At 39.6% G+C, this 122790-nt stretch overlaps 1 protein-coding gene across 1 annotated transcript; it reads right to left on the bottom strand.

Annotated features, from left to right (window-relative positions):
* Nucleotides 1-36704: 36704 nt before the first annotated feature.
* LOC137255474 (somatomedin-B and thrombospondin type-1 domain-containing protein-like) lies at nucleotides 36705-121841 on the bottom strand. The gene is made up of 4 exons (XM_067792912.1): nucleotides 121196-121841; nucleotides 62829-63044; nucleotides 42503-42626; nucleotides 36705-40024 (listed from the first exon to the last, which is right to left on the bottom strand). The coding sequence occupies exons 1-4, from the start codon at nucleotides 121536-121538 to the stop codon at nucleotides 39697-39699; spliced, it is 1011 nt and encodes a 336-aa protein (XP_067649013.1). The 5' UTR covers nucleotides 121539-121841; the 3' UTR covers nucleotides 36705-39696.
* Between the last annotated feature and the right edge of the window lie 949 nt (nucleotides 121842-122790).

Below are 122790 nucleotides of genomic sequence, written 5' to 3'. Positions count from 1 at the left end.
GTTCCCAACTGCGCAGATCGATGCTCATGTTGTTGATCACTGGATTGTCTGGTCCAGATTCGATTATTTACAAACCACCGCCACATAGCTGGAATATTGCTGAGTGAGGCGTAAAACTAAACTCACTCACTCTGACCCAGACTCGATTTTGAAGAGTGACGTCATGTAGTTGGACCACTGCTGAATGTGGCGTTAAACGACACAGACACAAAACCGCCACCGTTGAAGCTACTGAGATTTACCCCAGGCGACCACACCATCCACTCGGCAACAAGGAGACATTTGTTGTCTGCATTAGACAAACATGACCAAACCGGGAACAAAGGCGATGAGATTTCTTAATTTGTGAATTGGTAAACACACCTCCCTACACCGGCATGAATATTCATAAAGGAATCAACACAGGGATCAGGTTACTGTCTATGTACACACAGATACGGCGACAGGTCGGTGTTGTGACTGTAGTCCCTGTCGGCCACCTCCGTCAATAACTGTCTCCATCAGTCTTGCTGCATCTCTGATTGTAACTGGTTGTCCCATTGCCGTTACGCAGGTACAGTGTCGTCACAGACTAACACACACGGACAGCCGTTGAAATTAGGACCATCTTAAATCATGGTCACTAAAGACAGTACACTTTGATCATTTGATCTAACCTGGATCTTTGCTATCTGAGAGTTGCGTAAACAGTCAGTGAAAGCGTTTTATGTTTTAGGCCGCTTTAAGCAATATCCGAACAATATCACGGTGGGGGATCACCAGATATGAGCTTCACACATAACAACAATGTGGGGAATCAAACCTGGGTCTTAGACGTGACGAGCTGAAGGGAACTCTTTCACCATTCGGCTTAAAAAGGAGAAAAATGGTATAATAGAAACAGACTCGTATGTTGATGACCCTCTCTCCTAGCCCACCCCAACTATCCCTGACACCTTGCTGACAATGTATGTCTACCAGCAAGGTGCCGGCCCATTATCAATGCGCATTGTGCCCATCACGTTTCTTCACCCCATACAACACATACCCCTGTAACAACACACAGAGACCATCAGTTTACATACAGAGTTCCTACCACAATATTTAGACAGACAAAGGTCCACCGAGAGACACAACCCTAAGTGAACACCAGCGCCCTCCACCCGTCACATCCTTGCCCCGTGTTGATGGAAACCGGGTAGATTACCCCATACCCCATTCACTGACTGATGGCACCTCTAAACTGTAGCCGGGTTTAATCATAAAGGTGAAGATCGCCCGTGTCCCTTTACTGGATCAATGTATCCATAGCCAACACAACTCTACACTTTAAGCCAAGACACGACGGACCGACTTAGTATTCATAACCATCGTTTGGTCTCCCCACAATGTAGGGTCAATGCCTTTAGGGACCCGACGTTGAAACCTCAGACAGTATTAAGTACGTTTATCGTATAATAAGAGCGTTCCAAAGCCCTGCCACAGACGGCAGTCAGGAACATATACTGTTATTGAAAGGAAGGTCAAAGACGGGCGAGCAAATACATGACTCAGTTTTGTCCTTGTGTCTGGTTCAATAAGATATCGCGTCTGGTCAGATTCATTCTCGGCACATAAACTCTCTGCATTCATTGTCCTATGACTGACAGAGTGAGTGAGTGTAGCTTTACGCCGCTTTTATTCCAGAAATGGACGTCACACATAATACTCATTTAGGGAATCGAACCCGGGTCCTCGGCGTGACGAGCTACCGGTTTAACAATTAGGCTATCCTACCGCCCCTAATGTCCGATGAACTCCACTCCCTTGGAAGAATACTCCTTCCTTCGGAGATGATGTTCACCACTTATCTGCGAAGATCTAAGGCCTCCATTACTTCGGGTTTTCCTCCCTCGCGAAGCAGACTGTCGCCACAGACCAGAAGTTTTGTTGAACGAAGAAATATATTTTTCAAAGCGTCATATGTCGCTGACGTATCAGTAGATGGTGTCTTGTCGTACTGCCCTTCTCCGTGTTTAGGTCATGTCCCTGTAGCGTCTGACGCCGTGGAGTATCTGTGACATCGACCTGTGCTCTTGAGTGAGTAACATTTTACCCCGCTTTAACGGCGGGGGATACAGACATGGACTTCACACGTGTCTGGAATCGAACCTGGGTCTTCTGGGTGACGAGAAATGCTTTCGCCTTAAGGCTACAGCACGTACCCCTACATACACTGAATTGTTGCTTCAGGACATGTTATAGTAACTATTCGCATGCTCAGAAATATCTTCAACCGTCCAATATAAGTTAATGATAAGTATATTTCTACATACTACAAACGACCACACTCAAACGAACCTGCGGTTGGAAGGGGTGGGGGTAGGGGTGGGTTTAGCCTGGCGGGTAAAGCATTTGCTCGACACCGAAGGACCGGGTTCGATTCCTGGTATTTCTAACGGCGGCGTAGATCAACTTATTTTCTAACGAACATATATTGAGGTAGGATACACGATAAATCAATCAGAAAACATCAGGAATAGAGTCGGTCAAATCATTCTTGTAGTAAGTGTCAGCTAACAGGATCATGTGGTCAGGCTCGCTGACTTAATTGATTCACTGCATCGTATCCCAGTTGCGTAGATTGATTTCATGATGTGATTCGCTCGATTGTCTGGTCATGAGTTGATTATTTACAACGTTAAACAACTAGAAAACTGCAAAGTACAGCGTTAGACAAACAAACAAACAAACAAACAAACCTGACTTATCAAACAACAGCCGCTTCAGTGCAAATCGTGCATAGTGTGTGAAGCGGTCGTAAAATAAGAGTATTCCCTCAACCTATTAGGGTGACTTCTGAAAGCCATACAGACTCCGAACTGTCATCAGTTTCAACAGATGTCTCCTACAAATACCATTCCCTAAATAAACTTAGATCATATTGATCTCGTGACGGTTGTTAGAAACAAATGTCAATGGTTTTTGTAAAAGGAAATGACAATTGAGGTTTCAAAGGGAGCCCCGTAATTTGCAATCGTATAATAAGCTAATGTGCTCAGAGCGGAGATGTCAGTACCAAACCTGACACCTGGCTCTCTCCCGTCACTCTGATGAAGTAGATTAGCGATGAGACTTTTATAATGGCTGGTAATGTCTGTAACTGTTTTGACATTTTTAATAACCCAAGACCGGATATATATGGATGTTTGGTTAGATTTCCCGTTCCGCTTTGTATATATGTAGTACATCCTCTTGCCGCGATTCTCCTTTATGCTGTCCTGCACGGAACTACCTCGGTTGTCAAATGTAGCATCCTGCATGGAGTCATCTCTGTAGCCAAATACATCGTCTTGTAGAAAGACACCACCGCAGTCAAATCTCTTGTCTTTGAGGAAAACTCCATTGCTATAAAATGTATGGTCTTACACTAAGACACCCCGGTTGTCAAATACATTGTCTTGCACGAACGTACCATCGACACCTAGATTGTGAAACGTATGACCTTGTACGGGGACACCTAGATTGTGAAACGTATGACCTTGTACGGGGACACCTAGGTTGTGAAACGTGTGACCTTGTACGGGGACACCTAGGTTGTGAAACGTATGACCTTGTACGGGGACACCTAGGTTGTGAAACGTGTGACCTTGTACGGGGACACCACCTAGGTTGTGAAACGTGTGACCTTGTACGGGGACACCTAGGTTGTGAAACGTATGACCTTGTACGGGGACACCTAGGTTGTGAAACGTGTGACCTTGTACGGGGACACCTAGGTTGTGAAACGTGTGACCTTGTACGGGGACACCTAGGTTGTGAAACGTGTGACCTTGTACGGGGACACCTAGGTTGTGAAACGTATGACCTTGTACGGGGACACCTAGGTTGTGAAACGTGTGACCTTGTACGGGGACACCTAGGTTGTGAAACGTGTGACCTTGTACGGGGACACCTAGGTTGTGAAACGTGTGACCTTGTACGGGGACACCTAGGTTGTGAAACGTATGACCTTGTACGGGGACACCTAGGTTGTGAAACGTATGACCTTGTACGGGGACACCTAGGTTGTGAAACGTGTGACCTTGTACGGGGACACCTAGGTTGTGAAACGTGTGACCTTGTACGGGGACACCTAGGTTGTGAAACGTGTGACCTTGTACGGGGACACCTAGGTTGTCAAATACACCGTCTTGAATGAAGGCACCACCGGAGTCTAATGTCAGTTATTTTCTTCCGCGGTGAAGCCGCGGTTATTATGTATTGTCTTCCATGGAACACCTAGGTTGTCAAATACACCGTCTTGAATGAAGGTACCACCGGAGTCTAATGTCAATTATTTTCTTCCGCGATGAAGCCGCGGTTATTATGTATTGTCTTCCATGGAACACCTAGGTTGTCAAATACACCGTCTTGAATGAAGGCACCACCGGAGTCTAATGTCAATTATTTTCTTCCGCGGTGAAGCCGCGGTTATTATGTATTGTCTTCCATGGAACACCTAGGTTGTCAAATACACCGTCTTGAATGAAGGCACCACCGGAGTCTAATGTCAATTATTTTCTTCCGCGGTGAAGCCGCGGTTATTATGTATTGTCTTCCATGGAACACCTAGGTTGTCAAATACATTTTCTTTCATGCAGGCACCTTCGGAGCCTAATGTATTTTCTTCCGCGGTGAAGCCTCGGTTATCAAATGTATTATTTTGCACGCAGAAACCCTTTTCGTTAAATGTATTATCTTGCACGGAGAATCCCCGGTCGTCAAATGCGTTATCTTGCACGGAGACACTTTAGTTGTCAAATGTGTTATCTTGCACGGAGACACTTTAGTTGTCAAATATGTTATCTGGCACGGAGAAATCACGGTCATCAATTAAGTAATCTTGCACGAAGAAATACCGGTCGTCATGTGTATTATCTTGAACTGAAAACCCCGGACCGTCAAATGCGTTATCTTGCACAGAGAAAGCACGGTCGTCAAATGTGGAATCTTGCACGTACTAATCACGGTCGTCAAATGTGTTATCGTGCTTCGGAGATTCTTAGGTTGTGAAATGTGTTATCTTGCGCAGAGATACTTAGGTTGTCAAGGGTGTTATTATGGGTGGGATTCCGGGCAAGAATTTAAGCCCCCAACGTCCGGCTTCTTCATGGGATTGTACCTCAACCGCTTGGTTCGACCTTCATTATATCAGTCACGGGTTTAGACTCGACTACGTAAAGACAGCCGTCACACTGCTGGCGTCTAAAGAGTTTAGCAACAAAGAAACAGACAGTCAAACAAACGTTGCATGCAAAACCTATTTTGTGACATTGTGAATATATATTGAAAGATGTGAAAATATTAAGGTGCATTGTCTTGTCAGCCAAACAAAGTGTCTCGCACAATGGCATGTTGTCGTATTGTTCGTCAAACACACTGCCCTGTAAGTCAAGCGATGCCCGTCAAACACACTGCCCTGTAAATCAAGCGATGCCCGTCAAACACATTGCCATTTAATTCACACGATGTCCATCAAACACATTGCGCTATCATTCACATTGTCGTGAATTCACACGATTTCCGTCAAACACATTGCCCTTTAATTTACCCGAAGTCTGTCAAGCACATTGCCGTGTACATTCCCACTTTGTCACATTGCTGTGTTGTCTGCCACCGTGGTTTCGGATGCATATTAATAGCAAGGAATGAACGTTTGGTTCGGGGCAAATACTAGTTTTCTTTAGCGTCACAGTAAAAAACTACAGTCCAGCTATATCATTACGGACCGGGAACACCCCCCAGAGAACCCAGAGGGTGATATCATAGTTATATTCACGCCTGGTGGCACGCGATCAAGCAAGCGACCGAGCCTGACCGTGACATTCTATCAAGTCGTCTCTTCGTAAATGTACCCGAGATGATCCTGGTTAGAATTCATCTTCAGCTCCCCTTGCTTGTTGTGAAAGGCCACAATCGTGGTCGGGTGGTCACGCTCACTGACACACCAAACCGCATCCCAATTGCGTAGATCGATGCTCATGCTGTTTAATTCTTGATTGTCATTATTTACAGACCGCCGCCATGTAATTTGAATATTGCCGAGAGCGAAAAAAACACCCCCAAACCATCACCCCCACCCCCCAAAAAAAAACCAACAAAAAAACCCAAAAAAAAAACCAAAACAAAACAAAACAAAAAAAACAAACAAAAAAACAAAAAAAACCCAAAAACAAACAAACAAACAAAAACAAAACAAAAACAAAACAAACACACAAACAAACAAACAAAACAAAACAAAACAAAAACAAACAAACAAACAAACAAAAACCATTAGAGGTCGATACAAAATTAAATCATTGTTTTCATCTGTGTATAAAAAGAAAAGTTCCATCGAGACCCGTGTCTACCTGTAACACTGTACCAGGAACTTTGGAACACCAGATAACATACGTTGATGAAAACTCTGTTTGCTGTCACCGACCACCATTATTCCCGGCGGCATGTCGGTATAGAAGATAATCAAATAGGAAGGTATACCGCCAGACAAGCAGCAGAGGTCTCCGCTGTTACAACCTACACCATTGTTGCGTTATCTCCCAGTTGTCGACACTTGAACTTGAAATGACGAAGTTCTCTTCTCCCAGCGCCATGATACTATGACCATTAATAACTCTCCCGGGGCCTGCGACCACACTTATTGCTGACCTCAACTAGCGAGAATTTGCTGCATTTCCGGTGACTGCTGTGATAAACGTCTATCTGTGTCAGACACAATCGTTGTCATACCGTCTTGTACTTTTGTAGTGGCAGTTGAGGGTGATATGTTTATTCTATGTGTCATTCACAGGTGTTTCTGACAAAGAATCACGCCGATCAGCTCTCTGGGTTGGGTAGTGGGCCCGACATAACCGCAACACGAAAGTTGGATTAAGCCATCATATTCTTACACATACACACGACCGGATATTGCATGACGTCACTGGAAACCCCACGACACCGACACCTCTGCTAAAAAAATATTACTGATACCACCCCCCTCCCCACCCTCACCCTTTCTGGTAATGTTTCCTTTACATATGCATTGCATAAAGAAAAGAATAATTACTCCGGTCTTTTCTTGCAGACAGGTGTCAATTAGATGTTCATGTACTGAGGGAAAAAATAGGCATCACATCAAAGCAGTAGTGTATCTTTAGTCTTTCCCAAGGTTTCTTCACAAGCCTTGTATCGCACAGCTTGTGAAGAAACCTGGCAAAACGTAAAGGAACACTTGTGTTTTCATGTGATCCCTTATTTAATCCCTCTGTATATCTGAAACCAATAGAATGAAGTACCTAAGAAAGTATACACTTGGTGCTGCGGTATCATTTCTCGCACTGGGGGTAACCTACTGGATAAGGCGTTCGCTCGTCATGTCCAAGGTCCAGGTTTGGTTCCCTACATGGAAACAATGTGTGAAGCTCATTTACTATATTATTGCTGGAATGTTGCTAAATGCGGCGTAAACCCTAAACCCACTCACTGATGACTAATTTATGAGTTCATGAGATCATTACAACATGAAAATAAACTACAATCCGTATATACATTAGTGCTTGCGTCAGCTTTACATGTTGTGTCAAAATAACCTACGAGGTTCTGTAGCCGCATATGTTTGTTTGTTTATTTCAGAGACTAGTTGTCAGTTTACATGAAGTGTAGATCCCGCTGGTTCATAGACCTGTACCTTAGAGCAACGTTTGAATTTAGACACCATACAAATTTGAACTTCTTTATTACAATGCGTTTTCCAGGATGGACACACTCTAAGGAAATACTCCGATAAAAAATTTTGTATGTTGGATATTTACCAGTAAATGTTAGTAAATAATCGAATCAATACTTGACAATCCCGTGATTAATATTATGAGCACCTTTGACATGGGATAAAATTGAACAAACTAAACGCAAACAACAAAGAAACAAACCCTAATTAACATAATTAAACTTGGGTCTTTACATATGTAACATGTTAGAAGATAGTTCGACTTCGGTAACAAGCAATGCGACTTTGGTCTACGTGAGCCACGCTCAAAGCTTATTCTATTTCCCGTGCTTTCTTCAGAATATCATTTTATCAATTCCAATTTACCAATGAATTTAATATTCAGCTTGAGAGAATTTTGTAATCTGGAATTGAGCTATTGCCAGAACAGCTGTAAGGGGTGAGCCTGGCATAAGTAGGTAATTTCTTTCTCGAAATGACATGATCGTGATTTTTTTGGTATAAAATATTGAATTCAGCAGCCCCCTAGAATCAATAGCATTTTAGGAGAAGAAGAGTTATTGTGTTTCATGAAGCGCGTTATTATATTGCCAAGTTTTGCATACTTTCGTCTTTATAAAATTGTCCATCAACTACAAACCAGGGATGATGGGTTTCATAATATAGGCTTCACGGTGCAGGTATTTCTCCGATAGTTGAAGGAGCGAATATGGTTTTACGCCACTCTTAGTAATACTTAAGCACTATCACGGCAGGGTACTCCAGAAATGGGGTTCACACATTGTACCCATGTGGGGTCCGAGATCCGGTCTTCGTCGTCACGAAAGAAGGTTTTAACAGCAAGACTACCCAAATGTCCTGAGAGGTCATCATGAGATGACTGAGTGAATGTTCCAGTCAGAACCGTCTATGCGAAGGTGGATTGGCAGCGAAGCTCAGTGGCTGATATCATGAGTATATTGCACCTCTCCTGCTTTGTTGACACACAGCAGTGAGAAGCAGAGCTGCAGCCATCAGCGATCAGTTCTAATAAAGAACGAACAAGCGAACGACAGTATGGGCTCGCGCGTTGTCCTGCTCGAAGGCGTGGTGTCCATGACGACCAAAATGTGGCGCGAGGAAGGGTCTCAACGCCTGTAGCGGACAGACGTTAAACCCTTTCCTCTACCAGGACCAATATTCTGGAGCACCATAGGGCTTAGTTTGTGATTGTGAGCAATAGCACCCCACACCATTATGCTCCGACCACCCCACGAGTCTCATTCCAATGCACAATCATCTGCAAAACGCTCCCCGCGTCGTCGCCACACTCTCCCTCTGCCATCAGCCGTCGAGACGCGATTCTGGCTTCCGCTGGAGAAGACTAATTTCGCTACTCCCGGTAACGCCAATTCTGATGATGTGTGGCCCGATGGAGACGAGTACGACGTTGTCGAACAGTGAAGATCGGACCCCGACGTATCTCTGACGCAAACGCCTACGCCCTGTGTCTGCACTGATTCGTCTCTGATGATTGCGAATGGTTGTCCATGTAGTTTCCGCAACCCTAGCGAACGACTTTGCAGATGATCACGGACAATCTGCCCATTTTGTCTCAACGTTGTCGCAGGCGGTCTTCCACTGCGAGGACGGTCGGCTTTGGTTCCAGTGGCTTCGACTCGTTGCTCCAGGCAGTATATTGCTCCAACATGTGTTAGAAAAAATGATTTGCGACATAACTTGCAGTCTGGCGAGCATTCAGTCTTCCTAAAGCTTAATCCCTCTGTTCCCTTGATAATCATAGCATGTCGCTACTATCGAACTATGAAGGGCTCGGTCCATGTTCGGTGAATCATCTTATTGGAATGACAACACGGAATGCACGTGCATTGTCATTTTCATAAAATACGCACAAAAACCTCGTCCCATCGCTACTTTATTACGTGCGTTTTGACGACATGGGTTTTTTTTTGCACCAGATAAAGCATCTGAAACCAATTTTTTATGAACATTAGCTACGAACCAGGTCTGCTTAACATCTACAAAGTGAAAAAATAATTAGAATCAAGATGAAACATCTCTGGCAATTTGGTAGGGTGACGTTTCTTTTGCGGTGCAGTATATACATAACTTTGTGTCGGTACGCCCACGTTGACGACCGAGGTCGAGCAGGCAACAAGCAACACATACAGGTATTGAAAGGTTAAGATAAAAGTACTGCTATCTGTCTATACAGACTACCGTTCATCGATCCGTCTCGACAAGCTGACCTTTGACCTTCACATTCCCAGACAGGTGATTGGCCACTCGGAATCTCGTGCTGGGGTAATCCGCATGTTCATCATGTTCGTGCAAACTGACTCTTTAATCTGGCTGTTGACACGGAGCGATGTGTTTTCTTCTTGGAGATTACACTCTATCAGCTAATACATTTCAACAACCGTGTTACCAGAGATATATTTGTGGCGCCGAATGGCGATGTTAGTCTCGATGGCACATACTTTCAGCTACAGTCGTAAGAACCGCTCCCTTACTTTCTGCAATTGGACCGAATCGGGTACATTTATGGCCACAACTAAAACATCTGAAACTGGGATTGTATCTTCACTGTGTACAATACAAGTTGAAGAATTTCTGCTGCAGAACACGTAACATACGAAAGTTAGGCAAATTTTGGTCTGCGGAAATGTATTGTGATTGAAGAATAATCCATTTAAATTTTTACCCCATCTAAATTGCACCGGGGCTGCACTGAGATGTGCTCGGACTAACAGCTAATCTCTGAAATTAACACACCTTACAGAAAATAAAAGTTTTGAATTTATAAATACAATAAAACGAGCACAGATTCTTTTTTACATTTTCAGAGACTGAAACTGTGGTAATCCAGACTTGCCACACATTGCACACGTGCACGAGCTGCTTTGGGTATGTTTATTTCAAGGTCTGTGAGACTAATGTGTAATATACGTTAAACGTTATAGGATATGCTGTTTTACGGCGCACTCAGACTCAGATTCAGATCGAAACTGGACCAGGAAACCTAGACAAGGAAATCGTTAGAAAAGACTCGCATATTCAAAGACATCATCCTGATCTTCAATCAGCAAACTGTTCAACGCCTTAATTTGCATCACATCATAAATATATGATGGCGATCTGATTTGAGGAACATGATCGTCGAGGTACCAAGACACATTAACCAAGTATTCGCGCCGGACCTCCTGATCCACTGACCTCGCCGCTGCCCAGGACTAGTGCTAACACAGCGAACCTTAATCACTTTGAATAAATAGCTGGCAAACTCCTGATACCAAATCGGGCTCTCTACAATGTCAGCTTCCGATTAACAATGGCGCGGCTGCTTTCGGACGCAGAGCCATCAGAAGCCGAAGTTCAAACAACTATCAGATCCGGTTTAAACCAGAAGAATGTAGAGTCTCTTGCACGAGTTTCCCCTTCGTCATTCATTTCTGTTGTGAATCAAGACTGGCGTCAGGTATTCGAGTCATGAGAAGGCAATGGTTGATAGTATGAACACTGATCGACACTCTACCGTCGATGCACGAGACAGTCGGTGCTCATCTGAGTCTCGCACGGCTAACCTGAACACTTCGCTCATGTGACAGTGGCGACTTGGGAACATCAGTCATTACTATATAAGCTGTAAACTGCAAAACATACAGAATCATGAATGGGCTACCTTTCGCAAATGACGTTAGCTGTATGTAAAATGTGAATGTTCTTTTCACTACTATTTCATTGAGGTTTTTTTTATAAAACTTGAAACGCACCTGTCTTTGTTAAGTTGACAAATTAACCCAGTAGTCTTTGTACTGAAAAGCTGCTTCGCTTACTCGCGCCAGGTTATGTTGTCAGTGATATTGGATTTGCACCATTGCGCAGTCACTCACTCACTCACTCAATCAATCAATCAATCACCCAAAGCCCAGCCACTCACTCACTCACTCACCCAAAGTCCATCCACTCACTCACTCACTCACTCACCCAAAGCCCATCCACTCACTCACTCACTTAGATGCATGTCACGTTATCCCTGAGATAGTTAATACGTTCCAGACTGCTCCACATCACTCTCGAGTCTACTTCATAGTATTTAATTACTCCATACGGACACAAATCCATATGCCAGCCACGTGAAGAAAATGGACGCCGTTCTCTTGAATGACAATGGTTTGTTCTATCTGTATTAGCACGTCCCTATCAGTAGGAAGAATAGCCAGAAAACAAATTAACCCTCAGGAACGGTGGACATTGTGTCGTTCGTGCTTAGAATGTGAAGGAGCAGATTGTAGGGGCACCAGATTCTAACAATAAATAAGTTTATTCCCTAACCCCCCAGCAAATCACGGTAATCAATCCGTGATGAGCCACACCGCATGTTTATGTACACAGTGGTTATACGATTTCTTCGAAAGGGATGCGGCCGTCTTTGTACTACGAATGAAGACGCGGAGGGCAACGTTGCTGGTGGGGGACATTGCTAGTGGGGGACGTCACGGAGTATACGTATGACCTCATACTGACCTCTTCTTGTCCCTTGACCATACGAGAACATCTTTTTTTTGAACACACAGTGTTGTCATTTGAAGCGGAGGTTCTCGCTAGGGCAAACAGACTGTGGAATCCTGTTTGTTTATCATGCTCGATGAGCGGTTGAGGGGATACGGTCAAGGGCAGTTTGTTTTATACTGTATCTTTTACAGGGAACTGATGCGCAGTTTGTATAAAATAGGTAACCTTGGAATGTGTTATGAAACGTATCGTACAGTCCCGTTATAATTTGTGATGTGAATAGGCGGTACGGACGCAGATTGCAAAGTAGTTGAAACGTGCCAGATTTTTTGTCAAAAAAAAGCATTTGTTATTAGTTGCTACTGTCAAACAGCGTTGTGTCGAATACACGGTCGTCTCGAATAAAAGCTTTTTTCCTGTAGGGCTGGAACGGGTATCCCAGATGTCCGGTAGGGATGGGTAATGAGGTGGACCCGGGTACCCGACTCAGTACCCACACCCATTATTATCATGTGACTAAGACATTACAAAATGTACAATGTTATTCTTTCATGATTGAAAGGTTGCAATATCTTTGCAGATTTAGACATAATTTACAGTCACCTCTCTTGAATATAATACATGGTTAAAATGTTTAAAAAGTTTAGCCTCCAAGCTGAAGAATATAACGGGTATCTGGGTAGGGTAATAGGGATTGGGGTACCCAGGTAGAAAATTTGGGCCCGCCCCAGCCCTAGTTCCTTGTATTCTATACTTACCTTTCTTCTTGTATCGGTTATACATGTAAGTACATCCTTAGGCCTCTTTAACTTGGAGACCAGATGTTTGACAGGAATATTTTATGAAATCGTTCAGAATTATATTCAATTTGGGAGCACAGGTTGTCTAGTCTTCTAAAGCTCCGCAATTCGCTGCGTTGTTGTTTGCAATCCCCTGAGGAATATCGCAAAAGACATGGACAAAGCCGGAAAGTATGGTCACCATTACTACCATCACTGTCACACAGTTCTCGAATAAACGGATTGTTATGACTCTATGAATCACCATTGGCAAACATATCACTACCGGGTGTAACCACACCTCCCACGGAAATCACTTCCTGGCACTCATTCCCAGGATCGGAATCTTCTGCCATTCTTCATGGAATATCTGCGTCAATTTCTGATTTTGAAGGGCCATATTTAGCTGAGTTTGGCTTTCAAGCTAAACCCACACTTATTCGTTGGTGATCATATCTGAGCTCCTTGCAAGCCATGGTCAAGTTTCTGTGACGTTCATGTGCGATGACCCTTTGAAGTCTAGAGTTAAATATCGGACGACTGGTTCAGAGTGGAATTCCCACTGCCTGTGGCGGGCGATTGGGCATGGGTCATGGGACTGCATCTACCAAGACGAATCAGGACTAGGTCGTCACGGCCACCTGTCTCCGGGTCTTGACCAACCCTTTACTTCACCGGTGGCTGTGCTTCCACATGTCGCCTAAAAACCGCGTGTTTAATGTTCAAGCGCCCCTTTGTTATTCTCGCCATTAACCCTCCGTCATGTAATTTCTGAAAGTCTGTTCCTTGTATGTCAAGAAAAGATAATTGTTAGTCCTGTCGTCTTTTAAATCAGTTCTGAATTACATTCAGTACTTGATATATGCCTCAATGTACTTGGTACCCTCTCAGCACGTGAATGTGCACCCCATAGCGTGCCGGATAGTCGTGCTTTAGATTTTCATTCTAGTATGATATAGTATGATTGTTTGGAATCTGCAAACATTCCTCTGATTCCAGGTGGTGTTTATTTAATGCCTTTGTATAGATGGAATACGTATAAGTTCCACAAGGAACTGATCGTGGTTCACAATCTCAGTGTATGACTCATGGCCGATACAGTCATAATTAATAACCATCGTATGTCTGCAAGACCCACATTCTTAACTATTTTCGTAACAATTTCCAACGGTGATGGATAATTTGAAGAAGATCAATCAAACCAATAGTCCAGACTGGTTCAATCTTCGGGACATAAAATAGTCTCATAAGGGACCATATTCCTGTCATTAGTTAGAAAGCCATTACTGAGACCGGTTCTTTGATGGTCGGATCTTGCACGAACCATTACACAATATACCAGCGATAAGATGTAAGTGTCTCCGCCCAAGGGACAAAGGGAAACAACCCTTGAAGAATGATCTGGATACGGTGGTTAGGAGAATAGCAAGCAATCGTACCTTTGCTACAATGTTCAACTGATTTATCTTCGGGTGTGCAGCTATTCCTATATTAGGCTTCACGGATAAACGGAATCCTCTTACATAAACCATCGAAAACCATCTTCATTCAGTACCTAATGGATGGATACTAATGCTTGGACGCCATCGCTGTGTGGAGCTTGAGAATATAGGTCTACACTGAACCGTTGGAATATATAACTTGAGAATATAGGTCTACACTGAACCATTGGAATATACAGCTTGAGAATATAGGTCTACACTGAACCACTGGAATATACAACTTGAGAGTATAGGTCTACATTGAACCGTTGGAATATATAACTTGAGAATATAGGTCTACACTGAACCACTGGAACATACAAAAACGTTACGCACCCGTAATATACTGACTGCTTGTTAATACGTTTAGTTTGTGAATGATACGTGTGGTAATAATATTCAGTTGAGAACTTTAATATATCTAGTGTACTTGGTTACGTGTTGGAAAGTCTCTCCCAAACACAGCCTCTGGGGCATATCCAGAAGCACATTTTCACAAGTGCACTTTGAGCACGCGTCACTTGTCGGTATTTAATCTGCATGGGTTACAATGTTCAGTCATTTTTCTGTGCTATGGTACTAAGACGATTATCGGGTGGACAAAGATGGCAGATTATTAGTAGGCATGACTCAGGGTATATCTCTAAAGCAATTGGTCGGTAAATGAATGTCCATAAAGGGAAACCAATAAGGTGAAGCATCGCCAACGTTCTGGACAAGCTAGATTGTCATCAGGTCGTGAAGACAAGACATGCACATGCGCAATCGCCCCAAGCACAGTTCTATAGCACCACTTGGTATCCTTTCGTCTCATCGAAAACAGTCTGGGATCACCTAAGGAGAATCAGGTACATCTTTAGAAGGGTCACCAAATGTCATCTACTGAGCGGTCATCACCAACATGGTCATTGTCTGAAGACTACATGGTTCTTCTTGATGTACCCGATGGACGCTTGAGTGTTTGGAGGTAGCGAAATACTGAGTTTGGTGCAAATGACATTCAACCAGCTGTTTCTCTTTTGTGGGGGTTCTGTCATGAACTGGGGGGTTCTGTCATGAACTGGTGACGTATCTCACGTCAGTAAAGTTGATTAGTGTGTATCCAAGAGGTGCTGGATCCAGGTGTTCAGTTCGCCCTCATTTTGATAGCCATGCTTTCGCTACAACACCTGTATTTATGTATGATGTACAGTGACAGCTGTGAGTCAGAATAATCCAGCGAATCACTTTCAGCAGCCCTTTTCAGTTGTAACACTTCCTGTAACACATATGGTGCGACGGATACAAGACTACGGGCACCACATGTTCAAAATCTGATCAAGCCAAGGATGGCGACAGTTTCCTCTTCTACAGATATGACTACAACTGTTTCTTGTCTTAGGGACGCATCACCGTGTCCCGGCGTAGTGATACATTATAGTAAATATACATATGAATTATGGGAAGAGCATTTCAACAATACTAGGGCCAGTAAGTGGAGCCAAGGTTCAGACAATCTAGGATGCTACTTCCATTCAATCATCTAAAGACAATTTCGTGTGTCTGATGAATTACCTTGCGTGGGGATATCAATGCAAGAGGCAATGATTAACCAGCTTTTACTGAGGCAACGCCTGGAGTACACACAGGGCACTCGTTACAACCATTCAGGAACAGTCGAGTCAATCAGGAACACGCTGTTTCTCTTGTGGTCATTTTTATAAACTTGGTTCCGTCTTATTGCCAAGTACATAAATAAAAAACTTAGCTTGTGTACGTCCGCATGTCCCTAATAAGCTTGACTATCACCACTTACTCCTATATGTTACTCCGTATAGTGGAAATGCTGTCACTATCACCTTTGGTATTGATTTAACTTACATAAATATAACTTAAAATGTATACATTTGAACAGACATTTTAGCAAGGTACACAGTCTTGTTCGTGATATTTGTGTGCAACTGAAAGGGGTGTAAATAGAATTACGTCTCCTCGCACGCTGGTTTTTTTTTAATTAAAGACACAATTTGTAATGCTACATCAGTCTGTAGAGGATGAAGCCTGGATTTGCCTTGAGCACCTATACACTCAAATAATTGATGGCAAGCTTCAACCACGTCAGCGACCCCCAAGTAAATAAGGCCCGGAAACTCCCTTCACATCAAGTATCTCTGACCTGGAAAATCAGCCGACTTTACGTATGTCTGACCTGGAAATTCCGTTTACCTCAAGTATGTCTGACCTGGAAAATCAGCCAACTTTACGTATGTCTGACCTGGAAATTCCTTTTACCTCAAGTATGTCTGACCTGCAAAATCAGTCAACATTACGTATGTCTGAGCTGGAAGCTCCAAACGCTTCACATACTAACCATGTTATATTTTGTGGGGACGCAGTTAAGCGTTTGTCTGCTTTTAACCACCCCCACAGAAAACACACACTCTTACACGCACACCACCCCAACGTCAAATCAAACCAGTTTGGACCTTTGACCTTTCCCTAATCCAGTTAGCAGACCGTAAAGGTTAGATACTTCTAATCCACGTCGAAAAACTAACCAGCGTGTCCACACACAAAATACACAGTCAGCATTTGTTTTAACTTTCATCGAGGTAAGATAACAGACAAAGCTAATGTGGTTACAGTATAAACATTGTCGGTATTCAGGGCAACCACAACAGGTGTGAAAGAATGTTCCCGGAGACTCTTGTCTGACACCCTCCTTCCAATGTCTTCCCTTGATACAGTTATGGGTGGAATTCTACCCGGGTTCAAAAGTAGTGAGACAGACGTTGTCACGAAACTAATTGTGTATCTGTTTACAGGTGTAAAGTTTTGCTGGGTCAGGCTGTTAATCTTCCACAGAGCATGATAGTCTGCAATAGGGGGTTTGCATGCAAACAGATAAAGGACATACCCATTCGTTTCGAAATCTATTTGTTTCAGCTTGCCAAGGGTACCAAGTTATTGGAGATGGGAAATTCTTGTAGTGTTTTTGATTGAAATGCTCCCCTACCTTCATGTTTGTTATTTGATACAATGCTAATTAGCGTGTGTTCCTTTTCCCAACCTTCTGTTTAGTGCTTGTTGGGAAGACTGTTGAATGTAAACGTAAGTGTTCAAAATATCCATTCTCTAGAGTATTTTGTTTGAACTTTTTTGTTTGTTTACTTCATGTAAGAAAACCGAGGTTCACTTCCCCACACATTTACTTTTTATGTGACCGTGTTATTTGTTGCTAGACAATGTACCAAGTGTAATACATTGAACGTGTCATACTCAGTGAGTGGCTATTGTGTGCTATATTTAGACGTGAAGTTGAAGTCTTAGACTTCTTCAGGAAAGACGAGTGCGGATAAGCTGAATAGGTTTTTCTTTGCTGTACTCATTTGCAAGAAGACGGAACCACGTTTGCTAAATGACAAGTCGCCATTCATCTTTTTTCTGCAAAATAATCAAGTAGGTAGATGAATGAATGAAAGCGAATGAATGAATGAAAGCGAATGAATGAATGAAAGCGAATGAATGAATGAAAGTGAATGAATGAATGAAAGCGAATGAATGAATGAACAGGTGGATGGATGGATGGATAGGTGGACGATGCAACACATTCTTTACATTCTTCACTCAAACTGTCAAATATACAGCAATGAATACGATCCTCGACTTCACCAATACGAACTGAACGTCGGTCGTTTGCAACTGACGCTCAAGGGACAGTTGAAATAGTTGGCGTGAGAGACTTTGGAAGACAATGTAAAGTTAACCACAGTGGTATCATTAATAGCAGACAGGAGCAGAAAAAAAGACTAGCAAATTGTTTCCTTGCCAAGAGACATTGCTGTAAAGAGTAAGTAAATGTGAAAAAGTCATAACTTTCCACTGATAATTTCCCAAGCGACCGTCACTGACTTTCAACAGCGTACGGAATGGGTTTTTTTTCTCAAGGACACATATAATTTGGGGAGATTTGGTGTATTTTGGTTTCAGACAGAGCCAAATTAAGGATTTCCGTATTATTGGTCATGAGCACAAAGAACGTAGAAAAGAGATATGTCAATGAATAATAATGTTAAAGGTCACATGCAACCAAAAAACCAAACATAAAAAAATACAATTATCACTAATTCATGACATATAATATACATTGCTGCTTGTAAAAAACCCAAAAAAACAAAATTATAAGCGTACAATCGCGATTCAAAAGTGTAATATTTTGTACTTGAGCTTACTTCCCTCGAAACGAAGCCTTCGGGAGACCGAACCCAGTCATAGTGGGTAGCGGAGCAGTCATTGTGTGTACAGAAAGATGATCTGTTTGGTGGGCATTTTAGAAGTATGGCGAGTCACAAGAAAGTAAGATTCTTTATGGATAACACCGTTGTCAAACAAAATCATTTACACTAGAAGAAGTTGTTATCCGTAAAGAATATTTGTACAGATGTTGGGTTTGGTAAATACATGTTCTCTGAATTTGCGTTCGATCCAATCCAAAATCATCTCAGTAGAGATGGTGAACTACTGCGTGGCTGGAAACTGTCGTTCGTCCAAGTACAAAGCAGGACTTGAGTTTGCACCAGTTTCCGTCAGATCCAGTAATCCGAGAAAAATGGATGTAGTTTAGTTGTAACCCACAGACATAAAATCATGTCATATGTACAAGTATCACACCTGCCTAATTACATAATGTGGCAGGGACGGGACTCGGGTGCACTAGTCATAAGTGAATTTAATTTGGTTTTTGGCGTATAGCCCATATGTGTTAAGTTCAAACTGCATGTGGTATTGCTTATTGTCTTTAGCAGACAGGCAGGCATACATATAGGTGTCAATAAACATGACACTGAGCTTTCTCTGTAACAGAGACAATCAACAAGTTTGTCTTTTATATCTGACGAGTAGATTATGTACTTGTGTACACAACTAAGATTAGACTACTGCTCACAACTTCATACTCCGGCCATGCATACTGTTTGAAACTCCGCGAACCTATTCACTGCACATGCGTTATGGGCGCAGCGCAGCACATCTGTTGAAACCACTTTTCCCCCAACCGCTGGGGGTAATTTAGTGAATTGTTTGAACTCCGGTTTCGCGGGCTTTTTTTCATCGCAATTTTTTCAACATTTATAGATTGAATTTACATTTTTGATGATTTGCTTCTGTAAGTTCATACCAAAAGGTATCAGAATCTGCAAAGTTGTGTTTTACGTTACATGTGACCTTTAAGAAAGTAAGATGTTTCATGGATAACAACTTCTTTATTACATATGATGCGACGTTTCGATATGGATCCTTATACCATTGTCAAGCAAGCATCATATGTAATAAAGAAAGTTGTTATCCATAAAGAATCTTACTTTCGTATTACTTATCAACTTCTAATAATGCCGATCAAACAAATCAATGAATAATGTGTTTACTGAACCCTGTCAGATGGGTCAACCGTATTAAAAGTGGAACATGATTGTTGACGGTAAAACTTGCACCTGTAATCTACGAACAGATACTCTGTGAGCGTATCCATATAACATTTTATCCAAGAACACACCTACTTTTGGTCCGAAAATGTGAAAGTGGGTTGAAGAGTCGTCATGGTGCCCACAGTTTGTTGTTGCTTGGTCACCAGTGAAGCCTACCACTATGCTTTCGAATACCGGTTTCATATGTTTGTAGGTTTGTCATTACTAAACCCGAGGAACTGTGAGGTAACTCGCTGTAACAAATCGCTGGTAATTCTAATCAAGAAGTAATGTTTTCAGTGGGTAACAAACACTATCAACGATGACCTTTATTTGGTTCTAAAACCATAAGTAAGTACAACGTTAAATTGCAAAGGTTTCCAAACGTTGAAACACTCCTTTCTTGTCTTTAACTGAAAATATGGGTTATACAAAATACAATAATTACGTTTTCAAATGGCGTGTCAGTATAGATTTTACATCATGGACATTTCTCACTGAGAGGTTTCCAGGAGGTAAACGCCGGGTCTGTTTGCCGTTATAAGATGAATTCACCCTCTTTCTACTTCATCTGCGTTGAAAAACGAATGCAAAAACATGAAGTTGAATTCGTGTCATATGATACTAACGTATCTCAAAATAATGTGCCATGTGCGTGTTCAAAACATGCCTTCCTACAAACCATCAACGGAAATATCGGACTCGGTCAACAGGGCACATACCTACTTAGAAAATAGGAAATTGTTTTCCTTGTCCATGGAATAGTTGTGTTTTTTTACTATTCTTACTTTTTTCCTACATTTATGTAGTTGGCACCACTTTGGCATAATGGTAGAAAAGCCTCATTATAGGGAACAGAGATGGTTTAAGATGATTTTATACATACTTATGGGTGAAAAGCCCTCTGCTGACTGGAGAAAGTTGTAAAAACATGAAGACCATTGCCGAGCTGCCGTTAGTCTATGCCAATGCACCCCCAGCATGTTTTACCAAGACAGGTCACTATGTGCTCCCTTAAAAGGACACTTCACTCAGGATGTACAGGAGTTTAACACAATACTTGATCATGAGTATGAGCTGTAGGTACATGTGGAGGAAGTACTGGGAAAAGAAGATTTGGGAAATGATAATTTCCTCTCATGGGCAGCATTCAATGCATCATTACAGAGCCCACTAACAGATCCTACAACTACGATTGCACTTATGCCTTTGTTTCTAGAATGTACACACTCTGTTTCTATGATACAGCATTCAATGGATGTGGTAAAGAAGGCTGTTGTGCACGTAAATCCAGGTCAGATGCCTGTACTTACCATGGATCAACCTTTGTATGCAATTGCTAAAACAATCCAGTGGAACTTTCCTGAATCATATGGAGAATCCAATTTCCTTATTATGTTTGCATATTGAAATAGCTCCATTCAAGATCCTCGGCGACTGGCTTGAAGGAAGTGGATGGACAACTGCAATCTGTGGTGCTGGTATTGCCTCAAGCAGCGTTACTGATTCCTTCAACAAATGTACCCACCTCGCTAGAACAAGACATGCCCATCAAAGCACAACAGCTGCATTATTCTTACTACAACACCAGGCATATGGAAGCAGAATCAAACAAAGAAGACCTTTTGCAGTTTAGAATGTGGTGTAATGCTAAGTCGCCTTCTCAACCACAGTTCCAGTATATATCATCACTTGTCAGATTAATACCCTGGGTCTTTATGTTAAACCATGTCAACTATGCACGGTGGCTTTCTGTTCACATCAGAGACATGTCTTCTTTGTAGTTGAACATCCAGCGCTATACCACAAATTTTGTTCTGGTGGATTTGTAGCACATAAAACTAAACGACCATTCTCTACTATGGCACTAGATCAGGTTCGTGAACAAGTCAATGCACTCGTGAATGGGGATGGCGGTGCTGTTGGACTGACATAAAACCCATCAGTAATCAGGCGATGGATGGTTGCGGGACCAGAGGTGTCAAGAATGATTCAAGAATTTGAACACATCAGAAAGAATCAAGAAAATGCCAAACATCATGAACAAGCAGCAGCTTTACAGATGACATTTGCAAAGGAAGTTTCAACACTTGTAGCTGTCATGAACAAACATGGGAAATCCTTTCAGCGAGAACAGCGGTGATCTCTTGACACTAGACACCAGGGACATTATGGACAGTGATGTAGTGCTGACAGTCAGAAATGGATGCAAAACAGGAAAAAGCAATATCTACAATTTGTAAAAGAAAGATTTGCTGACAGATCAAAACCAATAAAGGACCCAATAAAGAAGAACAAGTTGACATTATTTTCAAGACGTGCAGATGCTTCTTCCCAGAACATCCATAACATTTCAAGACTATATCAAGAACGTATTTCGGTCATACATTTTACAGTATCTTGAAAATGTGGACAGAACTGACATTGTTTGGGACACCTACAAAACAGACAGCCTTAAAGCATTCACCAGAGAAAAACGTGGCAAGGGTCTAAGAAGAAGAGTCAAACCATCATCACTTGTGCCAAGTAACTGGCAAAGCTTCCTGCGAGTTGATGAGAACAAAACTGAGCTTTTTGCGCTACTAACTGAACACGGTACTGCAGCTTAGAAGGGAAACAAATTTACAGCACCCTGAGACAAGAGTTGTAACCTCTCCAGAAACAGCTGACAGAAGACTTCTGGAGGAGTGCTCACATGAAGAAGCTGACACTCGTCTGTTATTGCACTTATCTGCTGTTTCACATAGTGGTCACAAGAAGGTGATGATTAGGACATCCAGAAGATACCGCTTGATGAAGTATGGATAGCATTTGGTGTTGGCAAGCACAACAGATATATAGCTGCACATGAAATAGCACGTACCCTTGGTCCATTGCAATCAAAGGCATTGTCAGTATTTCGTGCCTTCACCAGTTGTGATGTCACTTCCTTTTTCGCTGGGATAGGGAAGAAAACAAACTCCTTGGGATACTTGGAATGCATATCCAGAGGTCACTTGCGGATGCCCCAGCAGATATTTCTGACAACACAATGCGGCTCCTTGAGCGGTTTGTCATTCTTATGTATGACAGAACTAGTGTGGCTTGGGACGTCAATAAAGCCAGACAGCATCTCTTTTCAAGACGGTCTAGGCCCATTGAAAACATTCCAGCTACACAGGCAGCTCTAAAACAACATGCAATGCGTGCAACCTTCCAGGGGGGACATGCATGGGGTCAGGTGCTTGACAAGTGTCCAGCCCTGCCGAGTCCTTCAGACTGGGGTTGGAAGAAGACATGTAATAATACATGGAAACCAAAGTGGACAACACTTGGTCAGACACATGAACAGTGTTATGAACTAATACATTGCACCTGCAAGAAGTCTTGCACAGGCGTTTGTAAATGTTACAAAGCCAGTCTGAAGTGCACTGCTTTGTGCCAGTGTGAAGGAAAGTGTTTCAAGTGACTGATCATGAAGTGTGGAACTGTAGAACGAAACTGGTCAGATCTCAAAGAATTTAAGGTGGCCCTCTTGGGTTCATACATGAAAGTACCCAAGGTTAGGCCTTTGTTCATTGCTGTTTAAAATGTCTTCTCTGCAATATTAGATTTATCTAAATCAACCTATCTAAAGCAAAACCTACAAATTGATACCAACATATGCAAATTCAGAAAATTAAGCTATTTTGGCGGCCACTTGGATTTTTATTATCACCAGGTGGCACTGCATATTAGCTTAGGAATATATAGATCACTGGTAATTATAATCATGAAAGAAAACAATGAATGTGACAAGAACATTTACGATATATCGAGCATAGACTGACATCATTAGAGATTTCAGTCAAATTGGCGGTCATCTTGGATTTTCTGCCACCAGGGGGCGCTGCTGAGGTAGATTCATATCCAGAATTGTTCGGAATGGTTCAATATATAACTGTGCCAAGTTTGGTGCTTTTAACCCAAAGTGCACATTTTTTGCCTTAACCGTCCCACTATGATTGGCACGTCCATGGTAAATGGCGTCAGGTAAGATGACGACGGACTACTTTTCTGACAGTAACGCTATGATATGTTTCTCGTGCTTTGGTTGAATGACTGAAACGTATTTGCGGAGAGTCACACAGGCATGAATAAACACTAACCGATACTGCTCACGACAAAACAAGTGACTATCATTGCGGTATACTGTAATCGTGAAAAAGGTCAAGATATGACTCGACTTGATGCTTTTACTACACATTGCATTGGTTATCACACATTAAGGAAACGTACTGGGTTTCACAAGACACCTGCCAAGTCTTCTTTGTATATGTAAAGAACACATTAATCCTTATGGAGTGGTCAAGTAGTAAGGGTGTCTAGTAGGGTCCAGACTCAATTTGGTAATGTACAATATGTCCAGATGTCCCATGTCAGAACTCAAATATTTAATATTTCTTTCTATTCTTTGCAGGATGTATACTGTATTAAACTATAAGTGTGGTTTTTAGGTACTTAACCTACATCAGCTCATCAGTCCGTCCTTGACGCAAGAATTGGGTTTTACACACTATAACCAGTGACCTGTGTGAAGAGTCGGGCTGGGATGGGGATGGGGATGGGGATGGGGTGAACTTGCTTTTATACGCCACTTTTTACGCTGTACATTACTTGTAAACTTTTAACGCTAACGGGGAATTGGAACGTAAAGGAGCTAGGTGTGATCCTAACAAACCGCAAATGTATGTTAATATGTAATTAGCATTTGTTTTAAATAAGTTCCCAAGATATATCTGTTCTGAAAAAAAGAAATTTAGGGAAAACTAAATAAAAAGTCAATTATTTGTTGTTTAATCCCTACCATGTGGAAAATAGGCATATTCAAACATTTTACAAAGCATACAATGCAGGGATTAGTTATCAAAATAAAAATTCAATGTACGACAATCTGCTATGTCATTTAGCGCAGGTATGAAATCAATGAATATTGCTCCAGTTTGGAATTAGAGTGGCACCCACTTCCCTATACTGAGGCTTCACAGTGGACAGTGATCCATTGTCCTCTGCTAGAGGAGAGTGGTATAGATCCATCTGTACTCATCCCTTGACAACGAGGAGTCGTAACGAGTTTAGAAGTGCGACCCTTGTCAATCCTATACAAAGTACATGAATTGTGCAAAGCCATAATGGATTTAAAAAGACATCCATGCATGGTTCTTTCATTCCACAGACACAAAGTGTTTTTGTAGTAGTCGGCCTGTTTACTGAGCCAGGCAATGCTCCCGTTGATGGTGTGTAGGGAGGTATGTTCTGAACATGCACGAGACAATCTTTCTTTCGAAACCTTTATATTAAATGACACAGATTCGTGTTTTTCTTACACTTCCGTATTTTATGCAGATGATGTAGAAATTGGGTTAGTTTATCAGAAAACAGTAAATAAATAGGTGGTTTTTATTTTTAAAAAACCCGTGATATTGATGCAATAATGTATCTGTTTGTAGTTTACGTGTCTCTGTCACCATGCATGTTGCACATTCAGTACGGCTGACCCAACATACAGTCTTCGGGGAACACATTAGCCACCAAAATGCGTGTTCGTTGTGTTCTTTGCACTCATGTCCAACTATAACAAAGGCCTTAATTCGGTTCTGGCTGACCCCAAAATACATCAGACAATAGCATGCCCTCAAATTGCATGTGTCCTTGAAATAAAACTCATTCCGTACGGCGCTGAAAGTCAATGACGCTCGCTTGGGAAATTATCAGTGGTAAATTATGAGGTTTTTTTGCATTAACTTACTCTTTACACCAATTCCTTTCGGCAAGAAAACAATTTGCTTGTCTAGTGCATGCAGTAGGTCGCAGAAGTAGACATATTTTGTATTCTTTAGTCATTTTTTTAAACTCCTGTCTGTTGATGATCCCACTTTGGCTAACTTTGCGTTGTGTAACTAATCACACACACTGACTACTCACATATATTAACTACTCACACGCACTGACTACTCACTCACACTGACGATAATCCCAGTTGTATTTACAAGATATCGAGTATTAACCCTGGGACGTTAATTCCCAACTGAATTTATAATATATTGAGTATTAACCCTGGGACGATAATTCCCAATTGAATTTATAATATATTGAGTATTAACCGAGGGACGATAATTCCCAATTGAATTTATGATATATTGAGTATTAACCCTGGGACGATAATTCCCAATTGAATTCAAAATATATTGAGTATTAAACCTGGGACGATAATTCCCAATTGTATTTACAGTATATTGAGTATTAACCCTGGGACGATAATTCCCAATTGAATTTATAATATATTGAGTATTAACCCTGAAGCGACAATCCCCAAATGCATTTACAATATATTGAGTATTAACCCTATCGCCATCAACTGACTGAATATGGGGGCAAAACATGTGTAAAAATGATATTTGCTTCTGGAGTACAGACCTATATGTTTCCGTGACCAAGCATGTTCCACATTTAGTATGGCTGACACAGCATGGAGTCTTCAGTGAACACATTACCCACTGAAATATATGTTTCTAGTGTTCTTTGTACTCATGGCCAACTATAACGAAGGTCCTATTTTGGTTCTGTTCAACCCCAAAATACATCCGACAACAGCATGCCCCCAAATTCCACGTGTCCCTGAAAAACCTCATTCCGTACACTGTTTAAAGTCAATGACGGTCGCTTGGGAAATTATCAGTGGTATAAGTGACTTTCGTCGCATTAGCTTACTCTTTGCAGCAATGTCTCTGTGCAAGAAAACAATTTGCTAGTCTGGTGGATGCTGTAGATCGCGGAAGTGGACAATTTTTTCGTCTTCTTTAGTCTTTTTTTCTGCTTCTATCTGCCTGTAATGATAGCACAGTGACTAACATGACATTGTCTTCTAGAGTATTTCACACCAAGTATGAAAGCTGGACCCAGAGTCGAGAGTGGTGTTTAGCAGTATAAGTGTATTGGTGAGATAAAATAAAACATTTGTTTATTTGTTCTCAACTATCATACATCTCTGAAAAAGGCTGTCATTTGGAGAAAATCAAAGACGATATTCAAACAGTTACTTAATTGTTGCTATGGAGATAAAAGACCGGTTCAAAATTTGATCAAGAATACAATTTACCTGATGTATTACTTTTCTAATTGATCTGATCTAATCAGCCTTCGACGTTTTGCTATGCCATTATTCACAAAAAAATATCAACGAAGGTATCTCTAAATTGTAATTTATAAAAGAGTGACATCCCTTTCCCTATACTGAGGCTTCTCAGAAGTCAGTGACCCATAGTCCTCAGTTAGAGGCGAGTGGGAAAGATTCATCTCTATCCCTTACAAGGAGGAGTCGCAACGACTTTAGAAGTGCGGCCGTTATGTCAACCCAGCGTTAAATGAAGAGCACGTAAACTGTCGAAACAAACCTAGAAACAATCGTGTGCTCCAGGGATGACATTGCCGTCTGTGCTAACACACTGACGATAATCCCCAGTTTTGTATATATTATTATGACCCTATCGTCATCGATCAACTAAATATAGGGACAAAGCATATTTGAAAATAATATTTGTTTCTAGAGCACAGATCTAAATGTTGCCATCAAAGTATACGTTCCATATTTAGTATGTCTGACCCAACATTGAGTCTTCAGTGACCACATTATCCCTCTGTAATATTTCAACAGTCTCTGGTTTAATGAGGCAGTGTTAGTCGTTGTGTTGCAGTGTTCCAAACGTAATACATTGACCGTGTCACATTCATGGCTATATTTAGACTTGTACTAGATTTAGACAGAAAGATCTGGAAAGAGCTACAACTGTAGAATTAATCTTGCAGCTCTTTTCTCGGTATATAAGGACTAACCCTTGACCCTGATCTCGGATGCATCTCATGACAAAAGAAGATGAGTTTTGTGATTACTGTTTGCCCTAAAATACTCGTCTTTACCTAATTTTAGAAGATGGATTTCTGTCACCGAGCTTTTCTTTTGCTACAAGCACTGCTCTTGTGTTATATTTGCCTTTTGTATATCTATCATTTTACACCCATGAAGGTCCGGGTTAGAATATTGACCTCCAGTAACCCATGCTTGTCGTTGAGGCTATTAACAGGATCGGGTGGTCAGGTTCGCTGACTTGGTTGATATATGTCTTTGGTACCCAATAGCTCAGATCGATACTCATGCTGTTGATCACTGAATTGTCTGTCCCAGACTCGATTATTTACAGACAGAAGCCATACAGCTAAACTATCGCTGAAAAACTAAACTCACTCACTCACTCTTTTGATCACTGCCATAACGATACCAATGTATAGATTTGTATTGATTTGTGAACTTAGTTAAACTTAGAAAACAAGTATCAGTTACATCACATAACAGTGTTGGCTGTTGGTGTCATACCTGTTTCTATTACGTACCGGCTAACTTTAAAGTTTCAGCTTTAGAACCCACACATAACAGTGCAATATGTGAAGCACCTTTCTCGAGTCGGGTGCAGTGATTTTGGTGGAATGTGTTGCTAAGTGTGTTGTAAGACCACTTGCTCCAACTCATTCTTCACGTAGACTATAATGTGTGAAACCCATCTCTGGTGTCTTTGACGCAACCTAACTGGCGTGTAGATAATGCAGCCTCAGGCACTTTTTACAGACTATTGCAGCATACACAATGCAAAGAGAAGAGTGGAATATATAAAGACTTGTTTTGTGAGTTACCATTACAATGACAGGACACACTGTACCTGTAGGAAATCGCGCCTGGTCCCTAATAGATAGTTCCTACCTCTAGATTACAGTGCTAATCTGTAGGCTGCCCTCTAAATGGTCCCGTGGGCTTTACAGATACAACCCAGACCATTTGACCACGCGGCTTTGTAGTAAAGGAAAACTTATAGGACAGACAGACACACACACAGACAGACAGACGGACTATTTAAGTCTATCACTATTACTCCTTAGCAAGTTTCGTTAAATATACCATTTCTGGTATTAATGTCTGTAACATTCTCATATATTCCACACAAAATCATTGCAACATCGCATCAGTGTAGCATCGAAACCATGCGTATCTTGTCCATCCACAGGGGCGGTGGGGTAGCCTTGTGGTTGAAGCGTTCGGTCGTCACGCCGAAGATCCGGGTTCGATTCCCCACATGGGTACAATGTGTGAGGCCCATTTTCTGGTGTCCCCCGCCGTGATATCGCTGGAATATTGCTAAAAGCGGCGTAAAACCAAACTCACTCACTCACTCAATTGTCCATCCACATGATCACCGTATAACGCAGCGATAGTGTAACACATGGGTCGTGAACAGCATTCAGGCACCGTCTACTGGTCATACCTCGTGTTAACAACCTTTCAGTCATTCGAGCAGGAATCAGTGCGTTACTGTCAGGAAAGTAACCCTTCTCTATCTCACGTAACATTATTTACTATCGACGAGCCATCGATGAATCGATCGATCAATAACCTTCAGTTCCATGTCACACATATTTGATATCAATAACCTCAAAAGGTTTTTTTCCTGAAAGATGTATGTACAATTATAACCTTAAGCCATCTCTGTTCTAAAACAAGGTCCCTTTTTCAATAACGAGGCTTCGCTACCATAATGCCAATCTAGTGTTGAGTACGAAATTTGTAAACTGTAGAAAAAGATTAACAATTGTAAAACAACACATCGGTAGATTTTCATTCCAAGGACACCGAAAGCAATTTCCCAATTTCTAAGTAGGTATGTGTTCTGTTCGCCGAGCCCGCCAATGCTTCAGCTGATGGTGGACAGGAAAGCATGTTTTGAACACACCATGACAACTTATTTTGACAAACATTTATAGCATATGACATGAATTCAACTTCATATTTTTATGCATTCGTATTTTGTGCAAATGAAGTAGAAAGAGGATCAATTTATCTTCATGAAGCAAACAGACCCGGCGTTTACCTCCTGGAAACCTCTCAGTGAGGAATGTCCATGATGTAAAATCTATACTGACACGCCATTTGAAAACGTAATTATTGTATTCTTGTAGAGTGCATAGTTTTATTTAGAGACAAAAATATACTGTTGGAATGTTTTCAAAGTGGTCACAATTTAAAGTTATACTTACTTATGGCTTCAGAATCAAACAAGCTCATTGTTGATAGTGTTCGTTAGCCCCTAGCAACATTACTTCCTCACTGGATCATTGAAAGTAGTGGCAGTAAAAGAATTTGGCACAGATAATGCAAGAAAGACGAGACAATGAGTGGTAATATCTTCCATGCCTATATAGCTAGCTATTCTATATCAGGCTAGCTCTATTCCCGAACGTTCGTAGCCCCACGAACTTCTTAGACCTATTCGTACACATTGGGTACGATCAAAGTTACGAATTGTTAGGGCTACAAACGTTTCGAGAATAAAGGCCCTGGTTTCAGTATCCACCTGTTACAGCGTGTTTCCTCGTGGTCTCAGACCTACAACATTAGCACGGATTTGGAACTGAAAACCTGCAAACATAACGCATCGGGATGTGAATGGACAGTTGTTGGCTTCACGAGTGATCAAGCGGCAGCAGCAAACTGTAGCCATTAAGACGACCTTTGAACCCATACTCACATTTGCAGAACGAAATTGGGTGTTTTCTCTCGTAAAGTGATACTGATACACTAAAGTATCCGTTGGTAGATTATCCGAATCCGTTTGTCGATGTAAATGTTACCGTCACTTTGTACGTTCCACGTTTAGTGTGACTGACCCAACAGTCTTCAGGAACACAGCCACTGAAATATGTTGCGTCCTTTGTACTCATGATAAACTATAAGGAACGCCTTACTGCGGTTCTGTCTGATAAAAAAAAAAAAAACACTCGACAATAGTGTGCAATTTACCTGAGGAATTACTTTTCGACCTCATACATATCAACCCACGACAATTTGCTATGTCATATGTTTGCAAAATAAAATCAACGAAGGTATTTCAAAATTGTAATTAAGATCAGAGTAACACCCCTTTGCCTAAATGAGGCTTCACAGTGGACAATGATCCATAGTCCTCACTTAGAGGTGAGTGGGAAAGATTCATCTTTATCCCTTACAAGGAGGAGTCGTAACGACTTTAGAAGTGCGGCCGTTATGTCAACCCAGCGTTAAATGAGGAGCACGTGAACTGTAGAAAAACATAATAGGTTAAAAAAGACATCCATATATGTTTCATTCCAAAGGCACGGAAAACAATTTTCCCCACTGAAAGTAGGTGTGTGCTCTGTTGACCGAAATATTTCTGTTGTTGTGAAGCAAGCCAAGTTATAAACACGCTCATAGCAACTTTTCTTCTGAAACATTTATATTAAATGACACGAGTTCGACTCCATAGTTTTTGTACGTTCGCTTTTTGTGTGGAAATGAAGTAGAAATTAGATCAATTCATCTCAAAGCAGCAAACAGAACCGGCGTTTATCTCCTGGAAACTTCTCAATGAAGAATGTCCGTGATGTAAAATCTATACAGACACGCTATTTTAAAAAGTAATGTCCGTGTGTTTTCGTAGAATCCAGTTTTTCGGTTGGAGACAAAAAAGCTAGAAGGTTTTCAAATTGTTCACAATTTAAGTGTTTTGAAGTGTTCACAATTTACAGTTGTATTTATTTATGCTATTAACATCACATAAAAAGTGAACAGTCACGTTGATAGTGACTGTTCCCCAATGACGGCATTACTCACAGGGATTTGTGTACGTTTCAAGACAGGAGTACCCGAAGGGTACTGAAAATACAAGAAAGGTACAGAAGGTGATTGGCATTATGCTTCGACATAGTTTCCGTCACTACCTAACCAAAATGTTCACGTTTTCGAGTGAATGAACTGGATCTGACGTCACTTTGTATTTCATCCAGTTTTATGGCAGCGCGCGATCCTAAAGTATCAGGAACGCCGGGAGGTATACAATCTCAGACGTTTACCACTCAGTGAAACAATTCGCAATTGTTTTGGTCCAGACAAACCTAGAATCACAATCATGGGGAAACCGTATTCATAAGTTTCTCGCGTGTTCTAGGGACGACTCAGCAAACACACTAACTACTCTCACACACTGACGACAATCCCCAATTTTACTTACATTATATTGATTATTAACCCTATTGTCATCAGGTAACCGAATATCGGGGCAAAACATGCATAACTAGATATTTATTTCTGGAGCACATACCCAAATATTTCCGTCACCATGCATGTTCCACATTTAGTATGGCTGACCCAGCATGGAGTCTTCAGTGAACACATTACCCACTGAAATATATGTTTCTAGTGTTCTTTGTACTCATGGTCAACTATAACGAAGCCCTTAAGTTGGTTCTGTCTGAACCCCAAACTACATCAGACCATAGAATGTCCCCAAGTTGCATGTGTCTCTGAAAAAGAGGAAAAATAACCAAACTCATTCTGTACGCTGTTGAAGGTCAATGACGGTCGCTTGGGAAATTATCAGTGGTAAGTTATGAGTTTTTTCGCATTAGCTTACTCTTTACAGCAATTTCTTCGTGAAAGAAAACAATTTGCTAGTCTAGTGGATGCAGTTGGTCGTGGAACTAGACATTTTTTTTCGCATTCTTTCAAATATTTTTTTTCTGCTTCTGTCTGCTGATAATGATGCCATTGAGACTAAAATGACATTGTCTTCCAGAGTCCGCCTGGTAACTATAAAACAGAGGTACACGTACACTCTTCAAAAATAGAAACGCATAATCCATTTTTAGAAGAATGTATATCATTAGTTACGGGCAATTATTTCATGTAATTTCAACTGGTAAAATGTTCACACGCCCATAGACAAAGGCTTCGCCAATACAACAGCAGGCTTTATGTCTGATACTTGAGTCCACAAAATGGTGTCAAAGCCAAAGTATTTTATGAATGGATAGGCCTCTTCCCCATTCTTTCTGCAATGCCATGACCATGTGTTGAAGTGTTTGGGGTATGTTTTGCCGTTGAGGCACACGTCGACCCAGTTTATCCAAAGGGTGTTCAGATCTGGTGATCGGAGTAGGTAGTAGACCGTGACGCGTGCTGTAGGTGAAGTAGCGTAGTCCTGGTGGAACAACTACCTCTGTTGGTCAGTAATCGGACGCGTGTGACGTCCGAGGACTTCGTTGATGTGCCGATTTGCTGCCAAATTCCCCTCAGCCACCACAAAGTCACATCTTTGTGACCTGAATATCTCACCCAATACCATGACTCTGTCTCCACCGAATCTGTCGAACTGTCGAATGCAATGAGGGGCAAATGTTAAAAATGCTGTCTTCCATCTCTCCGGTGAAGAACAAAAATCGTGATTCATCACTGTACCAGACTCGCCTCCAGTTTCTAAGGTTCCAGTTCCGTACTCTACGACACCACCGCAAGCAATTGCGCCGATGCAAGTCTCTCAAAACAGGGGCGACAACTGGTTTTCTTGATCGAGTCCCCTCATCACGCAAACGAATCCTGACAGTTTGGTCGTAAATTCTTCAGGGATGTGTTGTGGAGTCGCCACGGCTGTGGCAAGACGATGACGCATGTGAGCAGCCCGGGTGTAGTGGACATGGACATGGGAGGTAACTCCTTGACTTCCACTTCTCTGTTAATCTTCGGCGGAATTGGTATGTAGGAAACCGTTCGAAAGGCGAGAAGATATGCTGCTCTGAACGATCCAGCTGCAGACTGCGACTCCCCAGCTTCGCGGCGGTCTGTGGAGATGTTTCGATTGGATGAAGATTTCTTCTTTTCCAGACAAAAACGAATGACAAAATTAAAACACAACGTTTGCCTTTTAATAGCGATCGATACTGCAAGCTTTTCTGCTTACTTGCACGTTCATGTTGCTTTGCATGTTTTCGCAGTGACGTTTTGGCGAATAATGTTTCCAAATGCTTCTGAAACAGTTTACAATCACATAAAGAACATCTCTTTCGATGAGAATTTCCGCAGCTACAGGAGTTTAAATTATTCTCAAGGTCACCCGTGCGTTTCTTTCTTTTTCTTCTTTTTCTGAAGAATATGTATTGCTGTAGAATATTCAGTTTTGAATTAGGAATATAAAGTTACATGTCTTAGACATATGTGTTCGGGGAGATAACACTGAATCACTACGTTCCTGAAACCATGGTATTTTCATGCTCCGCTGTCCAAAATCGGATGGCATTTGCAGGTGTTCAGTAGTATCACAAGATTGTGTCCATTCACTTGCCCAATTGATTGATTGATTGGTTGGTTGATTGGTTGATTCATTTATTGTTTCAGATGTATACCTGATGATGTTGTGGACGTCTTATATCTGGAACTACATCTGCCGATCTGCGGTTTCCGGTCAATTCATGCACTATCACTACGCCATTGCGCCGAGGGCTTCATGCACGTAAAGGATGAAGCCGAGTGGATCCGAGTGTTCCGTACATACGTCCCTTCACACAAAAATATATAGTGAGAGTCCAAGACGTTGTGCATTAGCCTCATAGTTAAAGCGTTTGATCGTCACGCCAAATAGCTGGGTTCGATTCTCCACATGGTAACAATGTGTGAAACCCATTTCTCGTCTCTGTCCCATTGATAATGGTGCAATTTTGCTAAAAGCGGCGTAAAACCATACTCTTTAGACCACAAGTGCACCATCCATATCTTTCAGCTTGGCTAGTGACATAACTTAGTTTACCGAAAAAGGCATTCTCACGGGTTCGTTCTCTGTAAAGACTGAAAGCTAATGCAGGAATCCAGATAGATCCAGACAAGTCTCCTATCCAGTGAAATAAACAATTTCTGTCTAAAGAATTAATGCAGCTTTTCGTGATTAATGACCAAAGTCTCGACCATATGTGATCAATCATAACCGCACTTGCCCCCAAACTGCCCTTTAATTGCACATGTTGCTAAATCTAGAGGAAAAGGAGTCTGGAAGTTGAAATAGTAGACAAGTCAGCAAACTGTGCCTGATATACAAACATCCTCGTGCATACATGAACTTTAGAAGTGTTTGCGGTTGTGACCCAAAATATGTATAATATCTGCTTACTGTTGACGTTGTAATTAATTTCTGGGATGGAAATACATGCGAAGCACGCAGACCGGAAGTGTGGGTTGGAAGAGCGAGACAGCTGACAGAAGCGACAGATGAATGTGACAGACAAGGCCCTCGATTGGTTACCTCCCAGACAGATTTTCATGGGTAAGCGAGATGAGACACGGAATAAATATGTTTTCGGTATCAGTTCCGAAACAAATGTGTTGATATAAAGAATATATGATATATATAAAACAACAACAAACAACAAAAAACATACTGTATGAACATTTCCTGTAATGTTAGCACAAATTTATAACCTCGGAAATATCATTTGAAACGGCTTTAGAGAGTAATTTGTCGGTGACATTTTAAATAAATGAACAGCAGTTGCACTCTGTCTCATGTGCAGCTGTCGTCTAAACGTATTTAACAGCAGCTCGACTGAGTATGTAGAAAACTCGCATCAGAGTCCTAGTGGTGCGTGTGTGACGCCGCCGCTTTTAGCAATATTTGAGCAACATCACCAGACACGGGCTTCACACATTGTACCCATGGTGAGAATCGAACAGGAGCTTTGACAATGAGCGTGACAAGGGAACGTTATAACCACTAGGCTACCCCACATGTCCTGTTCGAATGTGCCTTATCAGTATAACGTTTGTCATATACATCTCTCCATGTATTCAGCTTTTGTTCAGCTTTTGTTCTCGTGGAACATTTTGTGCACCGAATATTTTTGAAGCTCATTTTCTTCAGGATTGTTCATGAACAGATCACAAATCAAATCACAACCAAGTGCTAGACATGTATGTAACACAGTAGTTGGGTTAGCTTGTTATACTGAACTTTTCAACAGTATTCTAGTGTGGAATACCAAGAATGGACATCATCCAATATTTCACCCCTTGCTTTCATTTTGAGCAAAACGCACAGGCACGCACGCACACGTGCCACACTTGTGTGGGTGTGGGTTAGGGTGAAACTTGAGTCCATGACATGAAGGAAACATGTCAGTACCAGCTCCAGTACTCCACCCCTTTCATTTCGAGCCCTCATACATCGGATGACATCCATTACATATGAGAGAGAGAGAGAGAGGGAGAGAGAGCGGGAGAGAGAGAGAGAGGGGGAGAGAAAGAGTTGTATTCCATATTTATTTGATAATGACCTTTATCCTGTGACTGACCAAGGTTTTCGTTTCAGTAGCATTTCTCGAAGAGTGGTTCCTAACTGCGCACATCGATGCTCATGATGTTGATTACTGGATTGTCTGTTCTGGACTGGGTTATTTAGACTGCTGCCATATAGCTGAACCACACTGGGGTGCGGCGTAAAACTAAACCCACTATGAGAACAGACCGCATCTTCACGAGACAAGAGAGTTAACTGATTTTTGAGGCCAGTTTGAAATCAGTTTAATTCCCTTGCCCCGGAGAATTGTGACCTCGGTAATGCCGCTGGCGTTTGGAAAGAGACATTTTGTGTGGTCTCTTAGCAATATTTTGCCTGTAGAGTAAGATGCGTAGGCTTTTGATGTTCAAGATTATTGCACTCTATAGAAAAGAGAGTGCGTCTTTCTGTCCGAACCAATGTTTGTATGACTCAAGGTTTCTGTTAACTAACACTTGTTAACATATGCTTCTCCTTGTTTTTTCTGGCTAACGCAAGACGTTTAGGAGATAAAACAATACACAGTGACACTGAACTCACCCAGACATTTCATCACGTTTATGCCAAACTGAAAAGCAATGGTAAATAACAACATGGTACACATAGGCAAAGAAAGTGTTTATTTTAGGCAAACTCCACATGTAAACTTTGTGTATACACTGGCCTAAAATGCTGTGAAATACAAAACTTTGCAACAGCCATAAAAAGAGTCTAAAAATTCATTACTTATCAACACCTGATGACGTTGATCTATGTTTAAAAATAATTTGTACAGTTAAAACTTATGAATGCTTACATACAATTGTAATGAACGGAAATGCGTAGATAATATTATATACAAGAGGTACAGAGGACCACTAGGGCAACTAATGTAGGGTAATTATGTTATTAACCTGTGAGATTGCCTTGAACATTGGTTACACATATGTCAATAGGTTTAATCAGTCAAACAGTAACTCCAGTTGGATGCATTTGAATATGGGCTTCTTTTGCACTTGAAGCTTTCACTTAATACATATGTATGTTTACTCAATTTCAAAATGCAAGTGATACTTATTACTTATCTAGTTTTCCTTTACAAAAAATATTAACTTTACAGAGATTGTTGAAGCACATTTAAAAGATTTTGGCCCCACTGCAGTACGAACGTGGACTACCAAATATGGAAAACCCAATCACATGACTGATGACCCCTCAATCTGCCATTGGACACATGACTTCATCAAAGACTGGACATGTAAACATGGAAGTCACATGGCCATGGCAACCATGGAAACAATCATGTGACTGGCTGGTCACCATAGCAACTTAAATGTTGCCATGACCTTTCAGCACCATTTTGATCAGTGTTCACTTTGAGGTGAAAATTAAAATTTTCTGAAACAGATATAAATAATAAAATGTTGCTTGATAAAACACTAGCGTGCAATGCTGAAGCATTTGTACAGATCTAACTGACAATGCTGAAAAAGTAAGCTCAATGACATGCTAATACTGACAAACTAATAGGTGTTAGACAGGGCTGTCTCTTGTGCCATACTCGTTCATGCATCTTTTCTATTCAACGTCTTCCACTATCTTTAAATGTAAAAACCTAGAAGTGTTCCACCACATGCAAGACCAATCACACATCAAAAACCTACCTACACCTGCTGATTAGAATTAGTTTAGTGGAACAGAGTTGGAGAAGGATTTCTCGGACACAACAACCTCATGCCATGAACAATTCAAAAGGAAACAGCATCCTCTTCAGTCCTTCCTGAGCATAACCAATATCTTTCACAAAAGTATTTATGCACTTGCAAGACAACTTTCAGAGATCAGTCCCTTTGCAGCTGTGCATATTTACACTAGAGTGTAGCTTGATGTGTATGTTGTGTGTACAAAGCCTAATATGAGGAAATGACTAATAACATGATAATGTTCCTTACAGAGGACAATAATGTATGTTATCTATACACAGACATGAATGCTGTAACAAATATGACCTATGATTAAGCAGCTAACTGCATTCATATTCTTAACTAAATACTTTTCTTGGGTTTGAATACATTTTCAGCATTCACCAAACAAAATGTTAGAAATATTTAAAAATAGGGCAAAATATTTAAAAATAGGGCTTTCTTATTACTGGTGACGATGACAATATTTCTAGACCATTACGCTCACATGTTCCCAAATGCATTCAAATATCCTGACAATGTAAGCACACCATTGTGTATCCTAAACACAACACATGACAACACTTATACAGTTCCTGTAGAAAATTAGAAAGTTGGCCTTTGTACATAGACAGCACTAGGATGACGGGGTTGAATAATATGTTAAAAATGTTAAACAATAAATAGCTGCAATGGGTACACTGTAACACATCATTACTGAATACGTCACACACACAGATGGTACAAGATGGGTACAACTAGTGGCACAAGATGGGTAGACACTGATACAAGATTTTTCGAAGCCTAGGCCAAGATGGTAAACCCAGTGCCAAATGTTCATATACGGTTAGAGTGTTAGTAAAGAGTTTGGCCCAAATCTGTTCAAGATGTGAACATGGTAATCATCACCTTGCTTATTTACTGTTGTATGAATCCAGTAATCTATACTCTGAGCAAAGAAACAATTTCTTGATGTGCAATTTCACTTGTTTGTTAGTAGACTTAACGAACTATCTGAAATGAGATCCAATGGAAAGATCAGCGTCAAATTGAAATTCACAAAAATTAACAAAAACATGTCAGTTGGGTGATAATAATACAGTGCAACAGCTTGCTACGGACCACACAGTAAAAAGGTTAATGCTGTGAACTAAAAACTAACAGTTCGGTATGTAATCTAATGTTGTTCAACACAAAGACTCCTCAGGCAAACAAGAAGATTAATGCACAAACGTCTAAGATAGGGAAGGATGCAAAACATTGTTACAACAATAATTTGCAGTAATGGCACCTTATCACAATGGACAAGCTTTCAAAAAGCAGGTTTAACGGACCTATCAGTGGGGTACTATTATATTGAATACTGGCCAATGATCCTACTTTGGTAGTTGAAAAACCTGTCCTGTAGGAAAGCTGTATACTGGCATTCTTCATAGAAGATGGTCGTTTTCAGCAATGCCTGAATTTCAAAGGCAAACCATGTCTGCCAAACCAGATGGTCAACAACAGAACATCTTGGTGTAATGTTAATGCATGGGCAAAGGAGACTACTGGTAGTAATCTTTCTGATGCTCCTTCCAGAGCTAGTGGTGCAGAATCTCCTGGTTTGCCCTTAGAACAGGTGCTACAACATGTGCTGTACAATGATTACAAAAGTATGTCCCTGTTTATAATAATGTATTATACATGATAGTGAATGAATCACTAGAGTGTGCTACACTAGACAGTCCACAGTTCTATACAAACAATCTACAGTGCTCAAAGACACCAAGTGGTATAGCATTCATTCTGTCAGTACTTCCTGCATACAGGAATTATGGGAAGGTGTGAAATGCGAGCAGACTTGTCTCCCTTGAGATAAGACAATGCCATGTGGCAGATGATCAGATCTAGTCTGATGATGGTGGTTGGTTTTAAGACATTGTTTCAGTAATGTCTAAATAAAGATGAAGTTTCTTGTGGGTCCATCTCTGTCTGCTGGATCATCGTCAGGGTCCTCATCACGGTCACAGGTGCAGGGCTTGTGATCCACTATCATGGTCCATTCTCCCTTGCAGTGAGGTACGTTGATGGCAGTCCATCGCGTCAGCTTGTTCATCACTCCGTGGCCAATACAACGGACGCCGCGGTCTCGGTCCATGGCTGTCGGCTGACACTCCACGCAAACCTCTGCTCCCTTGTTGAGTGATCTGGCCCACTTCTGGTTGACCTCAGTGCTGTTGCAGGCTGCGCGAGAGCTTGTCACCAAGTAGTAGGCACAATAGCTGAAATGTATGCAGTGAAATGAATATACGGAAAGACATGAGAGTGTGAACATGTAAGGCTATGATTGTTTACATCAGTATATGGGGGGAAGACAACCTTGGGGTATGACTTTGGGTAGAGGTGCATGGAATCTATTATAGACACACTGATTGCACTCTATAGTTTTGTAGTTTAACCTATTACATATATAGTTATCATTATGAATTATTCTAGGAATACTACATCTAATATCATGGTCATTATTTCTGTATAATGACTGTTCTCACATTATGAAATAATAAGACATTGCTCTTCACCTTTTTAAGGTATATACTTTATTGCTGTTGTAGCTAATTACTGGAAACAGCCATCCTTTAAATGCAGGTCACAGATACAATGTATGTACCATAATGACCAATCTGGCTTCTACAGTCAATTACTGGGAACACAGTCTCCCTTTGATGCAGGTCGCAGATATGTACCATAATGACAAACCTGGCTGGTATAGCCAATTATCAGAAGCATCGTCCCCCTTTAATGCATGTATGTGACTGTCACCACCAAGGCGTGTGCAGGAATAGTGCATTCCATGATTGCTGTTCTTTTCCTATTCAACCTGTTTTGACAAGCTTAAACCTTTCACTGCTACACCCATAATTGCACTAACCCACATTTCTATGTGTTTACTTCCAGCAGCAGATCATGAGAAAGGAACCTATTCAGATATTTCAAACAAAATTAATCTAATAGACTCCCATTTAAACTCATGCCAACTGTGTAATGGGCAGATGCAACGGATGGTACAAAAGCCTACGGTGTAACGTAAGCGTTAGAACATGCCGGCCTTCAGCAACATTTAAGTGACATGCTTTCATCGCCGCACATGACAATGAGGAGCTTCTCAAGATAAACACGAAGGAAACCACAGCCAAGTGAAGACAAATATTTAAGTTTGCCTCGTTTTATCCCCGTCTGCTTTTTTGGTCTTACAAGGTTGGTGTGAGAAGCGCATTCGGTCAGTGTCCTGTAGGAGCCGCCGGTCACCTATTCTAGAAACTCACTTGACACACAAACACAGACACACCACAAGAAAGGGAAGTTAACCAGATTTAGTCCTTGAGCCAGACCTGCTGTTTTTCGTACAAGGGTGAAAGCTATATTGGCATTGTCTAAGTTTAGGATGTACCAACAGCTGGTGTCTTGATGTTTAACCTCCTTTAGAGAAACGAACCATGTTTAGTTTGAACTGACTACAGCAAACACGTTGTTTATGTCAGATGATGTACATAGTTGCAAAGATCAAACAAACCCGTTATTTCCAACAGTGATGATTTTTTAATGTTTTTCAGTTTCTAATCCAGCTCATTTTAAATAAAATCTACATTATTTCACCATTCTCATGAATATCTGGAAGCTTTTTCCCTACTTGAGTTTTCCACTTGTTTTGTCCATTGTTAATGTGTTATTCGTTCCAGTGTGACATTTTTATTATTCTGATTTGTTGATTGTTCTACTATCATCATATAATTCCTGCAACTTTTTTTTATTCATAAGCATTTGTCTGCCAAACCTGCATGTTTGTTGACGTCAAATACTAATCATGAATCATTAAGGTCACTAAATGGGTTGTGATTTTTTTGGGTAGTAATTGAGTGAGGTTGGTTGGTTGGTTGGCTGGTTGGTTGTTTGGTGTGATCTTTTACACTGCACTCAGCATTGTGTAAATAATTGAGTCTGCACCAGACAATCCAGTGATCAACATTATTAGCATCGATCTAGGCAATTGGGATGAGATGACATGTGACAAGTCAATGAACCTGACCATCTGATCCCATTAGCAGCCCTTATGACAAGCATGGGTTCTGGAACATCAGTTCTAACCCTGAGTGAGTGAGTGAGTGAGTGAGTGAGTGAGTGAGTGAGTGAGTGAGTGAGTAATATATTGCTACACTTGCAGCTGAATGTTCAACAAGACACACCAGAACATCTTCACACTGTACCCAAGTTGGGCCTGCAACATCATACAGAGAAACTATACATATATACTGGACAAAAATAGTTAGGGATATACGTAAATTTTGAAATTTTGAATAATGATCTATTTGTTCACTGACACACTGATAAAATATCAATCCTAAAAATACCAATATCCCTAACTTATTTTGTCCAGTATATTTCCCCTGGTGGCTGATATAAAGAAAATGTCAATCTATTACTCTGCCTTTACAGCTGGTAAGGTGGCTGGTGGCTTAAGTGTTTGCTCATTATGCCTAAGACCCGGGTTCGATTCCCCACATGGGTACAATGTCACTGAAGCCCATTTGTTGCGTCCCCTGCCACGATATTGCTTGAATATTGGTAAACGTGGCATAAACCTAAAATCACTCACTCCACTGTCTTTAGTAATATGTTTCTGACAGATCCAGACAAAGGACACCTGATATGGTCTCATACCAATGAACTCCAGGACTTGTGGAAGTATTCATGTTTCTACTTACGTTGCTCTGGTAAGAATTTCGTTGAAGTTTCTTCCGTATAAATTTTTAAGGATTCCCTTCCATGGGTCATACTTTGAACTTGTTCTGAATATTCCATAAGCTGCAGGCAAAATACGTCCGGTTTCTGAAACAAAATTTGGAAATAAATCCACAGGATACAAATTCATTATGTTAACATACATTCACTATACAAACACAAACTACATATAAAATTTGGTGGTTGTCAGTAAATAATTTTGGTTTGCCCAAGGTATGATAAATAATTTGCAGGAGATACCGTGTCATTTGGAAAGCTAGCACATTGTTTTTGTGTTGATGCCTCCAGAAAAAAACAAAACAAAAACAAAACAGAAAAAATAAACAACTTCAGTCCATTCTCAGAGATGAACTTAAACTTTCTGCTAACAGTGTGGTGCTTGCATTGCAAGAAAACTAGGGCTGACATCTAGTGTAAATCTGCTGTGCAGTTTGTAACATTCAAACCACCATAAATGCAAAAATGCAAAAATCCTAACTACATTTAATTATGTTTATATGAAGATTATTATATATAACTGAAAATATACCTCTGAATGTTCAGACCTCAGAATTTTCATATCACTACAGTTAATGTGTCACAAAACAGGGTGGGTCCTTAACTTGAACTATAGCCTAGTCTCTAAATATATATAATTCTGATGGTTACAAATAATCCCACGTATGTTTAAAATAAGCCCCAATCAGATGGGAGATTCTGAACCTCAGGAAATTCAGAATTCGGTGAGACCAATTTTATTTCTTGTTTTACTGATTTGCATGTTGTATTTACGCAAGAGTAATAAAACAAATAAAAATATATTTTCCTCTCGAAAAAAATAAATGAAATAAACAAAATCCTAATGTGAATGTGATACTAGTCAAATAGTTTTGAAATCAGTGTGAAACCTGCCCTCACTGAACATATTTTAGTCGAAATAAACAAACAAACAAAAGAGTTAACATACAAAGTCATGTGGATTTTTGCTTTGACTGGTGTTTTTTTCCTATTTCCTGCCTTCAGGTTTTACAAATGTCTCATGCCCTTAGTTATTTCCTGAGGATAAAACAAGAAAAACAAGGAATAAAATTGCTCTAGTCTTAATACATTTAGGGCCAAAGCATTGCAGGGAGAGCTAAGCAGAACGGATCATAGTGCAGCTCAGGGACTGTGATACAGATTATGTTTCACTACAATCATCAAGTTCCTACTGACAAATTATGAAATAACTAAACTATGTTCTCAAGCCCTCTCGGTTGACATTTAAATTATGTGCACTAATTTCACCACCCATGTTGCCTGACTGAGTCAACCTGGCAAGTTTGAAACAATCATCAAGCCAAGTGCAGCGTCAAAAATGTATTTACATTACAGATATCTTTAGGTCATTCATATACATGGACAACACTAGTCAAACTGGTCCTTACAGTGTGAATATTGATGATTAGAGCGATTGTTGAGAACTACCATGACCAGAGAACGTGATTTTGCTGTAACTATAAACCTGGTGGGGTGAGACTATTTGACATGTTGGTGGTTTGAATGATGAGAACTGGTCACATTTGTCTGCCGATTCATGCACTTAGTGCCCCTAGTAAACAAATACAGCGACAGAATCGCTCAGATTCATGCTTCTATTAACAACGTACAAATCTGTCTGCAAACATGCTTGGTATAGCTCATCGATGACAGATACCAACACTGGGCTATCGACACATTTCAGTATTTCACGCGAGACATCGTCTCATAGCTTCAGGAAACATTAGCCCCATCCTCCTTGTTGATGAAATTACCTTTCTGTAACTGCACCACAAAAAAATTAATCTAATCAGCTTCAACAAACGAGACAAAAGATCAGTATAATAACATCTGAGAAGTAAGGTTCGTTCAATTGATGAAAATATTTTGAGACGGCCCCTATCAGGCAATGACCTTTCTAACACCAGGGTCAAACTTGTCAAACAATGTACTACATTTTTGTATGTGGGGGTTAAATCGTGTGACAATATTTCATTAACTTTCCCCAGTGAGGGAGAATTGAACCCACATGAAACCTAACACCACGGTGGTTGCTTGCATACATCAAGCTTGTAGCTAGCTAGCCAGCCAAACAACAATTGCCAGGACTCCCTCTTTCAATAAGTCAAACAATTAATTCACCCATAAAACCAGCAAAGGGACAGAGATTAAGTGAATACTGTATCAGTAACAATAAAAGAAGAAATCCACCGACAGCCGCACCTGCTCAACGCATATCCACTCAAGATCAAAGATTGATGGATGATATCGCTAATGTGTTCATCATTTGGAAGAGGAACGTGAAACAAAACCCGCCCCGGATGACAATGGGGGTGTTATGAGAATGTGTGGCCACATTACACACCCTAGCACCTAAGAGGCTGCACTTTGGGTGTACTTACAAGGTCATTAGCACAACACAATAAACATGTCAAGCAGCATTTTCTCCGAGAATGGATGAGGTTTCACACGACCTTATACCTTGACTTGCTGTAGATAGCGATCTCAAGTGTGAAGCTCAAAAGATTAGGTCATGATCCGAGCTCACAATTACACGCATTGGCATCTCAACATTGTCTTTTGGGGTTTTGGTTCCTACATATAAATCATATAGGGCCTCCCAGTCTATCTGCTCTGTTTGATTGAGTGAGTGAGAGTTTTACTGTTACTTTGAACAATATTTCATTTATATCATGGCATGTTGAGTGTGGGAGCAAATCCTCGACTAATGCAGGTTCAGAAATTCACTATTTTGATGTCACTCATTAACATGGGTATGATATTCATAAATTGAGAGTAGAATAGGCCTTCAGCAACCCATGCATGTACCCGTGAATGTCCCGGGGTAGAATAGGCCTTCAGCAACCCATGCATGTACCCGTGAATGTCCCGGGGTAGAATAGGCCTTCAGCAACCCATGCATGTACCCGTGAATGTCCCGGGGTAGAATAGGCCTTCAGCAACCCATGCATGTACCCGTGAATGTCCCGGGGTAGAATAGGCCTTCAGCAACCCATGCATGTACCCGTGAATGTCCCGGGGTAGAATAGGCCTTCAGCAACCCATGCATGTACCCGTGAAGGTCCCGGGGTAGAATAGGACTTCAGCAACCCATGCATGTACCCGTGAAGGTCCCGGGGTAGAATAGGCCTTCAGCAACCCATGCATGTACCCGTGAATGTCCCGGGGTAGAATAGGCCTTCAGCAAGCCATGCATGTACCCGTGAATGTCCCGGGGTAGAATAGGCCTTCAGCAACCCATGCATGTACCCGTGAAGGTCCCGGGGTAGAATAGGACTTCAGCAACCCATGCTTGCCATAAAAGGCGACTATGCTTGTCGTAAGAGGTGACTAACGGGATCGGGTGGTCAGGCTTGCTGACTTGGTTGACACATGTCATCGGTTCCCAATAGCGCAGATCGATGCTCATGTTGTAGATTAGTGGATTGTCTGGTCCAGACTCGATTATTTTACATAAGCTGGAATATTGCTGAGTGCGGCGTAAAACTAAACTCACTCACTCACTCATAAATTGATAAAAATAAGCAGGGTGACATTTGTTTGTTTGGTTGTTGTTTAACACAGCACACAGCAATGTCCCATATATATGGCAACACACTGTAAATAATGGAATCTACACTTGACAATCCAGTGATCAATATCTTGAGTATCGATCTAGGCGACTGGGATGTGATGACATGTGTCAACCAAGTCAAGAGTCTGACCACCCGATCCCATCAGACGCCTCTTATGACAGGCATGGGTTACTGAAGATCAATTCGAACTTGGATCTTCATGGGTATAATCAGGGTGAAGTGGAACTGTGCTTGTGGACACAGACGTCTGCACAGCCAACTGCTGCGGCTTAGAAAATTATGGCACCAGTGCCAACAGTAGTGTGGGCAGTACCTCCATGGACACCTTCATCACCACATCTCACATGTATTACAACTAGAGGCATTTCAGTATTGATTTTTTTCACATTTGCAATTTTTCCTGACTGTATTTAGAAACCAGTGAAGTGCACAGCGTCTTGTGTCACACTTTGACAGCTGTCTGAGCTGCTTAACTTGTCACAGCCAAAGCCCACAAACTACTAACAGCTATTTCTGATTACTTATACACTGCAGTGCACAAACTTCTTGGCATCTGTTTTCTTGGTAGTTTACGTATGTTACAAACACACTGAAAACATGAATCTCACAACTATAGGGTAGGTCCAAGGACTGCTGTTGACTTTCTTCAGCTTCATCCATTACACATCATACACTAGATATCACTTCCACCAGATGGGTTCTAAAGTGTACCTAGTACAATTGGGCCAGGTCCTGCCTTGACCAGCCATATACTGTCAACTCCTAGCAACACGATCAGTTCTTATCTTGATTCCCTTGATTCATCCTTAAAATGTACATACACCTTTCATATGTTCCCTAGTCTGTCTACATTTCATTTATTTCCCTATGAGCATATTCTGTAAAATATATTCATTTTAGAGACTAGTTAATCTATCTGTTTCCATCTTCCAATGCTTTTCAATACATTCTTCTGAAATAAAATTCAAATTATAAAAATTGTTTGTATAGCTCCAGAAAGCTGTAACATACTTTAGGTGTAAAACCTTCCATTCCCCACTTGACATCAACAAGGAGACATTGTTCACCACACAATTCAGAATTGAACTGTTGAAGTCACCTCACTGAATGTCATTGACCTGTGTCATCACTATAGATTGATCATTATCTCATTACACTGGCGCTCTGTCACGCACACACACTCGCACAACAAACCGCACACGCAGAGAGCTTAACTACATCAAAGATTCTGTGAGGCATGTTTACTGTGCATGAGCACCGATAACCAAATGTCATTAAATGTGCAGTAACGATCATATTCAAGCAACATGCACATGACACCTTGAGGGCAGAGGTCAAACCTAGCTTTCAGCACCCGTCAAATGTGCACAGGAAAATGCAAATAAAGTTGTATGTATGTGCTGCTAATCCGAAATAACTTCAGATATGACTAGATATGACTTTCAGGCAGTTCAAAGTTTGATGGAGGAACAGGTTTTCAAAGTATCTGACAAAATCAACTGTCTGACCTGTTAAAGCATTAAAATTACAGCTGTTATCTACCACATGTTTCTCATATAATGGTATGGTTTGTCAATGTGTGAAAAAATAATCAGTCTATGTGAGAGAGGTAGTGAGTTTAGTTTTATGCCACATTCAGCAATATTGGCGACAATCTGTAACTAATTGAGTCTGGACCTGACAATCTACTGATCAACAGCATGAGCATAGATCTGTGCAATTGGGAACCAATGTAATGTGTCAGCAAGCCTGATCACCCGATCCCTCATATGGCAAGCATGGGTTGCTGAAGGCCTATTCTACCCCGGTCCTTCATGGGTCTGCAATAAATATGCAAATGAGGTAGAGAATTATTATTGTGCACTATCAGCATTGTGTCTGTATGCTCAGATAACCAATGATGAACATCTGCAAAGTGAAGTTGATTTTCAAGATAAACATGGCTGAAACTGATCTGCACTATTTGACAGATATTTAAAGAAATACTTTATTTATATATGGTTTCTAAAGTTATTGCAATACAGGTATCTGAATCGCAATATATTGCAATACAATTTATTTGCCAATAAGCAGTCGTAAAGCTACCCCACTGAAAATGAACAGGTAGCAAAACATATAACATTATTCAAATGTCAGTATTACAGCAGCTTGGGGACAGGTGACCAGGTGCATCCTCTTCATGTGACTGGGCACAGAGACTGCCTCCATTGATGACACCCAAATGCCAGATGCTCCATGATATGACAAGCGATAACTTGGAGGGGGATATTCATGGGAGTGGACATTAAACAGCCTCCAACAAAAGCTTTTTAATGGGTGCACATAAAACGCTCCATTACATGGGCATATTGACTCAAAGATATCATGTCATAACATGGACTGACAAAACAATTCTGAAGATATACGAGAAAACCTGATCATAAAAGTTTACAACTTGGCTTGAACGTCTTCAATCATCACATTCATGCAAAGATATTTTAGGATATTTTGAAGTTTGTGTAAGCTTCTGAAATAACAAACTTATCTCACAAGGAGACCTGAATAGTTGACATCTTAATGACTGGTGCAGCCTGGAATAAATACAATTTGCACGTAATGGGTAAATCTTGTAATTCTTATTATTTTCTCACTGATCTTCATAATCTTACACAGAAAGCAACAGAGGAATGAGGCATTCTTTAAGAAGTTACAGGATAAAAAGTAATAATACATTTTCTACTAAGTGGGGTGGTGGAGTAGCCCCGTGTTTAAAGCATTCTCTCGTCATGCTGATGATCTGAGTCGGATTCCCCAGATGGGTACTACATGTGAAGCCCATTTCTGCTGTCCCCAGCATGAAATTGCTGAAATAGTGCTAAAAGCGTAAAATCAAACTCACTCACTCATGTGAGAGTGAATGTCACTAAGAGGTCTTCCTTTGCAAAGTTGTGTCCCTTTCACACACCAGAAACCTATCATCTTGGGTTCAAATCCTGCCTGCCCTGAGGATGTTTCTAGGAATGTCGGCACCATAGTGATGAACAGCAGAGACAAGCATGACTTCAGTTTTGCTTGCAGAGATGCCAACCAATCTGAATTTGGCAAAGTTTCTACGATTTTCAAATACAGAAATACACTCTACGTCTTTAAAAAAATCTGATTTAAAAAAAATTATGATATACAATTTTCATGTCACCAGTGGTTTCTTTGAGCTGACATTGGTAAAAATGTTTGGAAACTTAGAGTGTGATCTTTTGGATCTCAGTTGTGTATCTGCCTGATTTTGACAATGAAGATGAAATGAACTCATGTCAGAGTCCACAAGTCACAGACTGCGCTCACCCTCAGTTTGCACCTTGAGTGCTCGGGTCTGACTTTCAACGAGGCAAGATTGCACTTTACGTATATTAAAGATTCACATCTCTGAGTTAGATAAACTAACGTACAGTTCAAAGTGGCACTGAACCCAAATCACTCACATCTAAACAAATCAGTGATATTCCAGTTTTATATTGAGGTCTGTAAATGAATGACTGTATCCCAGACAAAGTTGTACAACACAGAATACTCAGCTCAATCAATCCACTGGAGGAATATTCATGAGCAGTCTATGATAAGAAATGAGTACTGTCGGTGGAAATGTTGCTCTCTGATTACAAAAAAATATTCTCAAGTAAGAAACAGAAATACTAATGGAGAGATTTCTTGATATGATATTTCCATTTCATCTGAAACTTTCACTCAAAGTTAGAATGACAAAACTAGTGAGAAAAAGTCCATCCTTTGTGAGAAAAAGAAACATGATACAAAAAACAAAAAAAGGATACATTATGAGGCATCCTAATTTTTAAAAGATGCTGAGAACTTCACAAAATGTCTTTGTAGACAGGATGATCAAACTGCAAGTGAAAACTGTCTGACATTATAATTTAGGTATGTAATGAAGAATGGCACATTGCTTTTGATCCACCTGGGGCATACAGGAAGTACAGGTCAAGGTCAAGGTCAGCTTTAACTGACAGGTAGTGCCTGTTGCTTATGCTGCAGGAAATCAAAGACCAACGCTTCATGACATGAATAAACCAGGTCTTTGAGGATGTCAGAGTTGTCAACACATTCTGACAGCCTTGAAACAAGTGATGGTGTGGTTGATACCTTTGAATGCATGAATTCTTGTTTAAAGCTGGTCATATCAGCATTATTTACACCAAAATAAGGTGCTTTGATCTGGACATATCATTTCAAGTGTCATTATTGATTAGAAATAACTTTTGAAAACAATTCAGGTTGAGGTAAATTATAATTGATGTTAATATATAACATCAGTTGAAGAATGACATTCTTTCATTGGCAAAAATGTATGTCTTTTTACAGTTGTCCACTGGGAGTGCCCTGCAGCTGTGCTGCCCATATAACTCAAAATATAGCTTGTTAGTTTTCTTTCACAAAAAGTACTATACAACTCATCTATATCTCTTAACATTTGAAAAAGACTTGAGACAATAAGAACATAAGTCAAAAGTTGGTATGATAAAGAGAAACAAATCATGGATGGACAAATCCTTCAATACAATGTGTGCGACATTTTAGTGTAGATGCTAACACCATTATCTACACCAAAACATCGTATCCATTGCAGTAAAGAAGAAGTCAATCCATAAAATTTTTCCCTCTCCAAATCAGACATAGACTTAAAGAATTCTGTTTCAGTATGTCTGCATCTTTCTGTTTACACATACTGCACAAAAGCAGTTAAAGAACACCGGAATCTTCCATGTCCCTATGGAATTCCAGATTAGTTACTGACTATGTTAGAATGGAATGTTCTTTAACGTCTTTTGAGTACAATGTTTTCAACTGTACAGTGTTTCAGTCGTAATTCTGTTTTCTTATTTTCCATCCTTACATTTAAACAATTCACTGACAGTTATGAAGAAATTTGCCTTAAAGTAAAACTTGTCCAAACCTCATTCATTATTGGATTATGGCAATGAATTGTAAAAACTGTCGCTACTGGGAGCAGAAACTCATCTTAGTGTCTAATATTGCCAAGTGTCTCAAGCCAAAATGCTCACTTCAAATATCAGGACTCCCTCAGGAATTCAACCAAAGCTACAAACAAATAAAACATAAATATAAAAATGCTGCATTATACACGCTACCTGCACACAGACATTCCATGGTCCCATATGGATCATACAGTTGCTTTCTAAATGAGAAAAAGCGATCTCATTCAGAAAATAGTGTTACATTATATTTCTGGGAAGTAGATCTACATACTACCTTATGAGTTACCACCAGCTGGCTGACCTGTCCTTGAAGAATGATATTGGCAGCTCTGTCCTCGTGCGTGCGTGCGTGCGTGCGTGCGTGCGAGCGAGAGAGAGATAGAGAGAGAGAGAGAGAGAGAGCAAGAGAGAGAGAGAGAGAAGATGAAACAACATCTTGAGGCACAGGCAAACTGTAGCGCAAACGGGTTGCGCAAATGATCAGTTTCTTATATGTGAGTGAAGCGAGCAAAGGTTGGCAAAGAACTTTTCTCACTTCAGTTCGAAAAATAATTTTCATGTCAAAATAAAATACCGCCACCATCGAACATATACACCCATTTATTCACTGGGTTGTGCTCTCACATTTCCAACCCTATGTTGAACAATTACTCACGTGGAATAATTTATATTCAACATTTTAAATACAACTCATGGTAGATCAGACTGTTCTTCAACTCCATTCCCCCTTCCTGATTCTGGTTCAAAGGAGTGAAGGAACAGGGGGGTATTATTCTATATGGAACACTTACAGTTACCTCCCCTACTTCATTCGCCCATTACGCCAGAAGTGTTTTTATGTAGAATAAATGTTACGAAAATTGTAACAATAGCGACGACAGATAAGACAAATAAACCACAACAGCTAGCTGGAGGAACGCCAGTCTATCCCCAGTGAATATATGTGTGAATATCACTAGCAATCAACACATCATAATGCCAGTCCAAAGATTTTTTTCACCAAAGTTAGCAATTCCAAATATTCAGAAATTCCAAATTTCATCCTTTGGCAAAAAAATAAAAATAAAATAAAAAAAGTCTCTGTACATTATTTTCAACAGCAGCAGCTCTGGTCGGCACATTCTGATACAAAGCTTTCCGACTGTCAAACACCATTCATATAATATTTGCCTAAGGGGATTATGAGGGGAATTACAACACCACTACAAAATACAACATATGACTGACGACGTTTTTGCTTGTCTGGGCAAGTGTGCCTGAAAGCCCCAATGAGATAAAGTTTGAGACAATTCTCAGAAGGAGAGACAAGACAACATGGTTGTCAGCAGATGATGGATGTGTCTGGAGTTTTTGAGAAGAGGAACACAAACGCATCACTTACCATATATAGTATTTTCAATAGTTTGAACACACAAAGTATATTATAGACTGTGTCTGTAACAGTGTGTTATCCACAGAGAGAGAGAGAGAAAGAGAGAGAGATAGAGGGAGAGAGAGAGAGGGAGGGAGAGAGATGTGCGAAACATATTTAAGTGTGACAGACAGACATATACACATTTTGAAATGTCACTGCAATGTCATTTCATCACTCAACATACTTTTCAAAGCTTTCAGTATAGCTTCCTTGACAAGCAATGCCCTTTCAAATATGAAGACGGAATGAGAAGTCAGCTACTATGGAAACTCCAATCTTCTTATGCCACTCTCACTCATAAAAAATGTTTTTCATCACTGAAGTAGTCAACAAGCTGTGTGACTGATTCTTTTTGCTGCAGTGATCAATATTTTTGTACACTGTTAGTTCTGTGAATGCCAAAAAGTGTTCATATTCCAAATGACACGACACCTTTCCATGCTAAGTCCATGACACATTTTACAGGCTTTCTTTAAGGAGTATTGCTTTAAATGAGACTCCGGTGACATTGTTTTCTTGGCCCTAAAGAAAAATACCGATAAATGAAAAAAAACTATGTCTGGCAAGTCATTTGTCTGAGGTCAATGCACTGTGTCCTGTAGGCATCAATCATGGAGGATGGTGATCTCAGGACAGGATGATGCAGCACCTCATTGGCTACTGTTGTTTCCATATCTATCAAATATAGGAGGCACTGGAAGGGCTAAACCTACTTATGCTGATTGATGTGCTGGGAGTTTTTAGTATTCCTGAACCCGCCAGTGCTTATGTTGGCCAGGCAGTTTCCCAGCTCTGTGACAAAACTTCACGGGCCCATTTGTAAAACATTCAGGCAACAAACCTCCATAAATCTTGAAATCAATCTGAACAGTGTCTGCTAGAAAATAGAATCAGTGAGTGAGGTGCGTTTAATGTCACTTTGAAGAATATTTCAGTTATATCACTGCATGGCACCTTTCTGTGAAAACAGAGGTGTTAGCTGATGCATGAGCATACTGTAAAGGAACTGACCAATGTCTGCAAGGTGTTCATTGAGAAGCATCTATCTCAAAGGCCACGGTGGTAAAATTGACTAGTGTGGACATGGTCCTCAAGATGTATCTTACTTACAGGCCACTGCATTGACAGCGACCGGCATGAACATGGTCGTTAAGATATATCCTGCCAATAGGCCGCTGTTGTGGAAGCCACCAGAATGGACAAGGTTTCTGAAGATGTATCTAACCAACTGGCCAAATGGTGAAACTGATCAGTGTGGACATGGTCTTCAAGGTGTATCCAGTTAAGAACCCACAGGATTGAAACAGACCAGCATGCACAAAGTCTTCAAGGTGTAGATACCTGACTGGCCACTGTGTCGAAACAGACCAGCATGGACAAGGTCTTCAAGGTGTAGATACCTGACCGGCCACTGTGTTGAAACAGACCAGCATGGACAAGGTCTTCAAGGTGTAGATACCTGACTGGCCACTGTGTTGAAACAGACCAGCATGCACAAGGTCTTCAAGGTGTAGATACCTGACTGGCCACTGTGTCGAAACAGACCAGCATGGACAAGGTCTTCAAGGTGTAGATACCTGACCGGCCACTGTGTTGAAACAGACCAGCATGCACAAGGTCTTCAAGGTGTAGATACCTGATCGGCCACTGTGTTGAAACAGACCGGCATGCACAAGGTCTTCAAGGTGTAGATACCTGACCGGCCACTGTGTTGAAACAGACCAGCATGCACAAGGTCTTCAAGGTGTAGATACCTGACCGGCCACTGTGTTGAAACAGACCAGCATGGACAAGGTCTTCAAGGTGTAGATACCTGACGGGCCACTGTGTTGAAACAGACCAGCATGGACAAGGTCTTCAAGGTGTAGATACCTGACCGGCCACCGTGTTGAAACAGACCAGCATGGACAAGGTCTTCAAGATGTACCTAGCTAACAGGCCACTATCTACTATTTCCTGATAGGCTCATGACAGATAAGGTGGATCTTGTGTTGTATTGTCACACTGATGTATTTTCATGTGTACAAATGATTAAACAAGCAGTCTGTGAGGCTATTAAAGTTTCTTGTATAAGAACTTATTTAAAAAAACTTTTGGAGTTTAATTGAGTTTAAAATGCAAATATCTCTTGGCACACTGCATACATAATCTACTACAGATACAGATATACTCAGTGAACACATACCAGTTTTTACATATATATATCTCCATAAAGGAGAAACATATCTGGGAATCATTTGTTAAGTATTACAGCCAAATATCTAGAAAAAACTTGGACATGAACATTTGGGCCTGGACAGTCAAGGGAAGAAACTTAAAACCGTCTGCATGCCTTGGAAGGCACCTATATTTCCCTACAGACAAAAGCAACCAAATCAGTTTAATCAAAGTTGATGTGAACACTTGACTTTTCTCATGTTTCTTTCACAGAAAATGCAAACTAGGGGTCATATTCTGCCACAGAGCAGAACAGCTTTGGAGATTTAACATGGGCCAAACTTGATCAATTGGTAGTCGAAACAAATTTGATTTCAAGCCATTCAAATGCAACTTTGGTCCATAAATATAAATCTTATTATGTAAATCAACTTGGCAATTTAAGAATACCCAAATTACATGTACAGTCTGACATCCATCACGAACAGTGAGATCCAGACACAGACAGGAAATAGCTGAGAACCATTCTTTGAAACACAGACACGTGGAACCAAACAGGGTGTGGCTTGGGGAAATGAAAATGTAAGCAAACATGTTATAGCACATTGTTATTGTAAACACTTTAACACTTATCAAACCCAGACAAACACAAGCAAGCCTGTACAATATATCTGAAACGGAGATCACAAAATATCATGCCATACTGAAATCTTAAGTATACAAAAGTTAGTGTGACCAAACCAAGATATTCTCCAAAAATACACTAACAACAAACACAACGATGAATCAACATAAAAACCATGATTTTCACACTGGTGTCTGGGTCACATACCAGTAAACCAAATGACCGTGTAACTATAACAAATTACTGAAAAAAACACACAACCACCCCACGCCATCCCCCCTCGAAAAAACAAAAACTAACCAAAACAACAGCCCAACTGTACTCTGTTCTTAATGTTTAGCATAATTTGTGGGAATGGTTTCAAAGTTTAAGTGCTTTCATTTTTGTTCAGTCTCATAACTACATAGCAACCTCACCTCTTTAGCAAAGCTGGTCTCCTAGCCTCGATTTCTCAAAACAAAGTTTTTACTCAAAGTTCAGACTGATTTTAATAATTTACATCAACTGAATTTTCAACTTGGCTTCATTTTTAAAATGGTAAAATCCAAACGACTTAAGCACTCTATTCACCAAACTCAAACTGTCTACTACGTTTGAGTTTAATGTCAATTTCAGTTATTCTGGGAATGCGTTTTTTCAGATTTGAGTAAAAACTCCAACTTAAGCCAAACCTCAGACTTAAGTTTGTTTTGAGAAGTTGGGACCTGATTATCACAAAAATATCTCAGGATCAATAGTATCAGGAGCAATGAGGGAGAATGAAATTGTCAGTTGGTGGAAAAGAAGCAATTATTTGTCAGATTCCGTCTCTTTCTCGGTGTCCAGTCTCAGCAATACATCAAGCTTATGTATGTTCCTAATTAAGTCGTCTCCTTACATACAATGACAGCACGATACACCTAACTTGTTATTGTATCACTGAGGTGAGCCTTGGCTAGACGGTCTGACATTTTGAATAATGATACCCTAACAACTAATGTTACTGATATACTCACAGATGACTGTTTACCCACTAATAGGCGGATTTTTATTACCGTAAAACAGCCTTCAGCATTTCAGAAAAGTATTGTGCTTAGACATGATAGAAAATTGGAATACCCTAATGCTTCCAGTACTAGTATAGCCCTTTCATCAGCATGAAAAGCTTACAGAATTCATCTTTTATTATTTGTCTGTAGGGCATTGACATCCTCTGAATAAACTTTGAATGGTTATTTGTATATGAGTATTAATTTACTGTGATAAAATAGAATAGTGCATTAATGAAATGGAAAATGCAGGAATATACGCACAGACTATAGGTAGACAGGTTCGTTGTACATCATCTCCTTAGATTCTTTAGACTCCTTAGAGTTTTAGATAGTGAGTGAGTTTAGTTTTATGTCTCACTTGGCAACAATAAAATATGGCGGCTGTCTGTAAATAACTGAGTCTGGACCAGACAATCTAGTGATAAACAGCATGAGCATCGATTTGGAACAGATGATGTGTCAACCAAGTCAGTGAGTCTGACTACCAGATCCTGTAAGTCACCTTATGACATACATGGGTTATTGAAGTTACACTCTAACCCAAACAGTCACAGGTCAGAAACACTTTGTATCTTTGAGTGAGTGAGTGAGTTTGGTTCAATGACAGGTGTTACAGTATTCCAGGTGTGACGCTGGTAAAAGACATTTACCACTTCAGTGAAACTCAGACACAAGGGTATCTGTGCTGAAAAGGAACTTGCATGACAGAACCACAAGTCTCGGCAACCTGCAGTATCATAGATGGGGGGGAGGTGGGGGGGGGGCACATCTAGCCCCCATTTTTATCAATATGTCAAAACAATTGATGCCCTTCATATGAAGAAAGTGTCAAGTAGTCCAGACCAGCATGTCATGGTGCATGTTCCCACACCTTCCTACAGTCTAGATTTCCCCACTGTATTCATTACACAGCCTGAACAGGGTGAAAAACAGTTATTATACAATTTCATAAATGTACAGTCAGAGAATTATGTTCTGTCCCCTACTGCGAGCATTAGTTAGCAGTATACAGTTTCATTCATACGCAAAACTGGGCTAAACCGTCAACAGCTTCACAGTCATTTTAGTCTAAACAGTTCTCCCTGTACACTTTGTAGATTGAAATAATGTTCGTATCGTTCACCTTCCTTTTCTCTGAGCTCTCAATGGCCTCAACAAAAGGATTTAAGCTTTAAATGGTGACATTTGACCCTCTAATACTAAGCTGCTTAAAACATTTTCCTCTTTCTGACTAATAATACTTAAACATATGGTCATCTTGAGTCACACACCAGCAGATTTACAGAGCGAGTCACACTAACTTTAAGCCATCTACATTCAATTATTTTAGCATCACTAGTCCATCAGGTTACAGTGAGTGAGTGAGTGAGTGAGTGAGTGAGTGAGTGAGTGAGTGAGTTTAGTTTTAAGCCGCTCTCAGCAATATTCCTGCTGTATGGCGGTGGTCTGTAAATAGTCGAGTCTGGACAAGACAATCCAGTGACCAACAACATGAGCATCGATCTGCACCATTGTGAACCAATGACGTGTCAACCAAGTCAGCGAGCCTGACCACCCAATCCCATTAGTCGCCTCTTGCGACAAGCATAGTCGCCTTTCATGGCAAGCACGGGTTGCTGAAGGCCTATTCTACCCCGGGACCTTCACAGGTCCCATCAGGTTACAGAAAACCTGTGCTGTCACACATACATGAGTTTTAAGACAAATTAATAATTGTAACTTATACTGGTACTTATTCATGTGAGTGAGTGAGTGAGTAACTGAGATATATTATGGTGGCGTGGTCCAAGCAATCCAGTGATTGACATCATGAGCTTCAATTGGGATACGATGACATACATGAACCAAGTCAGCAAACTTGACCGTCCAATCCCATTAGTTGCCTCTTTTATGGGTTGCAGAAAGATGCTATTGTATGAGTAGATGAGTATTCATTATTCAAAGCTGATCTGGCTAAAATTCCAGCAAAATGACTTTTGTCTAGACTAGACAATCCAATGATTACATGAACTTGTGGGTTAGGTGAGCTACAATGTGTGCACACTGTGCAGGAGATGGATACTTGTGGACAATTCTACACACTAACATTTATATTTTTTTTTAACTAGTGAACTTTACAGGGGAAATATTATTTCTATTTTCATCTTATTTACCATGAAGTTCTTTCAAAAGGAGAAAATGTCAGCCCATTGAACCAACGACCTCCATTGTAAAACCACAGTATGTGATTATTTATGACCTTTCGTCTCAATAGTTGTGTTTTTGTGTGATGTAATAACCATAACATCGTGTCTGGCTGAGCAGAAATGGTCGTAACACCATGCCTCTCAGCAGTCATAACCTTTCATAGTGATGGGCAGCAGCCAAAGCCAAACGCTGTCATGTTGGAAGCCAGCTCCTGACATTCAAGCTAGGATTTAGGTGATGTACCTGTGGGTGCCATTGAGCAAGGCTACTCCATTTCATTACTTGGGGGACATACCAAGCGAATATAATTATTGCAAATAAAAAAATATAATTTTTTACCATGAAAAGACCAGACAGACATAATTACACATTTTACAGACTTCTCATTGATTTTTCAACCATTTGGCTAAAAAAATACCAACCAAAGTCTGCACTGGAAAATAACTCTGCTGAGAAACTTTTTACCTGAAGTTACATGAACACTCTGATTTTTTCTTCTCTCCTGTTCAATCAAGCAAAGATTTCTTCTGAAGTTTTACATATTTCTGTGCCAGATCAAGAACCACCACATACAAGAGGTTATAATTAGTTAGACATACATGCAGAAAAGACACATAATTATTGAAAAAAAAATATGTATTCATTAATTAATATTTCATCATAAATGAGCATTTCATTATCATTATTTACGGACCATATCACAAAGAGAAGAGTACTGTCACTTGTACTGCCGCTACTGATGTATTGACACAACCTCAATATATTTATCTTATTCATTAAAAGCAACTTTGGAAATTTTAATTATTTCTATCTAATATACAAACTTTTTATATTTCCCCGAACGAACATATACAGTAATCACTATATAAAGTGTAATTTTATTTACTTCAAAACCAAAAAGTATCATGCCTTTATAAAAACTGATAATGTCCGTATTTTTTTTAATTGTTTTTTTTTTCATAGTGATTATCTGTACAGTCATTAACATAGAATTCTTTTCATACTATACAAATATTTAGACAATATTTTTACCTACAGTTTCTTGATAGTTTGCCTTTAGAATTCCAAGGAATGTGCAAGACTATGAGTGGCAGTCCTCCTTATCTGAGAGGGATCCGACATTGTTCAAGAGGCTCTCCAGGTGGGTGGAGTATGACAGGTAAAAACCACATAACATCGTTAATAATTCAGAGGTCAGACAATGTCAACACCTGGTATGACCCAATCGCTCACAGGTAAAACACTTTGTCAACAAAGCCATATTTAATCTGAATGAAATACGATTCTAGCCCCATAACAGACATATTTAAGCTACTTTCAGTTTTCACAACATGCTGTTTAAAATGCAGTCTCATTGAACATTCCGAGACTCATGTTACAACCTTAACCATAAGTTTTTATAGACCAACAATGGTTCCTGTCATTGCAAATTGCTGGTATACTTTTACAGTTTTGATGGCAAATGATTCTAAGATAAAATAGACAGTCAAGAAAATTCAAACTCAAATAAACACTTGCAAAAAAAGTAAGATGGTCTTTTGTAAAAATATAAGTTAAAATGGTGTTTAAAATATCTTTCTGATAGCATTATGAGGAGAAAAACAATCAAGTACAAAAACATACAGAAGGGTTTATGGGCACAGAATGGGAAATGACCTGAATGAGGATGTTTTGCTCACTTAAAATGTGTTTCAATTCTTTCAAGTATTTCTTAATTCTGTAGGAAAAACCCATCTAAAACTTTGGTGGAGTCCTGAAGCTGACATATTCAGTTTTTGTCTCCAAAAGGAAAAACATCTTAACAATCCCTTGTCTATAGTTGCTTGGCAACTCAATGCCAGAAATGAAGGAATACTCTTAGCTGTACAGCAGAAGACACTTTGAAAAGAAAAACATAGAACATTTTCAGTTTTAGAGACTAAATGTTAAGCTTGTACTGGGGTCACAAACAACAGAATAGCATCAAGGCAGGGATTCAAACCCATGGCCATTGGATCAGTCATAACAAAGGGAGATAACTGTGGCATCACAAGATCAGGATTGATTCTAATATCAGATACCTCAATATCTGCTGGTATAAAATGAGATAATTAGATAAGGCTGAAAAATGTCAAGTATTTTCTCCACCCTGATTTTGTACTGATAAAGTATACAGAAACCAAAACGCATTTGTATTTACATCTGCCTGGCGAGGTGAATTTTGTAGCAAGATGCATGTGTGTGTGAACGGCTGCTTGTAGAGCTATATTGCTTTTATAGTGAGTTTAGTTTTTAAGCCGCTTTTAGCATAATCCATCAATATCACAGCAGGGGGACACCAGAAATGGGCTTCACACAAAGTACCCATGTAAGGAATCGAACCCAAGTCGTCAGAGTGACAACCGAACGCTCTGGCCACTGTCCCCATCCCATACTGACCCACAGACCTGTTTTCCAGAGAGACTCCATCTATTAGACTAAGGAGTCCATGGCTGTCCAGCAGTAACGATGACAGACCCAACAACTATTGGTTACTTTGAATCATTGTAACAGTATCAAAGAGCAACATCACAAAAACAATGTAAGTCGACGTACAAGTGTTTGCTCAGCTAAATGAATCTAATTCTAATTTTGGCATATCAGTAAACTGAAGCATTTTAGAAGGATTTGAAATGAAGGCTCAACAGCAATCATAAATGCCTATCTGTTATTTAGCGTCAAATATCAGAATACACAGAGCATACTGCTTCTGTCACAGAATGTACAGAATGGCTTTATACAACTATCCTACACTGACTCTGTTGCAGATATTATTCACTGTCGAGATTTAAGTTCTAATGTACAAGCCCACATGCTCTATCACAAAAGCTGAATAAAAATTCTCATCATAAAATCTACCATCTTGAAAACATTCATGGACCAATCAGGTCCCCCGAAATGAGACCATTTATTCTGAACATTTCGGCTTATGAATTTCCACGATGTTTCTGATGACAGTTATTAACTTCTGAGTCAGACAGATCGAAAAGAAGCCATATCCAGTACAGCACACACCCATGACACTATCAAAGCATTATACAAAATATTACCCCATGGGAACACTACTGACTGGCATGCATCTCTTGAGAGTAAAAGCACTGGAAAATATTTAACTCCCTTTCATAATGATTGCAAAACCTAATAGGATACAAATCTTGTTGATAGTCACCATCCGTTTCATGTTAGGCATTTAAAATACAACATCTTTCATGATAACAATGTTGCAATAAACTTCATGACTCCATCAACTTTAAAAATGAATGTGTATGTTCATAAACGTGTAATTATTTCTAAATAGTAAATACATCAAAGATAGTCAAATGTCAGGCAGAAGTTCAACCTATGTCATAAAAGACGACATTCTGTAATGATGCGGAACTGCCGTGTTAATGCATGTAGATCATCACCCATCTGATTCTTATCTGTCATCCAGTTGTCAATTGTCCGACATATGCACCTAAATAGAAATCTTTGTCGTAGACATTCTTTAGCTAGCATACAGTAACATTTCCCACGAAGTTAATGGGAATCGTTTTCACTTTTACTTCTTTTTAATTACAAAAGTACATCATGAGTGAGCACTCAAAAGCCTGGACTGAGTGACACTCTTAATTAATAAGTCTATCAAGGCATAATGTTACAGAAAACATATTTTAGATTTTAACAGAAGTAAATGTCTCCTGAGGTATTGCAATACACAAAAGTGTTTTAAGTCCTAGCATAACAGAAATCTTTTCAGTCATCATGATATAGAGGTTAAAATGTTTTGTTACTGTTGCTATGAGAAAATCCTTAAAGTCCACATGTAACTGAAGAATTTTCGAATCAGAATAATACAGAAATTGCACTATTTTTCACATCACTTTACAAAAAATAAGTCTTTTCAGTCTTAAAACTGCTAAAATCCTCAACCAGAAAATAGTCGATAATGTCCTGTTATTAACACATCTTTCAAAGTTCTGTACAATATGAAAGTCTGAAATCTGTGTATCAAAAATAAATATTCCTTTAAGTCCTAATCACACAGAAAAAATGACATAATAATAAAAAAGAATTTCAATATACATGTAATACATATAGTGAGTGATTAAATAGTCACAGGGACATCCAGATCTGGCACCACAGACAGCCCCTATAAGGAAAAGCTGTTGTCAATACACTATCAAAATGCAACTGAAAAACAAACCAAACAGAGTACACTAAAATCTTTGCAGAATAAATAATTTATTCAAATGCTTGTTAATGGCCTTGACTAAGCTCACTACACTGTTCCCACCTTGAAGCTCCTCTGCATGGTGCTCAACGCTCTGTTGTAGACACTCCTCTGCTTTGCTGTCTCCAACACACACACGGCGCTGTTTCAATGTTGGGCAATTTTTACCTCCGTTTTCTGGGTACCTTTTAACTTTTCTTGTTCTCCTGCGGCTGCCAAGTCCACATGGGTTATCACACTCACCCCAGTCAGTCCAGTCAGAGACCTCGCAGTCAATAGCTGAAACAAGAGACAGATACAAGGTCAGCAAGGTCATACTGACACATAGTCATTCTGGCACATGATGATACAATGTGTCATTGGCTGTGAAATTGCATGTTTTAAAACAAAATTTTACTTATATCAGTGTGTGAGTGAGTTTAGCTTTATGCTGCAATCAGCCATATTCCAGCTACATAGCTCCAGTCTTTAAATAAATAAGTCTGGACCAGAAAGCCAATGATCATCAGTATGAGCATCGATGGTGGTATGCTGACTAACCTGGACCAGACAATTCAGGCTTATTCAGCAGTTCATATCATCAGCATTGATCGACACAATTTGGATACCATGAAATGCATCAAGCGAGACAGCCGTACCATGGCATGCAATGGACTGTGCAAGACCATTTCTTGACTTGACTTATCAAATTTCATTACAACTAAAATCATTATGATATCACCATGATTATACATGCAGAGGGAAATAAATATTGTGTGTGTTCTAATGCAAAAGATATGAGATGTATTTGACTTTGAATGTGTGAGGTTTTTTAATTGCATGAATATGGTAGTTGTCCAGGAATATGTGATACAGCTTGACCTTGAATGTGCAAGATGGCTGACCTTGAATATATACAGTAGTTGACCTTGAATGTGCAAGATGGTTGACCTTGAATATATATGGTAGTTGACCTTGAATGTGCAAGATGGTTGACCTTGAATACACATGGAAGTTGATCTTGAATGTGTGCGACAGCTGACCTTGGCTATGTGTGGTACATAACAGATTCTGAAGGAGCCAGGTTTTATTAGCTCAATTCACTCATATTAATGCAGATGGAACAATGAAACCCCACTTAGGACCATAAAGGCTAACAAAAACAAACTCAGATCTTTGATTGGCTGACAAATGCTTATTCCCACTTGGCTACCAAACCTCCAAAAACTGGAAGTTAACTAAGCTACAACATGTCTGGAAACAATAAACATCCTTCTGTTGTTGATTCCAGGAAGTCCTAGTTTCACACTGACACCTGAACAACTGCACACTTCTCCTTTGTGTGACCGGAATCAGCTTACAGACAGGATCTGGATCCATCTGATGAAAGGTCAGAACTTCTGAGACACACACACACACAGAAGCCTGGTGCCACATCTGGGGATGAGTGTATATCACATGCTGAAGCTCAACCACCAATAAAGCAGTCTTAACAGCCACTTTAACCATCAGCAGCAGCAACAACGCACATAGCATCGTCCTGCAACATCAGCTTTCCGATTTCCTGTAACACTGGGTCATTGGGAATTGTTTCTCAACCCTTCAGCTCTTACTATAATGCAACAAGTGTAGATTTTCAAAAGCTTCCAGATTTTTAAACGGACTGGCTACAAGGGACCTACCAGTTCCAGAAAAAAAAATAGTTGAACAACTGAAATATATATGGGGAGATCATATAATTCATCTACACTACTTTGAGCTGTATTCCAACAATATCATGGCAGAGGACATCAGAAATATGCTTCACACATAATGCCATGTGGGGAATGAAGCTCATGGTGGCCAGAGAATGCTTAACCACAAGGCAACCTCACCTCCCCCAAGTAATACATGAGGACTCGGGATGCCAATCTCGGCTGTTCACCCAGTACTACTTGACACATATAGCAGGCAAGATCACTGATAACCTGCATTGTGCTAATATGTCAACATCAGTCAACCAAGGCCCGAGGTAAATCTCAAGGTAGAACTTTCTTTTCCTCTTATCTATTAACACATGCACATACATTAGGAAAATATTTCATTCACCAATCTAAAACATTCATTTGTTGCCAACGTCTCCTGTGATTTATGATCTCTTGTTTTGGTGCTATATCACTTGTGTATCTCTACAGCGAGTGGTTTTGTATCTTGACAGGTTATCAACTCCTCAGTCATATATCTCACAGTTAGATTCACCCCTCCATCCTTTGAGGTCCAGGGGTACTTATCCCCGTACACCCAGTGGTTCCAGGAAGCATGGCTAGACTTCAACTTTGTTCCTCTCCACTAGGTGGTTCCACATCACAAGTGAATGCCCACCCTCACAACTAACGTCCCTTCAACTCACCCTCCTCATCCTTGGGTCCCAAGTGAATGCTCACCTCACCTTCATAGCAAATGTCCCTTCAGATAGATTCTTCCACCCTATGGGGTACCAGTATCAAAAGGGAATGCTCACCCCACCCTCAAAGTTAGTGTCCCTCAGATAGATTCATCCCACACTATAGGGTTTCCATATCACAAGACAAAGCTCATCCCCAACCTCAGAGCCAGTGTCTCCTCAAATTGACTGTTCGCTTCATCCTCCTCCTAAGGTCCCCATTATCATGAGGGTAGACTTTGCCTCTTCCTTTACTCTTCCCGATGTAGGTCATTTCCTGCATGTGTCTCGTCCACCAAACTGCCTCTGACCTACTGGACACTAAGTCCACAAATACAATTGTCATGAGACCCAGACATACATACAGGACAGGTAAGAAGATGTTGCCATGGAAACCAGACAAGACTGCTAAAACTGAAGTAGCTAAACAGTTTCTCTTGATTCCTGACACTAAAACTTGCCAGTAACAACAGACATTAGTCAGTGCCTCTGTCAATGTCATGATAACAGGCAATCAGACACTGTACTGACCAGCTCCACATCCGTCCGGGATTCAAGGGAAGAATACGCCCATACTCCATATGCTTGTGTAACAACAGTCTTCTAGATGACAATGTTTGGCCTTTAGGCTTCACAGCAATAGGATCTGGATACTAAGTTGACCAAAACATTACACTCATAAAGACACATGACCCTCATGTCCAGGCATAATTTCTAAATCTCCTAAAATATACTAGACAAAAATAGTTAGGGATATATGCAAATCTTGACATACTGAATAATGATCTATTTATTCAATGACACACTGATAAAATATCAATCACAAAAATACAAATACCCCTAACGTATTTTGTCCAGTATATTATTTGATGGTCATACTATTACGGACTTAATTTGACCTGTAATGTGTAGGGCTGGATATTGCAGTGATATATTGTGAAGCGTGATAAGTACTTATAATAGAGTTCATACTTGAGTAATAAAACAAAATCATAACAACATGACTATGCTTGATTAAGCTTTCACAGAAACCTTTGATCTCCACTCTCTTTGAAAAATATCCCTTGAAATTTCATTTTAGACAGAAACTTGACTCAGAAAGGGTTTATCAGACTTCAGAGTAAATATTTAAAACATTCATATCCTAAACATCGCTAAACACTTGAACTAAAGTAAAGAACACAACAGAACTACCTTGGCTTGCGGAGTGAAGAGTGGAAATATCAAAAGATTTCCAAGTGTTACGAAGTTTTCTGAATGCATGTCAAAATAACTGTTTCAATATGCGTCATTTTCATGTCTGAAACAGTATATACAGGTGAACAGGTTACATTGTGACTGGTCAGTGGGCACAAACCTTACACCAACAATTTACTAAGGACAAGCTCTAACCTTGACTGGAAATGGAGGACTGCACTCAATAAATCCACACGTTCCTAAACGTACCACACAGTGTACAATTAAGTAAATAATTAAATATCTGGATCATTTAATTGAGAACAATATGTCCTGTTCATCAAAGTTCCATTGTAGACAGAAAAAACTGGCCACCTTCCTTTTCTCAAATATCCCTGTTTTGCCTTTTTTCACATCAAGTGCTGGCCTCTTGGGAACTCTTCTGTCTGGGAAACCAAAGAAGTGTTTGATAACCCAGTCTGACTACAGACAGGAGTTATATAATCCTTGCAACGATTCAGTAGGGTGGAATTACAATAGTCTCTCGCCTATCCATCGCAGACATTTTCAGCTGAAAGATTATTTTTCTAATCATGTAAAGCTACACAATAAATCAGATTTAAGAAGCTTTGGGTTGATTTCAACTTAAGCTACTGTTACTCTACTATATTACAGGAAACATTTGTAGAAGGCTGGCAAAAGTACTTCCCAGCTTACAAACATAAACTGAGCATTTTATTCGTAGAAGGATTGGTTGTGAGGGTTTTGACAACAATATGATATCGCTAACCTAATCCTTATCAGAGAACCTGTAGAAATAAGATGTGCATCAATGCTGGATCATAATCAGATTACCTTCACAGCTGTTGGACAATAAAATTTCCCAAACAGCTGTGCAATGACAAGTTTCCATTTAAAAAAAAAATCATGAATTGTCATTTGCTTTGTAAAAATCTTTAATCTGGCGTCTTGTGAAATATCTCTGGCAATATGAATAAAAAGGAAACCCATTTATCAAATAATAAGTATGTTTATTCTAGGACATCTGTCACATAAAAGAAATAATTGAACTTAAAAGAGATAACTTCATTGAGGCCAACAATCATAAATCATGGCATCTTTACAAAGATGGCGCCATGTGTATAATACAAGGTGGTATGGGTTGCTGTTAACTTGCACATTACTGAGAATATTCTTGCAGCAATTCCTTTCAACTTCAATAACTGACAGTATTCTATTTCAGTCAAGCTAGTTTGTTTATTGTTTAACACCGCACTTAACAACATTTCAGCTGTAACATCAAGGCAGAGGTCTGTAATAATTGAGTCTGGACCAGACAATCCAATGATCAACATCATGAGCATCAATCTATGCAGTTGGGTAAGACAAGTTTGTTCACTGTTAAATGCTGCACTCAGCATCACTTTAGCTATGTGGCAGAGGTCTGTAATAATCAAGTTTGGACCAGACAATCCAATGATCAACATCATGAGCATCAATCTATGCAGTTGGGTAAGACAAGTTTGTTCACTGTTAAATGCTGCACTCAGCATCACTTTAGATATGTGGCAGAGGTCTGTAATAATCAAGTTTGGACCAGACAATCCTGTGATCAACATCATGAGAATTGATCTATGCCATTGGGTAAGATCAAGCAGTTCGGTGAAGTAAATCAGGCATCACACCTGACCACCAGATCTCACTAGTGTCAAGAACATAGGTTGCTGAAGATCAGTATTTACTCAAACACAAGGTGTAGTTAATATGTTGGATTGACTTGGCTCAATTTATTGCTTTTTGAAACCCCTCTCCATTCATACATCTCCTTTGGCAGAGATCTGGGACACCCTTATTGAACTAGGACCTGTCACTTGATTTCACATAAATAATGTCATGCCAGAACATGTAATAACGGCCATGCTGATCTATGTAATATCACACACAAGTTTTGAAAACTCAAGTGGAACAAATATGTTCAAATAATTACATTTGTACATTTTGCTATTCTCAATGGAAAAAAATCTCGTGTTTTAATATGACATCACAGTGCTTCATTGTTGAGAAAAAACAATACAGAATTACATTATCCATTGACAAGATATCCTCTTCATGTTTTTTTCTCCAGCTTTTCTTTCCAAGAATGCCAGTCAGTAATATGTAATGAATAACCTACTTGTAACTAGAAAGTATGGACTATCTGTTGTTTCTGAATGAATACTGTCTCTTACAAAGGCTTTTTCACTTTCTCTATCCTATCACTAGAGAACAAAATCTGTTAACAGGCATCATCATCATTATCATAATCATCATCATCATCATCATCGTCATCATCATCATTTATTTATCATCATTAACGTAAATTTCAATTCATCATCATCATCATCATCATCATCATCGTTTCCTATTCCATTTCTGATATTTTCTTTGTCCTCAACCAGCATCCCAGTGTTACGCAATCTATGTCCCAAATGGAACAGGGAGTATCCACAGGAACAATGACATCACATCTGGTACTCCCCATCCCTAACGCTAATCCCTGAGGTCCACAATAACACTCCTGTGTGAGAGTGTGGCAGAAACACTCTCACTGCCCAGCTGGGGTCAGAATGGGAAAATCTGTTTCAGATTTATCGATTTTGCTTTCAATTTAAGAATAATTTGGATCAAACCCACAGTAATGTCAAGCTGTCCTGGGTTGAGGTAACACGCAATTCTTCCTCTACCAACAGGAGCTGCCCAAAGATCAAAGTTGATGTGTTTTCAGTATGGAACCTCTAGCAGATGGTGGAGGGGAAATACCAGCAATATCACACAGCTTCCCTCAGGACCAACACAACCATATCTCCGCACCTAGTTCAGTGAGGGCGTTAAATAAAGGATGTACGACCAGTAATAAAGAGTTTCATTCACAAATATATGTCAGTTTTCTAGTACAAGACACAATTATATTTTTGTTCAAAACTGTTCTGCCATCAGAGTAACTTATTGTCCATAAAATACTTTATTACACAAAACAATTCTCTCATCTAATATATTTTCATGAAGCTGATTTCATGGATCACTTGACTTGTCTTTTTAAAATCTAGACTGGATTTGTTTCTGTGAAATCAACATCCCTCTAAGTAAGGGCTGAGGACCATTCTTCTCTGTACATGTCAAATTACAATTTGCAAAATATTTTGTTTAAATGTGATCATGTAGGTCTTCATACAGCGATTCCATCTTTTAGCTGTATTTGAGAATAATATGCGATTAACCTTTTTTCGTAACTACTTTGGCCAGAATATTATCAAAACTTTTTTTCAGAAACCATCTATATGGAATTAGATCTCCAGCTAAAAACTTGTGATATGATAGTTACTTCATATTAAACATGATGCCAAGATGTCTGCACATGTAATAGATGTCTGATTTGTATTGCTACACAAGACGTGATGATTTCACAAAATAACACCACCATAAAAATGTTATGTTCAATTTTCTTTAACTCACAAGAATTACACAAACTTGGATTAATTAGAAACATCTTGCATAGCCAGGTCCAAACTATTTCATTGAAAAGTTTAAGAAATAAACATGTTTCTAAAAATATATCTAAATTAAAATCTTATCCATTCCATGTTCAAAATGAGTTTTCATCTTAAATGCTCAAACATTTTCCCCTCCTTTCTGATATGGGATGAGAACGTTCAGAGAGATAACAGTGCATACTGACTACCTGTAGGACATAAAACCACTAATGGCCTGTTAGTTGGAATCTCAGTGCAGAGTGTATCAGACGTATATATCCTTACAGGAAATGCCAAAAGAGCATGATACGTGTTAACCTGGTGCTGCCACCTGGTGACTGCAGGCTGCACCAGTAACTACCATATCAGTATATATAGACTGTAATGAGAAAAGCAAACACACCTGGTGTAAGAAGAATAAAAACTCTGTTACAATTAATACTGCGTATATGCATTTGTTGTTCGTTCTTGGGAGAGAACAAATGTTTAATTTCTGATCAGGAACAGATCTAAATAAAAAAAGCTATGGGTTTTCTGATTATTACATATTACTGGAGTTCATTGTGAAGGGTTCAAATTTTTTTTTAAAAGCCACTAGGCACAGGGCAAGTGACTTCAAGAAAGTAACTTGTCCTGACTAATTTTCCACTTGCAACATATGTCATATTTGGGATTTCACTTTCTTAGTAAAGTGCAAATTCTAGTACTTTTTTCGGTTGAGTCCCATCCGGGATTCGAACCCGCACCCTCAGAGTCAGGCACCTAATCGCCAGCACACAAAGTCAGCCGCCTAGCCCGCTCAGCCACCGCGACTTCCACAAAAATGAAAGTCGGACAACTGGTAGTCTAGACTGCGTACTTTGTGTACCCCTCTGATGAGTGTAAATTGGCACGGCTCCCACGGCCGAAAGCTATGATTACACGATGCCATTTAGAAAGTGGTCAAATGCAACATATGTCATATTTGGGATTTCACTTTCTTAGTAAAGTACAAATTCTAGTACTTTTTTCGGTTGAGTCCCATCCGGGATTCGAACCCGCACCCTCAGAGTCAGGCACCTAATCGCCAGCACACAAAGTCAGCCGCCTAGCCCGCTCAGCCACCGCGACTTCCACAAAAATGAAAGTCGGACAACTGGTAGTCTAGACTGCGTACTTTGTGTACCCCTCTGATGAGTGTAAATTGGCACTAAGAAAGTGAAATCCCAAATATGACATATGTTGCATTTGACCACTTTCTAAATGGCATCGTGTAATCATAGCTTTCGGCCGTGGGAGCCGTGCCAATTTACACTCATCAGAGGGGTACACAAAGTACGCAGTCTAGACTACCAGTTGTCCGACTTTCATTTTTGTGGAAGTCGCGGTGGCTGAGCGGGCTAGGCGGCTGACTTTGTGTGCTGGCGATTAGGTGCCTGACTCTGAGGGTGCGGGTTCGAATCCCGGATGGGACTCAACCGAAAAAAGTACTAGAATTTGTACTTTACTAAGAAAGTGAAATCCCAAATATGACATATGTTGCATTTGACCACTTTCTAAATGGCATCGTGTAATCATAGCTTTCGGCCGTGGGAGCCGTGCCAATTTACACTCATCAGAGGGGTACACAAAGTACGCAGTCTAGACTACCAGTTGTCCGACTTTCATTTTTGTGGAAGTCGCGGTGGCTGAGCGGGCTAGGCGGCTGACTTTGTGTGCTGGCGATTAGGTGCCTGACTCTGAGGGTGCGGGTTCGAATCCCGGATGGGACTCAACCGAAAAAAGTACTAGAATTTGTACTTTACTAAGAAAGTGAAATCCCAAATATGACATATGTTGCATTTGACCACTTTCTAAATGGCATCGTGTAATCATAGCTTTCGGCCGTGGGAGCCGTGCCAATTTACACTCATCAGAGGGGTACACAAAGTACGCAGTCTAGACTACCAGTTGTCCGACTTTCATTTTTGTGGAAGTCGCGGTGGCTGAGCGGGCTAGGCGGCTGACTTTGTGTGCTGGCGATTAGGTGCCTGACTCTGAGGGTGCGGGTTCGAATCCCGGATGGGACTCAACCGAAAAAAGTACTAGAATTTGCACTTTACTAAGAAAGTGAAATCCCAAATATGACATATGTTGCATTTGACCACTTTCTAAATGGCATCGTGTAATCATAGCTTTCGGCCGTGGGAGCCGTGCCAATTTACACTCATCAGAGGGGTACACAAAGTACGCAGTCTAGACTACCAGTTGTCCGACTTTCATTTTTGTGGAAGTCGCGGTGGCTGAGCGGGCTAGGCGGCTGACTTTGTGTGCTGGCGATTAGGTGCCTGACTCTGAGGGTGCGGGTTCGAATCCCGGATGGGACTCAACCGAAAAAAGTACTAGAATTTGTACTTTACTAAGAAAGTGAAATCCCAAATATGACATATGTTGCATTTGACCACTTTCTAAATGGCATCGTGTAATCATAGCTTTCGGCCGTGGGAGCCGTGCCAATTTACACTCATCAGAGGGGTACACAAAGTACGCAGTCTAGACTACCAGTTGTCCGACTTTCATTTTTGTGGAAGTCGCGGTGGCTGAGCGGGCTAGGCGGCTGACTTTGTGTGCTGGCGATTAGGTGCCTGACTCTGAGGGTGCGGGTTCGAATCCCGGATGGGACTCAACCGAAAAAAGTACTAGAATTTGCACTTTACTAAGAAAGTGAAATCCCAAATATGACATATGTTGCATTTGACCACTTTCTAAATGGCATCGTGTAATCATAATTTTCCACTTGCCCTGATTTTGACAAAATGTTTGATGTTACTGTTTACTGGACTATTTATCAACGAGTGATAAATTTCAAAGAATGATAGCTTTAAATTACTATTATTGCGAAATGCAATAGCTACATTATGAGCAGATACGAAATGAAATCAAATTTTATTTGCAGTTTGAAACCATAAGTGGAAATTATCTAGTAGTCCACGGACAAGTAAGATACCATTATTCGATTACCTGAAATGAAAACTGACTTGTCCCGGGCAGCAGGCAATGGGATTTTTGAACCCCTATTTGTCCTGTTAAAATCAAGACTATCTGTAGATAATACAGCCACTTTTAGCAATTTTCCCAAAATATCACAGTGGGGGGGACACTAGAAATGGGTTTCACACATTGTCAGGAATTGAACCCGGGTCTTTGGCATGACAAGCGATCACTTGACTACTAGGCTACCCGACCACACCTGTAGGCAGTGTCACGAATCTCAATTTTATGCACCTCATCCCCAGAAGAAATAGTGTCTCTGTGTTTCTTAGTCATGAAAGTGTTCCCACATCATGATGCAGGCCAGGTTCCATTCTACACATGAGTACAGCGTGACAAGTCAACGCTTCAACCATTAGGCTACCCCACTGCCCTCGTCGGGTGTCTTCATAAGACCGGCACTGACCTTCACAGTCCAAGCCACTGTGTCCCTCCATCACCGAAGAGTGAATGAGTGAGTGAGTTTAGTTTTACACTACACTCATCAATATTCAAGCCATTTGTTGGCAGTCTGAAAATAATCGAGTCTAGTCGATATAATCCAGTGATTGACAGCATGAGCATCAGTCTGCTCAACTGGGAACTGATGACATGTCAACCAAGTCAGCAAGCCTGACCACCCGATCCCGTTAGTCGCCTCTTACGACAAGCACTGTCGCCTTTTATGGCCAGCATGGGTTGGTGAAGGCCTATTCTACCCCAGATCTTCACGGGTCCCTGAGCATCCCATGGGTCACTGAGGAGACTACAGTATAGACTGTTAACAGAATCAAACCTATCTGACATCAGTACTTCAATAAAACACTAATTCGTATTCAGCACAATCACATGAACAAACTGATGTCTTTCCTAACAAAAATAAAAATTTTCCAAATTGTTTCTGAACTTCAACAATGCCTGTATTTGTTTTACCTTCTATCTATCCTAATCCTTTCTACATGGGACTAGCACACATGAGCAAATACAATGGTTAGAGGCCTACAATTGTTATGAAGCTTTGGGCAGGGAGGTAGTGACATTTGGGAAGCAATGTTTTGATATAATGAAACCACACCGGAGGTTGTCAAGTGTCATAGCAGTGAGAACCTGCTGTTTGGGGAGGTGAAAGGATTAGCTGGGATGTACAGAGGGGACATGTCAGAGGGAGGTCAAAGGAAGGGCAACAGCTAACATACCTCTGTTCTATGCTCCCATACAAAGGGAGATGGTACACTTTGTGTCAATGTTTAGTTTAACAAAAATACAACTGATAGACACAAAGAAAGAACAGGTATAAGCTATTCTGTGAAGCTGAGATCACTTCTAGCAGTTTGATATTACAAAATAGGTAGTTCTTGTCATATCTGGAAGCAGGTGAATTGAAACATTCTTTGAAAGTGATGTTGAAGACGCATCACATATCAAAGCTGTTTGTAAGTTGCCCTATCTATGTCTGATACCATCACCAGCAACTGAAGGAGAAGTGAATAGCTTGTGGGTGCCTGGTGGGTAGATGGAGGTTTGTGGGGTTCTCAGGTCACCTTTATCATAATCCCACTTTCATCATGACAGGCACAGTAGACATAGTTTTCATGAAGTCTTTCATTACACAAAACATTTGTTTCCTCTATTACAGACACATATATAGATATAGATATGGCTTTATGGGCTCTAATACAAATATTTGTTTTGAATAAGTCATGTATTCCTCGGTCCACTTGAAGGACCACCATTCCAAGTGCGACTGTTTTTACTGGGCTTGACTTGCACTGTCATAGTAGTGCAAGTCCACAGTTCAACATGGGCACACAGTTCAGAATACTGACTCTCAGCTCTCCAGTCATTGTTTTAACCCGTATGCTGAATGTCAGGCAAGGTAACAAGCAGCATCTCTAACATCTTTAGACATCACCCAGACAGGGAAGTGAATCACTGACCTTCCCCTGGGAACTAGTCTGTCTTCCTGACCATACAGAATACATAAAAGAGTTGAACTTCTTCAAGTGGCATGTTCAGAAGTTGGTGAATCAGATAAGGACAAACTTTAAGGATGAGCACTTCTTTATTCAGGTAAAGCGACGTTTCGATACAGCTTCATGTATCATTGTCACGCCAGTGACTTGCTTGACAATGATACAGAAAGCTGTGTTGAAATGTTGCTTAACTGAATATCCAATATGTTTACATCTGAACTGATTGGCGTAACTGATTGGCAGGAGTGCCTAAACTCCTGAAATTAAGCATTGTTAAGGGCTTTATTAGGAGTTTTATATACTTTTGTATTTTGTTGATGTACATTTTTGAATAAAATAACTGTACTCCTGGGATAAATGGCTGAACATAGGAGTTCCTAAATTCATACTTTATTTAACTTTATTTTCACTGAATCGTCTGAGGAAGATGATTAAGTATCTCTGGCCTGAAGTCACCCTGACATTGTGGTTTGGTTTCTGATGAGAAATGTTGGTGAAAACACAGTTGGATTTGCTTCAAAATGTCTCTCAGAATCTTTGATTATTTCTAATTCACAACACCATATGTTTCTATATAAAGCACATTACAGCAAGACTTGGCACTGTGAAGATGCCAAAGGATGGATAATTCACTTCATCTATATGTATCATCCCTGCCCTCCCACCATGATAGAAGCGCAAGCTTATTCCTGGGTCACAGGCTGCAGAAAGTTCCAGGTGTGAACGAGGGATTAAAGTCCCATATCAACCTGACTGAGACATAATATAGGCCAGTATTACACTTTATATCCTCTCCAACATCCATTAACCTTTAACCAGTCTCTCTAAGTGGTTCTTAGAACATGAACCACCTGCAGAACCTGCCAGATTAAGTAGACGCAACTAGACAGAATTTTATGTTTTCTTTTCATTTATTTTTTTGTCTGACCATGTCAATATCATTCAAGGGCATTAGTAATCTCTAGTCTTTCTTATACCTCATTACCATCAAACAAAATATGATACGTAAAAGATGACCTGTGCATTTAGATGTTTGGTATTTCTTTGTGCCGTGTTATTAGCCCACACATTATGAGTTCAGTATCTTAAGGTCATAAAGTTTGTATTAGTTAGTGCATGATGAGAAGCATCTCAACACAAAGCTGTCTGGGAGGTAAAGAATGAAGACGGCAGCATTACATGCTCCACAAGGTGCCTACATAAACTTGCCTGTGTTAGAGGTTATCACAGCCAGGGTTCAGCAGCATTAAACCTGGGCACCCTTAATATAGGCATCTGCTTCAGGAGTTTCAAACCTGGGCACATTTAATATAGGCATCTGCTTCAAGGAGTTTCAAACCTGGGCACCCTTAACACAGGTAATCTGGTTCATAAGTATCAAACTCAGTTCATCATGAACCGGACAATAAATAATCAGTAATATTTTGTAACTGTTCTGCCAGCAACCTCTGAACCTCTTCATTGAAAGCACATGGGCCGCACTCAGCAATATTACAGCTATATGGCGACGGTCTGTAAATAATCGAGTCTGGACAAGACAATCCAGTGATCAACAACATGAGCATCGATCTGCGCAATTGGAAACCGATGACATGCGTCAACCAAGTCAGCGAGCCTGACCACCCGATCCCGTTAGTCGCCTCTTACGACAAGCTGAGTTGCCTTTTATGGCAAGCATGGGTTGCTGAAGGCCTATTCTACCCCGGGACCTTCACGGGTGTCCCTGAGTTGTCCTGTTAAACGTGTTATGTAAAGTTTCTGGGTTCTTATTTGAACAATGTCATTATGACATCAGCTCTCCCCTTGAATCCTGCGTTATATTCTCTATACAATATATGCCCTTTCTCAAAACTTTCCATGTATGTTTCCGAGACCCTGTTATTCTAAACATCATGAGAGGCTGGATAAAATGTCATTGACATTTCCATTGAAGTAAGTCACTGATATTTCATATTTAAGTCAAGGAAATCTGAGGAAAGTGCTAAGATGTTTGCTGCATAGTAAAAATAAATAAAAATAATCTTTACATATCAGCTTACACAGAAATTCCGAACACATGTTGACCAGCATCCTGACATACTGGAACATACGGGAACACAAACAATATTCCTAGAGTGTTGACCTGGGCATGGTTGGAGTTTTTGACCATTATTTTGTCAGTGGCAAGGCCATGGGTTCCATTCTGTGGTAATTGGCCACATTGGCTGAACAAACAGCTGAAGCATGTTGCTACACAACAGTGGCAGTGTGGTCCCTCGCAACATCTGCTGACCACTTGTAATATCGGATATATCCCAGAGCTGATATACAGATGATATCTCACTGCCAGTGTTTGTATAAAGATGATATCTCAATGCCAGTGTTGATATAGTATCTGGGTCACCTGTGGGTGATATCCCGATGCTGAATGTGATTTTGAAAACAGATCATATGTCACTGCTAAGAATTCTTCACATATGGCTAATATCTTTCTGCTAGTGTTAATTTAGTATATGGATTATATTTCAATGGAGAGCTGATATCATGTATGGATGATACCTCACTTAGCACATTATTTTCGTATATTAGTATGTTTGGTTTTAAGCTGCTTTTTTAGCAATATTCCAGTAATATCACGGCAGGGAACCCCAGAAATGGGCTTTGCACATTGTACCCTTGTAGGCAATCAAACCTGGATCGTTGGCGTGACAATGCTTTGGCCATTTGGCTATGCCTTTGCCCGTCACATATTAAGGCAATTGAGATATCACTTGAAGAGAACAGATATCAGAGCTTCAGCTCTCTGCTTCTACATCCATCCACTACACCATTGCGACTGTCTATTCTATCCCCAATGGTTCTCAGACCACAGAAGTTCAGGAAAAAAGAGGACATTCCTGTGCCTGACCCCCTGGTGTGACCTTAATCGACCTCCTGATTAGGAAGCACTCGACAGCAGGTATTCGAGGCAATTTGGGAGTACTTGACAGTATATTGCTTCCACTTACTACAGAACAATGGAGGTGGTGTTTGCCAGTGGGGATGTACCCAAATACCAGCATGACAGATAGAGACAAGGAGCCTTGAGTGGAGCATCTACTAAACACTGGTCAGGGTACAAGGGCAGTTGAGTGCTGGAATTCCTCTATCACAAAACACCCAATCAAGACATACCCCAACTTTTGGACAATTAAACAGAAATGCCTCAGCCAATCATGATTTTCATCAGAAAAACAGAAGCATACAAGTCACTTACATACCATGAAACACTGTTCATGTTCATGCATGCGTCATTGTGTACCACTTTTCAATATAAGAAATCAGTCATGTATCAAATAACATGTAAATCACACCAACTTGAATTATGCTAGCATCAATAACAAAGTTAACCTCAATGATAAGTTTAATGACAAAGTGACAGTTTAATGACAGTTTAATGTAAAAGACAATGACTGTTTATGACAAAGATAAAAGTCAATGACAATGTTAATGTCAGTGTCAGTTAATGTCATTAACCATGTTAACTTCAATAACTAAGTTAACATGTATGAAGTTAACGTCTATGATGACGACAACTTCACTGATGCAGCAAAGATCCCAACTCATTGAGATATCACTGTCTAGAGTGCTTCTGAAAGTATTTATGATATGCTCTGCCCAAGATCAACCTCTATTAATGCACAATCTGTTCGTACTTAAGTTCTTAGAAATGCTACCATTAATCCCACATTTTTTACAGCGGCAAGTATGTATGTCCTACCATGTTGTGTAATGAAAAAAGTGTTACATTTGTAGCATTCATTTTTTACCCTGCACCTTAAGTTGTTTTAAATAACAATTTATCTTCAATATGTGTTTTTTTCTATCTTAAGTTTTCTGTATATGTGAAGTAACTAATGTTATCCTTTGCAACAAAGTGTAGTATTACTGCCAGACCAGATGATTAGTAACTCAAGACATCACTATCAATGTAGGGAAGCACTTAGCGGATCAGTTTACAACAAATAATGGCTCTAGTTTCAATGACTCATTGACAAATTTGAAAATTATTGCCCAGTTCTTCAACAAACTGATCCTCACTCTTTGTCCTGGTGAAGATTTACAGGTGGAAATAAATCAGATGGGAATGGCAGAAGACAACAATAACGTGACTTTAAATCTCTAGCACCTTACAGGCAACTCTGTATATTCCTCAGGGAGCTGGGAAATGATATTGAGTGCACACTGATCCATAGTGTGTCTCACAGTTCTTGAACCACAATATATTTCTTCTTGCCAAGTTGTCCCTGCAATTCTTACGCCCTTGATGAAACAAGTCTAGATTCATAGAGGTTCATGGGGCTCCTTATCATCATCATCATCATCATCATCATCATCATCATCATCATCATCATCATCATCATCATCATCACCACCACCACCTCCTGCAAATATTGGATGCATGGAATGGAAAATTCCAAAGAAGCAAGACTTCTTCCTACTCAATGGCTTTGAGTCACTTGTGATCAGTGGTTGTTGTTAACAGGACAGACATTTATTTGCAGGGTGGTGAGAGGTCCTTCAAGGACATTAATCTTGACAGGGCACACACGATGTAGATATGAAGGCTGATTTACTGCACACCATATACACCCTCACACAATTAGCTGGCGAAGCCTCACGACCATTGTGGAAGTCGAAACCACTTTCAAGGTGGAGTTGACTGTGACAGTTTGATTTCATCATAAGCTGAAGCTTTTGAAATTGGCTGGTTGTCAAGGTCTTTGGTTTGTACAAACAGAATACTGTTGCAAGCTCTGCGATTTGAAAATTAAATATCACCTTAAAGAAGTTCCAAATCAAATTTGTGTTTGTATGACTATAGTCAATATGTCACCTGGATAGGTGCTGCAACCCAGCAGTGAGTGAGTGAGTGAGTGAGTGAGTGAGTGAGTGAGTGAGTGAGTGAGATGTCAATACAGGGGACACAAGAAATTTCCTTGACATGTACCCATGTGGAGAACCGAGCCCACCTTGGTTGGATGAGAAAATGCTTAAACCACTGACCTATCCCCTATCCATCTAGTACATAAAAGTTAGGCACACTTTTCTTATTGGAATAGGGTTTCCAGTACAGCACCTACACACTACAACTTCAGGTAAAGTAATGAAGGCAAGGACTGAAGGACATGATGATTCCAATTCTTCTGTAAAGGACACCTCCCTGTCCTGACAAGGTTAAAGATACCCATGTAGAGGTTCTGCACATCCATATCAGTCTGTGGTAGTTCAGTGTCTGCTAATGGCGGAGCTGAGATCGTGACTTTCTCATGACACTGACAATATCATTCACTGGGTCTAATACATCAACTCGGGGTTCCTGACTCCATGCTGACCTGGGTTGATTTTTGTCTCATTATTTCAATGCTAATGCATATGTCACATTCCGATATTCTTGTATAATGCCGAGACATCTGTGTAATTGGTCACAGCATTGGCTGAGTTCTACAGGATGACATATGACTTCGACTGGAATGTTTCCTTGGAGGTAATTTGGACTGCACATTTGTCATACTTGATGTTGATGCAAAAAAATGTCATCAAGAATTATTTTAAAGCTGTTACCATGTTACAAGTATGCCAGCAATATCTGGAAATGACAAGCAAAGTGAACAGAACACCTGTCCTGCTCCACATCCCAAAGGGAGACATTCAGGGTTGCAAAACAGCTAAGATGCTTAGGGAGACAAAAGGGAGACAAGAAAGGTGTTCAAGACACCAATATCCCTTGTTAAAAATTAAGACAAGTAAGCTTTTTAGAGAATGTTCTGGACTGGATGTCAACAGGGGACAAACAAGGTATCCTAGACACTGTTTCTGCTGTGAAATCAAAATAAAAGACATGCAAGGTGTACTCTGCTTAGACTGCTTAGTGACATAAGCAAGGTGTACTGGAGATGCCTATCTGGATCCCAACTTTAGACTGACAAAGTGTACTGGAAGACCCAGCAAGCTTGGTAACTATCCAACAGAAAGGTGTGCTTATATGAAACCACATGATTAGTATGATACAACCAATATGCTGAACATGATGAAAAATGACAAACAAGCACAATTATGGGGCATAAAAAGTGCATCATTTTATCCAGGCTTGATAAATCTAACACTGTCTAGAATCTGTGGTGGAGGTTGTGACATCTATCAGGTTAGTGCACCGAGACACACAACCAGAACCCACCAAGGCTTGATGTGCATCACACCAATCTGTCTGGTGCAAAATGCATTGCTACATAAATGATGAGGGCAGTGAAGAATGTTGATCTTGAACCACAGCAGCCTTATAGAGTGAGTGAGTGCATAAAAGTGCATGAATGAGCTGTGAGTCAATTCAAATAGGGATTACTTTAAAATTTCATATTTTTCTAACTTCAGAGGTATTTTAACATTAAATCTTAATACTGCATTCACTGCAATGATGTTTAACCAATCATGGCAACCTCTTCTCTGCAGGTCAAGTACCAAGGAAAGTCACAAGACCCAACCCTTTCTTAGTCATTTAACCAGCCAATCCATAAAACCTGGCCACCCTATTCTCTTCGATCATTTAACCTGCCAATCCACGAAACCTGACCACCCTATTCTCTTTAGTCGGTTGTTTTCACAAGCTTGAAGCATTATTCCCTTGAAACCCCCTGGGGTACAGTTCACCTGACAGTGATCGCTTGAGTCATGTCACTGCAAAGGTTAGTCTTTGAAATTATCAATCCAAGTCAAGTGTTTGATTAGGTACACACAGAACATGCTGTGGGCTTCACAACCTCAACAAAATCATTGCAATTACACACTACATATTTATACAAAGCGTGTCACCAAGTGATTAACCCACCTTGTGAGATCCAGTAAGTCAAACACTATGCACAGCTTTAGTGTATTTATTCACGGTAAATGCTCATAAGGGCATCCATTAACACTTTGGAAGAGCTGCCTTGTAACACAAATTGATCACATCAAGTTAACCCCATAATCAAAACAGGGATTTAGGGATCTTTGCTACAAGGCCGCACTCATATCAAGAAACCTTGACTCATACCAGCTTGCCACCATGCTGGAGAATCCATTAAAGGTACAGGTTGGGTTGTGGATCCAAACAACAGACTGGAAACCATAGTCCAACACATATTTGGTTTGTTGTCCGATAAGCCTTGCGTTCATGTTACACACAGCAGTACTCAGGCTATGGGGAAATGTAATTAATTAAGTCACGTACATCTGCACTGCAAAAGGAAACCATTCAAGTCAGATTTAATTTTCTTTACCATCAGCAACATGGTGGTGGGAATCCATAAATAATAAACGTTAACAATATGTTTATTTGTTGCTACCAAATATCTATAAACCTAGTTCTGAAGTAACAGGCAGCATTTAAACGAACCAACATAAGTATTCATCAACCTGACACTGGCTTCCACATGAAATAATGCAACAATGAAATTGCAGCATAATGCTTTGCAGGCTATTGTGATGTCACTGGTTTTAATGACATCAGCATCAAATGACACTGACAATCTCTTGGCCAGTAAAGCAGGTTAGCTCTACTTCTAACACTGAAGACAGACTTTCTGTTCACAAACTGAAAAAAGTGAAAAATAAATGAACAGACAATCAATCACATAATGTCTTTTTTCACATAACTGGTTTTGAACTTAAATGACTTCTCGTGCATTATTTGACAAAAGACATCTTGATATTCTCCATATCTATCCAGTTCTGACATAAGAAGAAGCATCAGAGCGAAGTACTACTTTTATAAAGGACAGCCTGAGCATATACCCCTACAAGAGAGCACACTTCTACCACAAAAGGAGACATTTTCAATGACACCTCTTCCATTCTGACTCATACCCGTCTTCACAAATGTGATTTTACACAAAATGCTTTTGATTGGCTGCTTGATGACATGATCGCTGTCTGATTATAGGATAAACATTAATATTCCCCCATCGGTGTGACAAGGCAGAATTAAGGTGATACAGTTCACCACCATGTTTAAATCTTAACTTTCTTGTCAATGGAACAAGTCGACCCTGAGGGTTACAAATCACACTTTATCCAGCAAGTACATTCATGGTCATATACACGGCCGCTGGAGTTATCACAAAGCTGGGTGTGAATCAGGGATCATAAACACAAGGTGAAGTATATGGCTGTTCACATCAGAGGTTCAAATGACATGGTGGCACACTTATATTCATTTGATATAAATGAGGCGAAATAGGATCTGAAGTTGCATTAATATTTACTACGCCAAACTGCATGTGGTTTTAGTAATATTCAAACAGTATCACAGCAGAGGACACTATGGGGTGTTTTGACCCAGTGTACCCATGTGTGACACAGTGAGTTTAGTCTAAGCCCCTTATTGCAATTTTCCAGCGACGTCATGCCAAGGGACACCAGAAATGGACTTCATACACTGTAGCCAAGTGGGAAATGGAACCCCAGTCTTTAGCAAGATGAACGAACGGTGTAACCACTAGGCTACCCCAGCACTACTGTAGAACAGAACCCAGGCCATAGATGTGATGAGTGAACACTTAAACCACATAGCTACCCATTGCCTCTAGCCACCTAGTCAAGAAGAAATGTGCATGTCAGAGTTGTATGTAAGTGTGGCTTGAGCTGACAAGGACATTAAACCAGAGAAATAAAACACAAAAACTCTCACTGCCAAAGTTTCCAGAGCTTTCAAGACCCTAGCTAAACTTAGTTAAAGGAATGGAAATGTTGATTCAGTTGTAACACAGAGTAAACATTTGACACCTGCAAAACATTTTAAATTCAGGAAATCAATTCAAGGTACTCCGCACAAAACAGTTCAATCCTGCAGACATGGCGGAAATGAGAGGAGATCTCTAGTGTGGAATTGAGACTCCAAGATTGCACCTTGAGACCACCTTCCATTACACAACTTCCAGGAATTAAATGAAAATTCCAAATTGTTTTCAGAAGCAAAATAAAAATCAAGATCAGATAGCAAAGTAATTAGTGATTCTAAAAACCTACAATGAATATGTAAATGTACACATTTGCTCAGGAAGAGTGCACTTACTTATCAATAACGCAATCATTAGAACATATTCTTGCAAAACTCTACTACAAGCCATTACCAAGTTCTAAGTAATGAATACACATAAAGATACGGAGTAGAATAGGTCTTCAGCAACCCATGCTTGCCACAAAAATGAATGGTTTGAAGGACTTGTCAAAATACTTATTGGACAATTCCTGGTATTTGTTAATTGTTTTCCATCTTTTCCATAACAGTTATAAACTCATCTTAGGAGTCTGGGTCCCGTTTCACAAAGCGATGGTAGCACTATGATTGTTAAAGTTACGATCATTTTAGTGTGCTAAGATCACTTTGTGGAATGGGTCCTGTTTACCCACAAGTGTCTGATGAATTCTTACTGATAACAAAGCGTGAACAGTCACAAACCATTGATGTGACATATATCAGTCAAGTATTCTATAAACTAGAGATCCTCAACATCATGTTGTTAACTTGTCATAACTCAAATATATTATTGACCTAATAGGTTCTGTTTTTCAAATTTCTGTTGCCATTTAGACACATTATAAAAACACTTATTTAAACTCTTGCAGCTATAACATGAAGTTTCTGAGTGAAAATCAAGAAAAAACTATGAGAATGTCATCTAAATCATGAACTACCACAAAAAACAACCAAGTAATTTTCTCTAAGTTCCATCTTTTTATGATCCAATGGCTTGTCACTGATGACCAACATGCCAGGGTGAGAGACTGAGTTTGAGTATAATGCCAGTTTAATGTGGAAGCAAAGTACAGACGATGTTGGTTTCAGACATTCATTAAGTTGGAAAAACCATAAGTGTCATGCTCACAAACCTATAACCAAACCACTTCTTAGAGTGCCATGTTTAGAAGTTGGTGAACCAGATAAGGACAAGCTTTATGGCATTCACTTCTTGGATGCTGCAACATTTCGATACTTGCTTGACAATGACACAAGAGTCTGCATCGAAACATTGCATAGCCCAAATGTTGATTAATTATAAAGTATGTCCTTATGTAACTGAACCAATCCGGGATTCACACCTATAATGAACTTCTGATCCAGTGGATACAACTCTACTGCAATGTGTTTTTTAGAAGACAGGGCCTTGTTGGTATCCAAAGAACACGACGAAAGACGAAAGACGAAACACAGATTCCAATGATCAATGTTTCATTTGTTCAGCAAAGGCAACTGCAATACCAACAGTCGGCATCCATAAGGATTTCACCTGTACAAGGTACACCTGAGTACAGACCATGTTTAAAAGTAATGACGTGGTAATGACTGCTGCTGTATTGTAGGGGAGTCAGTAGCTCCAAGCCATCTCCAGATGTTGCGATGTCTTGAGATGGGTCAGAGAACACTGTGTATAAGACACCAATGACATTTCTCCATGACATTTCTCTCCGGGATGCAGAAACAAAGACCGAGATGCTACAAGCAATCCAGCTATGCTGCCATTAATATTGCAGCACAGCACAGATGTCTCAATGTTTGAATCTGTGAGTGAATATCAAAGATCATGCATTGAGAAATATCTACAAAGAGTCCCACCATTTTTATGGTACAACAGAATCAATGCACACATTGGAGGTCATTTAGAATTCAATATCTGAACAGAGAATTCATCCAAAATGTTTCTAAACGTTTCAAAGAACATCCAGAGGAGGCATTTTCAAAATATCAGCAGTAGTATGAAGAGAAAAATCTGTTTCTAAAAATCTATGTTGCTGTTGTTTAACCACTGATAGCATTCTATCATGTGTTCTGAAAGTGATATGGTTCTTGGCAAATGTTTGGCAAGCATTCATTCAAAATGATAACATAATCCCTACGTTCATAGAAGAAAGCAAAGATCACTTTCCAGTTTCAAAGGAAGTATTCAGGTAAACAGTATCACCTGCAGATTTAATTAACGTAGAAAACAAGCATTGATAGTGGCAGTATACATCACACTTAAACATATCTCTCGACATATCACAAGAAAAGTTTTTAGAACACAAACTCTCAGCAGTTGCAGGTGCCCTTTATCCATTTGTCAATGGTGTTTGTAAACGCTGGCAACTGACCAATCAGATAGGAGCACCCTTGTCTACATCCACCTGTCATCCAATCAAATCATCTGAGGCATATCAATCATCCAATCACATTTGGAGCTCAGAATAAATGGGTATCTGGTTCCAGACGATGTTAACTTAGACAGATAATTTGTTTTAGGATGTAATCATGGCAACAGATATAGCTGAAATTAGCAATACTTGTGCGGGGTTTACTTCAAGCAGAAAATTCTTTGCCAATATGTTACAGACAAGTGCAAACGAGACAGGTTACATTTGTAGCTGGTTAACTGAGGCGATGTTGCCATGTTGGAATAGATTAAGGGTATCCTGCCAGACAGGCTATTTATGTATGTTACAGATTTTCTAGCTATTTCAAAGATCCATTTCAGATAAGTGTTATAACTTGTTCTTACCAGTAAGTGGATTTATATATTTTTTCAAGAAATGCAGGAGAATTTAAATGAACACCTGTATGCCAAAAGACCTTCATTGATGCTTACAGTCAACTTCACTAATGCATACCAGAATGAACCCAATTAATGCATGCAGCAAACACATTTGTTTCAATTGTAATGCCAAGCCTACCATTTTGCAAGGAATGAGTGAATTTACATTTACGCCACTTATAGCAATATTCCAGCAATATCATGACAGGGAACACCTAGATGGGCTTCACACATTGTACCCATCTGGGGAATCAAACCTTGGTTTTTGATGCTTTAACCACTAGGCTACCCGTCCACCCTCAATAACTGAGAGGAAAGCCGTCTTTCATGTTTCCAAAAAGAATTTTCCACTGAGAAAATGTTCTTCAGGTTAACAGCATTGAAGATAACATCGATCTTCAAAATCACTTTGTTTCCATGGTTACTGGCTGGATAAATTTTTTATAATAATTGAGACATATTTAGGTTAAGAATTAATCTACTTTCTGACAATCCAATTGATCCACTTGATTTCAATTTCATAAAAAGTCACTTGTGAACGTCTAAATCAACACCAGTTCTCAACATTTCAAAATTTTACAACAAAAATAAGTACTATGTATACCTGTTAAATCAGACAGTCACATTGGACAAGAGTTATTTCATTATAATCTTGCATCTGTCAGAAAAGATCACGCACCCTATGAATGAGTTTCCTTTAGAAATATCAGCTCTTATCAAACATGTTCCTATGAATGAACCCTGTATCACAAACCCTTGCAGCCAAAATACAATTCTCATTCACAAATCCATGAATACTCAAGAGAAAATGTACAATGGCTCTATTACTTGATAGAAAATATCCCTTTTATCTATATCCTGTATATTTATATACGGGAAGCCACAGAGTGCATTATGTATTCCAGATCCATCAATTTTAACAAGTGGATTAAATATCAGACAATACCTCATGACCTGATAACGATATCCCACACAATACCCACATTGTTGTACTAGACACTAGGATAGTGTTACGATGGATAAAGTCTGACTAACAGGATTTTTATTATCTAAAGCGTTTTTTTTCCGTTTTCCATACCCTTGTTGAATAATCACAAAATTGAGTCACTTGAAGTCTGTCTGGGTCAAACAGCAAATCGTAACAATGTCGAATAAGCCATTTATAATTTTTTCTGAGTTCATTCTATCATTTATCATATGATATAACTGACTGAACAAACATAAACAAGCCTTCACTCACGGAATACTCGACAGAGTAAGGTGAAGGGGTAATATCTTCATAGCATGCTGAAGACAGGTGCTGTTGATTCAGCAGATAACATTCAGTGACTCATCTGTGACAAGATGCATGAGGACATGGGGGCTTATGATCAATTTCATTACTACTGCACTTACGAAGCAATAAGCATGTGTGCATCCATGGGAATGTACATGTGCATGCATTTGTCTGCATGTATATATGTACATGTGTGCATGTTTTTGTACTAATCTGGATTGTACATGCTTGTATGAGTGTGTATGTGTGCACATGTGTATGTATGCAAGGATGCTTGAACTGTACGGAGAAATGTTGGTTATATTTCCTAGTCTACTCAGATACCATACAATAAAGGTTCCACTCTCAATGCTCACTAGAAATAAAGGTGTCACTTCACTGTGCCTACAAACTGTAACGATACTTAATGTTAGTATCTACTGACAGTAATGCTTCAAGTGTCTTTTTTACCTACCGACAAAGCTCCAAACTATCTACAGTTTTAACACAACTTCCTGACAATATAGATATTTCCTTTCAAAGTGACCACCCTATAAAGACCCTCAATTCTGCCCAAAGCAACCTGATGACTTTTCCATTCTGTGACAGCCCCAGTAGGACCAGCCTACATGGGTGGGCAAGACGCTGTTATCTCCTGGACATTACTCACATCATCAATGAGTCTGCCAATCACAATCTGTACAAAAGCAAACATCACAATGAACATCATAACACCAACAGCTATAATGAGGTTGTCGGAATGACTTTCACAAAAACCAATTACATACCGATGAATATCAACTAACAACTATACAAAAGATATATTCGAATTGGCCCCAACATGTTGCATAGCAACAATGAGTATGCTGTTCGCAAAGTCTAATAAAAGAAATAATCTCAACCCTCTATCATAACCAAAGCATCTCCAATAGTTGAAAATATTAACCTGATAATGTATAGTGTCGACTCCTTCAGCAAACAAAAGCTGAATGTATTTTATATATTGACCTTGTAATCCTATCAAGCCCAACTCTCATCTAAGCTGTCGCCAGCATCGAGTTTGTATGGTGGACAATCACTCGCTGCACTACTTCATTACTCCTCATGTCCATCTTCATTTATACAGTTCTACTTCATATGGAGACAATAAGGAAGCCCACACTGTGAGATTAAAACTGTGCATAATAACCAACACACCATAAAGATCATATTACAAAACCACCCATGTAGGCTTTTTAAAGACAATGTTCAAATGGTCACAGGTTATATCAACAGACAGATTTCTGCAATAAAAATATTTTTTCAGACAACCTGGCGTCTATTGAAACTTTCAAATCATACTTTGGGAGTTATTACAAGAATTTTATCTTCTGCCAAAAACAATTACTTGTAGCTTGGGGACAACTCATTTTTCCACAAATTTTAATTGAAATGTGATGCCTCTGAAAATAATATAAAGTGATCTTTGAAAATTATCTCAGTTTTGTCAGGTCCTTATTTTTGGGGGAGAAAGCCAAAAATGATTAAGTTTGCACATTTCTTCTGTTTTACACATGTTGGGTGTCTACAGCATAGAGGTGAAAGTGCAAGTGTGCGCATGAGAAAGTGCATGAGTGCCTGCCTTTACTAGTCCAGAATAAGGCCATGTATAATTATAGCAGTTGCTCCTCAAGATAGGATGCTATAGTTTAACACAGATACCCTTCTCAGACACAATAGACTGACTCCAAGACTGCAAGTCCATGGCTACTAAACATTCTGTCAGGCAAGTAAATTTTCACAGTTCCTGGTCCAACTGGCTAGCTAATTTTCATGGGGTCATTTTGTAAATACATGAACATCACTCTTTCCAACTTGTTAAGTTTATATACACTTCTAGATCAAGCAAGATTATAGCCTGATACATATGTTCATCACATCAGCAGCTTAATGATGAAACCCCCATTTACATTTAAATGTCAAGGTGGTGAATTATTTGTGGGCTAAACTTTCAGGAACAGCTAGCCTGATTGGCTAGCAAAATTTGGAAACTATTTCACACACTGGCGTCAATCTGACCATCCCATTAAGGTGAGCACCAGGCAGGGCAACAACAAGAACTATCTTTTAACATCTGTAGGTACAAATGAGGATCAAACCACCAGCATATAACCAGACACGGCAACAACAAGAACCATCTTTTAACATCTGTTGGTACAAATGAGGATCAAACCACCAGCATATAACCAAACAGGGCAACAACAAGAACCATCTTTTAACATCTGTTGGTACAAATGAGGATCAAACCACCAGCATATAACCAGACACGGCAACAACAAAAACCATCTTCTAACATCTGTTGGTACAAATGAGGATCAAACCACCAGCATATCATAACCAAACCACTGAACCAGAATCACTCATCTAACTACTTACAATATATGTGGCGTGTTAAAAGAAAATTATTAGCTTGACTTAACAAGAATAACTTCAGAATGTCGCTTGCCATTCCACTTGACCGCTGTGATTATCTCAAAGTTGGAAAAAAGTAGCAATCATCATTTATAAAAAACAATTAAATTTGTGGTTGGGGGCACTCAAAAAGATGTTTAGATGTGTCCTTTGGAATGAATTGGGCAAACTGAAACTTTAATACATCTTTTGACTCACTGCGATATTGGTTTACCACGAGCTACACCACAGGCAGTTATTATTAAGAAGGTACAACCTCAATTTTCAATGAGAAAGATGAACACTTTTCAATTTCAATACCAGTAATCATTTTGCGGATCATAATGTGCATTAAGCAACGTCCTCCTGCCATTAATGGCGACGTGTTTATACAAATCACTTGCGCAACAGCACATTTATACAAAAAAAAAAATTCCAAATTGTTCGTTCAGGCATAGGAATTTGTATCTGCTGTGACATGTAACAGAAGGAATTTTCAAAGCCCTGCTTCCTTTTTGTGTCGCCACTTAATCGGATAGATATGTCATGTCGGAAAATGTCCTATCCACCATATTAGAACCTCAATAATCGCAAAAGCAGCAACCAATACCATTGCTTAAGTGTTCCATTTCTTCAGAATTTCTTGTTTTCTTTAAAAGTATTTGAAATAAAGCTGCCAATCTGCTTCTTCTGCTGTCCCAGTTTCTTTTGTAGTTGAATTCATTTCCATGGAAACAAAGCGTTCACAGACAGGCAGCAGAAATATGTCTATGTGAGACAAGATTGTAGGCAGACACACAATTCTCCATGGCAGAGACCTGGTGGATTTTTTGTAGGACAATATCTGCTTTTAAAGATTGTCACAACTTCCAAGTTCTCACATTTCAACATCTGACTAATAAAAACTTTGACAAACTTTGCACAAACTGAAGAATAAAAGCTATTGAAAACAATCACTGGACCAGACTCACTGATCTCATTACACAGAATACATGATATACAATCAAAGAAATATATTCTGATAAACTTGGAAACCATTAAAAGGATTTGAGAATGGACAGCCTAAACTTCAAACAGTTATTTAATCAAAAGTGGCTTCAACCCAAACCAATGCTACAAAGAAAGCCATTATGGTACCACGGTCAGCTGGTGTTCATGATATCAGTCACTAGTTTGTCTGGCAATTTTAAATGGAGCATGATTGGCTGGGATCAGGAAATTTGCTGTATACAATCCACTCCATACATTGTTGTAATGTCTTCTTACAGCTGTTGTTATATATTATTATGTATGGCACTAAGCATTTCATGAAAAAAAACACACCAAAAAGATACAATTAACTATGCACTTTTCTGTATATATTTATTATGCTTTTATTTAGAAAAACATTTCCTGCAACACTTCAATACCTGAAGGTAAATATTCCATTTTTCAACTGTTACCTGAGCATACTTGAGTGGGAATGTAGTTGTGCTCTAGAGACTGCATATATCTGGATTCTTTTACTTTGTGACCTGACTTATTGACTTAAATTATTCAATAACATAGCCAATTCACACCAAACTGCCTGGCACATGGTCTCAGGGCATGGTGACATTGTCAGAAGTGACAGCTGCGAGTTACCTCCCCAGCAAAAGTAACAGTCTACCATTGTGACAATGTCTCCATTATCTCAACATATGGTCCAAAGACAGATTCAGCCCCAAGGACCATATCAGTCTCACAATGCACGAACTACTCTTTCAGTTTCTGTGACTCAAAAGGCCCCAGGCATTCCTGAGACAAGATTCCAAACAAAACCTGTCAATATGCTTTGATGAAGGTGACAGACACAGTGATATGATCTATCACAGACAAGAAAACACATACCATTTCCTCATTGCCTCCATACTGAAGATACAAATCTGATCTGGGAGCTCCTCCTGGTTGATCAGTGCAGACAGTGTAGGCCTCCAGGCTTAACACAAAGAATACCCATTCATGGATGACCAATATCATTTCCTGATGTCCATCATTACCAGTGGATCATGTATGGATGTAATATACCCCTGTCAATACAACGTCTGGACAGTGCTATATCATCAGACGCACAACACCAGAATAGCACAAGAATGATTAGATTTGTCTTTCAACAGTCAAGACTGGACCGATTTTAAAGAAACGATTCTGTTTGAAGTTTTCAGTATTCAGAAACTTTTCAGCTATAAACAATACAGCTAATGTCTTTTGTAAATTTCCATAAATTCATAGGCACAAGGAACACTTGTTGTAGGCCTTAATGATAAGAGTGTCTAGATATTGGATGCCACTGTACAGATACTTATTGACATAGTATCAAATACTACATTGATATTAGTTATGACACATATGAATAACATTCTAAAATTTTCGTAGTTGCATGATTATGAAATGATTTTGACTGAATGACTATTTCATCCAACTTCAGTTTTTTTGTCAAGATCCAACATTTTGTGTCTTGTAAACCTGTTGAACAATGCACTCAGCAATATTCCACCTGTATAATAGTGGGATGAAATGAACCTCTCCTGTTTCACAAACTAAGAATTGCTGGCACATTTCGTCAACATGACAATTCATGGATATGATCTGGTTGTAATGTTTCAGTACTGAATACTGAATACAAAGCCTTCAATTTCCATCTTTACATGATATACAAATAACAACCAGACACTTCAAGAACTTCCCATTTAAGTTGTGATTATGCTGTACAATAACGATGCAAGCGGATAAGATTCCTTTGAAGAGGTATAAAGAACATTGTATCTGACTATATCAGATTATCAGCTTATCTACTCAGCATTGACAGAAGATGCTCCATCAAACTATCAAAGCCAATCTTCTTCACAACTAACCACAGACTGCAGTACAACCCTAGATCATGTAATACTCTCCAATACTGACATCAGAGATGGATCGAGGCTACAGTTGTAGGCTTTGACATTTGTCAAGTTCTGACAGCTTCATCACAAATTCAATTTGGTATGCATAAGGTTATCTGCTTCAGTCTAACTACCCTCAATAACATGATCAAGGAATGGATAATACTGTACACTGTCTTTCATTTTCATTGGTCTAGACAGCAAGGTTATGATCAAAGGTTTATGACAACAACCTCCTAGATAGAACAGATTTTTCATTAAACCAATGGTTTGGACGTTACACGTATTCTTTGAACCAGTTGGTTATGCATAAAAATGTACAAATGGTTCATTTAACGCAATCTCCTGAGAATGGGGCCAATTGATATCCTAACATCAATATTCTCCAGAACTAGCAAATGAGAATATGAAACTTGGCTTTGTATGGTTCTGAAGCTTGCCTGAACTGTGTCTAAAGGTTTAAATAAACATATGTCAAACAAATTTAACATAGAACAGAAAACATTTTCATCATGCATGAAAAGCAAAAACTGAAACTGTGCTCCTTCAGCATTTTCATATCATAAGCCATCAATATATATATATATGAAAACTATCAGACATCACAGACACTTATGAATCAATGAAAGCCTTACTTTCTACACAGCCTGTTTATCTAGAAGAGCTTTCCTTAACCATCAATGAACCAGGCCAATCTTGATCATACCCCTGGCCAAGCAAATCACATGCAATCTATAACTGATCTTTGATCTTTAACGCAAAAGCAGATTGTGGCTATCAAAAACAGAACAAAATCAAATGCTACTTGCCACGAACTAATTTCATTTGCAGTCACAATCTCTTCACAGTTCAGTGTGAACGAGAAAAATAATCATGTATGAATGGAAGAGATTTGCATTGCTCCTGTGTTACAGGTATATGTTTAGATGAAGACTTGTAACCATAGCTATACCGGCTTTGTCCGTTTGCTTGGATCTATTGTCATGGATAAATATAATAGCTTGCTCAGAGAGTCTGGATATTACACACTGCAGAAATAAGCAGTATCTCACTGCCATTCATCCATACTGTATACTGTCTATACCTTACGACTCCACGACAGACTTAGACATCGAACAATATGTGCGCATGACAGACCAGTTATACAGACATGAAAGAATCACATGCTCGTTTGAAGTGTATATATACCATTCAGATCTGGGGACTTCCATTTTGTGAGCATACCACTAGTCCATGCCTATGCACATGAGAGAAAGTAATACATATCCATACAGATGAAACATTTCCAAAGGAATGGAATAAATCGTCACATTTTCCCTTAAGTTCTCCTCATCATCTGTTTCCTCTTTGGCTTCATCATTTGTGTTTTATCACTCTTCTAAATCCAATATCATCTATGTTTTCAATGGTTTATAAAGAATCACCTGTTATTTTTTAACCTAAATGTAGAATTAACACTTTTGAGTTATTCAAGAGTATAATAAGTTGTGCGGACAATGTTTTTTCATACTACTAAATGTTGTAGAAATACCTTTTTTGAGTTGTAACTGCTCTTTCTTCAACTGAACACTGGAAATGGTTGAGTAGTATGTGTTACAAACTAGCAATTTTTTCCTCAATGAAAAGTGTTTCAATGAACTGTACTTGTAGCATTATTTATACACTATTAATGGTATTCCTGAACAATGCCAGGTAGGATCCTCAATACACAATATATGGTCGTTCTTTACAGTGCCACCTAAGTATCATACACTTCACAGGATGATTCATAACTGCAAATTCATTACCAAAGAGTTCATTAGTTGCCTGGCAACACAATAAAGTGAAGACAAAGTGATTCATTACTGAACGATTGATTGTCCTGAAGACCATCAAGTCATAGAGCCAAAGATGGCATTGTCAATCATTGTCAATCACCATCACAGCAATCCACTCTCTATCACACAACAATCTGAAGATTCCTGCAACATGAAAGAGCAGCAAAATGGCTTTCAGTTGTCTGCGGCAAATGAGTCTGAGTGAATGTGATACTGGCTTCATTTATCCTGACAGGAAAGGACGTACAAGTCTGTGACAAGACATCAATATGGATCAGATGACAAGTTTTGAGGACTATCAATGGCAATTACACTCCATAAACAACCAGGAGGATTGATAGTCATACGGCCTGACCAATCCCTTCTCGGGCATCACTGAGACATATCTTGCCATTGAAAACTAACCATCACTGTCACTGTCCATGTTGAGAAACTTATATTTTACTGGTAACAATCCATTACTGTACAGAAGTAGCAATCACATTCCATTTCAATCTCTGTTACCCTTTGAGTGAGTGAGTGAGTGAGTGAGTGAGTGAGTAAGTGAGAGAGAGTGCCATATTCAGCTATATTTCAGCCATATGGCAGCGGTGTATAAATAATTAAGACTGGACCAGACAAACCAGTGATCAACAGCATGAGCATCCATCTACGCAACTGGGATGCAATGATACGTGCCTGACCACCCGATCCCATTCGTCACCTCTCATGATAATCATGGATTACAAAAGATCAATTCCAAATGGGATCTTCATGGGTTTATAAGATATTGCTGATGGTGGAAGAAAACAATACTGTCATCAGCAGACTAATTTACTCACTTCTTACAGTTTGAGATCATTCTTTAGGAAAGGGATACTGGCACTCATTTCAAAATATATTTAACAAGTCTATGCCTTCTTTAAGTGAAGTTGAACACTGACTCCTCAATTGTTGTTAAGCAAGAATCTACATTTTTATGTTGCACTCACCACATAAAACAAGCTGTTATCCATGAATTTTGCTAACATTAAATTGACACCACAACCAGATTGCTAGACGTGTTAAGGACGAGGTTTGGGAGCCACTGGTTTCTGCTAACAGTTCCCTTCATCAATCATTGCTGACACTCCTGCATCTATTAACATGAAATCCTCAAAACAAAAATCCCCACAAATTTAGCATCAAGTTTTACACAACAATAATATAGATCAGACCAGATCCATCATTGTCTGCCACCGATCATATTAGGGAAATGCAATGCTCAAATATCTCTGCAAAGACATTGGATATTTATGGAATTCAACTTTTCTTCAACAAATATGGAAATTTAATTTGCATTCTTCTGTACGTTTTCCAATTTAAATAACCATATCTTGTAATTACCACTGCCTCAATCGTATTAAATTCAGAATTAGTATATCAACTTCAGCAAAAACCACTGAATATGTATATGTAGAAACCAACATTACATTTTGTCTGGTGAATCTCTGACGATCAGAGGCACTATTTTCTTGACAACACATGAAAATGTTCGAGGAAAGATCCTCAGGGCTTTGCACAAGTCGCACATAAACGTTTTGCCATACAGATGTGATTTTGAAACAATTCTTTTAAGTTTATTCACCCTTGAATAACTTCAGAATAATAAAAACCTTTTGCAAAGTTGTTACCATGCATAAACCAGTGGACAGAATGGCTGCTCATGAGCAAAGGGTTGGTTGTTTGAAAATTGACTTGCTTATATATATATGTTAAAGATGGTACACAATGTTACTCTGCCAAGTGTCCAGAAATAAACACGATGTTTAAGGTGGTACTTAATGTTACTCTGCCTGGTGGACAAATTCCTGATTTTTAAAGGGCTGGAATAAGGGTTGGAGTTGATATTAAACCGATGGACTGCACTTTAAAACTGACATTAGTCTGGACTAGTACAGCGAGAATTATATCACATACCATGCCATACATTTCATAGCTAACAATGTCACTTTGCATACTGTCTTGAAATGACAGTGGTCTAACACCACATTCAGCAATTCTCCAGAAAGTGGGAATTTGAACTCAGATGATAAGCAAACACTTAAAGCACTGCTCTACTGACCCTACCCTAAATAGAAGAGAAAATTTCATTTGGTAAAAACCGCTACCATGGTTGATATCAATCCAAGTTCAATGGTTGGAAATGGAAACCCAGTCATGGGATACTGGTGTGCCTGATGGCACCAGAATAGACATCCTTCAGCAGGTGTTCTCATGTTTTCACAGCTGGGTAACAGTGTTCCACAAATCAGTCTAAATGTTGACGATTACATCACACTCAACCTTTGCATCTGAGCTCTTGTTTAGTGGCGAAATGTCAGTCCATTACCAGCTTCTATCTATGTGTATCTGCTGCTACTGGAAAATGTCTTCCTCTCAGCTAATGTTGATATAGGTCAGTCAACTGTTATATCACTGCTATCGTAACAGTTATATCACTACTTGTAGTGAGTGGGATTAGTTTTATACCACACTCAGCAATATTCCAACAATAAAGCGGTGGTCTGTAAATAATAAAGTCTGGGCCAGTCAATCCAGTGATCAACAGCATGAGCATCTATCTACAAATTGGTCACTGCTTATAAGCAACTGAACAAGTGTTCTATGGATGTACGATTTCTATGTTACTAATGTGAGCATGTTTCGGTGTAGTTGAGAACACCATTATCAAGCAAGTGATACCAGTATCACATAAAACTCTACCCTTGTCCATCTCATATTCTAATTGCCACTTAAAGAAGTTGTAAGTAACTGAACCTGGACAAGCTTGAGGTGGGTATCAAGAGGAAGATCAAGTCAGCACAACATCAATTATATCGCACTTGCCTTAAGTATCACTAAGTAAATAGTGTGTATTTATTTGTGAGAGGTGATACAAATGTCAGATTTTGAAAATTTAATTTGATGAAAAATTTAACCACTAAAAGGGACTGAGTAGTTATCAGTCCTGCTGTATGTACACCTCCAGAGACACCGGGAAGAAATCCTGTAAAACAATCCCATCAAAACTCGGTGAAACAAGCTAACATAAACCATGACAGCAATCTATCATTCCTTTGGAGCATATTCTTAATGTGTGTATGGTCTAATCTTAAAGCTGATGTCAGGTTTCTGTGTCTCACCAGTTACCAGTACCCAAGCGACAAGGGGCATGTTCACATCTGAAGAAGCAGTTATGAAAGCCAATAATCGGTTGCTGATGACAGCATTCAGCAACATCCACTTGACAAATTACATTCGCAGTCTCCCTGCTTGCTCCTTTAAGAAAATTAAGCAACACAAAAACTATTTCCTCCAATAATAATCAAATTTAACTATGTCACTGCAACATTCATCGGCTGACCCAAAGGCAAACTCTGAAATGAGTGCTGATGTCATGCTGTGGCAAAATAAAAACAAAGAATCTGATTGGTTGATATTCACAAACAAAGGCTCTGATTGGCCGAGAGCCTAAACCATGAGAGGATGTACTGCTTGTATCATAAACTGACACTCTCAAGAGCGGTATCCACGCACCAAATGAACTATGCACCTGTCTTTTGTAATATTATATTATAGGATCAGTGTGTTACACTTGCAGCCAAAACATGATACTCGTCAACCAAACGTAAGGTCTGTTCTAAGCTACGAAGCTCATTCTTCTTCTTCTCTGCCAAAAATATACCCGGAACATTTAATGATTTGTATTTTATTTTCAGTAGTTATGAATGTTTGTGAACATCAAAAGTGACGTGAGATTTGAGTGAATCTGAAGAATTCAGTAGTGTAAAATCAAACATTTGAAGGAAATGCAGTTAATAGTACTGTCAGTTTCTACATTGACAGTCATTTTTATTCTGATTTATTGCAAAATGGAAACAAAGGAAACTGGATCACAATCCTTGCTTGTCTCCACCCATGAAGATCCAGTTTAAAATTGATTTTCAGCAATCCATGCTTGTCTCCATCCATGACGATCCAGTTTAAAGTTGATCTTCAGGAATGCATGCTTATTGTGAGAGGTCACTAACTAGATTGTTTCCTCAGGCCCGCTGACTTGTTTGACCCACATGGCATTTTATCACAGCTGGGTAGATGCTCATACTGTTGATCACTGGATTGTCTGTTCCAGGCTTGAACATGCACTGCCATCTTGTAGCTGGAATATTGCTATGTACAGCGTTTAGGAAGACAAACTAAGGAACAATATCATGGCTGCAAAAGGGAGGCAACTCTACATGACGCGTGGATTGTGAATGACAGTGCAGATGGTGCACTGACTGTACTCCTTGGTACAACTGCGTAATTCAGCCTGACGTCTCAACATCATCCCATATCAATGTAACGTGTACCTTCCTATACATTCCCTAACACACGACGGTATCAAACCAATATATAATGTGATGAATCAGATGCCAAAATCCTACACATAAACATTCTTTATGGCAATAACGGAACTTTGCAGTGCTGCCAAATTTCAACTCAAACCTCTGGGAGAGATCCAAGTTCAATGATATGATAATGTTTATCATGGCAGCTCTACAAAGTCATCGGATGCTTCCAAGGTTTAATGGATCTCAGAGCAAAGATCATAGCCATAAATCAAAAACCATTTGTACTTAAATCTGATTTTAAGAATTTGTGACAACAAAAACTATCTAAGATTGATTGGAACAGAAGAAACTCAGACACAGAATTGATGAAATATTTCACATACATGTGCGTGATGGATGATACTTCCCCTATCAGAACTCCGTTAAATGAAAATAAATTACATCAGGCACATGACATCCAATCAAAACACAGCAGAAACAAATAGTCCCGTCACTAATGAACTATCTTCTACACTATCCATTATTTTCATCAATAATCATTTCTGACAAGAGGCTGGAGATATCATTAGAGGTATTGTCTGAAAAAGCTTCGTGGCTATTTTGTCTCATCAAGAACAAGAAGGAACTACCGTGACATGCTATAACAATGGTGTGACACGTGTAGAAACATTTGTAATGTCCTCAACTGTCACACACTCCACTCCTTGTCGTGATGTTGTCCATCACTCAGACAGCTATTGATTGAGTTAGACACAGGCAAGGAATCACGCAATTAATCTGGATTTACCAGACAGAAGTTTTCATTAACAATCAATGGCCAAAGGCGATAATATTCTTTTTGCCCAGTCATGCTGAACGGTTGTGTGTCGTGGGCAATTGTATCGAAGCAGTGCAGAGTTATCAGACTATTAATCATCGCCACTCACTTTGAGAGGTCACATGACCAGACCATGATGATACTGGCTGGGATGACCGTCACTTGATTCATCCTTGAAATGTTTTACAATCAATTTTTCTTTCTTAAAAGTAGTACTGCTGACTTCATCAGTAACTAGACAGAAGTGCCCATTTTTATCATCCGCTTGCTGTTCCACTTCAATTTTATTTCAGCAACATCTGCTATCACTTCAACATTCCACCACAGATTTACGATGGTGTATGTTGTATGATCATATTTCAGACTGGATTTGATAAAACAGAAACTGTTAACATCAGTTTGAGGGGAAATAACATTTCAGGGATCATGTTAAAGGATTTGAAACCCATAAAAAAAATAAACACACAAGTCAAATGTCTAATCATAACCTGAGTGATTAAATGTATGTCTAAGATGACCCAAGTTTAAAACACAACAGCACAAAACCTCTTGAACTCAAGGACCTTAATTTCAAACAATGCTATTCAAATATGAAATCCAGTTAAGAGCCAATGTCAGGAAGTACGACATTCCCAATATAGACCCAGATAAACATCAGAGCCTCATACTGATGAAGGGGTGAGATCAGCACCAGGTTCCCCACCTCTGATGAGTGGGATCTTGAAGGAAGAAATAGTGACCACGAGATCCAGTATGTCCATCTGATATGCCCACAGGATCATCTTGTTCAAAGTCTGTTAATCCCAGACCACCATGATCCAGCAGGACCAACATTATTGTGCATTGATTATACATGACCTCAACAAGTCCATGCATGGGAATGTCAGCCTCCCCACACACCCCTGCCCTCACCTGTGAAATAACTACAGGCCAATAAGCTGACCACCACACTGACTGTTCTGAGAGGTTCCTAGGACAGAGCAGGATATGCATTTTGATACAATCTAGGCGACATATAATCGTGAGAGAAATCTCCAAGCCACAGCCCCCTTCATTTATTGCAGGTCCCACAATGATAACCACTGGAGCATGATGAGTTGAGCCTGGACAAAGGGGTCAGTTTGCAGAGTCAATCTGGCGAGGTGTCACAAACCAACATGATACCACAGGTGTTTAACTACACATGACAGACCTGAAATATTGGAATACACTCCTTGTCATGCAGATATTTGTGTGGCATTATCAAGCAAACACAGCAAACATTACTGTGACATTAACGCGCGTATGGTTGAAATCTTGTCACACATGATTGTACTGTGAACATGGATGAACAACACACAAGAAGTTTTTTAAATAAATTCTTTTACCAACATTTTCCATTCTATACATAATTCCTCAGGAGCTATCACAGATCCTAGAGAATGAAACAAAGGAGTCTTTCTAAAGTCTGGCAGATTGGGCAAGGCTGTAGTGCCACATTTCTATTGAGACTGTTTAAGTCTCGGTTTGGAACTGACCATTATTTCTATCATTTTGTATGTATAATAACTTCATTTCCAGGGCTAAATTTCACTTTACCTCTTAAGCATAATGATATCATAATGATACACTTAACCACACATAATTATAACAAAATATGTGTACAGACAAAAGACTGGTAACCTTCAACCATGGTCCCTCTTTATGTGATTAAACTGCAAGAGATTCCTATGAATGTTTCAAATGACAACAACCATCCCAACTATACGACTGCACCTTTTACATGCCCATATTCATACAAAATGGTCTCCACTGTCAGTGTTTGCACCTATTTGTGTCATCTTACAGAAAGTGTTGCACTCTTCTTTCAGCTAAATAGATACTATATTCATATGAGAATTAAACTCAGACACTGAGCTACCCAATCTCACCTTAACTGAAACAATGCTCTAAAGATTTGACAAATGGCAACTATGCATCACCCTCCAATACCTCCACAAAATAAACCATACACAAACCATCCAACAGCTAGACTCATGAATTAAAATTTGTCAAGTCAGCATAAAATGCATGCCATTCACAGATACTCCCTTTTCTAATCATCCTTCTCAATGAAAGGATAGCACACATGATATAAGCCCCACAAGACGTGACACTGATGACAAATATTCACTTCACATGAGTCTGCCTCTAAAACCAAAATGAGCAGACAGCAATTGAGCGAGTTTCATAGTCCTCTGTGTGTTTAGTGTATATGGAAACCAGCCAGTCGGAAACACCAGCCATCAGAAAGGTTTTATTTCTTTATATCAAAAGGCAGTGGAACCAGTTAAGAGTCCTGACTGTCAATGTTGATCGGTGCTTGGTCAGTGATACATGACATGCTCCTAGCACTAATTTATTACCCTGTGATTATATGGTGATGTAGGTTAACGGCAACATACTCAGTCCCCTTCACATCTTACAGAACCATAATCCTTACATATACTCAAACCGATGACCTGGATTACAGGGTTGGAAACTATAAAAAGTACTCGTTTCAGATGACTAGTATCAAGTATGATGCAAGGACAGCTAACACCATGACACAGGTCCTACTTCCATACAAGCGATCTTGGGTATAGACCTGTTGTTTGTCTGTTCTAATAGATGAGAGTTACCACTGTCTCAGTGATGAGATTGTTAGTAGATCTTAGCCCTGTATCACATTCTGATGCTGTGCAGTCAGTTGACTCTCTGATGCTTAACCATCCACTGACTGTCAGTTGTACTTTGTTGGTGCCCCAGAATGAATGTTGAAGGCACAGATTGCAAACATACAAAATAAAACGATTTCAAAGCTACTTTCTTGTGGCGTAAGACTACAAGAGAACATGTTCCTGGAAAAATGTTAATCACTGTTCATTCAGAAGTCTCAGCAGAGTTTTTAGATAGAATGTATCACAGTGTGCCCAACAAACATGTCCCATGTTCCATCACAATGCTCCACCAGAATGTTCAAATCACAAGTAACTCCGAACCTTCATCACAATCAGATTCCACAATAAAAATGGCTGACAGATTTATTTATTCAAGGAATCAACACCAGTTGACCAGGTGTGAAAGGGAATGCAAGAGCAAAGGCTACAGCTCCTCCTGCACCTGTTGAATAGGATCTCTTATCTCTCGGCTGGTTGGCATCATCTGACCAATATCAGAAGTGTCTGAAAGCTACCTTGACAACTCTCCACGCCTGTTTCATTATGTGCTAATTGTTGTCTAGGTGTAGGGTGACCAAGTCAGGAGCTGATAACACAGGCACTATAATCTGGTTTGGTTTCATGTCCTTGGCTTGTAAACTTGCGCAGGGCACATTCCAAGGTTTTCTGATGACTCCTGAATTGTGTTTCAGTAAAGGTGCTTGACTTCTAACTTGGTTTCATTCTCTGTAAGTTCAAGGTCAATCTCTAGTGTGGCAACATGACAAGAAGATCATGATATCTGTGTATATCAGTCACATAATGTCTGAGACATGTGATGGAACTCATACAATGGATTTTCAGATCTGAGGTTGAAGACAGTATTGAGCCATAGTCCAATGGATGAATTTAGCAACATTTTGTTCTGTTTTACTGTAACAGTCCTCAACGGACATCAACACTGATCATGTTGTGAAGGAACACATACACCTAAAACTTCTAACAGACTGAGGTAGCCTTGTGGTCTAACCATTTACTTGTCATGCAATAGACAAGGGTTTGACTCCCATATGGTAAGAATATAGAAAGCTAATTTCAGGTGTCACTGATGTGATGTTCCTGGAATGTTACTAAAGGCTGACACCACAGTAACTCCATCCCTCAACCTAGCTGGCACTTTAAACAATTGTCTATATTCACAGAAAGACCAGGATATTGATTGTAACGTGTCAGCAGACTTATTCAAACAACCTTTCTGACTTTAAGAACAAAGACGATCCTACCTCTTATATTGTACAGTGATTTGACCCTAAAGTCCATCCAAGTTTTCCCCTGACCCTTCCTGATTAGATCCCCCTCCTTGCCCTCACTCCAGGTGTCTGTACACACACTGTTTGGTGAAGTTATAAGTCTTATTAGCACAGGTGCTCCACTGTCTTGCTTCTCCACATGGGGATCTACGGCCAATTAGTTGGATACCAATTCTTGACTTGGCTGACTGCACATTGTCCAGCAACCACAACTCCCTACTGGTAACTCATAATCTGTGCCAGAGGAATCACTGGACTTCACACCCACAGTGAGTGAGTGAGTGAGTGAGTGAGTGAGTGAGTGAGTGAGTGAGTGAGTGAGTGAGTGAGTGAGTGAGTGAGTGAGTGAGTGAGTGAGTGAGCGAGCGAGCGAGCGAGCGAGCGAGCGAGCGAGCGAGCGAGTGAGTGTTTAGCAATATCAGAACAGGGAACACCAGAAATGAGTTTTGCATGTTGTAGCCATTGGGATATAGAACTCGGGCATGACAAGCAAACACTGAAACCACTGAACTACACTACTTCCCTTCTAGTTAAGATCAGTGACCACTATCTGAATCACTGGATTAGCATGCCCATTTATTCAAGGAGCAATGTGACTTAGCTGAAATAATGCAGAAATATTTTTGAAATAGTACTAACAAGTATTATACTTGAGCTTACACTTTAGTCATTTGTCAAGTATAGTTGTGTTCATAATCAATTCATAACAAATTTGTTTCCCAGAACCAGTGGGGACTAAGCTTTACATCTATGACTGTGATCTATAATTGTGATGAGCATAACCGTGAGCGAGTGTGGTTTTACACTTTACCATGTTTTAAGAAATATTCCAGCAATAACAAGGCAGGAGGCACCAGAAATATGCTTCACACATTTAACTCATGTGGGGAAATGAACACAGTCTTTGGCATGACAAGCAAATGCTTAAACTACAGACTACCCCATCATCCCTGACCAATACACCCCGACACCCTGCAATGCAAAATATCCCTGAGTGCTGTAAAGATGACATGCAACTGGTGTGTTAATATGTTATCCTTTAAGTTGCTGATGCTGATACTGTTATCTGAGAAACAACAAACACCGACCCATTCTCACACTCAGTTGATCCTTGCACCACATTGTTGGTGAGTGTTGACTCAGTGACGTTCAGCGTTAAGCTCAACATCAACACACCTTGAGTAACACCCAGCATGCCCTTCAGAGCCCCTTCATCCCATAATGCATCGGTCAGCGTGAAGCCTGGTCACTTAGTAAGTTTCAGGTGTGATAATGAAGTTGAGGACTTCTGGTCAACTTGATACCATTATCATCTACAAACATTCCCACTCTCTCGGGTCAAGAGGGGATGACAGAGGTTTGTTTAACTGGGGGATACGAGAAGGGTTATCACACTCTCAAATGGATTTAGGGCATTAGGACTTGCATCTGTAACTGTCAGTATGTGACAAATGTTTAATTCACAGTATGTGTGATAAAATGTTAACTCACAGGATGTGTAATAACTTTGATCACAATAAGATTTTCCTTTTCTCATGAATTTCATGTATTTTCCAAGACCTGACATCAACAAACACCGTTTATTGTTTAACACCAAATACAGCAAAATTCTATCTATACGATGCTCGTCTGCAAATAATGAACTTCCTGACAGTCAATTTACTGACATCACAAGCAGAAATCAACACAATTTGCACATGACGACATCTAGATCAACCAAATTCGTCAATCCGACGACTGTTGCTGAGGACCAATCACCAAAATATTCATAGAATTACAATATTCAAAAGTCAATAATAAACCTTAAGTCAAGATAGCCCATAATATTATGTACACACATTGGATGGTGGCTCCTGTTGTTCATCTCTTACACACATCAGCAAAGGTTCTTGAAGGTCAGTTCTATCCTTGATCCTAAAAGGGAGATAACTGTTGAGGATTAAGTGATCTCAGGTTATCAGGTGTGAACCAATGCTCTTGATATAAGCTCCTAACCCAAATATGACTATTCACTGAAACTAAACAAGAATAATGTAAATATTTTATTCTCATCCTGTAACATTCAAAGAAAGGCTGGCAATACACTAGATACACTATTTGACAATCCGTGGGCTGCTACTTGACAACTACAGATATCCATTACTGTCACAAGGAACACTGACTTCAGCTGGAATTAAAGCGCTGAATCAGTGAAATCAGATACGCAGGAAGAACATCAGACAGATGGTGTATATCTGACCCACAATTTGAAGGCGGTCACTAATTTCTGGGTCAGGAATCATACAAAATCTCAGTTTAAAATGTTCAACAATTTTTCTGATGTCTATACTTCAAACTGACATTCATACATCCGGTGAAGTGTACAGGGCTGCAGGAAGACATGCAGAGGCATGTTGGGATGTTAGAAGGGTCTGGACCAAGTGCTCATTGCTGGTAGGCTTATGTGTCGACACTTTGATCACAGACTTCCATCTGACTTCTAGATAACCCAACTAGAGCGTCACCATCTGGTGGAGAGTGATGCTACACCTTCCAGTGGTACATGGAATTCACTCCACAGACGGGAAACACTTTGTAATCTGCAGAAGCTTCAACTTGTCAATTACACAAAAAACAAACTGGTATTTCCAATATTTATCTAATTGTAGCCAGAAAGCATTTCTTTCTGAAGAACAGTCTACTTAACCACATGTCATGAGACAGTGTTTATAAACAAAATTTATTTTCTTCATTATCATTTGACACACCACTCGAAAAAGTTAAAGAACATCTGGTTCTTGCACATCCCTGCAGATAATTTGTGGTGGCATGAAAGAATGTGGTCCTACTTTTGCTAATACATCAAACATTTAGTAGAATATTTTATCTCTGGCAAGGAATTCAAAAGGAAGGGAGAAACACCCATTAAGGGAGTACAGACTCTTGGTGAATTTAAATACTTTGGATATTTCTTGTTATTTTTTTCAATTACATTGATTTGCTAATGCTCTGACACTATCATCAACAGTGTGTACACTTCCGCACACCTGTCCCAGGTGAGTAACCCTGACCATGCACTGCTAACGAAGCTCACCACTCCTCCCTGCTTAGTGAAGCTTGATTCAAATTTCAGTAGAGGATGAAGACAAATGTTGGTAGACACTGAACAAATATGCTGACCACAGCACTTCCTGCTGCAAACACACATGGCCAGGTCTGTCAGAAAGTTGCAAACTCATTCCCAACTCACACCAGATGCCACTTCTGGAAACAGAGCCCCACTGACTCCAGATAGAGCAGTACTGGTGAGAATGAATATTGGGTGGTACCAGTGTGTGAGTGAGTGGGTGATGTTTTACACCTCTTGTAGCACCACTGCAGTCTGTCATACGGACCCTGAAGCAAATATATAAAAGAAAGCCCACACAAGTGTCGAAAATATGGCACCTCTAGATTTCCACAGCTTCAGGAAGTGAAGAAAGTCTCAGGGCTCCTATTCATTATATTAATTTTTTTAACTATGAACAATTTTTTTCTGTAAAATATGTTCATTTCAGAGACTAGTTGTTAATCTAGCAACATTGCTAAACAGTGATACTTAGCTTAAACACACTCACTCAGAAAAACATGGTTCCGCTGACATAATGCAAGTAGTGCCTTGCATATCTAATATTACTTTTACAACATCTTCAAAACTAAAATGTCATTGACGATTTCTACCCCAAATACGTTGACATAAAACCTCAACCTGTATAGGTTGAAATAATCACCACCATCAAAAAATTAACTACAAAACAACAAAAGACAGGTATCCAAGTTGCACTGTGTACATTCTTCAGCTGCAGTGCGTAACAGAGCTCTCCTTGTTTGCAAGCATTATGAACCAACTCCAGTATCCAAGCCTTCTTCAGTAATGACCTTGATTCATTAACACAATAGACAGTCTACATACATAGTACTGTATAGGTTATCACAAAATGCAAAAATTTATTCTGACACCAAGAGAAGCTCTTTGAAGTGGTAACTAGTGGAGGGTCTGCAGGAAGATTCAGCTCATGTCATCAGTTAGGATGATGTTTTCACCCCTTTTCAATGAGGTCAGTTTCCATAGATTTTAGTCAGAAGTTAGATGGAGCAATATAGACCGGACTTTAAACATTAATTCCTTTTTTGGAATCAAATTACTACTTGCAGAAAATAACACAAAGCAAAATCTCCACAAATGGGTATAAAAATCATTACTACTTTGTTGTTTGTTGCCTAACATGAATTTCACGTTCTTTATACCAAAAACACCTTGAAACACCAACCAAACTTCACTCAGGGCTAATTACAATGAACTGACCCAGAACAAGTCCCTTTTGTTGATTTTGTAATTTTATGACAATTTTAGACGTACAGCAACAGTGTACTATCTAACTTGTATGGTAAAAATATGGTTGACCTGACAATTAAGATAGTAATTTTCAGTTTTTTGCTGGTCATATAAACTCATTAAGATCTTCCAATGAGAACGGCTCTATGTCTACAATACAGTTATATCATGTGACATCTACCATGAGGTCTGGGTTCATCTCCAGCTGGGAGCTAAACAGTCGTAACAACCGTGAAGTGGGGCATTACGCCTGACTTTCTCCACTATCTGACTTCAATCAAGGGAGTCCTTTATACCCACATATGAAAGCATTCCGGTACAGTGCACAGAGCCAGATGAGACTGAAGGCATTGTTTTTGTTTACGAGGGGTGTAACAATGGCCATGTACAACAGATGTTATACTCCCTATAGCATGAAACAACGCATCCAAACTGCAGAATCCTGCCACAGATTAACTTTATAGCTTTACACCCACATACAAGGGAGCCATGATGGACTCAATAATATTGACAGGTGTCCTAATTTAACAGAAACCTAAGTTCAAGTAGTGTGATCAAGTACTCCACAGGTCACAGTGTATATTTTATAGCTGTACAACGATGGTCCGAAAGAAATGCTGTTGTCATTCATGAAAGGGATGTTCCAAAATGTACACTGCAATCCCACATGTCGCGTTCCGCCTTTGTTTGGTATATTGTATGAACATCATGTATAATATCATAAATTCTTTATAACCTCAATGGATGATTGTGCTGTCATTGACTGACGTTATTTGGCATTGTTGCACTTCAGAAAGTAAGATGTCGTTATATACTATTTACCTGTATACAAAAAAGATGAACTTGACATCAGTTGTATGAAACAAGTAAACAACAGACCTTCATCCATCTGACAAAATAATATCATATTAACTAAGTATAAACACATACTGCATTACAGAAAACTATGCATGTAAAGAACATGCTATAAACAAGCTGACATATAGACATATAACAAACAGGTGCTTGTCCCAGTCACTTACTGTATATTTTGATTCAAATGGGTATAACAAATACAGTTAAAACAAACTATAATTAGTGGTCCCTTTGAGTCTGTCATAACCACTATCTATCATGCTTATCACTTCAAGTGGCATTTTAGAAGTTGGGAAGTACAATACATATACAGACTTTATGAACAACAATTTCTTTATTTCATTAGTGCAATGTTTCTATACAGATTCTTGTGCCATTGTCAATAATACAAGAATGTGTATCAAAATGTTGTCCAACAGGATGATAGTACAATATTTGAAACATTGCACTCACTACATAAAGTAGTTGTTGCCCATAAAGTTTGTCTATTTAGAAATATGGAAAACTCTGATGCATTGTTGGAGCATTATTTATTTACATATCTGTCATATTTCATTAAGAATAAATAATATATTTGACCAATATGATTTTAGATAACAGGCCCCAGTGTTAGTATGGACTTCGACAAGACCTTTAAATCACTCTCAAGCTATAACCGCAAATATAAACATGAATAACTTCACAGACTGCTTATTAAATAATTAACACAAAAAAATTTAGTGATCAGTTTGAAATCAGAGGCTGTGATCCTTAATAATAACAAAGAAACATCATCAAGGTGAACTGACAAACAAAGCCATTATCTTTTATTTCTTGTGATGGAACTCTGCACAGAGAAAAGTGGCGCCTTAAATGACCAGATGTAGAAATAATGTGAATCGAACTTGAACATGCGCAGGCATTCACACATAGTGGCCTTCCATATACACATGCCATGATAAATCAGTACATGTGGCCACAAATGTATCCAAAATTATATCTGAAGTGCAAATATCATAGCAGCTGTTCATCTTCACAAAGCTTATTACACAAACCAGAGCACTCCCTGACAGAAATGTGAAGCAACAAGCCAAATCCATCAACCATAAAGATGCCTCTCTATCTGGTGTAAAGAGGAGTCTTATCACAGCAAACCTCCAGGCTGGTCCTGATAGCACAGGACATTTCAGTTGGACCCTCGGACCCTAGACCGTCCCATGACAGATCCAAGAACAAACCTTGAACTCATGGTGTTCTGATGATCGAAATAATCAAAAGTCAATCGAAAGAAGGATTAAAAATAATTATCAACTGTGAAAAACATTTTTGATTAATCAGAATATTGTTGTTGTAAAACACACTTGATTGAAGTAAACTAACCGTTACATTAGATAAATAATCATGAATAAACATGTGCTCAACGGCATAAAACTATGTACATTGTCTTCATAGTGGCTCAGGGACCGAGAGACAGACTCCTCAATTAACAGATAAGGTGTTTAGAATAAGCATCAGCATGTTCTTGTTAAAATCAAACAGAACTCTACAATTTTAACTCCAGCATAATTTGTACGAGGTCCATCTAAACAAGAAATCAAATATTTGGCCTTAAAATAAGTTGCTCTCTACTCATTTCAAAGGGGTTTTTTTCAGATGGGGTTAATCTCTCATCTCCATCATGACTGTAAATGATGGGAATCGGTCCAGAATGCGAGATTCTGGGTGAAATGTTCTCCATCATCATCCATCATCAGTCGTAATCCCTTCTCATTCTTACCCTTTCATCTCCACTGTCACTGAAATTTTGAGTAATATACCCCTGATACAACATCTGTTTGATTTCAGACATTCCCATAAAAAGTATCTGAAGATGTACAAATATGGCAACATCTAAAAAGGATATGAAAAAACAGAGTAGAATTAACTCAAATTGCTGCCAATTTTCACACTGTATGTTTTTCGGGATATAACCCATATTAACAAACTCTGATAGTTTTTGAAACATGCTCAACCCATCAGTGAAATATCTTATCTTAACAAAAAGACTTTCAAATTTACAAAAACTGTCAACCTCTGTAATATTTTAGTCAAAAATAACTATGTAAAATATACTTTAAAAATTTCACAGCATGGAAATAGGTTAAGGCCATCAATAAAACATCTCTTTAAACACTACCTACTCTCTAAAGCAAAAAAAGAATGTACTATTTTCAGTGTGCAAAATAAATTATGAAAATTTCATGGTACTGCAAATAGGGTCAGTACATCAACTAAAACATATTAAGGTACCGGTATGTAATATTTTCAGGATAGGAAATATATTTTAAAATTTCATAGTATTGGAATTGGGGTAAAGTTTTTAACAAAACATCTTACTTTAACATATATTCTGAATTTGTGCCCTCTGTTGTCCAATTTCAACCCCCTCCTCAAACCAAGTCCCTTTGTGAAACAAGCATGAGCATGTTTCTTTCAGTACTCCAGGGTTAGAGTTTATCCTGCAATGATAGAAGTAAATAACACCAGCTTTGTCCCCCTCACAGGTTCAAGCTACTCACTCAACAACTCTCCAACAGGAGGCACTTCAACCTCCGAGAAATTATTTCCGATTGAGAGGAAACTATTTCCTTTCTGAGAGCCAGGGGACCCTGGGAAGATTAACCATCACCGCGGAGTGTAATAAATTCATTCATTAGTTACGTAACAGATGCAGGGTCTTCCCTGTGATTGGCTGTACAACAGCGACACATGGGAAACTCAGGGCAAGCTGGACATTAACGTGGACTGTTTAGCTGCATTTTGTGCCATGTGAACAATGGTTCTAAGATTTGATTTGCATGGGGACCTTGTTGAGAACATACTGGTTACATTAGACGGAAGGAATGATGTAATTCCTTACCAATTCCACGCACTTTAAACGTAAATTAGTGAGTAATGGCAATGTTCTAGTGATATCATTGCAGGGGACACCAGAAGTGGACTCCACACTTTGTACCTTCCATTGAAATGAGTGATTGAAATCAGTACAGGTTCGATGACACTTTCCAACAATAATCCAGTAATATTCTTCACACAATACTTCAGAATGAGTGAGTGAGTGAGTGAGTGAGTGAGTGAGGTTCTGCAACACTTTTTGATTATATTTTCCAGTATTTGATAAGGGAACACTAGAAATGGTCTTCAAAGTCCCCACAGTTTTTGCATTGTAATGTCCTAAATAGTACAAAATTTTGAGTTACAGGCAAGTTTTAAATATCTAACTGTGATATACCATTTGTTTTCCTGTCCTTTGAAGGCAGATTTTATAATATAATAAATCGTGATATGGCTGAAATATGACCAAAGTTACTGTAAATTTGAACACACTCTTCAAACATTGTACTCTCTATATACCTTGAGTACACATAACTAATTTGAATTATCATATTGATCAAACAAACTTTAGCTGTCACAAAGAATTACATTTGAATAATGAATGTAGCTTTGTCAAAGTTCCTTTGAAGTTAGCTAAGTAATTACCTCCAGTTCACAAAAGTGACTGACTTTGTTTACACCAAGCCCCAGCTAACGGCAAAAACACATCAAACATGGACTTAGTTAATACAGTTAATTTAGGATTGCTAAATTAAACAAACATCGGTGGCCGCTGAGTGACACTGTTGCACCTGAAGACAGATTCAGGTGAGACACCCGATCTGGCCATGTAAACCATAGTTCACATAGTCAGTCTACCCAGGCAAGGTGAGTTGACGAGGTGGACAGGTAAACTGTGATGCAGCAGTTGAAGACTGGTGACTTAACAACCAATGGTCTGGAGATGAGAGGAGCTCAGGACCATTTTGGGGATTACCTATGACCCTGACACTTGCGAACAGGTCGTGACACCCATACCTGACTTCATCAATGACCTTTAGTTGCCTCTTACAGTGTGAGTTTAGTTTTACGCCACTCTTAGCATTATTACAGCAATATCATAGCAGGGGACACCAGAAATGGGCTTCTTATATTGTACCCATGTGGGGAATTGAACCCAAGTCTTAAGTGTGATGAACGACCACTTTAACCACAGTGCTACACCACCACCAACACACTGCTCCCGTCCCCCAGTCCTATCCCCACCCTTTACAGTCCCACAGTTGCTTCTTTTGACAAGCAAAGTTTATATTTTGACAGTATTTGTTTCTAATGACAGGCCTGCACAAATAGGGTCCTTATGGAACATTTGTTGCATCTTATGACAAGCACATGCATTTGGGGATATAAATTCTCTTTGAAATGGAAAAGTTAAGCTAAATTGATACTACTGTAGAATATGTACGAAAACCCTTGAAAGGTAAATCGAAAGCCCCTTACAAATTTATCAATTGTATGAACTACAGATAACTGTGATACAATGCTACATCATTGGGCAATACCAGCTGAAGACATGACCATATCTGTCACCAACATCACATTCTATACCTGAGGATGGCTGATTGTGATAGCATTTCTGTAGAATGTTCGACACATCATTACGATCCTTCAGTCTGAATCCATTCTGCATTAAAGGAGCAGAGTCACCATGTTTAGCTAAATAGACTCTTTCAAATATACGTCTCTCTCTTTCAGGGTTTGATAAATCACCTCCCATAAAATCCATCTGCATCACGCATATTTGAATGATACATGTAGCACCCCATTTCTACATCTGTCTTAATGGATCTGATGGGAGTTCATCCTCAGGATAACACAGATGAAACAGGGCTGATGTACAACAGCAGTTAAATCCCTGGTCAGGATGTCATCAACGCGGCAGAGATGATACGCACTTAGCTGAAGGACAGATGATAACCTTTCGTCACGTGAACATATTTCAAGCAAAAGCATGGAAATGCATATGAGACTGAATTTATTTGGAATTGAAGGAATAGATCAATTATAAGGAATATTAGGACAGTATGGGGACACACTTTATAGATTTACACACCCTTTGTGTGATGGATGGACACAAGAGTTAAGAACATGGCGACATCTTGATGTGACACGAGGTTGTATTCTGTTTTTTCTGGATTTCTTTCTTAGACTCCTGAATACAGGGTCGACATCCTGACTGCATTATTCTCATTTCTGAAACAGTGTGTCTCAAGGGCCTCACTTCACTGATAGCTCTTAGTAATCTTAGTTTTACAGCTATTCTAAATCTAAGTAAGCATGGGAACTTGAACAGCTGTAGCACAAACCATGTCGGTGAATGGACTTCTAAGAATTTAGGAATATTTCACAAGCATTTTCACAACATAATGCAGTCTTAGCACCTTGTACAATATGTACTGCTTGGGGGACAAAGCTCTGAATGTCAATATTCAGGAATAAAAGCAAAATAATATAACACCTGGTTCAAATGCCATCTCTGTGCCAAAAGATACATAACTTTATTCTTAATTTTAGCACCCATTACATGATAATTAAGAATCTTGTTTCATCATTTTTCTAGATTATTTGTGAAACATCAACACTGATGTAAACTATTTCTAAGGTGTCAAAAGCCTATTTAACAATGAAATGATGTCAATGTATTCTTACATGCTCGGGCAGCCAGAACAGATTGAAATCCCCCAGTTAGGTAAAGTGAGATAACCTAATCCCTCCACTACAAACAGTCTAGACTCAAAAGATGACTGCATCTCGGGACAATAACAATTTCCCCACAAAGGTGATAGGTAGCGCAATGTTTTGTTGAGTGAGATAAGTCTTTCTTGCGAACACAAAAGCCAATTACATGGCCTGTTAAGTGATGGAGGACAAGATGGAGAGGCAATATACTAAAGGAATCTACAGACAAATATTTAACCATGTTAACGACTTGTTGTTTGTTGTACACTGAAACTGTGATTTACCATCTATTGTGATGATGGGGGACAGACCTTTGGCTTGCACCTGCAGTAAAATCAGCCTATTGTTATCTTCATGATAAATGCACATGCCAAGCATATATTGACTTAAGTCATACACTTTTAGTTAACCTTAGGTTGCAAAGTTTGTGTATTATTTACCAGAATGTTATTTGACAGGAATTGATAAACTTGATTGACAACAGTACAAAAATCTTTGTCAAAATATTTCTTAATGGTGTAACAACAGTGAGTGAGTGTGTGAGTGAGTGACTCTGTGATTGTGTTCAGTTTAGCACCTCTTTCAGCAATATTCCAGCAATATCATGGTCAGGGAAACAGAAATGGGCGTCACACATTGAACCCACGTGGAAAATAAAACCTGGGTTGCTAAGAATGATATGCTTTCAGTTGGTTAATGGCTGAAATTAGCATCTATGTGACAACTTTCATGACTCTATTTGCAGTCTTTGCAAATGTGAGTGTGTCTATTCACATTTTTCAGTGATCTATGTGTCATGTTGTTTCCTATTTTTTCATTCTAAGGCTAACTTAACATACAAATCTTTCTGATCACCACAATCATTCTCCTTCCTCAAACAGACAAAGAGATCCCTTTGTGTATGGATGTTTTCTTAAAATGACCAAAACATTTTTGGCATGGGAGACATCCCATTATGTAATCCCATAAACTATCTAGAATGTCACTGGACATCTGTTAACAAAATCTGTGTTTGAATCAGTGCAAGAAAATGAAGTGACCCATGTTCTTGTTCTCATGGAAAAACATTTAGGGGCCTTAGATTCAAATACTCTAAGAACAAACCTTTAATGCTCAGAAACCTCAGGCTCAGTTAACAAACACTGCCAGTGACATCAATTTCACCATGGAATAAAGTTGCCTTTATCTTCAAGCAGGTCACATTCAATAAACAAAGCTGGAAGGTATGTGCAGGATCATCTGGCAGTCTGGCACTACTATGAGGCAGGATGCCAGGCTTGACTTTCTTCAATGAAATAAATCAGGTGGTTACCAAGACCATAAACATGGAAAAAACATTACCACAGACACTGAGACAGAGGTCACAACAGGGAAGGGTTGGCTAACTGGGTCAAAGCAGGGATCCAGATAATTTTTTAAAATCAGGAATATTCTTTACTTTTTCAGTACAAGAGCACGGGAACTTGGAAGAACTTAAGAGTACATTTAACTTACTGAATGGAATTTACTGAAGTATAAGTTATCTTGGGTTTTGATTCATATATGCACCACACCACTGCTACTCTTGTGTAAAGAGGTCAATAAACAATGAAACAATACTTTTTCCGATAAACATGTCCACAAATGATTCTATGACCATACATCATTACTGTGGTACGTATCTGCCAGGTTTTCTAAATTATCTCCTATTGTATCAAGCACGTTTTAATAGTACATATGATGACATGGCCCTGTTAACTCAACCTGAGTACATTACAGATTTTCACCATATTGTTCCAAAGTATGGGGTAACTTCTCACTGTACATGAGAATAACACTAGATGAGAGATGAACCCTCTCCAGGGTGTGAAGGCAGCAGTTAGTGTTTGTAGCTCTGCTCAAACAAAGCCACATCTGTATCATCCTGGTGCCACTGGGTGGAACTGATGACCTAGTTCCCTGCTCTAGTGAAAGACCTTATCTCTCCCTAATTCAGGAGGAATCACCTAGAGTGGCAGGCACATTCAGAGATATGTCTGCACCCTTTTCCAGTACAAGTGAGAAAACCTCCTAACAAAGATACAAGTTCACCTTACTCCTTTACAGGTCATTTTGGATTGTAGGTCATGTAAGATACATACCACAGGACTCACAACTCATTTACTGTAACAATATGAAAAAAATCGGTGGTCCTAAACTTCTTCTGAGTTGCATATATTTTTAGTTTCTAGTCCAAAGCTTTAGAGTTATGATGTATTAAGACTAACATGTAGGCTCCAAAAGTTTATCATATATACAGAAAACCATTCCTAAATAATATTAACGAAGCATATTTAACAGGAGCCCTGAGACTTACTTCGTTTTCAGTGTAGTAATCTAGACTTGCCACATACTCTAGACTTTCAAGGGTTATAAAGGGCATATTTGTTTCCAGGTCTGTATGGCAGACAATACTCACCTATGAAGTTGCACCTTCTGCTAAAAATCCCCATTCTGTCAAAACTAACTGGATTCATTCATACTCTCCATTCCTTCATTTGTATTCATTTGGAAAAGGATTTTAGGATGAAATCATTTTGATATGGGAAAACAGAAAAGAAAATTCGACTACCTCAAATGAAAACAGGTTTTGATAAACAAAACTCTTTTAGTGAGTGAAGAAGTTGGTTGAAATCAAATAATTATTTTCTATTTATGTGACACCTGGGACTAAGAGTAGTTGTGTCACAGCTGCCAGAAAACTTGGAAACAACTTTAACCACATCTATCAATGATTTAGCAGGCACAACTAATATGCATTCAGTACGGTTACATCAGTCACTTACACATCCTTCATTCGCTACTCTGGAGGCAGTAGATAGTCTGAAATTTTTTTTCTAAATCTCAAAACTGTCCCAGAGCAACACACGACTGTATTCATTTTGTCATCAATTGAAATGAAGCATGCTTCATTTGGGCAAACTTTGGAAAGAATGTGAAGTTTCCCTTGTAAACGGCCCAGTTGTCCCATGAAGGGAATTGAGAACCAATCTCGCCTAATGCAATTAACTGACCCCCTCCCAATCATGCTCCTTCCCCTCAGCTTCTCATGTGTTTCCCATTAATCTGATTCAAGATAAAACTCTCCTGTGAAGGCCGATTTTGTTTGTGGCCCCTCAAAAACTTAGAAACATGGCCACCGTATCTTCATCTTGACATTTATTACTTTTTAACATTCCCAAACAGTTACTGCAAACCGTTTAAATTTTTTAATTCATCAGAAGTGGTGTCACGAATGCATTAGTTTTAACATCATCTCCGATTCACCATCCAACCTTCATTAATTCAAGCCAAGCTTTGGCGTTTTCCTTAATGAACTTAAGAAAATGGGACACTTAACAAGATCAGCTGAAACCAGCCACAATAAACAGCATGGGACCCTTTGATGTTCAGGAATAAAATGTTATAATGTGCAATTGAATTTTTTAACAAATTGGTTTTATCAGCAAAAAATAATTTGGAATAAATAATCTTGTTTTTAATCGCAATGCTGACCTCAGAACTTGCTGACTCATTAAAAGAGACACTATCTTTAATGAAGATAAAAACTCAAGTCTTTTTGTCTGGTTTACATGGCCTTGGCACGGAGATGCCATGGTAGTGATGTTAGCGACCCCAGTAGGACTAAGTACTGTCTCAGGGAGTATTGAAACTAGTCTGGAAACTAGTCCTCCAAACACCAGCACTAGCTGATAAGTAAGGCTGGATTCCTGGATAGACAGTCACATTAGGTTTGTTTGAAAAGCTATTTGACTAAACACTAAACATGTCTGGCTGATTAGCAACATACGTGCTCCCTGTTTGCTAGAGCTGTGTTTATGTTAGAACTGGCATCTTGGTCTGAAGGTGGGGATGGTGGGGAGGCTGTGGCTGAAGATGATCATCTGTATCTCGGAGATCAAATGTCAGGTTTTTGAAGGGTTAATCAGGTTTCACAGGGGTTAATCTACACAGGATGGTTGGTAGAGAAGGACTGTATCCAGCTCCAGTGACAACTGTCTCCTGTTAAAGATTAAACTCTCTCTCTCTCAGTCAAAACCATAAATTTGGTGGTCAAGCAATATACAAAGATAACTGATTTTCAACTAAATTAATATTAATTTATTCTTTTTTCAGCTATATGTCTCTAAGACTGAATTTTAAAGAATTGTTGTGTGTACTTTCAAATCAGAAATCAGTTTAGTTACATTTAATACCTGAAGCATTGACTTATTTAGTCTTGATTAGTGATTTTATTATTGCATCAGAAGTGATGTAGTGTTATTTTTAAGGCATATTTTTACTTTACACTGCATCATAGAATAATACGCTGGTTTTTCTCACTTTCACACACATCTAGAACTAGCAATGTTCAACTTTCATTCTTTCATCTGGAACTGTTTCATCCTCCCTCTCTCTCCGTAACAGTCTTGCATCACTCTCTCTCTCAAAGCTTTACCTCTCTTACAATCTTGCATCTCCCTCTCACAATCTAGCATCACTTTCTTCCAATCTTGCATATCTCTTATCTCTCTCTCTCTCAGTCTCTCTCTCTCTCTCATTTTACAGAATATGATGAATACCCTGATGCACCAAGTCTGTTGATACATTACAAACACTGTAACTATACAGGCATTAAATATGAAGTGTCAACTCTGTATTATAAGGAGAGTTTCCACGAACATTTCACTGTCTAGTGCACACAATGATTCTTGTAATAAATATTGTTCCGCTTTGTATTATATCCATATCCTTCTGTGGCAGGCTGTGGGTTCTGGTTGTCTGGTTCCTTGCAGCTTAACACTGATTCTGTTTATCACAAAGTTTAAAAAGTTTTACAATTAAAGCAACAATTCCTGTTCTAAAGAGTTTTCGAAACTGCTATGAACCTTCCGGATTCACATCTCCACACCTAACAATGTCAGCCAATATATTCATTCACTGGGACTTGATGTTTTCACAAGGCATGGATTCAGTTTAATGTACAGAGTTCTCTACCTTTCAATGAAAGTGTGTAAGATTAAACAAACCCTGAACCTATATCTTTTTCTCAAGGGGCCAACAACCGATTTGTCAATCTCAGGTTGAAACTATTTATAGCAGGACATGTGCTTTGACACACTTAGATCTAGAAGTGGGGGAGCAAGCAACAAATATGCCTTATCCTGAGTTCTGCTCTGTCCAGGTAGACAGTTAGCTGGGTCTTAGAAGACAGTTACTGGACAGATGTACATCTGCATGCATAGCCTGTCCCATACACTATTGTGCAGTTTATCAGGCACTGGATTACCAAAGGGAGAGGAAATGGAGGGAGGGGGTGTGATGGAACATGGGGAAGGGAGATAATGAGAACATGGGGGTAACTTGGAGATAAGACACAACACTGGCTGTCCATGAGGAGACAATAAGAATATGGTTGTGTTAAAAGGATTTGTAATGCTACTGAATAGGTGAGGATAAGTTATGAAGAGGATTAAGTGGAATCTATTAGATTATGAGTGGTGGAAAGGAATCAGAGAAATGCTTAGGATGGAGAGGGTTTGGTTTGTAGTCGTGTAAGGTTGTGAGGAAAGGACAGGACACGCTAAATGTTAATGGAAAACCAAGTTCTATGCATAGTCAACTTTTTTACTGGAATGAGTGTGACCTTTTGGAGTAGGTGCTAACACTTTTATCAAGCAAAGTCTCACCTAAAGCAATAAAGATGCTTGCTGACTTTCTATAGAACTTGGTTTTCCTTCATCTTTGTAACTTCTAAAAGTAAAAGACCTCCCCGAGAAGTTCACACTAAATGTTGTTTTGCAGGAATCTAACAAAGCTAAATGTGGACAGGGCACTATCAATCAAATGTGAAAGAAAATTACAGCACAGGATGTTTTTCACAATTTGAGCAATGCAACTTCTGTGTGATTGACTGTGACCTACGCTGTTCCTGTGAAGAAACTTCACTATTTATTTATTCTAACTCCCAGCGCCCATCTGAAGGGAGACTGCCGATTGCTGTGCTTACTAATGGTAAACAGTGACTGATGGCTGGGAGCTGGGCTGCTAAGACTGTCCACACTGGGGGTCTCTTACACGATTATCAGCACAGGATCTTATATTTTAGTTTACACTGCGAGGAGTGGATAAAATGTGTTAATGTTGCGAACATGTGGTTTATCGCTTCATATCTAATCGTTTCCACAGCTGATCAACCATGTTGCACATTGTTAAGAGTGTATGGAGAGTTTCGTGGGCTATATCGCTGAAAGAAAATCACTTGCCACTGAAAGAAAATCACTGACATGTTGGAGCCAAATTCACATAGCAAGTAACTGCAGATGGTGTAATTGTTGTGAAGTAATATTTGTGTAACAATATTTGTGGATTATCGTGTATTGAATGAATGGTGCAGTCGTTGAATTCATAGAATGTTGAACCATGAATTATGAATGTCCACCGTGGATGTGATTTGTTACGGGATTTACTGAGCAGAAAAACAGTAGTGAGAATATGAAATACATAAATTAAGTGGCCACCTACCTTTGCAATGATCGTGATAGTCAACGCAGCAGTCGGACATCACAAAACAATTGGAATCGCAGTAGCACCTCGACTCATTTGTGTTGCCATCAAGCCGACGACCAAACACAAAACACGTATTGTTTTGTCCATTACAACACAGATCGGCTTCTCCGCATGTACGTGGGTTGTGGTGATACCTCGGGCCCAATCGGGGTTCTTCCGTGGTGGGGGCTGGCGGTGCCTTAGTCGCTGACAACGCCGCAAGTTTGATTTTGAACTTTTGGTGAGTCTCCTGTCCGTAACAAAATACACACACACCTAGCACGAGAAGTGTCACGTAAAGATTTCTTATATTCCCCATGTTGAGCTGTGAAATGTTACTTCTAGCGCGATAAGTACTTCCCAACTCGCGCCAGCAAGTTTTTACTCCAAAAGTTTATGTGAGGCGAGCTCGCGATCTACCGTCACTCACAGCACGCGCTGGCTGACTGCGAACTAGTCTCCTCTGTGCGAAGATCGAGGATAAAGGCAACGAGCTGCCCGCGAGCGCAGCTGAAGACAATTATCCAGAATTACCCGAGTTTTCTGACTCACTCAACCACACTCACACAGCTTCTGGTGAAGCGCCGATCTCAGGCTTCTTCTCATAAGCTGTCCAACTTGCCCTTTGTCATTTGCTCATGAATATTCATGTCAATGCCTCCACCCCCTCCCTGCTTCGGTCCAGCAGGGCCAACCCACCCGTGTCGGGACATGGGTTCAGGGATCTCTATCATACTTTATCAGGGGCTACCGGCAAATGCCAAAGTAAATATAAGTCTGTTTCTAGCAGTCAAAGAGCGGTAACTCTGACCTCGCGCCGAAGACAAGTTGATGCGCTTGAGTTAATGTTTAACTAGATTGCTCTAAATAAGCTGTGACAGTAAAAGGCTTGGTTAAACATTTTGTCTGGGACAGACTTATTTATAAAGATCAGTTAACATATCTAACTTTAGTTGAAAATGCCCAGCGACTATAATACCATCTCTTGTAAGTACATGCATATCAGTCCAAATATAATGTACCATGCTTGGGAATTAGTTTACCAGAGCACTCAGTTTTTATATGAATATGCCATAAAAACAGAATGATTTATTTACTTTGGAAGGGTCACAATTATAATTATCTGGACAGGAAACGTTGGCATGAGACAACGATGCTCTTTCAGTAAATGGGGCAATTGTTCCTAATAACATTTTTCAACTGACCGCCATCGGTCTGTCGTCAAGTCGTTTTTAATAGTTAAGCATAGGCATGAATCCCTGGACACACACGGGTTAATATAACTGTTATGCTTGATGGGTGGGCACCTTTGTTTACGGGTTGCTGTAATTAACACATTGTAATTAGTTACAACACTACTCCATCAGTGGATTAAGCACCTTGGTGTTAATTACACGGTTGTATTTCCCTTCAGACTAGCAATTGTTCGCGGAGGCCCTCATACGTCCCGCTGATCAAAAAGTGCCTTGGATTCTCTTTGACACGTACGTTTAAATATCATTAGGGCGGAGCAAACTGATAAAGTGCGGAAAGAAATCTAACATGCCATGAATATGTCGTAATTGTATGTT

Source organism: Haliotis asinina, chromosome 1 (assembly GCF_037392515.1).
Source record: "Haliotis asinina isolate JCU_RB_2024 chromosome 1, JCU_Hal_asi_v2, whole genome shotgun sequence".
In the NCBI taxonomy this organism is placed as follows: domain Eukaryota; kingdom Metazoa; phylum Mollusca; class Gastropoda; order Lepetellida; family Haliotidae; genus Haliotis; species Haliotis asinina.
The sequence above is the reverse complement of the archived record's forward strand: the minus strand, read 5'-3'. Positions and strand labels throughout refer to the sequence as shown.

Bases quoted from the DNA above. Each gene is read 5' to 3' on its own strand.
- LOC137255474 (XM_067792912.1), bottom strand. From the start codon at position 121,538: ATGGGGAATATAAGAAATCTTTACGTGACACTTCTCGTGCTAGGTGTG. The intron at 42,627-62,828 runs GTGGGAACAGTG...ATTTTGTTTCAG, and splicing joins CCATGCAGAGGAGCTTCAAG to AAACCGGACGTATTTTGCCT. The intron at 40,025-42,502 runs GTAAGTAGAAAC...CATACATTTCAG, and splicing joins GAAATTCTTACCAGAGCAAC to CTATTGTGCCTACTACTTGG.